This window comes from Antechinus flavipes, chromosome 6 (assembly GCF_016432865.1).
Source record: "Antechinus flavipes isolate AdamAnt ecotype Samford, QLD, Australia chromosome 6, AdamAnt_v2, whole genome shotgun sequence".
Classification (NCBI taxonomy): domain Eukaryota; kingdom Metazoa; phylum Chordata; class Mammalia; order Dasyuromorphia; family Dasyuridae; genus Antechinus; species Antechinus flavipes.
Window position 1 is genome coordinate 38,581,498 of NC_067403.1, and position 144,179 is coordinate 38,725,676.

Genomic DNA, 144,179 nt, shown 5'->3' on the forward strand with positions numbered 1-144,179 from the left:
TAAGGTTATGATTATAGTAATGGAGGTGAGGGAACATAAATAAGTTATATTCAGTATATCTTTTAAACAAATGGAATTTGTTGTCAGAATGCTCTGCTGCCTCTTTCAAAACCCCTTCAATTAGTAGGGACCCATTGCCTTCATGTCCTCCTTTTCAAAGGCAGCTAGATGGCACAGATGATAGAGCTAGACTCAGAATCAGAAGATCCAAGTTCAAATCCAGCCTCAGACACTTCCTAGCTGTGTACTCTGGGCAAGTCCCTTAAAACTGTCTGACTCAATTTCTTCAGTTGTAAAATGGGGATAATAATAGTACCTATATCTCAGATTGTTGTAAGAATAAAATGAAATGGGAAGCTAGATGGCCCTGAAGTCAGGAGGACCTGAGTTCAAATGTGATCTCAGACACTAAACCCTTCCTGACTGTGTGACCCCGGGCAAGTCACTTAATCCCAATTACCTCAGCAGAAAAAAAAAATTTTAAGGAGATATTTGTAAAGTTCTTTGCACTATATAAATGCTAGCTATTATTATTATTATCATCATTACCATTATTATTTCTCCGTCAGGTAGAGAAAGAATCCAAACAAATGATTCACCCTATAGTCATAGATTCAACATAATAAGCTATATATTCTATCAAGATGATTTATATATGAAGTTAATATATTCAGTGAAGCGGCACTTTAAAAGAGAAAAGAGAAAGCAGTACTTAATTAAAAGTGATAAATTGATTTTTTAAAAAAGGCAAGCACTGGCTAATGATAGAATTTTAGGTTTTATTAAGAAAAAAGCCACTCCATGAAATTTCCTCTCCCTACAAAGCGATAAAACACGAATTTGTACTTAGAACCAGATAGAAATTGAATTGAAAGCTTTTTTAGGTGGTCCTTTGGTATATGGATTCTTTAAGGAAGATGAGGGCCAATTTTAGTAGAAATCCATCAGTCACACTTTATGCTCTGCCAGTTGTACCCATGTTACTGCCTAAAGCTCTTAGGCTTTCCACAACCTACACTGTCTGGTTGGCCTGCTTCCTGACCCTTTTCTATAAGATGATAATGGATGAAGGAGAGAAGGCAGGGGGCAGCTAGTGTAGAGAGCACCAGCACTCAGGTCAGGAGGACCAGAGTTCAAATCCAGCCTCAGACACTTAACACGTTGTAGCTGTGTGACCCTAGGCAAGTCACTTAACCCCAATTGCCTCAGCAAAAAAGAGAAGGAGAGCAAGAGCGAAAGAGAACGAGAGAGAGAGAGAAGGAGGGAGGGAGGATAGGCTTTCTTCACTCTAGATTTATATGGGGTTTGTTTGTTTGCCTAAAAGAACTGAGTAATAAGCAGTTGAAACCTCCAAATAAATAAGAAGATTTCAAGAGAACTCTTTTAATGAGTTGAGTTCATTGGGCTCCTGATGGGCTTTATTTTAGGGTACTTAAAATATGAACAGGCATCTTGAAAGCTCATGGAGAACCAGAGATGCTGAAGGAAGAACTAAAAAAGGGTAAATTTTGTTCTGATTTCAGAAAAAAGAGAAGAGAATAGTTTTGTTTGTTTGTTTGTGATAAATAAGCCAGTGAGTTAAAATTCAGTACTAGAAAATTCAGAATTGGGCAATAGATTTAAAGCTAGAAAGGATCTAAGGTCAGATAGTACAGCCCCTCATTTTATAAATGAAGGTATTGAGTCCCCAAAAAATTAAGTTATTCATTTGAAGTCCAAGAGGTAGTAAATGACAGAGATGGGATTCAGACCCATATCCTCTGATTCTAATGCATCTAATTGCACATCAATATTATATCCAATCACAATCCAGTCATCAAATCTAGTGTAGTCTATTTCCGTAATATTCTACCTATCCGTCTCCTTTCTGTTCATATAACCATAATCCTAATTTAAGCTTTTATCAATTATTACATGAACTATCTAAAAAATCTTCCACTTGGTCAGTACGGGCTTCACATTGCTGACAAAAAGGAATTTCTGAATTGCGAGTTTAAGCCCCTACTCGATAAATTTCAGAGATTTCTTACTACATATGGGATCAAATTTAAAATCCTGTTTGGCATATAAAGCCCTTTTACAATCTGACTCCAGCCATCTCTTCTTGCCTTATTACACCCTTCTCTACTTTATGCTTCCTACTAGACTGTCAAATTGACATTCTTGCTCTTCCTTTTTGCTGCTAACATTCTCTTCTTTCCCAGGTTCATCCCTGAGTCTCTGGGTGTTTCTACCTCCTCCCTTTCAGCCTCCTCACCCTGGAAATGTCTCTGCCCTGAACCCTCATCCTGATTATTAAATCCCTGGCCAGAACTACCCTTCATAAAGTGTGCAGGGCATCCATATTCATTTCTCCCCTGGTCCTACTCTAACTATCCAGACTTTCCCACTTGTTCATCAGCAGTGTATGGGGACTCTTCCCTTTTCATTCCCACCTACTTTTGGGCTTGGGTTTTTCCCCATTAAGAATGTAAGATTTTCAAAATAACTGTTTGGACATGTATACATATATTGTATTTAATTTATACTTTAACCTATTTTATATGTATTGGTCAACCTGTCATGGTGGGGAGAGGGGGAGCAGGATGGGGAAAGGGAGGGGGAAAAACTGGAACAAAAGATTTGGCAATTGTCGATGCTGTAAAATTATCCATGCATATAACTTGTAAAAAGCTATAATTAAAAAAAAATTTTTAAAAAGAATGTAAGCTTTTTAGGGTAAGTACTATTGTTTTTGCTCATATTTGCATTCCCAGTATTTAGTATAGTGCCTGGCCAGTGTTTAATAAATGCCTTTTCTATTCTTTCTTATAGGAGAATGATGTCCCATAGATCATCCAGGCCTAATTGCATTCATCTCTGCCTCTTAAAATCCCCTCCTCCAAAGTTCAGCTGAGATACCACCTCCTATACAGTAGAAGGCTTTTCCTGATTCCCAACTGTATCATCACCAAAATTCTATTTTTAAATTGCATATGGAGGCACTCAGGAGGAGACAAGGATCTGCTTCTAAAATAAGACATCCTGGGTTTTCCTATGACATAGGTTTTCCTCTTTCCATTGGCTGCAGAGCTGAAATGGACCGAGTCTTTAAAAACTACCACATGGTACAATTTTACTCTCTTTCTGACAATGGCCAAGGGTGGAAGAGCTGTTCGCTGATAACACGGACACCATGTACTGAACTGTGTGAGAAGAAAGCCTACCTCTGCCTCCTTTAGCCTTTAAGATCATAAAAATTGGGCTTGCAGTTTATTTGTCCTTTTCTGTTCTAGGTACCAGCAACAGATCCCTATCTCTAGTAACTTGAGCCATGGTACTCCTGGAGGCAGAATTTCCAAGTGGGTTGTTGCTTGAAAATCTGCAGAAAAGCTCTGAGAAACCAGAGTGACAGGATGAACCCAAGGAAACTTCTGACTTGAAACTTGATGGGACCATGCTCTATAGGAACTGAGTTAAGGAGTGAACCTAATATGTCTCCGCTTTCCAGAAAATGAAGAGGGGCGATCACATCCCCCAGCTATAGATGGGGTTCTTTGTTCTTTATCTTTGGTGTGAATACTCCTTTGTAAAAGTTACTCTGTTAAATTAGTTAAATGGAAGTGCGGTACAAGAAACCCCTGAACTGGGGGAAATATTAAGCATAAAATTGAATGGCAGAAAAAGATTAAACATCCTCCCATCAATTAGAGAATGGCTGAATAAGTTATGGTATATGAGTGTTATGGAATATTATTGTTCTATAAGAAATAACCAGCAGGATGATTTCAGAGAGGCTTGGAGAGACTTATATGAACTGATGCTGAGTGAAATGAACAGAACCAAGAGACCATTGTACATGGCAACAACAAGACTATACGATGATCAATTCTGATGGTGGCTCTTCAATAATGAAATGATTGAAACCAATTCCAATCTATGCCTAGAAAGGACTGTGGGAACTGAGTGTGGACCACAACATAGCAGTTTCACTTTTTCTGTTGTCATTTGTTTGCATTTTGTTTTCTTTCTCAGGCTTTTTTTTTTTTTCCCTTCTTGATCTGATTTTTCTTGTGCAGCAAGATAACGGTATAAATGTGTGTGTGTGTGTGTGTGTGTGTGTGTATACAATTTAACATATACTTTACCATATTTAACATGTATTGGACTACCTGCCTTGTAGGGGAGGGAGTGGGGTAAAGAGGGGATAATTTGGAACAGAAGGCTTTGCAAGGGTCAATGTTAAAAAATTACCTATGCATGTTTTTAAATAAAAAGTTTTAATTTAAAAATAAATGAATGAATGAATAAAAAAAGACTAAACATCCTTAAACTTCCTTTAAGAGTAGAGAAATCTGCTGAGGGATGAAATATCACACACCCAGTCTTCAGACAGAGGACCAATATCACTATCTATCTCATGGGGTAATGAATGTAAAGTATTTTGGAAACCTTAAATCATTATGTACGCTACAAGAACCCTACACCAAAAAAGTATGAATACCTTTTATTTAAGTAGAGATAAATGTGCACACTAAGAAAGTGTATTAGAGATACATCTATATGTCATCCCCACAGAATGCATGCTCTTAGGAGTAGAGTCTGTTTCATTTTTGTCATTGTTTCCCCAACACAAGGACTTAATACTTGATTGATTGGCTAATTGCTGTTCTAAATAATTGTTCCCCTTAGTTTCCATAGCTTTCTGTATAGTAAGATCAAATACATGCAGACCGAGGCTATTCTTATATACTTTTATCTATTAATTATAGCAATTATTTGTTTTGAGTTAGTCAACAATCACTTATTAAGGGCCACATATCAGGTTTGTGCTTAGAGCTGGAGAAACAAAGATAAAACCAAAATATATACATATACTCTATGTATACGTACTCATATATATGTATGTATATATATTTATAATATACAGAGACAGAAAGATGGGGGCGGGGGACATGGGAAGGGAAACAGGGACACAGAAAAAGAGAGGAAGAGACAGAGAAACAGAGAGAGAAAGAGATAGGGAGAGAAAGAGAGGAGAGAAGGAGAATATACTCAAGATGTTTACATTCTCACAGAGAAGACAATACACATAAAGGTATTCACCAAGTATAAGCACAATACTCATATGGTTATGTGAGAGGAAAGTCATCAGTAGATAGTGTGACCAGGAACGACTTCCTGTGAAGATGATTCAGGTAGAAGGTCAGGCATTCAAAGAATCATGGGTTTAGAGGGAAAGCAATTCTAGGCATGAGGAACAGCCATTGTTTCTCTTGTAATGTTTATCTGGGTCACTGGAATAATCAGGCCTGTGTATTTTTAAAATATCACTTTGGCAGCTGTATGGGGGATAGTTTGGAGAATAGACATTTGAGGGAGGTCAATTCAGAGGTTTTTGCAACAATCAGTCCAAAGGAATGATGATTAGGACTTGGAACCAGATTAGTGGATACATCAGAGGACTTATAGGATAGAGGGTGTTAAGGTAGAACTGACAATTTTTGACAAATACATATGGTGAGGGAGAATGAGGTGATAAATTTGTCCTTGGTTCAGAAGATAAAAATCTTCTGAATAATAATATTGAATCTGATACTTTTAAAAGTAGACCAATAGTTTATTTTATACAAATACAAAACCTCAGCTTTCTTCCCCCAAAAGAGTCCCTCACAATGCACGAGACCTGAAAACAGCTAGGTAAAAATTTTAAAAATGGTAATGATTGGTTAAGAAGTTAAATTATGCTTTCTTTGTGACATTAAAAATTAGAAGAGAATTATGCTGGAGACTTTTCATAAAAGATATATAGCTATGATTTTTCTTTTAAAGGAATACCTGGAAGTCAATTCTATTGGAAGTCCATTTCACAGGATTCTTTGAGGGTAATTTTACTTGTTTTTCAATGCTATCTCATATTTTAATATTTTTATTTATTCCTGATAGCTTTATACAATTTTGAATGGAGTTCTTGGTAGATCATTCTTGACTGATATTCTCTATCCTAGAACTTTTTTTTTTTTTTTTTTGGTGATTGGCAAGTACATTAGGTGCACTAAAACAGGGTTTGCTCTCTGGTGACATTCTATGAATTGTTATAGCTTTACACTTTGTTCTCGGGTCTGATATTTCTAGATAATTTTGATTTTTTTGAAAAAGTAATCAAGTTTTTTTTTTTGTTATTGTTTTACCAATTTTTACCATGATGCTTCTCACATAAAAGATGCTTAATGTTTAACAGATTCTTTTCTGGGATGCCGAACATTCTTAGATTTTTAAGAATTTCTCCTTTCTTTAAGATTTCTCCTTGAAACCTGGCTTCCAGCTATTTATTATAGAACTTTCATTTTTCTGATACTGCAATGTTTTGACAATTCTCATTAAAATTTTGCATAATCTTTTATTTTTCCCCAAGAAATCTATTGCTTCTTAATCTGTCATCTATTTTACTTTCAAGTCTTCCATTGGAACTTTAACTTTGCTAATTATTTTTTAAAATAGTATTTAACCCATTGTTGAGTTTCTTATGCCCACTGTTATCTATTTGTTTATTTTGGTTTTAGTAATAAGTATTGTGCTTATTTTTCTGGAGATTTCTCTCATAATATTTCTTAGTTTTGTTTTTGCTAAGGCAATTGGGGTTGTTAATTTCCCAGGATCACACAGGTAGGAAGTATTAAGTGTTTGAGGTCACATTTGAACTCAGATCCTCCTGACTGATTCTCTATCCACTGTGTCACCTGGCTGCTCCTATTTCTTAGTTTTATTGAGAGTTTTTCTTTGCTTGCTCATTTCCTCAAATTTTTCTCTTTTGGGGATTTCCTAATTAAGATCATCCCTCCTCCCCTTTCCCCCTTTTGTTACTATTCTTTTGTCTGCTTCTTACCCAAAGTCCACACTTTGGCCATCTTCCTGTTATGCTAATATGTTCCATCCTTTGCCACTCATACAACAATCCAGCTCTCATCCTAGGGCTCTTTGTTCCTGATTGGTGAGTGTTGACCAAAATAAGGTGTCCACCATTTGACCATGATGAATGCTGGCCATCTTTCCACATGTGCCATGTCATCTCCAGACTTTGCCTTATAGTCTTGCTATAGAAATAGTAATCAAGACAGCCATTCTTTTCCTTTTTCTATTATCCTTGCAAAATCCTAAATCGTAAATCTCTTTATGTATTGCCTTTTCCTATCAGAATATAAGCTCCCACCACCATATTAAAGTTTATGTGTGGTTTTTTTAAAGCTATAAATATCAGATTCAGTTCTTATGCAATCTTCTTTTTTCTGTCCTTCATATATGAAAATGCTCATCTTTGTTGAAGACTGTCAGATTCATTTTAAAAAATTAAGAACATAATTTTCTGAGTACAGCCAAGATGACTGAGAGAAAACATTTTTGCCTAGCCCTCCTAATATCTCTCCCATAATAATAAAGAAAATGTGCCAGATAAATTTTGATTAGAAAAGGACAGGATAAAGTCAAAGGGTGTCATTTTTCCAGGCCAGGGCAACTTAGGAAGACGGAAAAGTCTATAGACTCAAGATTGGGACTACTCAGAAGTTTAGAATAGTGGCAACACAGTGCCCAGACACAGAAAGGGAACCTTTGATAAAATGCCAGATTAGGAAGCACCACAGCAAAAAAAAAAAAAAAAAAAAAAAAAAAATCCTACAACCCCCCAAATCAGCATTGGAGAAAGAAGCAGGTGCCATCTGGCAGCTCTGTCACCCACTGCAAAATTCCACATCACAGATCCAGGGAGGAGAGGAATGGTAGATTAATATTGAAGATAAAACAAATTCCAGAATCTTAGCTTGCCATTCAAACCCCAAGAACAGCCCAGGAGGACAGTGAACAGATCTCTTCCTGCATCATATCACTTTAGAAGCACTAAAAACTTGTAGGCCCCCCAATTGATCTGTGAAAGCAGCAGAAACTCAATTCAGACATCCCCTAGAAGTGAATAGAGTCCAACCTAACAAAGTCCAAAGTCAAAAAGCGTATAGGAAGTAAGCAAAAAAATCAAAACAAACTAAAAAAAAAAAAACCAAAACAAAAAAACCACTACTATGATAGGGAAGTTCAAGACACAAATGCAAAAAATAGTGACTTAAAACTACCTATAAAACCATCAAAAGCCTTAAAGGGGGAAAAAAAATGCAGACTGGGCACAAACTGAACAAGAATTCCTAGAAAAATTAAAGCAAACACTAAAAAAAAGAAAACTGAAAAGAAGCAAAAATTTTTTTAAAAATCAAGAGTGGTAGAGGAAAAATGAAAAAAATAGTAAATGAGAATTTTCAAAGACTCACGAAGAGAATGTCTTAGAAAAGGAGACATAAAACTTTAGTCTTCAGTAAGTTATCTTCTTCAAAACAACTTCTTAAAATTTTGAATCAACCAAATGCCAACTAATGACTCCATAAGACATCAAGAAATAGTGAAAATAAAAGCAAAAGATTGAATAAATACAGATATGAAATATCTGATAAAAAAAAAAACTGACCTAGAAAATGTTCAAAGATTGCAAATAGTTAAACAGTCCAAAATATTTATCTTTTTTTAAATAGCTAAATGGGCTACATTGATGTGAAGATTTCTTAAAGTTCCAAAAAATCATCTCCCACAGACATTGATATATGGCAATTCCTAAAGATTTTACTCTAACTTGTCACCATCATTAGCACTTATGTTGTATGGCTAATTTGCTGCCATTTTCATATTAACTTGAAATTGACCCTTGTTAGGGTAAATAACAAGTATGTATATATGGAAACATAAGCAAAAATCCATCTGATTAAGATTCCTTGTGAACACTGTACTAGTCACAAGGGAACATAGCATGAACACATAAAAATTAATATGGCTGATTATATTGGGTACTTTTGTCAGATTCCTTTTTTTTTTTTTAATAAGGGAATGTTCACACTGGGGGAAAGTTATTTCCAGAAATTACATATAAAAACCAAAAGTCACCATGAAACATTTTTTTCAAAATGTGGCTGAACAACGTAACCTTTTACAGTATTCCTTGAAGAATCATACCAAGTTCTTGGAAAGGCAGTATGTTGTTGCACAAATAGTGCTGGGCTACTTTCTTCTTTTCAGCAGAAGGACTATAGCTGTGAGTTGCATATAGGGTCAAATGGGCTTAACTGTATAAGTATTGTTAGAGTGGTGAAAGGAGTGGGAAAGGTTTCACACACACACACAAAAGGATACGATAAAAACTTTAAATAAAAAATAAAACAGGGGTGGTGACATGTGAAGGGAATAGAACTACCCAATGTTGAAAGATTTCTTTTAGGTTTTAAACATTTCGTAGATAGCAAAGCATTTAAACTGTGATTTTTCAAAATTCTCACCTTACTGGTTTGCCCCCTTTTCTACCTTTGACATTACCATTTATTCAGCATCTTGTGTATTATCACTAGTACTACAATACAATCTACCTAATACATCTCTTATAGATGTTTCCACTTCCATTATATGGAATTTTAAATCTTTGAAGATTATGGTATCCCATATGGTTCACAGCCATCTCTCCTCACCAGGAGATAATTTCACATTTAAAAAACAAACAAACAAACAACAACAACAAAAGAGGTATACAGGTAAAGAAGCTGCTTGGCATCTTTTAAAATGCTTCATAATATTCCAAAAGTAATCCAATCCAACTCTTCTATTTGATTCTCAGCCCCAATAGTCTATAAGACATTGTCTATTTACAAATACAAAAATAAAACTAGTCATTAAGACTGAATTTTCTATTGATGACGGAAAAGAAAAAATACCATTTTTCCAAGAAAGATTGCATTTTCTTCTTCCTAAATTTTAAAAGGCATTGAGGATAGAATGTCCCAAGACTCAACTAGAACCCTGAGATAAAGAAACTTCTATAAGCAAGCAAAATGTCGTAAGAAAACTCTGGAGATATAAACAATATCTCAAAAATATTGCAATAAACCAGAGAAATTTCACCACAACAAAACAAAAGGATATGCTCTTAGAGTTCCTAAGAAAATTGTGAAGAAAATACATTGTTGTAAAAAAAAAATAAGTTATTGCTAACAAAAAAAAGGATTATTCTCTAATCATACAAGTTCATTAGGAAGTTAATATGTTCAATTTAATAGACAAAATTGTAAAAACAATGACAGAAAGCTAAACAAAAGGCTAAATTCTAAAGTAAATTTTCTGGATCAAAATGGATCTTGATTAAGTCTTTTCATCTATAATGAAACAGTTTTTGTGTACCTATTTCAAAACTAAGAATTAAAATTGGGAAAGCAAAAATGCCTGTTGATTCAAGTGAGATAACCTTGAAATTTCAATAATAGAACATACTATGAGTAGAAAATAAAAGATTTGGGATTTATCTTTTCTACTGAGAAATGTCTTCCTAAGATAATTGAAATGGTACCATCCTCCTTGTATAGTGTTATTCATTTTGGGAGGATCAACTGTAAATTTTGAGTAAATATGTTTACAACAGTCATAAGCTCAAATCTCCAAGCCTTACACTATCTTCTATTGAAGAGAAAGAAGGTAAAAAAAAAAAAAAAAAAAAAAAAAAACTTACTTATCAAAACAAACACAGAAATAAGATCCAGCTCCTCAAATCTACATTTTTTCAAGACACAGCAACAGGTCCCCTTAGCCCTCTCAAATGCATTCTTGACTTACAAAAGCAGTTCATTAGGAGTTTGTATTGCTTCTTATATTAGTGATCATTTCTGTTACAAGATATTACATAAAAGCTCCTGATCAAAAGGTTTGCCTGTCATTAACAGAGCTTCTACAAGTAACATGTTATGCATGGATGTAAACTAACTTCCTGTTTTCCAAGAGCCTAATGGTGTCTTTGAAGCGTTAATTCACATTACATGGGAATGCATTACTTTACTTTCAAGCAGTATTTTACTCAATTGTGGCATGAAGCCCAAATGCCATTAGTCCTGATGCCAATGACTGGGGGTTGGGGGGGGAGCTTGCCTGCCATTTCAGAGGCACCAGCTTGCCAATCACCATCAACAGACAGATCGAGCCCAATAAGAAGCCCACTTCTCCTAGAATACAGAACACTTGGCCCTCATTTCAATTAATTACCACAACCGCTATTACTCCAATCTTTTATTTTGTCCATGGCTACAACCTATAGAAAACAATACACTCTGAAATTTAGTTTGTGCCTTCACAGATCTAATCAGTGCTTGAAAAAAGGTTATATATGTGAAATTAGTGACATAATGGAACAAAGTCACATGATCTCTTTTATCCTAATCTCTCCAAATAATCCTTAAGAGTCAAGGACTTCAACTCTACATTGTCACTCAGATTATCATAATTATCCATTTCTGCTCTGGAGGGTCCCAGAATGAGATTGACAAGCCAATGGAGAATAAGTTTCCTGTATGACTGAGCAATGAAGTTCAAAGCACACTTCATTATTTTAAAAAAAAAAAATTAAATCACATTTTTAATGACAGTATTAGGTAAAGTTTACCTAAGTGGATTATTCAGATAATGAAAATCAATACAGCAGGATTTCTTGTCATAATTTGTCAATACTCCCAAATTTAAGGAAATCTAACATTAAAAAGATGAAAGCAATGAAAACAGATTTGTTTGTTGAACTTCTCTCACACCATAAAAATACTCTGAAAAAGTCTGACAAAAAAATCATAATTTATATTTGTGAATCCTCATATTTTAAAAGTGAGGAAATGTATACTTTTTCTTTAGATCAAAACTCATGAGCATTTATCACTAAAGACTACATCTGATCAAAGGAGTCTAAAAATTATACTATCATAGCTTTCTTTTCCCCGCCATTACTTTTAGCCTCCCTCCACTGATGCTCTCAACTATTCCCCTCTCCTCCCAAAAAGACAAAGTTCAATCAAAGATTATGCATTTTCTTTGACATCACTAAATGACAGGAAAGCATAATAAGATTTTACCTTAGAAAGCTCAGTACATCTCATGCATTTTTAGTATAAAAATGGGTTGTTTGGGCTATTCAGCATGTACAGAATGTGTTTAATCTGATGTGAAGTTGGCTACCAAGCAGTCTAGCCAGTCCCAAGAATGTTTAACTCAAGATCTGGTAGGCTGCCAGCCATACTAAATGTTTTCGCACTGGTTTAATAAGCACTCCCAGGAAAGCTGAAGGCATGGGTGGGCAGTAATTAAGATTGTCATATGAACTTGGATGGGGTGGGCAGGGGCCTGAAACTCCATCTCTTAAGGGAACTTAACATTCATACAGAATTTTAAATTTTATTTCTGAGTAAATTCAGAATTTTATTTTAAATATGCTAAACATATGAAATGTCCCATTATTAAAAGTTTGCCTATTTTTAACATAATGAAAACTTTGCAAAAGGTTTTTCCTCAATATCTGAGCTTTATTTTATTACTCAGATCTAGCTTCTAATCCTGGCTCTATCACAAATGAGCTATGTGAGATTGTGCAAGTGAGTTAATCTTTTTTATTTGTCAAAATGCAGGGACCAAACTAAAATTTTCAAATGATTTTTTAAAACAATGTTCACAGTGACTATGGAGAGGTCCCAAACTGACAAAAGAAAAGGAATGGGATTTGTCTTAGTTCTTTCCTGTACTTAAATGACTCAAAAATGTGGATTTCTTTTTAGTGATACAGACTACAAATCACCAGTGCCAGCAAATCCACATTTGTTCATGGCCTGCCATAAATTCACCACAGGGGGTCTACCCATTTTATGGGGGCCTTTCTCCTAACAGCACAAGGATAGCAGTGGAACATATGAGCTGTCCAACAGTGATATCTCACTCTCACCATGCTATTACAATAATAATAATGCCAGTTATCAATGACACATTATTAATATTTTGATAAGCTGTATTAAAAACAACTTTCCATAGTACTTTTACAGAGCCAATCCTTATCCTAAAACAATAAATGGAAGAATAGATGGCCAGAATAGACCAGTTTCTAATTCTGTTACTGGCTCTATGAAAATATGGCATTAAAACACAAGATTTAGAACTGGTATTCCAATTTGATTTCAACTTGACTGAACTAGGAGATTTCCTCTATGTGCATTACACTTTCTAGGCATAAAGGAGTAAATACCAACCTAAAATCAATTAATAAGCATTCGGAGACTAAGTGCAAAGCAGTAGAGTAGGGGTTGGAATTTTAAAAAACAAAAACTTGCCCTGTACACTCACAAAGGGAGGAAACCTGTATTCACAGATATAGATATGAAATAATTGGGGGGGAGGGGGAAGATACCAGAAATTGAGTTTGGTTAAGACTTCCTGAAGAAGAGTTCTCAACTTTTCTTTGATTTACAGCACAGTCTTATTCTTTGCGCTGAGGAATTGAGTTACAACATGAGGATGGTGAGAGACTCCCAAGTACTCATCTACCAATACCTGGTGTATAATTCAAACTGAACTTTATGAAAGCAGTGGTCAAGACAGCACATTCTAGGTTATCAGAGATAGCCAGCGGTAGGAAGCATAATATCATATGTGAAACATTTTGGGAAAGCCAGTGTAGCTGGGCAGTAGCATGGCAGGGGACTAGCTTTATAAGGCTAAATATTTAGGATGTGACTAGGTGGAGAAGAACATCAAATGCCAGAACTGCTTAAAATTTGATCCAACAGGCATTATGCAATATGCTTAAAAACTTTTCAAGTATGTTTTTATAATGTGGATTTCCTTATTTCATTGTCAATCTGTTGAGTAGCCACTATGTATAATAGGTATAAGAGCAATGAGCTAAGCGATCACATGATTTGTTCTTATTCTGAAAGAGACTGATAATCTTAATAATCTTCCTTCAAGGACCACATATTGTTAAAAAAAACAAACAAAACAAGAAGTGCAAAGTAGTTACTTTATTCTGAAATATCTCTCTTCGTGATGTCATGCTTTATTCACAAATATTCCAAAGTTTCTCTTTATTGATATCACTCATCATCCAGACAAGAGTCCAAGGATTGCACCTGGCATTTCAGTATAACAAACATGGGATGGCTGAAAAAGACACTATTTCTTTTCTTAGTTGATAGTAATTTCTCTAGTGTTACCAGATATATATCTGCCAAAAGCTAAAAACAAAACGCATTAGTGATCAGATTTTTAAACTTTATATTCATTCTTAATACACAGGACATGAACCACAGTCTCATATTACCTTATTAAGCAATAAGTTTTAAGTTCCAGTTCCGCTTAAGTGAATTCCAATATGGAAGAAACGTTAATGTATTTTTTTCCTCATTAATTTTAATGTCTGGGGACACTGTGGAAAACCAAAGTTAATGTGGGTAGAAGAGTGAAGTTTTAAAATAAAAATTTCCATCATTTTTAATGTCACTCTTCTGTGAAACTGAAATTCATTCACTGAAAGTGTTTCTGAAACCAGACCAGTATTTGTCAAAAAACACCCAAATCAGTTATGAACTTAAGGAGAATTACACCAAGATCTTTACTGCCTAAACAGCTTTGGATTTTCACCACTGAAAACAGAATAGTTGATTTCTATTGATTTCAAACTTTGGGTTTTCTCGTTCTTTGAAAGTCTTTCGAAAAGATACTGTTGACTGAAGAAAGCAAGACCTTTCTTTCCCAAATCACACTTCCCATAAATTACGTGCTTCCCAATGACCTCAGAATGCCTTTGGAGAATGTATTTCTTGTTCAGTTCAGTGTTAAAACACTTAGAATTTAAATTTATAATTATTTTGCTGAATCAATTCGCCACCTAATTTTATTTCTTTAGAAAGTTTTTTTCATACAAGCTTATTACACATATGCAGTTGTATTTTATAAACTGAGACTCTCCATGTTGTGTCAAATTCTGAATTTCCTTTAAACCTCATCTAGAAATTACTTTCCCCACAGAACTTGTTAAGCCTAAGTAACTTTCAAAAAAATAAAAGCAACAGCCCGAAATCTTAGTGCTATCAGTGTATAACATCAATAGCGTCCATGTGACCGTGTCCCTCTCTGGAACGTTGTCATCTCTGAATGGGAGCTCCTAAAGGGGTTAAGAACGTGAAGGGCTCAGCTCTTCTAACTAGATGCTCTTCCGCACAGCACTTACTAAATTGCAAGCAAGCCAATTAATAAGTCAGATCAAATCCCTTTCTTAGGCTCAGGATCCACTCACAATGCTAATGGGGGAGAGCGCCACCGGAAAAAGGAGCAGGTAGCCAAACCCGGTTGTCTCCTTCGGAGACGCACCGACCTCGACGTTCAGGGCCTGGTCCCTCATCCTTGGGGTTCCCCCCTTCAACTACTTGGAGATCACCTAGAATCCAAAGTGTGGTCTCAGCCATGCTCTGGGTGAAACAAGTCAAGGAGCTCCAGGGCTAAGAACCATTTCTTCTGGCTTTGTGATGGCCCCATCTTCGTCAATGAGGTAATCCGTGGAGTGCCAAGCAAGGCCACAGAAAGTGGGTGGTCTTTCGGGAGGGAGGCGCTCCCTCTCCCCCGGCCTCAGGCTGGAGCCAGTTCCTGCAGCTGGACGAAGGCAGCCACAGCCTGCACTCGGCACATTTCTTCATTTCTCACTTGAGTGCCCTTCTTTAGTTCCCTTTCAACTGCCCACTTTATATCGGCTTCATTACACCACCGCTCCATTTGTGATGTAAATTGGGAAACTCGGGGAAGTTTTTCTTTTGGCCTTGTCTAAGGAAGAATACCAAGAGGTATTCAAAACGTATTAACACAAATCAATGGCACCAATAAAAGCAAAATCTCCTTAGCAACATAATCTTGATTGCAAAAGGAGAACTGAGAGCATTTAGCAGAACAGTGGCCCACATGGAATACGCATTTGTCTGGAAGAATCCTGCACAAAGCCTAAAAGAGAGATTTTGAAAAAATCCAAAATTAACTCACAGGGAACAGTTACTCTTTTTTTCAAAAGTACACAATTGGCTACATTAAATCTATCGTGTGCTTTTCTGCTCAGCAACATTGTATCATACCACTTTGCAAACTGAAATTATAACACTCTGCATGCTTCCCGGGAGCTCCAGGGAAGGGTTGGGTTTGGGGTTTTTTGGTGGGATTTTTTGGAGGAGTTTAAAGAGTAATCAAAAGTTTCAAGAAATATGCATCTCACACACAACGTGGGGAAAGTCAGAAGGCTACTTAGCTCTGTCATCTAATAGATACCAAATCACTAGATGACTCTTAGGGCTGGACCTAAGGACGGTAGCCCTTCCTCCACTAAGTAAAAGTACTTGAACGATTTGTCCAAATGGTTCTATCACTGCATAACTGAGGTAAAATTCAAGTAATGATATTAATAGCAAATATTCAGAAGAAAAGCATTTTGGCTTACTGTATATAAGACATTCAGTCTTAGTGAAATGGTTCATAATTATTTTATTAGATACAATACATATAATTAAATCTTTTTTTTTTTTTTAAGCTTTGGAATTTTTCAAGCCTGGGGTAGTCAGGAAAAGAAAAAATCCTATTTGAATCCTCTGTGTATGAATGTAGATACATGCTCATTTACAGATGTAAATACTTAAAATTTATTTCTGTCTTTTAAATTCAATATTTTAGACATATGAACTAGAAAACTAAGACATTAGAATTTGTTTACCTTATAAAGTGGTAGAGGCCGAAACAAAGTATTTGGAGAGAAAGATTATAGAAACGAAATCAGACTTTATTTCTAAATCTTTCTCCAACCATGAGAAATTCATGAAGACAAGCATTTATGTTTTTCTTTAAAATACATAACCAAAAAATACTAAGCTTAACTACAAGCTCCTAAGTATGCACTAATAGTTAGTTTGGAAAATTTATTCCTGATCAATGTATTAAATATATACATATATATTTAATACATTGTATGTATGTATGTATATTTTTTTTCATTATGAAATGCTCATTTATTTAATCCAGTTTAAAAAACTGCTTGTTTGGATCAATTTCCTTTAAGTAATTGCTCCCTTAGTCCCAAACTTCCTCCCCCATCTCCACTCAAATTGGTTTAAAAGGATTTTATTCAATTTTATGATTTATGGAGACAGGCAATAAATTCACCAGTCTATATTTTAGATTTAAGTGTTGAACAATAATACTTAGTTGTACATTAATCATTAAAAAAAAATCACCTTATATTTAAATTAAGGTGTTAATCTGTTTACTAAAAAAATTCAGCAAATGAAAACTTAATATAATGAACATACTGATGTTTTATCAAAGTTTTTTTTTAAATTTGGATAAATATTTTATACATGAATCAATTAAAATATAGACTCAAACCTAAACAAATTTTCCCAAGCCATATTACAATGCTAAGTCCTTAGCTGCTACTTCTACTTCTCCATTTTCGTTAACCATATAGATCCAACACTGCCAAAGCAGTATAATTTTTTTTACTTAAAAAGATGAACATGCTTTTATTTTATTATGATTCGTATTTTCTTAATGTTGAAAGAAAAACAACTTTAAATATCTGTCATAGAAATTAATAGAATTATCAACTATTAAAATTAAATTTAGAACATTTAACCAAAATTTGATTTGAATAAAAAATATTACTTGACTTACCTGACTTTACATTCTTTGATGGCAGTATGAAACAGAGCACCAGCTCTTCATTTAATTTCTCATGGGTCATCAATAATTTCTGAACAGGTAAGTGTTTTTGTTTGCAAACAACCCCCAAAGAGTTTTATTTGTAAATATTCACAAATTCCTGAAATCTTTTACCCAGCAATTGTTGTTAAGCTAAGTTTAAGAGCATTACATTTAACAAGACAAATAAAACATGCTTTATTTGATACACTAACCATAAGCATCTCAAAGAGCAACTTGGTGGACAAAAATCCCTATTCTAAATCAAACTTTTAAAATTTCTTTTGTGATATATATAATGACATAAATCTGTCTACAGCCACTGACCATGGCATAGCCTTCAACCTTTTAAAGAACCATTACATGACAATATAACTATTTCCCCAATCTGGTTATTATGAGCATCTTGTTTCAAAAACCACTATTAGTATATTTTCTAATGCTAATTAATTTTGAAAGAATTTTTAAAATTAAGGAGAAACTGTAAAGGAAATTTAATGCCTATAGTTCATAAAAACAAAAGCAAAACCCCCCCAATTTCTAAAAAGTTCATAAAGATGTTAACGAGATAGTTGAAATTGCCTGATTAAACAGAATGTAATTTAGAAATGGGAATCTTCAACCTGAAGTCTAAGTTTCTTCCGTGAAAAAGTATAAAAACCTCTCAGACTTTCATACCAGACTTTAGACCTAATGTTTGAAATAATTAAGCTACCGTAAAAAAAATTAAATGGGGACAGGAATTTTTTTTTTAAGAGTTAGGGGAAATGCAGTTTTCAAGAATACATTAAAATTCAACAAATGAGAGTAGATTGAACTGCTCTCTTTCTATTGCATACTAACTTTTTGTTTGTTTGTTTGTTCCTAGGCAAGAAATAAATCATATTTTCCATAAAGTCTCTTGCTCTAGTTAATCAATAAATATATGCTTAAGAAATACTATACTCAAAATAACAATAACAGCAACTCACACATAGTATTTTAAGGAAAAAGAAGTTTCCTCATAGCAATCCTCTGAAACAAATAGTACAAATATTTCAGATAAGGAAACTGAGGATATCTAGGAGATTAAATGATATACTTATAATTAGAAAACTAATATGTGTTGAATTTCAAAGCATTTTATTTTTAAGTAGATGTACTATGACACAAAGGAATCTTGTATCAGAAGTCAAAGAACGGTAAGGGTAAGAGACCCTAGGGAGAGCAGAAGGCCCAACCTTTTTACTTTATTGATGAAGAAACTGAAGACCTGAAATTAAAAAACTTGCTCACATACTGCTGGTGTCCAGATTCATAGATTCTCTAAGTCCAATTCTCCCTTCAGCTATTCTAGGCTTATACATTTATAGAAATCAAGGACCTAAAGTACTACACATAATTTCCTATAACAAAACAATATTCCAGCCACATACAGCAAGTATTCCCAATTCTGAAAATGCAGATGTAAACTTGAAACCTTAACTACTAGTTTATTCACTAAGGTTTGTGTTAACATGGCAAATATAAAAAGTCTACTACTACTACTACTACTCAAACACTATTCTTAGAAACCAACTAGATACTTACTTTCATACAAATTTTTAACAACTACAAAATAATGGATCAAATAATTCTATGAGGTAGGTAATCATATCTTTGTTTTGTAGATGGAAGAAAGTGAGACAAAATAATCTGGTCTCACACAAAGTTAGCAGAAAAAAATACGTCAAGGGAATTTCAGCATTTGGTTTAGCCTAAAAACCATCTGTGTTGATTTAAATTTTCTACTTTGCAAAAATCTATTCCTCTATGACTAAGAAAATTTTGAAACTTCTGACTAATAACATTCTAAACCAAATATAATACCTTTCTACATTCTAGAAAGAGGATACATTAGCAACTCTTAAAACTTCTTCAGGATATATGGTTGAACCACCCCACATCACACTATATAGACATGAAGAATATGGAGAGTTGGAAAACAGAAACAATAAAAAGTTGGTAAGCTCAATTTATCTTTATAAAAATATCCAGACTCAAAATATTATAATAGAGGAACCTTATTAAACTTTTAACAAAATACTTGGTGACAGAAAATGGGAGAAGAACAAATTAAAGGAAACAGTTCTGATGCGGGAAAGGGGGAAACTTCTCTATTTTCGTACTTTAGCTAGGCCTTCTTTTTCAACCTCTCCTCCCTAAAACCTACTGAGATATCAACTATGCCTCTTACCATAAAACAGAGCAAAAGGATTGGAGTGCCACAGTTCCATTTTGCCCTTTTTCCTTTGTTTCCTATGGAAGGATTTTTTTGATGTTTTCTTTGTGAGAACAAATGTATTGTTCAAAAGGAAACAGCTTTGAAGGGGAATGTGAAATAATTAAAAGGTTACCAACAGCTTTGGGGTCAGAAAGTAGCAGCAATCTTAGCAAAGAAGAGAACACTAGGTTCTATTTATGTACAAAATAAAGACCTAGTACATGCTTTGAACCTAGTGCTAGACCATGAGGGCTTGCAAGGTTAATCTTGGAGCTACTGTTGGTGGCAACAGAGATGAGGCTAGAGTGATATCCTCTTATTCATACAAATAAATAAGCAGGTCACTTGGGTTATTAAGCTCTTCTTTTAAAAATGCAAATATCCACAGAGAAGGCTGAATCTATCTGTGATTCTCCCTCTTCTCTGCAATAATCAGAGTAACATTCAATAATGAAAGCAGGAAATTTTGAGTTTTCCTTTACAAAAACAGAAAAGAAAGAAAAGATAACTTGGGAAAAAAGAAAGGGAAGGAGAGGAAGGAAGGGGAAGGAGAAAAGGAAAGGGGAAATAAAAAAAGAAGAGGAAAGGGAAGGAGATAAGGAAAGGGAAGGAAAAAGGAAAAGAAAGAAAAAAGAAAGAAGGGGAAATGGAAGGGGAAGGAAAAGAGGAAGGGGAAAAGGAAAGGAAGGCAGGCTTAAAGGAAATAGAGCATAAAAGGTCTAGATATCCAGGGTTAAAGGAGGAAAGATTGTTCTGGACAAGAAAGGAGTACAGAAATGAAGGTGGGAAAGGCACCAAAAACAAACTGCCTAAAGATACCCTATTATGCTCCTGAAAACCAACAACATATAATGGGACTGACCCGTTATGTTTAAAGAAACAAGCTGAAAAACTCAATGACACTAGGAACAAGATACCTTAAATCACCTTTTGGTTCTTCCTGAACCATTCTTTAGTGGGAAGCTAATGAAAAGAAGAAGCCTTTGGTTACTGCCGCACTGGCTTTGAAGGTATCACTATTTTATGATATAAACGTAAGTTCTGCTTAAAAGTAGCAGATACTACTAGTTTTCCTAGAGTGCGAACACATTCATACAGCGACTATTTTCTATATAGACTAAGTAATTTAAGAGTATAAATTTTGAATGAAAAACTGACACTTGTCTTAACCATCTATATCATGTCAGACTGGCTATGGGTTTCACTAATAAGTGAGTCATATTGCATAGTTAAGTTTCCAGGGACATAATTTTACCAACATAATATCTAAATCAATAGAACAACAAACCATATAGTAACATGGTTCCATTCTACATTTAAATACCACCAAATGTTTCTCTCTATACAAGAATGGTGAATTTCCAAAACCACAAATGATATGCAAATTATTCACTAAGCTTATGTAAGATTCTACACATTCACTAAGGGTTTTACAAGTACCCCACTTTGCCAGTATAAAAATGATAATATGGCTCAGAACTCATGGAAGCTATAGAATAATTACAATTTTGAGTATTTCCTTCAGATCAGCCTACATATAAAGGCATCTTTGACATTTTCAGTAACATGGCCACTCAAATTCATAGTCTGCATAAAAAAAAAAAAAAGAAAAAAGAAAAAAGAAAAGGAAAAAAGAATAACCCAGTTACACTTACACTGGGGGACACTAATGAAAACCAAAGCACGAAAACCTAACTGTTCAAGGCATAATTGGCTCATGGTAGTGCCGGCATATTAAGCATTCATGGTTCTTTTCCAGATACACATTGAAAGTCTAAGAGTGCACATTCCCAGAGAATCTCTTTAAGCAAATGACACACTTCTCCATTTAATTAAAAAGGAGAATTAGAAAGGCTTAAAAAGGACACTATACTTAACACTACCATTCATAGTAAGTTTCATATTCTCTTGAGACTCTATTAAAAAAAAATACTTTCAAAAGACCTTACACATCTTTTTGAAGCCTGATAAAAAGAAAGATTAAGGTAGGAAGAAAAAATATATATCCTTCTAATCAAGTTCAGCTCTTTTCACTAAGGAAGCCAAGGAGACATAGCTACACATATAAGATAAAACGCCACATTTAGAGATGATGCATTCTACTGCATCATCTAACTCTATACAAGCAGCCTACCTTTCCTCTGGTTTTACATCCTATAGCAGATAAATCTTCTCCATACAATATATTCTTTTCCACTAAACCCAATAAGGAATATTACAGTGTTGTTTTGAATAGCATAACATTTTAATTGCACTATTCAAAGGGCAGCAAAACATACCCTAGATACAAGCTAAGTGAGGTGAAACATGTGATTGGACTCTGCAATTTGAGCTCTTCAGAAGAAAGGTAATTATTCTTTTTAAATTGTTAACTATAATTTCGGGCACCAAGAAAAATATCAGAAAAAAAAATGATAAACTATTCATTCAGACAATTCATGATGTCAAATATAAGATGACATCCAACCATTTTAGAGAATACAGTACTATGGAGAAATACACAAAACACTTAAAAAATACAGATGTATAAATTAATGAAACTGGTATTTAAAAGATTTAATACAAGGAGGAAGGTATTTTGTAGTGGTACCACTTCTTAATACAAAGTATTAATCAGAGTATATATGTTTCAAAATTATTCACATTATTGCTCGATACCACAGCTGTATGGAACAAGTTCTTAACATACATTAAAATTTGTGTAATTCCAGGCTTATAAAAAGAACAAAAAACTTACATATACACCATTGAAAATTTCTTTTTTAAATTTAAATGCATGAAGGTATATACAACCAAAAGAAAAAAAATGAAATAACGAATATAACTGGACTGACTCAAGACTAGGTCATATCCCCATTAAAAAAAAAAAAATTCTTGAACAATTGTGCAGAAAATTAAGTTACTCTAATGGACCAAAAATTTTAAAAGAACCAGCACGTACACACACTGTTACCTTCTCCATATCTTAAATTCTCATTATAATCTTATATATCTTATTTTAAGTATCCTTTGGAGAGTTGGTAAAGGCCTTTATTTGTCTCCATTATTCAATTTTTCAAGCCTGTTTTTTAAGATTATCCAATCTGGAACTGCAAAGAAGATGGATACCATGGAAAATGTGTTCCTTAGATAAATACTTAATAAAAATGAATATTTCTGCACCTTGGCATATAAGATTTGGTAAACAATAAAAAGTAACCCAAGTAAGGCCATCATTAAAGATATAACCTTGAATAAAGATATATGTAGGTTGTGATGCTACTATGTTTTCTGTGATCCTGAGCTCTAATAACCATTAGATGCATGCATACCTTTAATCAATTCTCCTATTCTAGACAAAATAATTCAATGTCTGTTTTAACAACATTGAAGGTAGAATATTTTCTGGACTATTTTGATATGATTTATCCATGAAAGAACACAGATAGTCTATTCAGAATAGGGGTAAGGAGTGGGAGCTGGATTTGGGGAATGGGGACTTAAATCCCAAAAAGACTAGTACAGAAAACTCACAATTTCAAAAGGGATAGCTTGATTAAATTAATAAAAAATATAAAATAAAGAATATCCACTGGGAATAATACACAAAGAGTCACAGAAAGTGTGTTTATGTTAAAGGAATTTACAGTGAAGGGATCACGAACCTTGGGTTAAAAATAAAAAAAGCCTGGTCACTTTTAGGCTATGTTCAAATGTATTTTTTTTTTGATAATACAAAAAAAGTAATCTTTGAAAATCAGAATACATTAACAGAAAAAAGCACAATAACTTAATTGTTTAACATCTGTATGAAATAACTTGCAAAGTCTGACAAAAAATACACACTTAGAACATGCGGTTATTAAAAAAAAAAAACAAAAAAAAAAAAACACCACAAGATTCTGTAGAACCAATGCTATGTCACCACCAGGAGAGCACCAAGCAAGGCACCATTGGAAAGACAACATACTTGGATAAGTCTCTATAAATAAAGCAAATGCTAATCTGGTCGAAAAATCGGTGTCTTTGGTAAAAATTCTATGAGGATGACCTGTTAAAAAAAAAAAAAAGACAAAATTAAATAAATGTGACCATAACAAAATGTTAGCACTTTTCTATCATTTGAAAAGGCTGCTAATAATATAACAATCACAAACACTCCAATCATCATTACTTGGCATTCATATAGTCTTTCTCTGGGAAATTCTGATACATGATTTGGAAATGTTACATTAAAAAAATTATTTTTGTTAATTTTCTTTCTCTACCAAGCAGGGCTTAACTCAGTTTTGCAATCTACAAAGGGCCAAAGAAGCAAATGGAGAAACCAAAGTGTGAGAAGACCTTTCTGGGACTAATTCCTCTGCTGGCCAGGTATGCCTACAGGTTCCCAATTAATGTCTTCTCTTTTTTCACTCAGTATTCTTGATCAAGGTGTGAATAATTCCCCTTTCCCCTAATTTCAATCAACACAAAGGCAGAACTTTTACTTCAAAAATTTGGCTAGCAGTAGGAGGACAGTAAACTGAAGCATAGAAACAAGTATTCAGAGTGCAGATTTCTAATTCTCAATGGTTTGCCAAAGATCAGCATGGCTGGCATAAACCATGAAACAGCAAGTCCTAGTTCCTTTGACTTCACTTAAATCCTCTTTAGAGTTGAATAATTAGATTCTCAAACCTCAAGCCAGATCTCTACTGGGATTCTTCAACCCTTTCCAAAATCAGCTTCCTGGTTTTGCATTCACTGACTACATCCTCTATACCTAGGTTGGCCTCATGCTAGTCCCCGGAATGAGGAAAGAGCTCTATCTAGTCACCCAATATTCCTTTTTTGCTCTAGCTACCCTGTCCTGGATTTACATGTAGCTCCTTTGCCTCTGCTGCAGGTTCTCTATGAAAGTTGTATCCTTACTTCATCCATTCCTTCTAACTTGTTTGCTTTGACTGAAACATACTCCTTAGATTGTAAATGTGTTAAGGTTGGTACTATCTTTTGGTAAAAATATGCTTTTCTATCTGTATTAGTTGGCTATCTAGACTTGTTTTTTATTATCAATTATGTAATCTTAATGGAAAACTTATCTTACTAAGGAGATCATTCAGATCCCTCACTTTCTGTACTTTTTAAAGAGGAAGTTGGATGGCACAATGGACAGAACCGAATGCTAGGCCTGGAATCAGAATGACCCGAGTTCAAATCAAACCTGAGACACTTAATAGTTGTCTGACCATGAGCAAATTGCTGAACTGGAGTGACTCAGTTTCCACAACTATGAAATGGAGGTAATAATAGTATATCCTTGAAGGATTGCTTATTAGGACCAAATGAGATATTTGTCAAAAGCACTTAGCAGAATGCCTGGCACATAGCAGACATATAAATACTCACTCCCTTCTCCTTTCCTTTCTCCTGTTCAAAGTCTGTTGATACTCTTTTTAAAAGTTCCTCACTAAATTCGTTTCCTATATGAATATATTTTTAGGATATAAATTGATAGGTATTATATTCAATGAATTATTAATTCCCTCATGATTCATATTACCATTTCCACAATGCTCTTCAATGAATTATCATTTAAGAGGTCTCAGGAAAGAACCTAAACAAATAATACTGCTGTTTTATTACAGCAAAAAGACTTTACATAAACTTAAACCAAGTAAAGGCTATTCCTTCATACAGAATAACTCATGAGATAAATGATAAAGCCAAGACTAGAATCCATAATTCCTAATTTTTAAATATACCATCCTGGATCCAACAGATTAAGATGTTCGTTATGAAATGTTTTTTATCTCTGAAGAATTATGATCCTATGATTTTAAGAAGAAAAACCAGTTAAGGAAAGAGGAAAGCAAAGAAAGAAAAAGCAAGCCCCAAATGATAAAAATGGAATATATACTTAAAACATTTGAATAGAAGTCACAAAACTCACAAATAATTCTTATGGTCTAAATCTACCTAAATTTAGAATTCTTTACATTTTACTCAAGAATTTTAATAACAAGAAAGAAATAATATAGTACAAAGACAGGCCAATCATCTAGGGGATTCTAGGTGAAGATCTACCATTTAATAGATGCATTACCATAGGCACTTAATCCCTCTAAATATCTTTTACCTATTAAAAGGTAATTATGCTAGGTTTCTTTGAGATGATCTTTTAGTTCTAAAAATTAATATTCAACATCTCTATTTTCAAAAATTAAAGATATTGTATTTGAACAATATGTTTTTCCGGGTACAAAATTCTATGGTTTGTGTATAGCTCCTAGTGGGACTGAATTTCACAAGGGCATCATTTCTTCTAACAGGAAATTAAACAATTCATAAAGGATTTGTGATTTGTTTGGTCAATGAAGTTTTCAAACTCAACTATAATTCAGTAGGTAAATCTTAACAGAGTTGCCTGAAACTCAAGAGAAGTAAAGGGGAGGGATTGCCCATGGTCACAGAGTTACTAAATGTTAGAGGCACAATTTTTCAATCAGGTCATCTTGATTTTGCAAGTGATGCTATTTCATTATGTTGGTCCTAATTTCAATAATATTAAAAATCTACTATCTTCATCAAAGGCCCTGTGCTAGGTTCTAGGTTGGGATGCAAAATCAGAACTATTTGGTCCTTACTTAACAAATATTTGTAGAATAAAACAGCAAAATAAAATGCCAAAGCATAAACTCTCTTCAGATCTAATTAATATTTGCTATATAATAGGTATTACAATATTTAGCATTATATACTACATACATCAAAAATAAAGCCAGTTCTGGTCATATTCTAAGGCATTAGTGATTTTTTAGAAAACATTTTATGAATATGGTATTATTTTATATTTATGCCATGTGGTATTTCTCCAAAGATCTATCTCACCTATGTTTTCTTTCTCTATTAGCAAAGTCCTTTATAAATTATAGATGGCTTAATGAATTGCTATGGTCCCATCATCCCCCACCCTCCAAGCATCATTTGATATCAAACCTCAAATGATAAGGTTCTCCAAATTAATAAAGGCTATCCTTATACAACAGACATAAAAGGACAATATTCAAAAGCTTTCAAGATAGCAAGAGGACTAGCACAAATCATCAGATCTACTGGCAAATTTTTGAAAACTTGGAGTATTAGTTATACTACAGTAGTAGTAGTTTCAATTAAACTCTGCTGTCATTTAAAGATGAATATAAGACTAAATTAGGTTTTCCCTGGCATACCTATTGAAAATCTGACTGCAACCCTACTTTGTTCCAACTCAAAATATGGCTCAAAATTACCAAAAATTTGTCTTAAAAGGAATGAATACTTCGCAAAAAGCATGCATTAACTAAGAGAAAGCAGTATCTTCTTAATGGAGCACTTCACAGAAAAACATCAGAAGAGAATATCTGAAATTTGTTCTTTCCTCTCAACTCTTAAAAATATGCATAAAAACCCTTCAGTGAAAAAATGCAAAAATTACTTGAGTTTTTAAATTTAATCTCATACACAACTTAAATGTTATTACAAAATACAATTTAGATTAATTTGAACTAATCTTATTACTCTAAATAAAAAATGTATGTAAGCATAATAAATACAGAAATATTCAAAATGACTGTTAAAGAAAAATACTGAAAAAAAAAAAAAAAACTCTTGACAACACACAATTGAGAATGTTTTCTAAGAGTGCTACCAAAAAAAAAGATATGCCTTAACAACATAATGTCACAGAAAGAAATAATGTCAATGACAAATAAATTCATTAAATAGGTGAATTTCATACATATAAATTTTGAAAAGATTGAACAGTATTGACTTAGACATTTGCTTTCTCCAAAAAAAATTCAAGAATGAAGAAGATCAAAGCTTGAAATTTCAGGTTAGTGGTTAAAATCTGTGGTTTGTCAATGCATTAAATATTTCAGTATCCCCCAAAGCAAAACTTCCTACTAACCTATATTCAAACTGTCCTCCTGAACAAAAAAATAAATAAATAAAAATTGCCTAGAGAAAAAACTATATAGGACTTGCATTTTCACAGGTCAAGCTAAAAACAACTTATTCAGATGTGCTTTTTTAATGGTTATAGAGAAATATCATGTGTCTTTCTCATCATCATAAATTAACATGTTTGATATAATAGATAATGATACAAAAAATCTACATTATTCGGTTCACTGAATAGAGCTATTCTGTGAAAAAAAAAAAGAAGCATTTTTAAAAAGGTCTTTTATGTTTCAGGCTAGAAATAGGACTTGATAGTATGAAAATGGAAGAAAGGGGAAATGCTAACAGAGAAAAGATGATTTTAGGATAATTTTCAACTATTTAAACACTGTTTTAATCAATCTTTTTATAAGCTATCTATGATAGCTGCATTGTTTCAAAGAATAGACAAAATATCATGCAATAAAAGACCATAGATGTGTTAGAAGTTCTATGCCAGGTACTTCAAGAAGGTTAGTCTAAATTTTCAGCAATTAACCCTTTAATGGACCTTTCACTTCTAGCCACACATCTATACATAAAGCACCCACAGTGCCAGTACTTCAAATTTCTTTATGCTGGCCATAGATTTTTCAGAAGGATCAAGAAAATTCAAACAACTCAAGCCAAGGGGAGAGATTAAGTTCCATACTAAATTATTCTAAAAAATTAAATAATTGCTAAATTATATAGTTTAAAAAATAGACACAGGAAGAACCATAGCTCTTTTGCTTACTTTTAAGAAGAACTTTAAAAGTAATGTTCTAGAACCCAGTGAAAGACACTTTGAATCTGTTGAGGTATGGGCAGTTAAAATCTATAAAGGCTAAAGGTTCCTTAAGCTCCAGCAGCTTGGCTGAAAGGTCTTCTTCCATACTTGGAGACTTGATTAGCATTATATAAAAAAGCCATATCTGACTTGCTGCGTAACCAAAGTTCTTTATACAGCATCTAAAATTTCACACTCCATCAACACACGTTCAGGCTATTTTATTTTGGCAATTAATTTATTATTTTTCAGAACACAGTGAAGCCTTGTTTTCAAGTCATTCATAACTTTATAAATCAGTCTTGCACATGAAACCATGCATCTGTGAACCGTAGAAAATCCTTGCACTCAGGAGATTAAGCTCCTGACACCTTTGCTGATTAATAATCGTGAAAAGAATAAGATCAGAAGCAAAATAAATGATCATTTAATAGAGAAACTCACAAAACAGCCCTTTAACTTACATATTCCATCATGTTATTCGTTTCACATTTCCTTTTGCTCAGTCTCCAATGCAAGCACAACTAGACAAGGAGGAGAGTAAAGAAAGAAAAATGAGCTCTATTTTATTGCAGCACGCAGAGTTACCCATTTGTCCACCTTTCATATTTTTAGTTCAACAAAAGCATCTGTTTCCATACTGTGCAATTCAGACCCCAACAGTACGAAGCTGCTCCCTGCGGCACTCACCTTGTGGTATAACCTATTGTTTTCCCATTCTAATAACTTCTCAATCGATCTTCGTGTCTGGAAGACAAATGAGAAAAAAACTTTACTCTTGACTGGTTTTAGAAAAACTTTCTTTTGCAGCTGCTTTTTGTGTGAAAAGGGGAGAGGTACAGGACAGTGACTAAGTACAGGGTGGTCTATAACACTATCAAAACTGCCTCTAATGACAAAACAGTAACAGAAAGTGTCCTCTCTATTAAAAAAAAGCTAAGTTTTATTTTAGCATGAATGTCAAGTAGTTTTAACTGCCTCAAACTTGATGGCTTCTGAATTTAAAATATAACACAAGAATAGTTAACATTAACAATGTTATTCACTCCCAATAACCCATTTTAATATTGCTTTCAATGTCGATTTTAAATATTTAAATGATAAAACAATTCATAATGGTTAAATAAAAATATATTAATAGTTAATATAGTCCTGCTTAATTATCAGTTTGAAACTAGCAATTAGTGAAAATTTTATCAATAACATATTATTGATAAAAATCAGTAATATATAATATACTTAAACTGAATTTAACTGAATTCTGTCTAATAAGGACTTAAACTTTTTTAAAATTTGATTTTGTTTTTAAAGGGGAGGGGAGGGAGATTTGTTGGCCAAATAACTTCTTTTGAAAAATCCATTTTTGTTTTCATGCCCAAAGTTCAAACTCAGGCTTGATAATATGTTCAGAAATTCTTCATTAGTTTCATAAACCAATTTAGAAATTTATTTAACATACATATAGATAAATAGATATATATTTACCTATCTCTCTCTCTATATATCATATTTTGCTACTGTCACAGATACCATGTAACTCTAAATGTGACCTGCTTAGGAGTATGACTAAAAGAAAGGATAATTCATGATGCCAGGTGTTAAGATGAGCCTGACACAGCTGCAGGTGCAAAAGGACAGAGAACGGGCAGCAAGAATCAACCGCAACTTAGTGCAGCTGCAGCTTCTTTAGAAGGCAAGGGGGGGGGGAAAAAGCATCTTGCAGTTAATACTCCAAAAACCACAGAGATGCTGTAAACAATATTAATATAAAGATGTCAAACAAAGATGATTTGCAAAGTAAAACTTGTTACAATCAAACTGTTCTTAAATGTCTAACATTTTACAATACACAGTTCATATTTATCTAAAGCACCTAATGTCAATCTGGATGTTAGACTTCATTTGCCATTTTAAATATGCTTAAGAGTGCTACAGTCACATGAATGCCAATTATAATTCATCATTATCTATGAATCTCCACCATTGGCTTAAGTTCCCTCAAATATGCCATAAAAGCAGAAACTCAAGTAACTTTCTAGGTAGCAGTGTGTCAATGACTAATTTATTGAATTACTTTTTTTTTTAAACATAGTCTTTTGGGCAAGAATTTAAAAAAAAAAAAAAACAGTGCCCTTGTTAACAATGATCAGCAGACCTCACTTGTTTCTTTGTAAAGATAGCCTTTTAGAGACTGCTCTCCTTTTAAATGAAAATAGGGCAGCAGTTATGGTCACACTTTTTGTTAATTTAGTTGCCAGTCAGCTCCAAATCAAAAGAAAATAAGGCTGCAGAGTGTAATTAACATTCAGTTCAGTCGTTTTGTCCCTTGTCTAGCCCCCAAGCTTTGTTAAAATTGCCATCTGAATGCTGAAGGCTGTAGGGAAATCGATTTGATTCTAATCGCACCATGAAAAGAACATGATCTAACTGCTTTCAGCCCTCCGTAAATCTGTACTAGGTCTTTAGCACAATGCAACTTCCAATTTAAAAAGCACTGAATGTCTCGTCAATGACTTTGTGAAGAAAAAAGAACAAGGAGCAGACATAAAAATTCCAATAGTTGTTTAAGCATTAAAGTTCATTTGCATCACAGCGAACCTGAAAAGGGCTGACCTCTCAAACCGCCTCTCAGGTCTATGAAGTTGTAGCCTTGACAAGCTCACATTGACAGAGCTCATTGACTCTGAAAGGCTACTCTATCAATGGTGAAAAATGGCAATAGGTTCTACTCTGAGCAGGCATCTGCCTGCCCACCCGCTGCTAAACCAATGGCAAAACTGATTCAAAACCTGAATCTACCTTGTAATCTTCCTTTCTGGGACCTTTTAATAATAGATTAAGATTACTATACAATTTGAGGTTTTAATTTTACTGGTGGGTTTGAAAAAAAGGGGAGGGGGAAGGAGATGAATGGAAGAAAATCAAGCTCCCCAAGACTGCCCCTTTATACCTAATTTTTAAAAATAAGGCTCTAAGGCACTAACAAATTACAGGCTATGAATACTGGAGTATTAAATGAAAAACTATAGCAATGTGCCTACATAAATCTTATGTTTGGCTAATAACAGGATTTTAATTAGTGTGATCTTATGAATCCAAAAGGATTTCTGATATTTATAGCATTTACTGTAAATAATGTGAAATCTCCCTAACCCATAGTTGATGATTATATAACACAATCTGCAAATTTCAAAAAATTTACTTAGGAATTCTTTCTATTTACCTTTCTATTTACAATGTTCCTAAATAAGACTTTAAAACTTCATTTTACTACTGCGGATATACTTTGGAATGCCTAAATTTTTTAAATCATACATTCTGCTGATCTTTGCCAAAATCTGAATGAAAATTTGAATGCAATACATTTCTACAAACTTCACAGCCTAAAGTAGAAGCTATGAACTAAAACAGCAGCATCCACCCTCTATAGCAAGACTTTTCCTACTTGACAGGTGAAAAAAAAGCACTTGCACGTGCAGCTTAATTAATCACTGCACTTGACATCTCAATGATTTACAGTGAGGAGCAGGTGAGGACATACAAAACCAGAAAAGAACCCTTGATTTGAGTGGAACATTTCTAGCACACTATGATGACAAGCATATAGATAGTAGCAGTAGTATTTAAAAAAAAAAAAAAAAAACAACTCTGTGCGACAAATTATTTGTTAGTAACAACAAAAGCTCAAATTAAAAGAAAAAAGGCTTTAGTTACTAAGAACATTTGTTAATACTCTACAATTATTTTGGTTCACAAAATCAAAATATAGTTTTAAGAACAAATACAATGCCAATTTAGCAGACACTGGAAAAATATACTATTTTATCACATCCATGACAGCTGTATTTAATTAGACGCTTTTAATCACTGTGAGAAAGCAGATTATAATTGTGTTCAAGAAAAGATTATGTGTTTATGTCCATGGGTTTGTCATATATTTAATCTAATAAAACGTATTCCAATACTGCCAAACTCTGAGTATTTTTTTATTACCAAATGAAGCAAATGAAATGAAGTTATAGAAATTTTTCTTTGGCTTTTGTTTATATTCATTCATCCCTTTTCCCCCTATGCCCAAAGAACTTTAACTAAATGAATATACATCTGAAAAAATTTGTCTAGGATCTGTCAATGACAATGAAACCTTAACCACCAGTGAAACACTGGTCTTTTATGTTCTACTTCAGTGGATTTCTAAAAATGTCATTTTAATTTTTTTTAAAAGAAGTGAATTTAGTGCTTAAGAAAAGCACCAGATTGATAGTCCTGGGAACTAAAATCCTCTATTTAACTCAAAGAACAGTGGAAAAGGCAGTGCAAGCTTCAGTGTGAGCTTCCCCACCGTGCTCCACCAGTCTAGTGCCTTAATCCTTTTCTGTGCTCACACCCGAGGGGTGAGAGGACAGGTTAGCAATTTTTAGCACTGAATCTCTAGCCATTCTGCTTAGATGACCAACAAGAGAGTTAATTTTATCATGGGTTCTTGTCCTTTACAAAATGGACCAAGACCACCAACTCACTCCATAAAGCCCAAATAACCTTCTAGTTCTAACAATATTATGCTTGAAAACATAGCATGAACTGATATTCTTAGAAAGAGAAGGCTCCACCACCTAAATAGTCTATACCTCCAGCACATAAAGACCTATTCTACTTTTTTAATACAATTTTTGTTCACTCGTATCTCCTTGCTAACTTTTATTTTACTAATCAGTAAACTAAGTCACTCAATTATCATTTTAAGACAAAGGCAACTAGTATGTAAAATTTATCCCACAAGATAAAATAATCTTTAGCTAGCATCTGAATCTATTAAACCTAACACTACTAAGAAGTCTAGATTATAAGATGAGAATTTTTGTTTAATTTTCTTCATTTTAACTTCTCATTTTCTAGTGTGTTGGGGAACAGAAACTAGAAATTGAGACACTTGGGAAAGGAAGAATAAACGGCCATACAGTCCAAAAAAATCAGGTAGTCAGAGCAAAAATAACTAGGAATTAAAACCATAAAGGGAAATCCTTTTATACGTTTTAATAAATGCCCTTATTTCTGATTTTCCTAAAGAGTAGATTAATTCCTAGGAATATAGTCATATCCTGATTGGTATTATATGTTGATTAACAAACTATAAACCAGCCTTACCAGTTTTTAAGCCAAATTACTATAACTTTAGCTAAAGGCTCACTAACAATATTGCTTCTATCAAACTGCTTGTTTGACAAACTGTTGTCTTCTTAGAGGATCCACTGATGATACGTTTTTAGAGATGGATTTGCTCAGGGTCATTAAGCTAGTAATTATCTGAGGTCATATTTGCACTCAGGTGCTGAAGATTCTAAAATCTAACTGCCCCACCGTATATGTGTTGTTTCTGTAGAAACTGCCCGTTTGAATTGAGTATAATATTGTTGTAGAGTTTGTTTTTCTGTGTTTCTAGCTGGCTAATTCACCAATATTAAATGAGATTTGTTGGGGGAGGAGGGAGTTGGTTGTTATTGTAAATGAGGTTTCTTTTCTCCCCCTTTTTTATTGCTAGTAAATGCGAATGTAATATTTTATGGGTTAATTTTGAATCTTACAACCTTGCTGAACTTGTCTGTCTCATTCACACATCTTGCCAATTCCAAATTTTTTTACATGTTCAAATATGTAGCTTTTCTTAATTTTTAAATTTTATCTTGCATACATTGGAATTGTGTATCAAGGTTCCTTAATTCTCATACTTTTATTCTGGTATTACTGATAATCTTTTATTTAATTTAACTGTCAAATTGTTTGAAACATTAAAATTGAGAATTGCAATCAATCATTTGTTCTCAATCTTTTTCCTCAAAATAAAACTGCAAGGTAAACATTGAGAATTATTATTCCCATTTTGTAGATGTTCTTCTGAAATAATGGGGTACAGAAGTGATTAATTTATTTTCCCAGGATCACACAGATAATAACTGTAAAAACTGAAAGCTGCACCCAATCTCCTAATACCACATCATGCTACCTCTCTCAATGTGAAATTTAAAAAAAAAAAAAAAAAAAAAAAAAAAAAAAGAAACGTTTAGTTAACCATACTTCCCTAAAGTTTAATGGGGAAAAAAAAAAGCATCTATTTCAAGTTTATCATACTTAGAAGTTTTGCCTTCAGGGTAGCAAGCTCCTTTCTCCCTCTCCTTTTCTGAATTGTTTCTCATCTCGTTTTTCTGACTTTTTTTTTTTCCTCTTCTTCCTCTTTTTCTTAAAAACAAAACAAAACAAAACAAAACTATTTGTTATAAAAGATGGTTCTCTGGGAGAGGGAAAGGGAGTAGTCAGAAAGGAAGGTAATAGGAGTATCGAAGTGGATTTAAAAGGGGAAGCTACATAGCAGAGAAGAGAAGCTTGGGTTCAAATCCTGCCTGACCCTTGCCAGATGTGGTAACTCTGTAATAGTCATATTAACTCCCTTCCAGCCTCATATTCGCTGATCCCCACATCCGAGCCACTACCACATCCATCAGTTCCACCATTAGTATTTCTAGTGTCTGTCTGTTCCTTTCTCTCCTTATATTATAACCATCCTATACTAAGCACTTAGCCCCAGTTTCCAATCCATCTTCCAATGGCCTGGCCATACCACTCACGTGCATAAGAAGCAAGAAGCTCAGGGGCAGTTAATTGGTGTAGTGGATAGAGCACAAACCCTGAAGTCAGGAGGACCCAAGTTCAAATTTGACCTCAGAAACTTAATACTTCTTGGCTGTGTGACCCTGGGCAAGTTACTTAAATCCCAACTGCCTCAGCAAAAAAAAAAAAAAAAAAAAAAAAAAAAAAAAGAAAAAAGCATTTTCCCCATTTCCTATAGATATTTAGGGCCCTTCACAATCTGGCTTCAGACTACCATTCCAGATTAATTATACATTACTTCCCCTTCACAAATTCTATACTCAAGGCAAGCTGCCCTACATTTTGTTCCTCTTCCACCTTGCCTTCAGTGGTATAGGCTATCTCCCATAGCTGGAATGTTTTTCCTCTTTATATCCACTTCTTGGAATTCCTAGAATTCATTCCAAATGCCACCTCTTTCAAAGACCTCTTTCAAGAGGTCTTTCCTCATTTTGTCAGTCATGATTCCCAGTCATAATTCTACATATAGTATGTAACCTATATTTATGTATCTCTGAATATGTCATATCCTTCCATTAGAATGTAAGTTCCTTCAGAGTAGGGACTGCCTTTCAATTTTGTATCTCCAGAGACTAGTAGTACAGTGAATGACACTAATCCCAATATTCACGTCTTCATTGGATTTTGTGAGATTAAAATGAGATAAAGAATATATTTTGTAAATAGCTAGAATAAAAAGGGCTAGACAGTAGCTTATGAGAAGGAATGAAGAAATAAAGGAAAGCAAAAACGGGGAGAATATCTAAGCAAACTGTGAAAAGAGTGTAATGGAATACTGTTGCGATATGAGAAAATTACAGAAACATGGAAGACGCTTGCATGAATAATGAAAAATACTTACCTCATCTAATGAGAGATAAATTATAATTCATATGATTCATATGATAATAAATATGTTTCCTGTTACATACACTACCAGACATGATCACTTTGCCCATTAAGTTTTATTTAACTATTTTTCTTTGTTACTTGGTAGGGTTTAATTGCAAAAGATGGAAAGATAAGAAAAAAGCTAGTTTTGTGGGAAATGGCTATGTTGTGATATAAAATCAAAGCTATCAAGGACCATATTGTATTAAAAAAATGAAGAAAAGGAGAATGCATGACAACTGCCCAAGACATAAAAAGTTATTAACATAACTTTTGGGGGAAAAAAGTAACAAATGAGTTTTACTGGAGGGAGGCAAAATAATGCATTTGGGGAAAAAATAATCCAAATGTATTTACATATTTACAAGATAATATTATAAGATCCTTTTCAGATTTCTCTCTATCGAGTATTCTGAGAAGAGATATTGCTTTGCACCAAAAGGGGGACAATATATGAAAAAGTAGTAGAAACAAAAAAGAAGACTTGGTCCCATGGTACCTTCAAATATGAAATATTACTAGCAATCCTGGTCAAATTCCAAAAAATTCAAGAGCAAAAGACAGTCTATCCATCCAGAAAAAAAAAAAAAAGGAACTGAAATGATCAAGGGAATACCATAAAAGAAATTAAATTAGGATTCAATAACAATAAAAAGTCAAGAGAAGGGATATGATCAAATCCTACAACATCATAAAGAATATAGGTAAATATTTCATATACTATTTCAGAAATTTGAAAAGGAAAAACCATTTCAAGTAAGTGGCAAATAAAAGACTCGAAAAATGATGCAGGCTAAAAAAATAAAAATAAAATCAAGAATGTTTAGGACTAACAATAAAATTTCTATTTTGCAAAATGCAAAATAATGGCAATCTATAGACAAAATCCAAAAAGTAGAGTCAAAGTGTAGTGAATGACCTTTTAGATATGCACTTTTAAAAGAATCTGTCAAGAACCTTCCCTCAGGACCTTCTTATTCTATTTTAAAGTAATTCTGATAAATAAACTTATCAGAATTTGTTCCAATCCACAGATTATCAGAAATAGTGAATAAGAAATCAGAGGCTGGTATATTAAAGTAACACAAATGATAGCTGATACCAAAGGAAGAAATGGAAAATTATGAAACCAGAAACACAAGAAGATGAGTATGGCAATGTCTAGAACCATTCAGTTAAGTGACACATACTTCTGTATATTTCAATAAGCTCTGAAGGAGAAGTATATAATGCCTGATGTTCATAATAATTACCTGAAGAGAAAAAATGCTTACTTTCTGTCCTGTATATGCCATGTGAAAAATATGTCAAATAAATAATAAATTTTATAAAGTATCAAAAGTATAAACTAAGACAATATAATATGCTAATAACAATAAATAAAACAAAGTTGCTATTTAAAAAATTTTAACCAAGTTTTACCTTTTTGATTGGCAAACATCAGCCCTCTTTCTCATTCCTGCCTCAACCTCCAATGGAGAACATAAGAAAAATAAAACTTGTCACAAACTTGGACAGCCAAGCAAAACAAATTCTTCACTAGCCATGACAAAAAACACCAACACTAAAACACTGTAAATACATGAGTATATGCATGAACACATATATGTATGTATTCATATATATTTACATCGATTTATTTGTCTCATTCTACACTCAGAAGTTCCTGACTCTACCAGAGAGTAGATTTCATGTTTCATCATTAGTCCTGTGGAATCATCACTGATCACTAAGATATTCAAACTTTCTAAATGCTTTCCAATTTGTTTACAATATTATTGTCATTATATATAATCTGTTCTGCAGATTCTCTTTTCTTTACTCTGCATCAGTTCCTACATCTTCCCTATGTTTCTCTGAAGCCATCCTTTTCACCATTTCCTATAACAGAATAGTACTCCATTATGGTGATATACCATAATTTGCTCCCCCATTCCCCAACTGATAGATATCTTGTTTCCAACTCTGCCATCGCAAAAAGAACTATACATATTTTTGTACATGCTTAGAGAATTTTGCTTAGAACTAATCCTTTCTCAAATTCATCCTCCTTTCTTTTCTCCTTCCCTTCCTGATTTGCATGAAGTACATTTCTGTAACCAATTGCATGTCAGAAGTACAATCAATTTCTGCTCCTTTGGTCAGTTTTTGATCAGTTAAGATGAGTGAAGTTTAAATGTCAGTTGATCCCCTGGTTCCTTCTTCCTTGACTTTGTATCCTGATTATTTTATATATAACTATACAAAAAAGACATACTAAAATTTATGTGTGTGTGTAAATTTCCCTTACCATTTTTCCTCCCTCATTCCTCCCAGTGTATTCCTCTTCTCCTTCCTTTTCATTTTTCTCTTAAGATCACCAAAATATATATAATAGAACCACCATTCTTAGGCACTGTAACTAAATAGAATCCCTTTGTGACAACTGATAAAGATAGATTCAGAAGGGACAAGTGTATTATCATTCCATATTAGTATGTAAGCAATTTATCCTTTTTCAGTCCCTAATGATTTATTTTCTCTTTTACTCTGAAAGCTCTGGATGTAAGCCACAATTTTCCCAAGAGTTTTCATTTTTGGGTTTCTTTGAAGAGGTGAACAGAAATATTTGCTATTTCTATTTTGTCCTCTGATTCTAAAAGATCTAGGAAGTTTTCTTTTTTCCTCTACCATTCATATTTTTATTTTCAGTTCTAAATTCCCTCTCTCCTAAAGTCCCTCCCTATTGAAAAGATAAGCTATGATACTCATAATACATGTGAAGTCATGCAAACAAAACACATTTCTGTATTAGTCATGTTGCAAAAAGAGAAACACTCAGTTCTCACAATCTTCTCCCTGGGTGTAGATGACTCTCTTCACCACAAGATCACTGGAACCGATCTAAATCATCTCATTGTTTTAGAAAGCCACATAATGATAAGAAAAGTGAACAACTTGGACAAATAAAAATTTAAAATAATGCTTCACTGATCATAGAGATCACAGGGTTCAGAGATGAAAGATACCTTAAAAGATTTAATTTGCCCACCTTTTGCTTCATCAAAACAAGAAATTATACTACAGCAGTATTTTCAAATTTACAAAATAACACATTATCAAATATACCTCAAAATCTGTGGCTTTAAAATGTAGGAAATTTTCATGTTATCAGGATCTAATCCAGGTTGTGCCACTAACAAGCTGTGTCACTTTGGAGAAACCACTTAACCTCTCTGTACCTTGGTTTCCTTGTCTACAAGTTAAAAGGATTAGATTCGAAAGCATTTTCCAGCTCCAAAATTCTCTAAGCCTATATAATAAATAAGAGTACCTACGGCAGTGTGATATTCTGGCTTTCTTGAGTTCTGTAAACATGACAGAAGTAATCTAAATTATATTCCTATGTAGATCCAAAATATACTACTGTCTGAGAGATGAGGGAAGTTGGAAATAATAAAGAAATAGAAAGGAGAATCTGGACTTGGAAAGAAGCTATGAAGTCCTTCAAAGTTCATAAATTCCTAATAAAAATAATTTATCTTTTCTTCTTCTATGCCCAAAGCTCTTTATACTACAGGAAAATGGACAAATAAGTTTCCTTTGCCAAGTTTCCTGTTCTAAGAAAATCAATATCAAAATAAACTCATGCTTTAAGCATCCATGATCTTATATGCATGGACACTCCTTCTGATAGTTCATACAGTGAACATGTAGAGAGTATAAGTTCCTTGACAGGACAGACTATATTCTGCCTTTCTTTATATCGCCAGCATTTAACTAGCATAATGCCTGACTCATAGTAGGCACTTACTAAAATAGTAGCTAACTGACATGATTTATCTTTTGTGATTCTTGTTCATGTCCATTCATCCTCCAAAGTGGAATTTGCAGCATGCTGGATGGCTTCCTAAAGATTTCAACTTTTCCTGGATAATAATGAATCACTCAGTCTATCATTCATCTATTCTCTCTCTCTTAACATATGAGCAGCCCACTTATGCTTCCAATACTTATTTACTTTATAGATTTGACAGTGTTTCTTGCTGTTATCATTGATAAGATCATACAGCCAATTTATACTCACTGTTTATCTTTCCATATCTCTTTGAGTCACTGATAGTTTTGATAATCTTAAGAGATCGTGATATTTCAAGATTCACAACTATACAGCAACATCAGAACAATACTGGGGTTAAAAAATGTGGCTAGGGACAGACTGAGATCACTGAAAGAGCTGTACAACTTTGCAAATACAATCTAGTTCAATCCCTTCCTCCATTTCAATTCAGCGACAACTGCTGCTTGTCCAAGATCCACATATTGATGGACTAACTCATTAGACTGTTCATCTAAATGCATGTCAAAACAAAAGAAATGAGCATTTTCACCTATCTACTTGTTTTTTCCTATGTGATTGTTAAGTTAATTGAACAGAGATTCAATGATCATGGATCATGGTCACTAAGGAAGTTCTATTCTGAATTTTTGTTAAAATATTATATAAAAACCAGGAGCATCTGGAATAGCTCATGATCTAGTGATAAACTGCAACACTTGGACAATTCTCCATGGTAGCATCTTTGTTGAGACATGTAGAGTACTATATTCAGTTCTTTGTGCTACATGTTAGTAAAAATGTTGCTAAATTTTAAGAGGGTAAAGGGTTTGAAATCATGCTATATGATATTGGTTGGAAGAGTAAGAGTCCTTGGCCTAGAGAAGAAAAGACTTAGGGAAAGTATTAGAACTGTTCAAGAGTATTCAAATATCTTGAAATATCTGAACTAACTTTGCATAATTCTGTATAATTATTATACTCACTGGAACAATACAGAGAAAATGAGTATGATCTCTATGAAGGCTGATATACTTTATAAAAATATTTCTTTATTTGTTATGTATATATTTTAGTATCACAGCATACCCAATTTATTCACGCATTTCCTAATAAACAGACCTGTACTCACTTCTAATTTTTTTCTAATATGGTGATAGCAGCTATTAAAAATTTTCCCTTTTGATGATATTTTTAGGATAGTTGTAGCACTGAAATCACTGGCACCAAAATTATATATTTAGTTTTGTTGCTTCATGTACCATCATTCTTCTGTACCAGTTACAACAATGTATTTAAGTGTCTGTTGCACTATAGCTCTAACAACATTGAATTTTTTCCTGTTTTAAAAACCATTTTCCCCATTCTAATGGAGAATAAGACAATATTTTGATTTGCATTTTTTTCTGTTTGTTAGAAAATACAGGATTCTTTTCACATACATATCAATAGTTATAATCAAAAAGTACTCATTTCCTTTGATCACCACCCCAAAAGGGAATATGTGTTGTTAATCTTATGTAAGGCTCTTTATAACTCAGGTTCTGGATATCAGACCTTGATCTGATATGATTATAGTAAATGTTTTCTCCCAAACTGTCTCTTCTTTTAATTTTCACAATAATGCTTTTCCATACACAGTCTTTCAATTTTTATATAAAAAAATAATTTCGACTTCCTCAGCAAAAATGTTCCTTTTATCCAACTGATCTTTCTTCCTCCTTTTTAAAATATGAGATGATTTAAGTTATTTTAGTGTGCTGAACAGTGAAATATAGCTTCAAAATATCTATTTTCCCAGAAATGTATTGAACACTAATTACATTCTCTAGGGTTTGTAAGTGTGGAATTAGAATCTTAAATGATCTCAATTTATTCATGAAAGATCCCTTATTGAAGAAATCTTAATGCTGTTCTACTTTACTCAATTTTTTAAATTGATAAAAACACACATAATATGATATCTTTCAGTCATTCTATGACCGTGAAGATGCAGTTTGCAGTGGAGCAATATCTAGAGAAGCCTATCCATTTTATCCTAATATTTTCAAGAAGAATATCCTTGATAGTTATGTAGATCATATTCATGAAGATTTTATAGATAATAGTGAATGTGTTCTAACAGATTTATAAGCTGCCTTGACTTGAGAGGCTTTTCTTAAGTTCTTTGTAGAATTTATCTTTTTCATTCTCTACAATAAATGTTGGCATATATAATGGAATTATCTTCATGGTGATGCTTATGTTTATTATAAATACTGAAAGGTAAAATGATCAAGTGTCCCAAGAAATTATATGTCAGATCTCTGCCTACATGATGAAATCAACTATACAAATTCTCTCATTTGTTTCTCTAAGTTTAACTTTTGAGGCATCCTTTTAGTTTCATTTATTCTGAAGAATGTAGATACTAATATGGTTTAGTTTTTCTAGTAATATATCAAAATCATTAGTTAATTGACCAGTATCTTACATTTAAGAATACAAAACCAATTAATATATAGAACATTTTAAAATTCTTTTTCTTGACAACCTTTTGAATCATTCCACTAGCATCAATAACTAAAAAAGCAGAAAAATCTACACTGAAGGTTATTAAGCATTTTTCTTTATGATATGTACTGACACAGCCAAATAATACATTATCTAATAGCTGACCTATTGATAGTTATCTTACTCCATATTTTTTTCTAGCCTCCTCAGATAACAGATACAAAATCAATTAATAGTGAAATAAAATGTATGGACCAAAATAAGCTTTCATTCTCTCTCACTGTAACAGAAATTCATGTACAATATACTACACAACTATTATGAGCAATTTATATATATATATATATTCAGTCTGTAATAACCAGCTAAATATTTATTTCCATTACACAGGTTTTAGGTTTTACACTGTTAGAACTGTAATTATTTAAATGTTTTTCTATATTATTCCTAATAGCACTTTCACTCAAGACTATTTGATACGACAATCAGTTATTGCAACATAAGAAAACTGAATAAGATATGCTTTCCTCTTACAAATAAATCAATATATAATCCAACTTACTCTTTTACTGAGACAAATAACTGGCCACATACTGCAACCTAACGTACAGCAGCAACAAAGGCAGCCACAAAGTAGCCAACGGACATTAACTGGAAGGTTCTTCTTTAGACAACTGTTAACTCGGTTGATGCTGGCTTTAAATTCTTCGGGTGCTACCTAAAGAGATGTTAAAAGAAAAGTCACTAAATATAAAGCAGAAATTATTTCCTAGAATCATTAAAATTCAAATAACAAAAGTTTTTTGTAACAAAACCTTTAGTTGAATGGCTGACATATTTAAATAATTCCAACACTCACTTTTCCAGTTAGTGATGAGGGGAATTCTGATTCAAATTTGTTGCTCAGTCCAAATCTATGAAAATAAAAACATAAAAGAATAAAGTCACTCCTACAGAAAATGCAAGAAAGTAAATATATGTTATGAAATCAACTATCATATAATTATAATGACCAAAAAGTTTGGCCCTGGGAGAATAGTAAATGCACTTTCTTTTGTCTTTGGAGGATTAGGCTCTGTCCATGTATTGTTTGGTTTTGATTAACTTTCCTTTTTAAAATTCTTTCCTACAAGGTAGAAAAGTTATGTTTGGCAAAGAAAATGACATAAAGACAAAAGATGTCAATAAAACCTTCTATCATTTGATATGTGGAAATATCTCTTTAAATGTTTATTAAATATTACTACAAAGTAAAACAAAACACATCAGTCAAAATTGGTTGTTGAAACAATAATTTTCAAACTAAGGCAAATGTTTCAAAGAGATTAAATTTAACCTAGTAGCCATATCTAATATTTAATTTTATGTTTCCTGGAGCTCCATACTAATGGGCTTCTGTATTCTAAGTGAACATATATTGACAACAGATAGTAAAAACTACTATATAAATCTGTTAGTGACTATAAAAATCAAAATAAGAGGTATTATGTAGCTTTCAAAACAAATCATATTATGCAAGCTTGCATCACCCTTTTAAAATATTTAAAAGCAATTTTACAAATTTACGTAATATACTTAAAAAAACAAGGAACATAGCATTTACCTGCTTAAATGCTTAATTAAAGTCAGTTACATTACAGATTTGTGAAATAGGTATGATATCTCTCACACAATGCACAGAGATGACATACAGAGAAGAACCCTATAGTTAGCAACTTAGAGGAGAAAAAACAAAACAAAACATTGTAAAAGATATTTAGAATTTATATAGCTCCCTTTCAGGGATTTTTCCTGCTATTATATTTATAATGAATTTTTACAAGTTTAATATTGTTTATATTGACATTTTAAGCATATAGGAAGGTTTTTCCTACCAAGGATGAGGGTAAGAATTATATAGTATGCCTCTGTTAATATTAATAAAATTAATCACTGCTCATTCCTAGCTACAAATGATGTTCTCTGTTAGGTTTGCTTATGAACAAAAACAAAGCTACCAGTCCAAGTGTTAACTTTTTTCCTGGACTCAAAGTAGGAATGACTTTATTTAATTTGAGAATTTATAGGCCATAATAGCAAAAGAAATACAAATATCAGTGTAGCATATATACAAACATAAAGACAATGCTAGCTTAGCAGAAAGAATCCCGGATTGGAATCAGGAAATCGAGGTTCAAATACTGATTCTAACACTTTGTAGCCATATGATCATAAAAAAGTCACCTAAGTTTCAACGTTCCAGGTGAATTCAAAATAGTTTCTACGAGTATTAATGTGAGTTAACTTGTCAGTGACAATCATTAACAAGACAATGGTTATAGATCTGATTCCCAAATATACCTGTCAATCAAGAAACCTCTATCAAGCAACTATTATGTGCCAGGCACAAGGGAATATGCATAAAGAAACCAAACAATCCCTGTCCTAAGGAGCTCACATTATTTCAAAGGAAGTAATTTATGCTTGTTCAAATTAATGCAAAGTAATTGGGGGGGCTAAAGAGAAGGAGATTAAAGGAGGGATGGGATTAGGAAAGAAAATATGTAATAACTGACTGAGTCTTGAAGGGAGCTATAGATAATAAAAAAAAGTTGAAATAAGGAACAAGTGCATTCCAGATATGGAATATAGCCTCTATAAAACAACAGAGAAATATGATGAAATGTCATTTAGGATTAAGGCTGGCCCATGGAACACATGAAGAAGAATAAGTTTAAAAAGGAAAGATGAATACTACATTGTAAAAGGGCTTTGAATACCAAATATGGAAGCTTACATTTTATCCTAGAGACAGTAAAAAGAGAGTTACTCATGTGTCCCTGTTTTGTTTAACATCCACTATGAAAAACCAAGAATTGCATTAAAATGAATAAAAAAAAAAAAAAAAAAAAAAAAAAGAAAGAGCTACTGGAGATTTTCAAGAAGGGATGCATTCTGGTCATACATATATTTTAGGAATATCATATTGGGGGCACCTAGATGGTGCAGTAGATAGAGTATCAGCCCTGTAGTCAGGAAGACCTGAGTTCAAGTCCAGGTTCAGACACTTAATACTTACTAGCTGTATAACCCTGAGCAAGTCACTAACCTTAATTGCCTCTTTAAAAAAAAAAAAAAAAAAAAAAAAGGAGGGGAGGCAGCTAGATGGAGCAGTAGATAGAACACTAACCCTGAAGTCAGGAGGATCTGAGTTCAAATCTAGACTTAGACATGTAACACTTCCTAGCTGTATGACCCTGGGCAAGTCATTTAACTCCAATTGCCTCAACAAAAAAAGGGGGGGAGGGGGTAAGATGATCACTTTGGAAGTTATGCTCTATCTAGAGTGCGGCTGCATTCTTAATTTAACCAATTTTGAAATATACAGGAGGCAAGATAAGTACATATAGTTTAGAGTTATCCAGTATGTGTCCATACTACTAAAACATTTTAGTAATAGTACTTCAAACTGCTGGTGGTTGTTGGTAACATTTTATAGAGACAAAAAGACATTTAGTTTCTTATCTCCAAGGATGAGGATTTAGAAACTACTTTGTACCTACAGATATTATGAAAATATTCTAAAATAAGCTAAAATTTTAGTAAAATCTAGCTATACTATTGAAATATTTTTTTAAGTGATTTGGATTCATTTGGGGGATCAAGACTCATTTTAAGAATTACCCGAGGTACTGGAAGGTTACACATGACTTGTCCCTAATAATTCTGCTGGTGTATATCCCACACAAGCCTTGAATCCGGGTCTTCTTGATTCCAAAGCTTCCTCTTATCTATTGAGCACTGCTCTCAAGGGTGTTATATATCAGGTAAAAAAGTTACAATGATCTGACTGTAAGCTCCTAGAGTGCTGGCTTTTTTAAAAAATTGTAATCAAATTTTAACACTGAACATAAACTTGCTTAGTGACTCTTTACATGTAAAATAATCTCATAAAAATCTCTAAAGCCCTACCAGAATTCTTTGTCCCTTTCTTCTGACTTACTTTCTTTAATGTGAATTGTGTCTATTTCCTTTTTTATATACATAATTCTATTTTAAAAAATCTTTCAATGGATGGCTTTTTGAAAATAACATTTTTAGGATATATGCCCAACAATAGAATTATTTGGTAAAGGAGTATATTTATCTAGCTAGCTCTGACACCAGACTCTCCCCCCCCCCCCATTGCTCTCCAAAAAGGCTTTATAGACAGATAAAATTCTATCAGTAGTGAACAAATGCATTTATTTCTCTACAACCCCAATAACATAGAATTTCCTTGCTTTTGTTACTGCCAAATTGATGGGTATGAGGTGGTTGTTTAAATGTGCAACTCTGATTGTTTTTTCATGTGATAATTAATAATGTATTTCCTCTTTTGAAAATTGTCTTGTATAATTTGACCTTTAATCAATTGTGAACTGGAAGTTTCCACAGTGACTGCTTAAAATTTCTAATATTATTTTATGTGACACTTTTATCTATCACACTTAGCACAAATTTCCCCCCAAAATATTGGATATCTTATTTTTATATCCCTAGCAGCTACCACAATACTTGGCACATAGAAAATATTTAACAAGTGTATTTTAAATGAATGCTTTAACAGAGGTTTAGAAAACAGACTGTTACAATTTATAAACCATTAAAAAAAAATCTCTTTCCACAATCTAAGAAACTTCCATGGGCTTAATTAAAATCACTATGAAGTTGACTTTCAGATCTGTAGACCCAGCTCCACTCTCTCCCACAAGTTCTAGTCCCAGATCACCAACTGCCTTTGATCAGTGACATTACTGGCCACCCTACTGTTCTGAGTAAGATGACCCATCTTTCAGTTCCACGTATTTTCTATTTCCCCATACACGCAACATTTCCCTTCCTTATTTTGACGTAGTGACTTTTCTTAAAGCTTCAACTAAAATCCAGTATTCTACAGAAAGCCTTTCCCCATCTTTCTGAATTCTAGCGTCTTCCCTCTCTTAATTAGGTCCTATTTATCCCATTTATAGACTATGCATATTTGTTGTCTCCCCACTACGAGCTCCTTAAGGGCAAAAACTGATCAGCTTTTTTTGTATTTCCAGCATTTATCACAGTGCCTAGCATATAGCAGTTCTTTACTAAACTGTTTACTAATTTGCCTGTTAAGATATTTAAAACAGGGGTGTCCTGGGAGCACCTTCAAATACTACACAGACATTATCTTTCCCCCAAATCTTTCCTTCTTCCAAATTTTCTTATTTACATCAAGGGCATCACATCTTTGCTGGATCTTTGGTTCATTATCTTGACATTATCTTCCACTTTCTTTCCACTCAGAGCTACTATCCTACTGGGTTGTTGTGAATAAAATATTTGTAAGGTCCTTATACACCTTAAAAGTGCTACATAAAGGTTATTACTAAGATTATTTATAAAATACAACCTAAGTCAAATACAAAGATACTTTGTATTTGTATCTGCACCATTACTTAACAATCTATAAGAAGCATCATTTACCTCAAAGTTTACTATTTTAGTTGATAGTTCACTAACAAATATTGTGTTCTCAAGAAAGGGTTTTTTCAGCCAGTCTGGCACACAGCTTTATTTCTTTTGTCCCACCTACTGACCCAGAAATTTTTAAAAATTAGAGGAGATAGGGGGGCAGGAGATTAGAAAAATAAGCAACAAATACAATTGATGCCACAATCCCCAAGTTCCCCAGATGCTTTCAGGTAGATCTTATCATCTGAGATTAAAATGAAATCTATTTCTCTGAACTAAAATGCAAATTCTCCAGAGATCAATTGTGTATCATCAAAAAAGTCCAGAAATAAAGAATAAACAAAGAGCATTAAGTACATCAAGTGTATACATGTGTGCAATAATTAAAAATAGTGCTTTGTTTGGCACATAGTAGGTACTTAATAAACATGTTGATTTGATTTAACATTACAACAACTGCATTTTACTCTCAGGACCATAGACCCTCGCTTACTCTGTTTACTCTAACATGAGAAACAATTCTAATAAGTTTAGTTATGGATTTCTTAGGAATACGAAGGAGGGAAAAGCCTTCTAAAATAAGGAACATTAATAGTAACAAGAAATAAAAGTTAATTTGGGTAAAGCAAGGAAACTATTCCCTAAAAAGAAACAAGAATTCAAAAAGCATAGCTTATAAACAGTGCACTTCACATACTATGATAGCCTCTTTAGGGCATTACTATATTACAGTATTAATACCATTTATAATCACAAATTTAGAGCTACTAGGGACCTTAAAGATCATGTGACACAACATTCATTTTATTCATGAGGAAATTAAGGCTAAGATGTTAAATAACTTGCTTAAGATATCACAAAGCCGGGATTTGAACGTAGGACCTACCTTTGATTCCAAATGTAGTGCTTTTCCCCCCCCTAAGATACCATGTTGCCTCTTAATGACTAGAAATCTTCAAGACAAGGATAAGTATAACATGTTCAGCCTATTATTTAAAATAACAAGAAACTGTATATTATTATTTAAAAAGAGTTCCATAAAAACTTTTTGGCACTTCTGCAAAATAATCATGTTTGGAGTAGACTATCTCTTAGATCTGGAATCCACCTTTAAAATTTTACAACTATGAAAAAGTTCTAAGATTAATTTATCTGGAAAACTAACCTACATGGAATATCTATTCTATCTATATCTATTGACACCAACTTAACAAGGTATGCCTGTAGTAGGTCACAACATATGTGCTGGAAAAAAAAAAAAAAAACGTCTGCCTAGAATTTTATAAATAAATCTTGAGAAAAATGATGGCAAAGTTATCTTAGAAAATATTTCATTATTGTATTTTACAAAAGAAGCAAACGCTATATCTATCACATTTAAACTTATATTTGACTAAGATTTAATTTTCTCGGGTTTTACAAAACACAAAAAAACTAAATTTATACTAAAGAAAGGTTTTTATTATAGTAATTTGGAAGATTCTCTTCTAATCACCTATTTCATCAAGGCCTTTAAAATTTTGTTAGAAATATCAATTACAGTGTTAATATTAGCTTAGATTTCCAGAAAAGATCTAAAATTAAAAGGCTTATTTTAAAAGTCATAAATGTAATTTGCTTTTCAAAATTTAATCATTTTATTTCACATAGCTATTACCAGGAATTTTTAAAGCCTTGTCAATTTCACTTCTTTTATCAGGCATAAGTCCAATAACATGGCAATATTTGAATTGTAAATACCATATGGCACTGAAAAATTCTGATACAGTAAAGCCTTTCTTCACAAGTTCCCACTTAGATAAAATTTTCTCATACATTCAAATTCTGGAGTCCCAAAGTTAAGTTACTGTGTGAACGTGAACAAATTCCCTGAGATGCAAGTTCTTGCCCATCTCTCAAACTACAATCCTGTCTAAGACTGAGAACACTGTTTGAGGACCACATCGTAATCTATCTTTACATCTTCCTCTTAACACCTGTCACAGTGGACTACATGTACTAGATGCTTAATAAACTTGTGCTTGGAAATATGTTTAAAAGGATTGTACTTATTTAACCTATATCAATTTGCATGCTGTCCTGGGGAAGAAGGGAAGGGAGAAAGAAAAATTTGGAACACAACCTCTTATAAAAATGAATTTTTAAAACTATCATTACATTTGGAAAAAATAATTCTATTGAGGAAAAAAAGGAGGGATGGAATTAAGATGAATACTATATTTTAAAAAAAATTTTTAAAGTGCTTACATCTCATTATTCAAAAATAAATTAATCTGTGACTTCAGAGGACTGAAAGTGAAGTATAACTATGACCAGTGGTACAGAATGAAACAATATTTCAGGTGAAATCAACGTGTTGATTTGCTTTGTTTAATCATACTTATTTATTACAAGATAGAGCCCCTTAAGGAAAGGAGCAGTGTCATCCAGAAGAGTGGTGATGCAAAATCATCAATGAGATTTAAAAAAAGAAAAAGTACATTAATCATTCCTCTCAACAACCTTTCAAAGTAAATAATTATCTTTTATGGAATAATAATGCTAGAATGGACATGGAAAACCTTCTAGTCAATCTCCACAAATCTAAAAAGACTATACTCAGATCCCCAAAAAGAAATATATCATCTTTTAGATAAATGTAGAGTGACACAGGTAGAAAATCACTATGTATTTTTAAATGATACTTTTGTTATCCCCTCTTTGCTGTTTCTTTTCCTCAAAATACTTGTTTTCAGCTATGAGTTGTTCTACTTTAGAGCTGTCTACTTCATTAATGTAACTGAAATACAGGCAATTTCCAAGTATACTGATAAGGAGAGAACAAAAGGGGAATTTATTTGGTGTCAGACTAGAGGTTTTATTAAAACCACAGTGAAGCATATTTTGTTTACATAACACTAGACATTTTTTGTCATAATTTCCTACATATCAGCTTAGCCTCCAAACTAACCTGGACCTTTTTAAACAAAAGGAGGAAAAATCAGAATACTGCCTATAATATCAAATGTAGTCACTGTATTTGATTTTGTTTAACTGTCATTGTGTGTACAAGGAAAGGTGCATAATGGGGATAGGGGAAGGAGTAGGGGTGGAGAATTAACATCTGGAAATATAACATACTTATTTTTAAAATAACAAAAAAGGAGAAAAGAAAATTAAAATAGCTCTGAAATACCACCTCACACCTATCAGACAGGCTAACATGACGGAAAAGGAAAGTGATAAACAATGAGGAAGATGGGAAAAACTGGGACACTAATGGAATTGTGAACTGATCCAACCATTTGGGAGAGCAATTTGGAACTATGCCCAAAGGGCTATCAAATTTTATATACCCTTTGATCCAGCAATCCCATTACTAGGTCTGTATTTCAAAGAGATCATCAAAAAGGAAAGAACCCACATGTACAAAAATATTTATAGCAGCCCTTTTCGTGGTGCCAAATACTGGAAATTGAAAAGATGCCCATCAGTTAGGGACTTGCTGAACAAGCTGTGGAAGATGCAATGTAATAGAATGCTATTGTGCAATAAGAAACTATGAATATGCAGATTTCAGAAAAACCTGGAAAGATTGATGATACAAAGTGAAAAAACCAGAACCAGGAAAACATTGTACACAGTATTGGCAACTATGTGTTGATCAACTATGAATGACTAAGCTCTTTTCAGCAACAAGATGACCTAAGACAAGAACAAAAGACTCGCAAAGAAAATGATGTCCAAATACAGAAAAAGAACAGATGGACTCTGCAGATCAAAAAATATTTTTTTCAGTTATTTATTTTATTTCTTGTGGTTTTTTTTTTCCTTTTGATTTCTTTCTTCTTTCGCAAATATGACTAATATGGAAATATAATTTTGAAGACAGCATAGTATATATAAACTTTACCAAACTGCTTATTATCTTCAGAAGAGGGGAGGAGAGAAAAGAGGGTAAAAAAATTTGAAACTCACAATCTTGAAAAAGTGAATATTAAAATTTTTCTTGCTATATAACTGGGGAAAAAAATAAAATACTATTAAAAAATAAAAGAGTAACCTATGTTACCCTTATGTCTATAAGTTCCAAATATTATTTACAAATAAAAATAAAGTAGCACTATATTTACATTAAATTACACATGGAATAGACATATACAGTAGGGAAAATATTAGATTTACACTAACAATTAGAGAAACACAAATTAAAACTCTCTTATATCCACCATCAGATTGGCAAAACTGATTTTTTTTTTAAAAAGCATAAAATGGCAAATGCTGGAGGGACTTTAACAGGTATGACTATGCACTACTGGCAGAGCTAAGCAATGGGACAGTCCTGAAAAGCAATTTAAATAATACTCTAAAGGTTATTAAATTGTATGTACCCTTTAATCCAGCAATAGCAACACTGCAAAGAGATGAAGAGCAAAAGGACACGTGTACAAAAATATTTATAATAGCTCTTTTTATGGTGACAAAGAATGGGAAATTAAGGAGGAAAGAGAAGAGAGCTGGCAGGATATATCAATTAGAAAATGTCTAAAGTTTTAGTATATAAATGTGATTAGAATATTATTGGGCAGTACTCAGCACAGTGTGTAGCTCAGTTGTTTATGGTATTATATTGTATTGAAAGAAATGATAAAACAATTTCAAGAGAAACCTGAGAAAATTTGTATGAACTGATGCAGAATGAAGTGAGAAGAATCAGAAAAACAATTTATACAAAAACAAGATTTTAGAAGTCTTGATCAATGCAATGACTAATCACAAATTCCAAAGAAATCATAAAACATACTACTCACAGCCTAGATTACACATTGAGATATATGTGTGTGTATATATTTGGACATGGCCAAGGTGGGATTTGTTTTGCTTAACTATAAATATCTGTCACAAGAGCTTTATTTTTCTTTTGGGAGGTAAGAGGGAGGGAGCAAATTACGAAAACAAATTTAAGTAATTAATTCTTTAAAAAGAAGGGTACTGAAGAAGATTTAAGAGTTCAAATCCTATCTGTATTTTAAAAATCACTTAACCTCTTTGATATTCAATTTATTCATCTGTAAAATGGAATAAAACCCCATGATATCGAAGGTCCCTTTTATCTTCTAATCTATGAATAAAATAATTGACATAATCAAACTAGATTAAACATAGTTTACAATAATAATACTCAAAAAGATCTATGAAGCATATTATAGATCTCCATATCTCATTACTTCTCCATATTAAAAAAATCTTTAAAATACATTTAAGTTTAAATTTATTCAAATTTGTCAATGGAAATTGTCAACATAACCACTTAATAAAAACTTGAGTTTAATCACTTAGTTTTTTCACTCTAAGGTCTTATTTCTATTTGAAGTTAATGAAGTTAAACATGATCAGTCATAATAGTGAAAAAAAAGGTCCTCTACTAAGTGTATTTCTCCTACTTTTTACTTGGAATATATCTGTGTCCTCTACTAAGTGTATTTCTCCTACTTTTTACTTGGAATATATCTGCTAAGTTTTAATCATATAAAGATTTCTTATCTAGGGGATACATTCTCTATGTACTCATGCAGTTTTTGACCAACTCATGAAATGTTCAGCAAATGCCTATGATTCTTGGCTTGATCCTAGTGACAAAGACAATCTAAAGAGTTTTGAGATGCTTTAAGAAGCTTACATTCCACTGGGGAATACAACACATATAGGTAAGTTAATACAAAGTAATTATGAGGCAGAAGACTATACTAACATACAAGGAGCAAAAAAAGAATCAGCAAGGCATCTCTCAATGGAGGTAACACAAAGCTGAGTCTTGAGGGTACTTAAGTATTTTAAAAACTCAATTTAAGTTTATTAATTATCTTCTACAGGTAGCAAGCTAAAATTCAGCTGACATAATATTAGTGAGTTATTTTATACCTGGTAATAATAGTTCTATTTTCTAAGTATTATTCTCCAAATCAAATTTCCTCAAAATGTTAATAAAGAATAACTCAACAAGAACCACTGAGTTCTGGAGGATCTAAAGCACAATCTAGAGCGCTTTGCTATTTTCTGATAAAATAAAACTTCCTCTTCTGAACCTATGCTCTCGCCCCCTCTTACTGATCCCTGCCAAATAGTCAATATTTAATCGATATTTATCACCTATTTTGTCTGAACTTAACTACTTCCTCCAATATATCTTTTCTTTCAATCAAATTAGCCTCTTCCCTGCCAGTTGTTAAGAGAATTTATTCTACTACTATTAAGAACCAAGGAAATTCTTAAGGCAGGACAGAATAGTGGACTCTTGATATTAAAAAAATCCAGGAGCCATTGATCTAAGCAATTACATCCAATAAATGAGATGATGTGCAAAATGATTTGTAAACTAGAAAGCTATATGACAGTCTGGAAAAAATTAAAAGATTCTAAAGTTAATAACCTTTTAAAAAATGATGAGTTTTATTCTAAGTGTCAAGAAGTTGCGATATTAAAAATGTCCTGTAATTATTATATATGTAATTTGCTGTTTATTACTTTTGTTAGTGTGGTACTTAATTCATTCACAATTAATTGTGGAAAAACATAGTGTAATGATGTTTCAGGCATAGGGTGTGACAGTTCCTATCCAATGTCTATATTCTGTAAAACTAATTGATGCCAAAGAACCCAGCATATTACATAGGCATACCTAACCTAGTAGTAGCAGTAGTTTGTTGAGAAACAGATTTTTACTAATGATATGTTTGAAATCTATTTGACTAAAAGTTAAAGTTAGTATCCTATTCACTAGATTATATCTTTAAAAATTATTTTAAAGTATACAAATCACTAACAGGAATTGTTATGTAAAAGGCAAATTACAGAGTTCATCAATAAATATGGTACTTGCATCTGGGAGCTGAATGAACAGGAATTTATTCATTTATTATTGAGTGCCTCCTGTGTGCAGTTTTACAATATATCATTTGATTTGTAAAGAAGTTATGTAAAAAGCAAATTACAGAACTCACCAGTAAACATGGTACTTGAATCTAAGATCTGAAACAACTATTTATTCATTTATTAAGTGCCTACTGTGTGCACTGTTTTACAATCTCATTTGATTTGTAATGAAGTTATGTAAAAAGCAAATTAGAGCTCACCAAATAAACATGGCACTTGAATCTAGTATCTGAGACAACAATTCATTCATTAAGTGCCTACTGTGTGCACTGTTTTACAATCTCATTTGATTTGTAATGAAGTTATGTAAAAAGCAAATTAGAGCTCACCAAATAAACATGGCACTTGAATCTAGTATCTGAGACAACAATTCATTCATTAAGTGCCGACTGTGTGCACTGTTTTACAACACCTCATTTGATGTGTAATGAAAAGAATACAAATACTGTGGCAAGTGTATACATAACTGTACTTTTCAAAGAAACATTACAAAACTTCCTACTTCCGGACAGCTCATTATTTGGTTCAAGTGTTCAAATTCCTCTATTAGTCACGACCCTAATTTTTTTTTTCTTGTTTCCCTAATACCTAGATGTTAATGTTTGCTGATTTCTAGTAAAACCTAATCAACTGAGATTCAGGTATATGTTAAAGAGGGAATGGATGACAGAGCGGGGCTGGGGGAGGAAGGAGCCACAGGTACCGGATCGCAATAGCACTGTCTACCTCCGTTTACACTGGCCGTTTTGTCCAATGCTCGGACATACTCCTGTCTCCCCAAGTTTCAAGCGGCGTGTTAATTCCCATCCCCGGCATCAAGCGTCACGTTAATTCCCATCCCGGGCGTGCTCGGGCTCCTGGGAGCGTCTGCGGAGAGCGACCCGAACCCGCTCCAAGGAACCAGCACCGGCCCCGCGCTCTGGGGGCCTCCACCTCTCGGACAGGGACTCCTTGCCAATGACCAGTCTGCGTTATGTCCACCTCTACCCAGCCCAAGCCACATGTCACCGGGCGCGGAGGGAGACACCCCGAAGTTAGGGCAAGGAAAGCCCGAGGAGGGAAGCAGAGGCACTAAGGGACCCGGGAGAGGGACGAGGGAGAGGAGGGACCCTCCCTCCCGCTGGGTTTTCCGGGACTCCAAGCCCGGGAGGCCTGCGGAGGAGGGATGGGGAGAGGAAGAGGAGAGAGAGACACACAGAGGCTGAGCCCCCCCCTCCCCCGACCCCCAGGTCCCAGGCCCCGGATGGGCGTCTCAGCGGGGGGCCCCGGCGCTGGCCGCCCCTCCCCCCGCCTGGCCGCTCCCGCCCCCCCGTCGGGCCTTACACGGTGACGTGCCCGGAGCCGCGCACCACTACGGGGTCCGGCGAGTACTTGAGCAGCTGCTCCTCCAGGGCCCGTTCCTCGTCCTCCTCCTCCTCGTAGATCTCGTCGAAATCCGCCATGCTGAGGCCTCGCAGGCGCTCCCCGGCCCCGGCCCGGCCCGCGGGGGGCTGGAGTCCCGGGGCTGGGGTGAGAGCGCGGCGGAAGAGGGACGGGAGAGTGGGGCCGGCCGGCGCTCAGGGGCCGCTCTGCTCGCTCTGCTGCCTCGCTGGCTCTCTGGAGGGGGGCCTACAGCAGGGCAGACAGAGTCCCGGCCGTCACCGCCGCCGCCATTACCGTCAAGCCGTAAAAACACACAATGTCAACATCCGCCCGGGGGCCGACACCTCCACCGGCGCCGCCGCCGCCGCAGCAACTAAGGCAACCACAGCAACAGCGGAGCCACCCGCAGCGGGAGCTGCGGCCTAAAGCATCGCGAGACTCGGCGAGCTGGCAGGCCGGGGGACGAGCGAACGGGCACACATGCGCGGGCACGAGCGCGGGCGCGCGGCCGCTCCCTATTCTCGCTCTCCACGTCATCCTTCCCTTTCGTCGGGCGCGCGGCCAAATCCCTACCCTGTGTCCTCCGGATGCCGCCTTCTCTCCGGCTTTCAAAAAGCCGAGAGACTTCTGCTCTCCTAAGGGGAAAGGAGGAGAGGAAAAGGCTGCCGTTGCCTAGTTGGAGAATGCCTTGACATTGCAGGGTGGGGGTGGGGAAGGGGGGGAGAAGGACACCTCCTGGGGGCGACGGACGCGCCTGCAGTAGACACGACAGCCAAAGCCTGGAGCCCCCAGGAGGGCCGTCCCGCGAGGGCCGAAGCCCAGGGCTGTGTGCACATCCCGAGGGGCCGGAGGTCCTGCGGATTTCTGATCGCCACTGATTGCTGTGATCTTAACGATCCGAGGAGGCCACCCGTTGACAGACGTCTTCCTAACGCACCGCGTGCTAAGCAGCCAAACTCAGGAGGCTAAGGGCACCGGGGGCTGTCCGTCCCCGCTGACCCGAACACCCCCAAGAGTTGACCCGAAGAAAAGCCAGAGAGACTGACTGTTCCTAAGTCTTAATGCAAGTTTCAAACCCCTGAAGCTGAAAGATGAGGGGACACTATCCCGGCTAACCAGCAGGTCCAGAAAAAGAACTCACCTTTTGTATAGGGGAATAACTATAGGATCTATATAGGAAGGCTCTAGTTTCACATACTGCTTTCAGATATTTTACTAGCTCTGTGACTCTAGGCAGGTCACTTCACCTAGATGAGCCTTGGTTTCCTCGGCTGTAAAACGAGGGTGTTCCTCAATTTATGAACCAATAATTCCTTCTCCGAAGCTTCTCTTTCTGATTTTCCAGTTTCTTTCAGTGGAATCATCTTTGATTAATTCTTACCCATTCTCTAAATTCAACTGCCTTTGATTATTTCTTTTCCCTCCTCCTACATTCAATCAGTTGCCAAATCCTGTCAATTTTACATCTGCCAACCAATAACCCTTTATTATGTGTCAGTCACTGTGCTAAAATCTGGGATACAAAAAGGAGGCAAAAGGGAAGATGACCTGCAAACAAATATATGCAGAGCAAATTACATACAGAATCAAGAGGAAATAATAGAGGGAGGGCACTGGGATTAAGTTGCCTTGGGGAAGCTTTATAGAAGGTAAGATTTTAGTTGGTTCTTAAAAGAAACCAGGGAAATCAGTAGTCGAGAGTGGAGGAGGAAAAGCATTCCAAACATGGGAAACAGCCAGAGAAAATGCTCAGATTCAAGAGAGATGGAGTGTCTTGTTCTTGGAATACCCAGGTCAATATCAATGAATAAGAATATATGGCAAGGGGCAAGGTATAATGAGGCTAGAAAGGGAGAGAGAGGGTAGGGCACGAAGGGCTATGAAGGCCAAACAAAAGTATTTTGTATTTGATCTTGGAGGTGATAAGCCACAGAGTTTATTGAGTAGGCAGTGAACATGATGGGATTTTACACTTTAGGATCACTTTAGAAGCTGAACGGTGGATGGATTTGAATGGGAAGATGTTTGAGGTGGGGTAGTGAGGAATACAGGAAGCTGCCTAGGTTGTGAGCCTGAAGGATTGGGAAGATGGTCTTGCCTTCTACAGCAATGGAGGAAGATGGAGAAGGAGAATTTGGGGGTGGAGGGAGAGGGAATAATGAATTCCACTTTGAGTTTAAGATGTCTGAAAGGCACTTGTACATTCGAGACTGGAGGTTAGCAGGATGTTGGGGGTAGAATTGGTAGATTTGAGAATCATCAGCACAGAGATCAATCAAATCCCTGGAAGCTGGTGAGACCACTAGGTGAAATAGTGTAAATGGAGAAGAGAATATGGCCCTGTACAGAACCCTAAGAGACATCTAAAGTTAGAGAATGTGATCTGGAAGAAGATCTGCTGAATGAGATGGAAAAGGAGCAATCAGACAAAGAGAAGAACCAGGAGAGAGAACAATGTCTCAAAAATCCAGAGGGAAGAGACTATCAAGGAGCAGATTGATCAGCAGTATTAAAGGCTGCAGACATGTCAAGAGAAATGAAGAGTGAGAAAAGGACACCACTGGCAATCTCTGAGCAGTTTTGCTGGATTGATAAGGCAGAAATTCAGATTGTAAGAGGCTGAGAAGAGAGGGGGAGGAGAGGAAGTGGAGGGAGGTATCCATGGTAAATGGCCTTTATGAGGAGTTTATCTACAAAGAGCAGAAGAGATATATAGGATAATAGCAGGGAGGAAAGGACCAAGTGAGGGTTTTTTCCTGGATGGGAGAGACATAGTCATATGTTTATAAGCAGTAGGAAATGAGCCAGTAGAGAAGGAAAGACTGAAAGATGGAGGTGACAAGGGTGGGGTGGGCAATACGATGGAAGAGATAGGATGGAATGGGATCAAAATTAGTAGACGGGTTAGCTTTGGTAAGTAGTAAAGTGAATCAGGTAAATGAGAGAGATTGACTAACAGGACCTGAGAACAGGACATAAGGAAGAGAAGGGAAGGAGAAGCTCATGGTAAATGACCTCAGTTCTCCTTCTCTAAAATATGAGGCAAGATTCTCAACTGAGAGAGTGGGGAGAAAGGGAAACCATGGGAGGTTTGAAGAAGGAAGAAAAGGTTTGGAAAAACTGTGCAAAGTCGGATAGTGAGTTGATAAGGAGGGTATAACAGAATTGTCTAGCAGCAATAAGATCCCAGTTCAGATTCCAAATTTGTAGTGGATTTGGAACAATTGCATGACTTTTCCACTTTTGCTTAGTAAGACAGAAATGATGAATGATTGGAGCAATTCAAGGCTGAAGCTTAGATGGGCATCATTAGCAATTTAATTAAAGGGCTAAGGATTCAAAAAAAAAAATACAGTTTAATTGGTTTACCCAAGGGGTCAAGATGGGAAGGATTTTCAATGTGTGGCTAGTATTGGGGACAAAGTTGAGGGACCAAGAGATAGAGGGTCAGGGTGCTGATGAAAGAATGGGGTTTTGTAAAGTAAGGCAAAGGGAGGTAAAAAAGTCAATAGATTACAGTCAGATAAAAGAAATTCTATATCAGCAATATATCTGTCAACATCCCTTCCTATCTCTTGCTGCTGCAACTATTTTTCCCAGGACTTCAAGAAAGATGATGATAAAGAGGAAGACATGAAGAACCTAGTATGATCTCAAATTAAAGAATTATGTTTCCTATAGAAACAGTATTACAAATATTATATTACAAGTCTATCAAATTATGCTAGAATAACCAAAAATATTTTATTTAATCCATAATGTTGTTGACCTACAAGAACAATATACTATTTCTTCAGCTATATTATGGATGAATGAAAATTTAGTGGGCAGACCTAAAAACCTGACTAGCATTTGTAGCAATTTTTAATGGTCTCTATCTTCAAGGAATGTATGAGCAAATGGGCTGGAACTAGAATACAGGTAACAAAATGAGTTCTTCAAGAGAACCATTCCCTAACTCATACTCCCTCCACCAAGGAATGAATTCCAATATTATTACCAACTGCCTGGTACAGAGAGTCATTACCTTCTTTGACTTCATTTTTCCATCCATATTTATAACTACAAAATTAGAGTTGTAGAATATCAAATTTCATCTGATTTATCTCAGCAAATAAACCCCTGGCCAAATAGAGAGGTGATAGTAGAAACAATGATGTTAGGGATAAGTCACCATCATAATCATCATCATCATCACCAACAACATCATAATAGCTAACATTTGGTTATTTTAGGTTTGCAAAGTGCTTTATAATTATCTCATTTTACACAAGTTATCTGGAACCATCTTGTTTCCCTTCATTAAAAATCACATATCAAAGACAATTAGATATTACAATGGATAGAGCACCAGTCCTGAAGTCAGGAGAAGCTAAATTCAAATCTGGCCTCAGATATTTAATACTTCTAGCTGTGTGACCTGGGCAAGTCAATCCCAATTGCCTCAGGAAAAAAAAAATCATATATCAAGCACTAACCATATTCACAATGCCTAATGTTTTCAATCTATTCTTAAATTTACAAAACTCATCTAGAAAAAATTACCCACAGTTATCTGTAAAGGTACTTTGCATATCACAAACATTTTAAATTTAGGTCTTCAAGTACAAAGATTGCTGAATTCTCTTAAAAGCCTTCTTTAAAATTTCACAAAAACTAATTTGAAGAAAGAGAAATCCTAGTCCTTTGCCTATGATGTTTATTCTGAATGGCCCTTTCCTGTCCTTTCCAGCTAAGAATTCTATCCATCCCTTAAAACAATACAGTACAAATATGTGTGTGTGTGTGTGTGTGTGTGTGTGTGTGTGTGTGTGTGTGTGTAGTCTACTATGTGCTAAGTATTCTGCTAAATCCTGGAGATACAAATAAGATAAAGACCAGTGTCTGTCCTTAAGAAACTTACAATCAATCTAGGGAAGACTGTGAAGCAAAGGGAACTAGAAAACCAAGGGGAAGGGAAAGATGAATTTAGAGCGTGCATCTGGTGGGAACTGGAGAGTTAGCCAGGCAAACCCAGATGCCAACTCCTCCACATTCACCCATCTTTAATCCACACTCCCAAGCACTTGCTATAGCATTTTGTTCTTTGTCTCTCTAAAGCACTTATGGATACATATATTTCTATCTTGCCATTTTACTGAGAAGGAAAATGAGATAAGGACAAAGAGAATTTCTTATATAGTAAAGGTTTAATAAATTATGGAATTTCAGAATTGGAAGAGAACTCAGTAAGCTGTCTAGTCCAACCCACATCTGAAAAAATTTCTCTTAATACACATATAAGTAATCACTCAAACTTTTTCTTAACATCTCTCAGAAAAAGGAACCCACTGCCTTCTAAGGGAGCCCATTCTACTTTGGGGTATCTTTAATTGTTTAAGATTTTACTGACAAAATCTACTTCTACTCCTTTTTTCTTATTTCTTGCCCTCTAGGATTAAAAAAACAAACAACTAGCAACTCAGGAACTCTCTTCTTCTTAACATTGAACCTGCAGCTTAGAGCAGAGAGGATTTCCCCTCCCAATTCTTGTACCTCATCACAACTACCACTGATCTCATCAATGTTACCTTTCAAGTACTTACAAACAATTCTGAGTGTACTCTCATTCATAGGTTGGGTACCCAAAAAGCAGTTACTATTCCCAAGATCTTGGTATCCAGTATTGGCCATGAGCTTCCACTGGTGTGCTTATCTTTAATAGTCAGCCTCTAGACAAAGCAAAGACATTTTACTGAAATGACATAGTAAGTATGGTAGAGAGAAAATATTCCCTCTCACCAACACTAAGCCCAGGATATAGGCACACACTCCTGTAATGGGCATATACTTGGAGAAAATGGAAGTTGTGCACACATGTAGCCAAATCAATTTGTACTTCCTCTATTAGGAAGCCCAATATGATTTCTCTTTACATGAAATCATCCCCACATCCTCAAACTGGTTTGTGTTCTTTCTCATGTTTGACTCTCTTCCTGCTGTCAAGGATATCACGTGGAGCTATTCCCATTCTCAAATGAGTACCTAGGTGTTTGGACATATATTTCATTGTTCTCCAACTCTTGCCAACCAACAAACTCTTGAATTACTGGATAGGATATCACTTACTGGGTAAATAGCTTTAGCTTTCCTACTAAATGCCATTGCTATTGAGGGGTAAAGAATAGTCTCTTAATCCCCCATCTGGTTTAGACAAAAAGGGTCTCCTCCCTACAGATATTCCCATCTTAAACTCATCTGGAGAGATTCAATCCTTTTCAGAGACCATCAGAGGCATGACAAATTATTACCTGGCAAATAGCAATATACCTTCTAATTTAGTGGAATAAAAATGTTCACATTTCATAAAAGGATAACTGGATATTAGTTAAATACTACTTAAACACTATTATTTGACCTTTTCTTTAAATATAGCAACTGGTAGGGGGAGGAGAGCAGAAATCAATTAGTCAGAAATCAACTATTCCTCCCCAATATGTATTTTGTTGCTGTTGTTCAGACATTTCAGTAGTGTCCAACTCTTCATGACCCCATTTGGAGGATTGTTGGTAAAGATACTAGAGTGGTCTGCCATTTTCCTCTCTCACTCAGATTGTACAGATAGGAACTAAGGCAGAGTTAAATAACTTTCCTGGAGACAAAACAGCTAGTAAGTACCTGAGGCCAGATTTGAATTTAATGATTCTTCCTGACTTCCTCTATCTACAGACACACTTCCCATCCTGACTTCCTTTAACCAATCATTACATGGCATGAATTTGAAGTACTTAACTACCTTGGTTCCTTTCTCTGGACACTTTGCTTATAAAAGTATCTTTTCTAAAATCCAATACCTAAAACACACCCTAATATCCCAAATGTGTTCTAACCAGAAGTGGATACAGTGGAACTATCTCTTAGTCTCATTCTTAATGAATCCCAAGACCACATTCATCTTTGTGGCTACTATATCACATTATTGACTTATGTTGATCTAAAAAGCCCTCCTTCTTCCCCCCCCCTCCAGGCTAAAATATTAGCTTTAGTCTGAACTTTATTTTTAAAAATACCTTTTTATTTTTCAAGTACATGCAAAGATAGTTTTCGACATTCATCCTTGCAAAATTGTGTTCCAAATTTTCTCTCTTCTTTTCCCCTGCTGCATAAGAAAAATCAGATCAAAAAGGAAAAAAATGAGAAAGAAAAAAAAGTAAGCAAACAACAATAAAAAAAGATGAAAATACTATGCTATAATCTATATCCAGTCCCCATACTCCTCTTTCTGGATGCAGATTGTTCTCTCCATCACAAGTCTATTGCTTTCTCCATCACAAGCCCTTCTTAAATACTCAAATGTTTAACGTTTATTGCTATCTAGCAATGCCTTTCTTATTTTCTGCTTAAGTTAACTTCTTGGATCCAAGGATAAATCTTTATGTTTATTCCTATTATATTTCATTTTATTTATGTCCCCTTAATATTTTAATCAGTAAAGATCTTTTTAGATCCTGCCTCTGTCATTCAGTATATTAACAATAAACCCTTCTTGTTTGCTGTTGTCAATACAAATATCAAATAATAAATTCAAGGAAACAAAAAGAAAAAAATGATCAGATTTTTTAAAGTGGGCAGAGAAGTTGAATTATTTATGCTTTTTACAGCTATTGTCCTTTAAATGTTCTATTACAATAGATTAAACAACTTTATAGGATTTCCTATAGTGTCATGCTCATCTAATTATTATATATATATATATTTTTCTTTTTTTGCTGAGTCACTTTTTAAGTGACTTGCCCAAAGTCACACAGCTAGGAAGTGTTAAGTGTCTGAGATCAAATTTGAACTCAGGTACTCCTGATTTCAGGGCTGATGCTCTATCCACTGCACCACCTAGCTGCCCCCACATAATATATTTTTAAAGATATTGAACATCTCCCTTATATTCTGAAGGGTCAATGTAGGTATTAAGGAGAGTTAATCATGGGTCTTCTATGATTAATTTTACAAATGTTTCCTTTGTGTTTTTGGCAATTCTAGACCATGGGATACACTTGCTACAAAATATTGGGGAGCGAAAACTCACTTTCTAACCCCTCATGGATTTTAGCCTTGTATGACTGAGTGCCTTAACCCCAAGGAATATTGTGATTTGTACTTCAAATATGATACAAGAAGACTGAGTAATTCTGCCTTCTTCCTGCCATTGTTATTGATCATTATTATTGATTCTGATCAGTGGTCCTATATATTCTTTCATTTTCCTCTGCCTCCCAGTATAGCTAGAGAAGCCTTTTGCTTGTGATTAGCAATTCAACACCAATCTCAACTCAGAAAGTCTCCATTATCATTCCTGCGTCTTGAAAGGATATGGGTTTCTATGAATGTCCCAGATTAACACTCAGAACCAAAGTGAGACTTTTGGGGTGTCCCTGCCTTCAATGGGCAGTGGGGTATTTCTCCCAAGATCCTCTAAGTAAACATAAACTTTAAGCACTTTTCCCCTGACAAAAGAATAAAAGATGCCTAAGACTATGGGAAGTCTTCCTAATAATTTAGAATAACTATATGGGAAAGAAGAAGAGGTCATCAAACTATGGTATCCAAACTTTCTGGCCAGAAAGGCAATAATATGTATTTAGAAGAGCACCAAACTTGAAGGAGAGACTTGAGTTTCAATCTCAACTCTGAAATTAATTGTATCACCTTGGTCAAGTCACATAAATTCTCTAAAACTCAGTTTCCTCACCTATAAAATGAGGTTTTCAATACATACCTCACAAGGAAATACATTTACAAACTTTTAAAAAAGCATACAAATATGTCATTATTAATATTATTCTGACCCTGAGCAATAATAACATACAGGATCCAATTTATATGTCCAACACAGGAACTTGAATTCCTCCTATTTTCCACTGCCTTATGTTCCTTTCTTTGTTTCTACTGTTCAGCTACAAGTTCCTAACTGATGCTGTACCAAAAATAAGATTACTCTTTTTTATTGACACACCCCAATTTAATCAATCTCTAAATCAAATATTAATTTTCTCCATACTGCATGTCAATGTCTTGTTGTTGTCCTGAGATGCTTGCCAGAAAAATCCACATAGGAATGGATAAGTAACAATACCAGGAAATGATGATCATTTTTTTGTTCTGCCCTTCGTAATCAAAGAGCACCAAATGACCAAAAAGACAACAAAATTACATGTTGAGCTCAATGTACAGAGTGTCTGACTGTGGCAAATCAAACAATAGCTCAGAAGCCACCACAGGTTGGGCACAAACAGTCCACGTGAACATTTAGGATGGGAATGTCTCTAAATCTGCACATCTCACATTTGCTTTGAGCTACTGCAATTCTGCTTTGCTTAAAAACCCCAGTCCCTTCTTTTTTTAAGTATAGCTTTTTATTGACAAAACATATGCAGGGTAATTTTTCAACATTGATCCTTGCAAACACTTCTGTTCCAACTTTTCTCCACTCCCTCCCCTAGATGGCAGGCAGTCCTATACATGTTAAACATTTTAATGTATACGTTAAATACAATATATGTGTACATATTTATACAGTTATCTTGTTGCACAAGAAAAATCGGGTTTAGAAAGGTAAAAATAACCTAGGAAAAAAACAAAAATGCAAACAATAACAGAAAGAGTGTAAGTGCTATATTGTGGTCCACACTCATTTCTTAGTGTTGTTTTGCTGGATGTAGCTGGTTCTGTTCATTAAAGATCAATTGGAACTGATTTGGATCCTCTCGTTTTTGAAGAGAGCCACGTCTATCAGAATTGATCCTCAGATAGTGTTGCTGTTGAAGTGTATAATGATCTCCTGATTCTGCTCATTTCACTTAGCATCAGTTCATGTAAGTCTCTCCAAGCCTCTCTGTATTCATCCTGCCCAGCTCCTTCTTTGATGTGGGCATGTCATGCTGGGAAACTGAGCTCACTCTGGCAATGCATGCAACAACTTCATCTATGTGTGCATTCCTGGGAAGTATATTCCTACAGTCAGTGAATTTATCCAGAGCATTCAAAATTTCTCCATTTGTTGTATTCACTATTCCCACGTATGGATGATGTGATCCTAAGTGAAGGCTGAAAGGGACCAGCACCAAGGTCTATAATTATCCCCTTGGCCTTTATGTACAGCAGCAATAAAGGAAGGTCCTCTGGTTCCATAAAGAAATGAAGGGCTACAAAACAGTGACTGAAAATTTAAGATAAAAATCTGAGCCTATGGCTGACTCCAGAATCCCCAGCTGCTTCTTCAGCTTTACACTTCTCTCTGAACATGGAGACCCAACAGCTCCATCTCAGGATATCTGTTCTTTCTAGCTCTGGCAATTTATCTTTTCAGCTCACTGAATTCATCTCAAACAACTTTCCATAGTGAACTACTCTTGAGTGTAGCTAAGAATTAAGTCGTGTCTCTTTTCCCCAGTGCTAGGCCACTCCTGATAATAAGTTAGATTATTAAGGTGATATATGGATTTTTCCAAGCTATTAGGTATCATGTAAACTCTGCTGCTGAGATGATTAATAATGCTGACCTATTATGAATGTGGTAAGAGCAACATTCTTAACACCTTGACTAAGCAATAAAGAGGCAATGAAGTCATCTTTGAGACTTAATTAATTCAAGGGACTTGGGCCCAAACCACTGACTAGGTTTCTAGTCACCTGAGATATAAAAAGCCCTTCTCATGAGGCACTGTTGAGTGGATGTACAGGTAGCTGAAGTGAATTAGTGCTATATGTCTTTATTGCATCATCTTCCCATACTATTGTTACGTAAACTTCTTGTTAAATGTTATATGATGTACAAGTCCAGTCTCTCTGTCCCCTAAGTTTGAACCACCACACAAGCCTAGATCAAGTCTAGATCAGAAGAATAGTTCAGGTACTACTTGAGGCACTGGAGGTAATAAGGTAAAAATGAAACAGCCCTCATTCCTGAAGAATTTACGATTAACTAGAAGAAATACCATGCCCATTAAAAAAAGGAAAATAAGATCTATACAAAAGTCAACAAAAGGTTACCTTGGATGGGATAAGCCTAATAGCTGAAGAGAACAGGAGAGGCTCCTGAAGAAGGCGGTATTTGAGCTTATTCTTAAAGGAAATCAGGGACTCCAAAAGACAGAGGTAAGGAGGGATAATGTTTCAGCCAGCCAGTGCAAAGGCAGAGTTGGGAGAGCAAGCATCCTATGTGAGAAATAGCAATTAGGGCAGAACTTTTTAAATAGGGGGCCAGTTCTCTGTCCCTCAGACTGTTGGGGGGTTGGACTATAGTAAAAACAAAAACTTTGTTTTGTGGGCCTTTAAATAAAGAAATTTCATAGCCCTGGGTGAGGGGGATAAACATCCTCAGCTGCTGCATCTGGCCCGCGGGCCATAGAGTGAGGACCCCTGGAGACCATAGAGTATGAAAAGAGGAGTAATGTATAAGGAAGCTGGAAAAGTAAAGATCAGCTTGTTAAAGATTCCAAAAAGAGCTTATATTTTATCTGAAGAGTAAGAGGGAGCCAATGAAATTTATTAAGAACAGAGGGTGAGGAGGCAAATAGGTGGTGCAGTGGGTAGAGTACCAGCCCTGAAGTCAGGAGGACCTGACTTTAAATCTGAGCTCAGACACTTAACACTTCTTAACTGTGTGACCCTGGGCAAGTCACTTAACCCCAGTTGCCTCAGAGGAAAAAAAGAACAGAGGGTGACATGGTCAGAATTTGATTTAGGAAAATCATGTTAAGAATTTTGGAGTGGGGAAAGACTAGAAATAGTAATCTGAATTAAGTGTTACTAGGACTTGAACTACAGTGCTATTTGTGCTGAATGGAAAGAAGACATCTGAGAAATACTGTAGGAAAAGAAATTTAAATTTGGTGATTAACTGAATACATAGGATCAGTGAGAATAAGACATTGATCCTGTGTCTTTGAACTTGGGATATTGGAAGGATGCTGCTACCCTTGATAGTAATAAGAAAGTCTGGAAAAGAGTTGGGTTTAGGGAAATAGACAGTGAATTCTCTTTTGCCTATATCAAACTTTGAATGCCTTGAAATTCTAAATCTCTATTTTCAAAAAATCATACAAGATTCCTTGAAAAATACAGAACCATAAATAACTTTGGTTGACTGCTTTCTCATTATTAATATCAAGCAAGCAATAAGCCATATCATATTCTTGCCAAATGTGTTTTCTTTATTCAGGAAGGATTTCTAACACAATGATGAAGTGTTCCTATTGGTGAATGACATTATTCTGATTACTTCAAGTCCTAGAACACTGCAGAGATTTTAATCTACCTATCCACTCAAGAAAAATTGTAAACATTGAATTTTAAATTTTAACCTTACATTTAACCTCTAGCTCTAAATATCTGGTTGGATAGTAGATTTGAACATCATCTGTACAGAGATAATAATTGAATTTATGGGAGTTGATGAGAAAAGGACCCAAGACAGAGTTTTGGAATACATTCACAGTTTGCTGGCATGACATGGATGATTAGCTAGCAAAGGAAACTAAGAAGGAGCAGTCAATAGACAGAAAGAGCGAACCAAGTTATAGGAGCCCAGAGGAGAAAGGATACAAGACAAGAACACTTGTCAACAACGCACATGCTTTGGAGATAGCAAGAAGGATGAAAACTGGAAAATGGGAGATACGGGTAACTTTCTGGAGAGAAATTTCAGTTGAAAGTTGAATCAGCTTACCACCTGAAAGTGACAAGTACTGAGTAAAATACTGTCATATTTTGAAAACCGTCCAATCTCATTGATATGGGCGATCCTTCCCATAATTCAAATTTCACCCACCTAAATACATTTTCATTTTGTATTGTTGTCCTGCCGTATGACTTTCAAAGGAGTCACACAATGTGCTGCTACAGGCATCTCTCCACATATCTTAGCATCGTATAGGGTACTGATAGAGCATTCAGTGTCCATCATTTAGTTATCTCATTCCAGTTACATGGACAGTTTACCTATCTTTCTGGTCATAAATCTTTTTTATACTATCATTCATCATTAATACTTGTGCACGATTCTCTTTTGACAAATGCTATGGTCCATTCAGACCCATAACCTATCTATTCATTTTGTGGGGTGGGCCCATAATTTTGATTCTCTTAAGATTGTGTTTGTGATTCTTGGTCACATATATCACTAGAAGAATATCAGTACTGAACATTTGAGATAACCATAAGCACAATACAATTTCTTAAATGCAATCTAGTCCCTTTTCTTCCTGTTCAATTCTGAGCCTAGTTATTGGCCATATGCATAATCTATGAAAAAATAAATGAATTGATGTATTAGTTCTTTCAACTCTCCTCCAACAATACATGGGGACAATATTTAATGCTAACACTTAATATAAACATATAAAATTAAGTGTAATGTAATTGTAATGTAAACTTTCAAATTCAATGTTTACAATTTTTCTTGAGTGGATAAGTATACTAAAATCTTTGCAGTGTTCTAGGACTTGAAGCAATCAGAGTAATGTGTCCACAAATAGGAGCACTTTATCATCACTTTCTGAATAAAGAAAACACATTTGGCAAGAATATGATATGACTTATTGCTTGCTCACTATTAATAATAAGCAGTCAACCAAAGTTATTTATGTCCTGTGTCTTTCAAGAAATCTTGTATGATTTTTAACACCATGGGAAACACCCTTTTAGAGGAGAACAATATTTTGCCCTAGCTTTCTTATAGTAGTAAACAAGCAATATATATCGTGGGAACTTGTATTCTTTGTACCTTTCAGTCATTTGTATGACTCTAAAGATGTAATTTGCTATAGAACATCATTTAGGAAAGCCTATTTTCATAAAGATTACATTTGATGTGTATATATATTGTGCTCATAAAAGTTTAGTAGAGACAGGAAAGAAGACATATGAGTCAATAATTATTGATATTTTCTTAATTGCTTTATTTTTAGTAGTAGTAACAAGGTATTAAAGTAGATAGAGGACTGGGCCTGGATCCATGCATCTCTGAGTTCAAATTCAGCTATGGGATCCTAGGCATGTTACTTAATCTCTATGTATCTCAATTTCCTCAACTGCAAAATGGGGATAATAAGAGCACCCACCTTATAGAATTATTGTGAAAATTAAATGAGATAATATTTGTAAGGCACTTAGCATAACACTTAACCCATAGTAGGTACTAAATAAATGCTTGTTCTCCCACTCTCAAATTGCAAATTCCCCTCCAAAAAAAACCATTTGATATTTCTCTTTTAAGTATCTTAAAAGTTATCTAACACTCTCAAAATCATTAGTTGGAACACAGATCTCAAATATACACTTGGTCTGGTTTCTATTTTTCCCATCTTGTTTTCTTTAATACCATTTCTGCTTCCTCATGTAGCACATTTGGGAACTGTGATGTTAAAAATAAGCACAGAGCCTTGGGTGTGGCAGCCCAGCCCTCAGAGCCATTATCCAGGGAGCAAGTCCTATTAAGAAATGGCCAAACTTCCCTACCAATTGCCAAACAACTGTCACCTACAGGCTGGTCAAAGAGGCTGAAGCATCAAGGCACACCGAGGGAAAGAGAAAACATACTATATCTTCTCTGACTCCAGGACTCCAAACCCCCAAAATCTTGGGGAAAACCAATAGTTATAGCCCAATCCCTGTGAAAATGCAGCCCAGCTACTGCTCCTACAAGTATTGCAGTCCCAGCGACTAAAAACCCAGAAAAGAAAGTTCCTGCCACCAAAGTCCTTGGTACCATTAAATGGCTGAACATCAGAAACTGATTTTATCAGTTAATTTTATCAGATTTTGATGATCAGATGATTTTAAGAGTGGAAATGGCTTTAAAGAAGAGACATGAATTAACCTCTGTTTTTCTGCTATGCCTTAAATACTACGAATCCTTTTCATTTGACTTCCCTTTTTCTGAGTTGTCTTGCCCTCTAGAATGTTAGCTCCTTGAGAGCAGGATTGTTTGACTTCTTTCTCTGTTCCTGGCTCTTAGCCCACTCACTGCTTTACACTTTGCTAAGCTTTAAACCCTTAATAAATGCCTTTTCTTTCATTCGATCATTGGAGCACAAATGTAAACTACATCACTGTCATTGATGGAGAAAACCATTTACAATAAAATTTTGACAGAATTTGCAATAAAATTTTGACAGATCATTTCCATTTTTCATCATTTTGTTGTCCTCTTTCCAATTTTATCCTTAAATGTTGTTTCGGTAGTGTAGATTAATTGGGTCTCTTAACAAGCTTTGTGTAAACTTGTTTTCCCCTCTGCTTTCCTCTCTGTTTTTAAAGCAATACTACTCTTCATCTTCCACTTTCACTATCTTCCTCTGTAAGGTTTTACAAACAAGCTCATAATCTAAATAAGTCCTTCCTTTGGCTGCTAGAGCTGTCCAACTGGCAAGGATATTGAGAGTTTATTGGCTGAAGCCATTTCTATACTCTCTTAAAGCCTCATTGTGAAGACTTGATTTACATGAGCAAAACTTCCTTGTAAAGAGCTCTTCCTAGCTCACTTAAATAGGCCAGATTTGAGCTGTTTTAAGTACAAGACATATTTTCTTATTTCTATTCTCTCTTTTATTTTGGCATTGATTTTGATCTCTGCTCCAACAAGTAAAAAAAAAAAAACAGATTTAGACAGCTGTTTCTGAAATAACTCCCACATCAGTGAATTTCCCATCTGACAAAATACAATAAATTTGATTTTTAGAATATTTAAAATATATAATAATAATATAATATAAAATATTTTAAAATATTATTCACAACAACCAGTGTGAAGGCCACATTCATCATAGAGAGGCATGAGGCTTCAATGCCTTAAAAACCTTTGACCTTTTCATTTTTTACACCTCTGTTATGGTTTCCAGTCTTATCTTTATCATGTTCCCCTACATTTACCTCTTGCTTCTACTAGGTAGGACCTGTAAGCCACCCTTCTCTGAAGAAATGTGACTTCAAAAGATACAGATCAGGCTTTTTTGTCTTATTACTTCTGATTCATTACATCTCCATCCTGGAATTCTCAGGAAAATTACCTCAAGTTTAAGACTGGCAAGTGTCCAGGTATCCCCCAAATTAAGCAACAGAATGGAACTCAATGTACAATGTAGATCAGGTATAGGACAGATACTTTATATCATTTTCTCAAAAAAACAAACACATTCAAGAATTACAATTATATACTTAAGGAAAAACAAAGTAGCAGCAGTCAATAACTACCATCATACATAATCTCCTGAAAGGTTGAGACTTAAACATCAGAACATGAAGGTTTTGCAAAACTGCAGAATAAGTATTTTATATTTTACTCTGGCTCTATACCACCCAAATAGCTCCCTCCAGCTTCCTATCCTCTAGAAAGCTACGCCAAGGATTTGATTTCCTCCTGGTGGTGATACCAAAACTGCTCCTGCCTTCCAGTCATTTATTTATAGTGAAAATGGCAATATCAATATGAATCTGTTCCTCCCGTAGTACATACTCATTGGACAAGAATCATCTAACTAGAGTAACGATGCTTAAATTGCAATATAAGGCATTCTAAAAACTGATATTCTTAGTATCCTCTCTTTTTCTCACTGTCACAACCACTGCAGTAACAAAAAAAATGACACACAAGACTAAGGACCATTTTGTGAAGCACAAAGTAGACCATATCTGTTACCAATATTGTACATAAAGTCTTGCTGGGCTGGTTAAAAAAATAAAAATAAAAACCTTCTAGAATGCATCACAGTAACATAGCATTAAAGACTTGTGATGGAGAGAGCCATCTGTACCCAGAGAAAAGTGCATGGGAACAGAATGTGGATTACAATACAGTACTGTCACTTCTTTGTTGTTGTTTGCTTGCTTTTTATTTTCTTTTTCTTTCTTTCTTTCTTTTTCTTTTTTTTTTTTTTTTTTTGCTTTTTGATCTGATTTTCCTTGTGTGCCATGATAATTTTGGAAATATATATAGAAGAATTGCACATGTTTAATATATACTGAATTATTGCTGGCCAGGAAGGGGGGGGAAGGGAGGGAGAAAAACTTGGAACACAATGTTTTGCAAGGGTGAATATTGAAAACTATCTTTGCATATACTTTGAAAATAAAAAAATTACTTTTTAAAAAACAGAATATTAAGAGGCAGCTAGACAGCACAGTGGATAGAACATTGGCCGTGGAGTAGGGAGGACTCGAATTCAAATGTGGCCTTAGACACTTGCTAGCTGAGTGACTGGGCAAGTCACTTAAGCTTGATTGCCTCAAAAAACCAAAACCAATAATCTAACATTCAGGAACCCAAACCAAAATCATAAAATCACAGATATAAGAATAAAAGACACCTGAATGGTTTTCTAGCCCAATCCCCTCATTCTATAGTTGATAAACCATTAGAGAAACACTCTGTGGAGAACTGAAAAATAAACTGAATTCTTAAATTACCTTATGGGGGAAAAAAAACTTGTTATAGTCATAGATTGTTTTACTTTTGTTTTGGCTTCTTGTTCAAATGAAGAGATATGAATGAATAAAATGTATTCATCCATGACAGTAAAGAGAAAAATGATAGTATAATTTTTTTTCCTGAGGCAATTGGGGTTAAGTAACTTGCCCAAGGTCACACAGCTAGGAAGTTTTGTGTCTAAAGTCAAATTTGAACTCAGGTCCTCCTGACTTCAGGGCTGGTGCTCTATCCACTGCATCACCTAGTTACCCTGATAGTGTAATTTTTTAAAAGTAGAAATGAAGACATAAGCCCAGTAAAATAAATGAAAGAAATGAAAAAATGTAAGAAAAGAATATATTTCTACCCCAGCTTTCTAAATAGTCTTCAATAGGCTCTAAGTTGACCTACTTTCCTTAATACCCAACTGTGATTTGATCCTAAAAACACGATGAAGAAGTTTTAAAATTTCATCAATGGGAAAGAGTGCTAAACTAGAAATAATAGATAACAACAACAATAATAAACTGGAATAATAAACTTTAAGTTTTCCTGACTAGATTCCAAGTGACCATTTCCCTATATGACCTTTCAGTTTTCTTATATATGATATGAAGAAAATATTGATTTCCAACTAGCTTTTTCCCAGAATATATTAACACACAGTATTATGTTCAAAAGTGCCTGGAAGAGCAAGATCGATTCAGGAAGATATGATCACTGTTATTCCTTTTCCGGTTCTGTTGTTCCACTTTTCTTATTATTCTGAGTGGAGCAAGAGGAGGGAGGGAAGAGTAGTAAGCCATTCAGAACCTACATTGTTGCTGGGCAACTTCAGAATTCAATGGCTAAAGTGGCCAGAGCAGCCAGCTTGACTTTTCTGTTTTTTAGTATTCAAACAGACAGCTTCCCATGATCACTGAGAGGTTCATTGAGGCAACAGTGCACGAACCATTGCAGGAGTGGATTGCTTATTCTGCTGACATGTTAATACAGAGCAAACAACCTAGGAGAGAGTTCTGCACGAGGAGATGCTTCCTCAGAAAATAAATTATGCACTTGAAAACCTGCTTGCTGTCAACTGCGGCAAATACTGCTGTTGAGAAACTTGCAACAGGAAGTTGAAACTGATCCAGGGCTCTGCTTGCTTGTTGAGATGCCAGCTATTCCTCTTTCCTGACTAGGGAACTACGTCTTCAGGGTAATGACACATCCCTCCCTGACAATACCTGTAAATCATGATGCTAGGAGCTGACTCTTGGCAGCTCAAGGATGTCACATGTGAAGTTAATCACGCTTGTTACTCCCAAACAATAGCCGCGTCACTAATCCGAGCTTATGTGACATGGTAGAAAGAGAGCTCTTTGAAGTCAGAAGGTTCATCTCTGGGCTTGGGCTACACATACAATGCATGTGATCTTGGAAAAGTCACTTAACTGCCCAGCCTCAGTTTCTTCATCTGAAGAATTATCTTCTAGGGTCTGTTTCAACTCTTAATTCTGTGATTCATCAGAACTAGATTGTTCCCAAAGAGAAATAGCATCCATACTTCACTATACACGCTTTCTCATCTAAAAAAAATTTGTTTCTACTTTGAGCTAGCTGGTTTTAAGAAGATTCAAGAGTGATGTTATTTGGAGGCATGTATATAATGCGAATTTGTATGTAATTTGTAATCTCAGATTAATTGATTTAAAAATATTTTACAGATCACTGGACTAAAGAACTCTGAGATCTAATACTAAGATCTAAAGAACCTCTAAGATAGTTGATACATAATTACCTATCTGAAACCTATCCATTCTGCCTATAGTAAGTCTATTCAATAGTACTTGGCGCAGATTTCTTCATCTTAATTCACTGAAGAAATCTCATATACTCTGGATAAGAGGAGGTAGTAGGATCGGATAATTGCAGATCAGATCCCACTACAATGGAGATGAGTACTTCCAAACAAAATTTCTTAGCCGATAATCTATTTATTTCTGCAATATAGGAAAATACAATATGTCACTACGGAAAAACAATCAGTCTTATCAGTTACAATTCACTATAATAGGATTTGAGATGCCAACAAAGTGGAGAAAAATGCAATTTACACAATTTGAATTTCCCTTTCACATGGTATATATAGACAGGCATGAGCTGATATTCTGTGTTAAATGTAAATAATTTAGTTGAAATTGGACAATGTGGTATATTGAAAAGACCACTAGATGCTAGTTCAGAAGTTGCTGTTGTTACGCCTTGTTCATTTCTTCCTAAACCCATTTGGAGTTTTCTGGACAATGATACTAGAGGGCTTTGCCATTTCCTTCTGCAGTTCATTGAACAGATGAGGAAACTGAGGCAAACAGGATGAAGTGACTTGCCCAGGGTCACACAGTAAGTGTCTGAGGCTAGATTTGAATTCAGGAAGATGAGTCTTCTTGATTCTGAGCCCAGCACACTATTCACTTTTCTACCTAGCTGTCCTTTAAAGTTAGAAAGCCTGGGTTCAAATCTTAGCTTGGTTATTTTCTACCTAAATGACTGTAGGCAAACCACTGGTCGGATCTAACTCATAGTCTATGGTCCTATGAGCCTATTTTTGCTTTAATTTTATGGAGCATTTTGATGTTGATGAAATGCTTAAAGAAGGCAGTAAGGTATAGGAGATTTAGTACTACACTTGGATTTAGGAATTCAAACCCTACCTCTGACACTTAATAACTGTGGCTACAGGACAATCACTTGGTTCTGAGACTCAGTTTCTTCTTAATGTAAAATGGGGGTTACAATAGCCATTGTACTTGCTCAACTCCCAAGGTTGTTGAGAAGCTCCAATGATATACTGCATGAATTACTTTGCAAATTTTAAAATACTTTATGAATGTCAATTTTTATTTTTTTCTAATTTTAATGACCTTCCTTTTCTCCTAAATAGATGCCTGATTATATCTATGCAATATTACAAAATTAGCTGTTATGCAGTCATATGGGATTGAGTGGGGGGGGAGAGTTGTAATAGCAGCTGGTTTCCAGACAATTAAATTAATTATCAGCATAAATGATCAAAACAACAGTTAAAATATCCAAAAATACTAAATCTGATGGTTCTGAATTTGACATTTTTCAGAGACATAAATGCAGATCTCAACTCAGCTCCCTTCAACTACCCCAAAATTAAAAGATTTTCTTGGCCAGATGAAATATTTTTAAAAAGTAAGTCAGAATCTAATAAATTATTTATGGGGTCAATCAATGATCCACCCAACATAGTTTTCTTTCTCTGACAGTGACATAAAGAGATAGTTTTGTCAGGACTTGGTTATTCACTCAAAAGGAAGCATCACTAACCCTGAAGATACCCTAATTTCACTTGATAAGTTGCTATAAATATACCCTCAGTACATTAATCTAACCTTTTCTGGATCTTATGTGTGCTTTCAGATAGTACCACATAATGAGTTCCATTAACTTTACTCCTTCTGGCATAAAGTATTAACTTTTTTATTTTTCCCAATTACATGTAAAAATAGTGTTCAACATCTACTTTTTATAAGATTTTGATTTCCATTTTCCCCTGTCCTTTCCCTCCCCAAGCTGACAGTTTGATATAGGTTATACATGTACAGTTATAATCAACATATTTCCACTTTAGTCATATTGTGAAAGAAGAATCGGAACAGAAGGGGGGGAAAAACATGAGAAAGGGGGAAAAAAAGTGAAAATAGTCTGCTCTGATTTGCATTCAGACTCCAAAGCTCCTTCTCTGGACATGGATGGAATTTTCCATCATGAGTCTTTTGGGATTATCTCAGATCATCGTACTTCTGAAAAGAACTGAGTCTTTCAAAGTTGATCATCCCACAATGTAAGCAGCAACTTCTTAAGAACACTTTCTATATATAATAGCGAGACAATCTGGTCTGATAATAAGATCCCTGGACTAGACACCAAAAGACTTACCACTTACTAGTTCTGTGATATTAAACAAGTCATTTACTTGTCATTTACCTACCTGTTAAATGGGAATAATGATCTTAACTCTTCAATATTTTACCAGTGCTTTAATTGGTGCTGGCATCCCCTCCTTCCATGCAGATGATAACTGCTCTTTGACTAAAGAAAAAGATGGAGAACGCTAAAATCAAGAAATTCATTACTCTTTAGTTAACTGATTATGAGTTTATTGGAGATTAAGTAACAGATCTATGGAGCCTGCACTCAAAGCTCTTCCAGCTTGGTTGGATTTTCCAAAATGTATGCTCTGCTGCAATAACCTTCCAGGATGTAGATCCTCTGCTGTTATGGGCTGAGGCTCAAGTTGATGCACTGAGGTCCCAAGCACATGAGGCTAAATAGTAATTGGACCATACTCTATTAATATATAAGCTCAGCTTATATACGCTGCCACATTACAATTAGAATCAGAAAGGCATTAGAAGAACAGTAACTTGCTTTGATTTAGCTCCAGTTATCTACAGACATCTCATTATCCTCACTAAGAACCTTGAGTGCAAACATTATTATCTCCATTTTACAGATGAGAAAACTGAGGCTCAGAGTCTAACTTGTCTATCATGTCAAGTAAGTGATAGAACACAGACATCCTGGTTATAAAATCCAATGCCCTTTCTATCATAGTAGGCTCCTCAATCACGGGGGTTTTGAAAGAAGTACATGTAATAAGACATGTAAAATGCTTTGATTCAAGTTACTATATAAATGCAAATTCTAACGAGTGATGTAATGAAAAAGAACACTGAACAGGGAATCAAAAAAAAAATCAAAAAGCCATTTAAAAGCCATATAACATACTGAAAAGTCACTTATCTTTCCTCATCTGTAAAAAGTCATAGTTGGATTCTTTTAGGATCCCTTGGGAATCCTAAATTCTACTGTTCTATTAATACTTTTAGGTAATTTATACTGAAAATAGCTAAATTGGCCTATCATCAAGTCCACTCAATGTGATGGGTCATCATCTCCTGTCCCTGTGCCTTTGCAGAGGCTGTCCCCGTCCCTCATGCCTGCAATATTCTCTTTCCAGCTTCCTACCTCTTAGAATCTCAAAGTTCAGCTTAAGATGCTATCTACCAAAGAAAGTTTTTCACCTAATTGGAACTTTTCTCTTCCCTCTGAAATTAAGGGTGAGGACTAGACTTGTGATTTCACTGATATAAGGAACTTCTGGGTAAAGAAATTCCTAACAATGAAATTTTTCCATGATTTTGTCTTAGTATTTAGTAATTTACTCAGAATTACACAACTAAAATATGTCAGAGTCAGGACATGAAACCAGATCTTTCTGGCATGCTGTCTTTTCCTCTTAATATTACTTAGTATTTACTTGTTTTTGTACATGTTTCATATCCCTAGGAAAAACAAAAATCCTGCGGGGAAGGAATGATTTTGTTTTTGTCTTCATATTGCCTAACCAAGCACAGTGGATAATAAGTAATTAATAAATGCTCATTGAATTGAATTATGGCATTAAAATATCAAGTCTCTCTTCTCAATGCAATTAATTATTCAAGAAAATTATATCACTATTCCTCTCAATTGAAGCCTTTTCCATCAGAGACTGTTTTATTTTGGGGTTTTGGGGGCACAGGGAGCTTTTTCTATTCCTTTGATCATTTCAGTTGTCTTTCTCTGAACTGTCTCCATCTTTATCATGATTTCCTTGAGGTGAGGCAACAAGAACTACAGGCAGTACTTTAACTGATTAAAGTATTAAGAATTAGCAAACTGTAAAATTTATTCTCACTTTGGAGAAGTGTTTATATGCCACACATAAAAATATGGGAGATTTCACACTTGGTCAGTCCAAAGATATCCTTGATTTCATAGTTTTTTCTTTAATACATGCACTAAGAGACACTTAGTGAAATCTGTACTATAAATTTAAGGATGTGCCTCAGAGATTTAAAAACCACACATGAACCCAAGCTTTAGTATTTATAACAGAAATAACTGATAGAGCTACATATGTATAGTAGCCACTATGTGAATACATGGAACAAGGGTGATTCAAATCACTGGAGCTACCAAAGCCATGTGGAATTAGTCTGGAAATATTTCATAAAGAGTTAGTCTTTAATCAGAATTATGAAAGTATCAATGAGCAAGAATATCAATCTCTTTGGTAGAGAAAAGGAGAAAGACTCCTTTTATGTGACATAGATGGTTATAATTACCAAACTAGAAAGAGACAAAATAGAGGGGGGGGAAGTTTTCTAATTATATTGGTGTAAAAACTTTAAACTATGTGAGGAGACTACAGCAAAATAACTGGAAAATAATTCACTGTGACCAAGATGTAATCATACCAAGGGTACAATCAAATTTTTCAATATTAGGAGAACAATTAAGATAATTATCTACATAAACAAGAATACAAAATCCACATGGTTATTTCAATAGCTGGGAATAACCTTTGAGAAAATACTGATCCCATTTATGTTTTAAGAAATGACAGAGACATGGAAGGATCCTTAATACAGCCTGAAGTATATATCTAAAATCTAACACTAGCATTATTTGCAAAGGGGAACACTAGAGGCTTTCCCAGTACAAGGATGAATTTTTTAAAAAATGCCCCAACTCCTCACTATTATTCTACATATTTTTAAAAATGCTAGTTCTAACAGTGAAACAAGAAAATAACATTAAAAGCATAAACACTGGCAAAGATGAGACTAAAGCATTCCTGTTTGCTGATTTATGTACTTGATAGTACATACAAAACACTTTAGAAAATCAGTAAAAATGAATTAAAATTATTACTAATTTTAGTAAAGTAACAGAATTTAAGATAAATTCAGAAAAATCATCAGTTGTTAAATATAATATTAACAAAAAGCAGAAAGAAATTATAGTCAACTGAACTTTTTATTACATGAGAATACTCTATCAAGGGGTAGGGAGAGATGAACTGACAGTGATATTTTTTAAAAAGACATCAATAATGTGTTAATAAAAGTTAAGTAGATATGAAAAAACATGTTAATAAGACATTTTCTTAACAGTTTTACTCATAGAATCTAAGATTTAAAAAAAAAAAAACTTGTAGGAGACATCTAATTCTCCCATCCTTTATGTTAAAAATAAGAAAGCTGATGTCCATTAAAGTGGAGTTATTTGCCTATTTTCACCAGAGGGACAAAATAACAACATATACTGATTAATAAGGAGCTACTCCTGAAACGCACATCCCTTAAATGTATAAAGCTCTACAGAAGGTGGTAACAGTATACATTAAAAAAAAAAAAAAAAAAAAAAAAAAAAAAAAAAAAAAAAAAAGACAGTCACTGCCATCAAGGAGCTTACCATCTAGGGAAAAAAGCTATTATCTATATATCAAGAAATTTAATACAAAGTAAATGTCCAGATCAAATGCTGTAACAGAACTTGAGGAGGGAAAGAAACCGTTCAGCTAGGAGGATCAGGTGATCTCAGACATAGAGGATTTCAATAAACAGTGATGAAGGGGACTTGTTGCCAGAAGACCTTTTACAAAGGCATGGAGAGAGGAGAAACTGAATGACATTAGAAAGTTGCTATCAACTCACTCTGGCTGAAATAAGGAGTACACAAAGGAGATTTGCAGGAAGGCTGAATGATGAGATTGACTTAAGATTGTCAAAGTCCTTATTTCATCTCATGAGCCAAGAAGTGTATGATCATAATTTTGCATTAGGTTTGTAGCCACAGTGGTGGAAGGGATATCGAGTGCATCTAATCCAACCCCTTCATTTTTCAGTTCAGGAACCTGAAACAAGTATTTAGGCATAGAATTTGAATGCAAGTCTTTGGATTATAGAATTGGCATTCTTTCTGCTGTACTATGCTAATTATTTTGGTAGTTGTGTTAAAGATATTTAGGATAAGGAAAAGATGAAAGGCACAGAACCCTGGAAGTGATAAGAACCTGGACTGAAGAGGAGAAGAAATCAAGAGATATTGAAAAGACAGTTTTCAAAAATAGCAATTGACAAATCTGAGAATCATGGGAGAGGAAAGAGTCAGAGGACCCTAAGATATTAAGATTGGGTTTCAGCAGAAACAGGAAAATGAGTAAAGGGAAGAAGTGTTGTAGAAGATGTTGGAGGGATGTGTGTGTGGATGTGATGGAGGGAATGGTGACAAATTCAATTTTAGACATGGTGATTTGAATTTGGGTCATCTAAACAGAGGATGATGGAGATGTAGATTGAGATTTGAGTCATTTTTAAAAGTCAAATTGAAATAATGTACATAAATGGATGGCATGCCAGGGATAGAATGTAGAAGGAGGAAGTGGGGGGGGCAGGGAGGAGAGTAAAAAGAGATTCATTCCAAACTATGGAATAATAGTGGAGAGATAGAACATTTCTATTTTATTCATCCTTGTACTGGGAAAACCTCTCCTGTTTCCCCTATGCATATAATACTAGCTCTTGGTTTCGGGGATATAACCTTTAGATTATATTAAAGAAGAGCCTTCCATGTCTGTGTGCTTTGTTAAAACATAAATGAGATCAGTATTTTCTCAAAGATTATTCCTAGCTATCGAAATAACCATGTGGATATTGTTGTTGTTATTTATGTGGTTAATTATTCTAATTGATTTCCTTGTGTTGAAAGACTTGAAGCTATGGAAGATTCCCAGACTTTATTACCTCCAAACCAGAACTACTAGTTACCCCCAAACTAGTATAGATTACCAGAGTAGTCCATTATGAGGTAAGCCTAGAAAAGATCGAAAACAGATGAAGTACACAACTTTAAAATGACAGCACTGATTGCTATTACCACTTAAATATGGCCTTTTCAATATTTATTTTTGGTATTTTGTCCTTTCAACGAGAGGAATAATTACAGCATTTGAGAGGTTTCAACTGTTATATTGATTTTTTTACACATCACTGTCACTTTCCAAAATGTCTAATAGACGCTCTCTTATAACAAAGAAAAACAGTTAAGTGAAAAGAAATTGACATTGTATGCAGCATCCCCATTGTCCAAAATTGAAAAGAGGGGAAAATGTTTAATCAAAGGGCCTCTAGAATCAAGATTGGCCATTAACCAGTCAATAAACAAACATTTATTAAATATCTACTATACACCCAGACTCTGTGCTAAGTATGGGGGATATAAAAAGAAGCAAAAGACAGACCATCTTCTCAAGATGCTTCTTGGGGAGGAGAGGAATAAGTACATATTTGTATTTTTTATTTTTATACAATTTTATTTTCAGATATGAATTCTTTCCTTCTTATCCCTTCCCAAATGAGAAAAAATGAGAAATAAAATGTTTTACAAATATGTACAGTGAAGTCCTCTGGAGTTATAATTAGTCATTGTAGTGATCAGAGTTGCTAAGTCTTTCAAAGTTGTTTGTCTTTACAATATTGTTTTTTTAAGCAATTTGTTTTCTCTAGTTACATGTAAAAATAATTTTTAACATTCATTTAAAAAATTTGAATTTCAAATGTTCTCTCCCTCCTTCACCTCCATCTCTTTCCTGAGACATTAAGCAATATGATATCGATTTTATGTGTTCAATCATATAAAACATATTACCATACAACGTTGTTATTGAATAAAATATTTTCCTGTTTAGAATATCTTCACTTTGCATCTATTTATACAAGTCTTCTTTTAGTGTCTCAGAAACTATCTCCTATGCCATGGCTTACTGCACGTTAGTATTCCATCATATACACAGGCTATTATTTGTTCAGCCAAGCCCTATTTCCAATTCTTTGCCATGGTAAATAGAGTTGCTATAAATATTTTTGTACATACAAGCACTTTGGCAAGGAATATATTTGAAAATAAATGTAAGGTGAAACCAAAATATATCCATGAAAATAAGAAAGAATTAACAGGCAAGAACATAATCTCCTAGAGATCCAATGCTGTTTTGCTTTTTTCATTGTATAGTTATCATCTCAGTCAGCCAATAAACATTTATTAAGCATCAATGGGCCAGGCACTGTACTAAATTATGGGGACACACAAAAAAAGGCAAAATATAATCCTTGTCCTCAAGGAGCTCATAGTTTAGTGAGGAAGATAACCTGCAAACAAATATATACTTATACACACACGCACACACACACACACACACACACACATACATATATACCACACACATAAGATAAATGGAAAATCATTAACAGAGGGAAAACACTGGATTAGGAAACAATTCCTACTGAGGGGATGCCCATCAATTGGGGGAATGGCTGAATAAATTGTGGTATGTGATTATGATGGAATATGATTGTTCCGGGGGAAATGATGAGTAGGATGCTCTCAGAAAAAATCTGGAAAATCCTCCATGAACTCAAGCAAAGTGAAATGTACTGTATACAAAGTAACAGCAATGTTCTGGAATGATCAAATCTGAGTGATTTTGCTATTCCTAGCAATAATGATCCATGACTACTCTGAAAGACTTATGATGAAAAATCCTGTTTATCCAGAGAAAGAACTGATTGTGTCTGAATATAGATTGAAATAGTATCTTTTTCTATGTCTTGCTCTCTAACTTTTTTCTTTTATTTTATTAAAGCTTTTTATTATCAAAACATATGCATGGATAATTTTTCAACATTAACCCTTACAAAACCTTGTGTTCCAAATTTTCCTTCCCCTTTCCTCCATCCCTCCCCAAGATGGCAAATAATCTATGTTAAACATGTGCAATTCTTTTATACATATTTCTACAATTATCATGTTGCACAAGAAAAATCAGATCAAAAAGGAAAAAATGAGAAAGAAAACAAAATGTAAACAACCAACAACAAAAAGAGTGAAAATGCCATGTTGTGATTTTTTAAAAGGGGGGGAGATCTGTTTTCTTTCAAAACACGACTTTTATGGAAATGTTTTGCATAATGTCATATATACTTTTAAAAAATGGTGGTTGGTCTGAGGATAGGGGAGAGAATCTGGAACTCAAAGTTTTTAAAACATATAAAATGTTTTGAATGTAACTGGAGGAAATAAACTATTTTTAAAAAAGACTTTTTTTTAAATGCAAGAATATTAATTGCTCATGGTTAGTCTGAGCATTTATAATAAAAATGACAATTTTATCTTTAAAAAAAAGGATTAAAAAAGGAAAACCTTCCTATAAAAATGAGATTTTAGTTGGGATTTATTGAAAGCCAAGGAAATCAGTAGACAAAAATGGAGAGAGAGAGAGCATTCCAGGCATGGAGGACAGCCAAAAAAAAGTGCTAGAGCCAAGGTGAGAGAGTTACACAAGAACTATAGAAGATGAGAAACACTTCATAGGTGAAATCTACAGGTCTTTGCAACAGATTAGACATTCAAACTTTTAAATTTGAACAGAGCTGATTTCTCAAGATTCATCAAGAACTCTGGATTCTAGTTGCCAGAAGCTTGCTAGGGTGGACTTCACTTAGTTGTACACTATCAGGGACCAGGAAATCCTGATTTATTTTTAAATTATTGGCTGGCACTTTGGAAGAGTATATATGAGTCAACTGTGTCTCTTCTCCTTGTCCAAATCATGAACAAGTAATAAAGAGAAAAAATGAGATTTAGACTGCATTTATCAATCAAAAGTGCTTATTGGAGCTCATAGGAGCATAAATGACTTGATAGAATTGGGGAGAGTCGGTGGATGGAGGGAGATGGAAGAGTTTTGTGAGTGTATGTGATCAGACACAACTGAAATATCGATGCAAAAAGTCATCTTAAAATACAATACTTTATTGGAAATTGAGGGAATTTCAACAGGGGAAAGGCTGATCAAACTGTGGCATATGATTGTGATGGAATACTACTGTGGTGTAAGAAATGAGCAAGATGCTTTCAGAAAAACCTGGAAATTCTTACATGAACTGATGCAAAGTGAAATGAGCAAAATCAGGACACATCATTTAACAGCAAAAGCATGTGTTAATCCATTGTGAACAGTTAACTATTCTTAGCTATACAAAGATCCAAGAAAGTTGCAAAAGAATTATGATGGAAAATGTTATCCACCTCCAGAAAAAGAACTAATGAAGTCCGGATGCAGATTGAAGCATAGTGGGGTTTTTTGCTGTTGTTGTTTTTGTTTTGTGAGGGTTGCCTCTTTTTTTCGGGGGGGGGGGGGAATCTGTGTTTTCTTTCACAATATAACTGATATAGCCAATGTTGCGCATGACTAAACATGTAGAAACCATATCAAATCACCAGCCTTCCCAAGGAGGAGAGAAGGGAGGGAAAGAATTTGGAACTCAAAATATTAAAACAATGAATGCTAATATTTGTTTTTATATGTAATTGGAAAAATTAAAGTGTTTATTTTTTAAAAGAAATTTTACTTTTAAAAAGAGACAAAGAAAGAAACAGAATCTGAGAACTAAGTTGTTCTTTGCTTAAAGTACCTTCTTAAAATTCGTTCACAGTGGGAAAAAAAGATAAATTTCATTTGCATCTGAAGGAGTAAATCTGAAGCCATATTCCTTCAGAAATGATGACAGAAATCCGACAAATTGGTGATGCTTCTCTTACATCCTGGTATAACAACTTCTTTCTTTCCTTCCAAACTCCTTGCAGGTTCTTTGTAACTCTCACTGACTCCCTCCCTTCTTTGGGAATGGGGGAAAGGGAAAGTGTGAGTCTTCTTAAGCAAATGCTATCACTCCAATGACAGTTTCTTCCACCCTGAATGGCGCTGGCCCCTTGGGTTTCTGATACACTCCCTTGTTCCTCTTGCTTGGATTTTCCTCCATTCCAGAGGTCCAACTGACCCAGCTTCTCCCAGTAAAGTCAAATCTACTAAGTAGCTAAAAGCACACACACTTACAGTAATTCCAGACAGGCTTGGGATGCAGATCTCTACCTCTGTGTTTATTTAGTGTAGGAAGGACAGCGATTGGGACAGGAACATCCTCTGTAGCAGGAACAGGAAGAATTAGGTTCTTTCATCCAAGCCAGAATTGCTTTCTCTTCAACAAAGCAGGTCTGGATCTATCTTAAAAAAAAAAAAAATTAAAAAGAAAAAGATGGAGTGAGAACCTACATCTTGAAAGAGATGGGAGCTTCCCTGGTGCAATGAATTGAGCAAAATCATGTCTGGGTTGAAGTTCTTGCTTTGCCTTTACCATCTGCCTGATATTAGTCAACACTGAGCTTTAGTGCATTCATCTGTAAAATAAGAAGTAGCTGGACTAAATGATCTAAGGTCTCTCTCAAAACTGTAAAATCTTATGAGTTTGGCTGTGTCTTAGGGGGTCACCCTTTCAGCATTTGGACACATTTAATTCTTGGAAAGATTCAAATTTAGTATCTTACTTTGGAAAGCTATATCATTTGGGTCAGTCTTGCCTGGAACTTGCCCGGAAACCTGTTGGGATATTGTCCCAAGAGAGTGACATTGTTCAATCATATTCCACTCTTCATGCATCCATGTAGAGTTTTCTAGACAAATATACTGAAGTGATTTGCTGTTTCCTTCTCCAGCTCATTTAACAGATGAGAAAACTAAGATAAACAGAATAAAGTGACTTGCCTAGGGTCACACAGCTACTAAGTGTTTGAGACCAAATTTGAACTCAGGAAATTGAGCCTTCCTGACTGTAGGCCCAGTACACTAATCACTTCAGCACTTAACTGTCACTCCCAAGGAGAATACCTTAGTGAAAAGCAACTTAATATAGTCTTCTTTCAGCCCTAGTCCCAGGAATGTACAATTAAGTACAGTTTGGAAGTTCGTCTTTCTAAAAGGTTTTTGAGCTCAGAGTTTATTTCTTTCTCTTTCCATGAAATTAGTCTGATTGAATTGATCAGACTCAGTTTCCCAAAGGCAGGGATGGGGATGAAAAAGGGTGGGACAGAGGCAAAGCCCCTGAAGAGCAGAAAAGAATGAAAAAAAAAAACATTTGAGGGAAGAGGAAGAATCATAAAATTAAGGAACTCTAAGGAATTTTAGAAATCATCTGAGTCCATTTATTTTACAGATGAGGAAATTGAGGTCCCTAGAGTTTAAGTGATTTATAATTCAAACATTTATTAGAAACCTCTTATATGCAATACATTGATTAAGCCAGCACTAGTGCAGATACCAGAATAAACATGGAGTCCTGTCCTCAAAAAGCAAAGAACCTTATAAGTTAATAACAAGATACCAGGATAAACATGGAGTCCTGTCCTCAAAAAGCAAAGAACCTTATAAGTTAATAACAAGATACCAGGATAAACATGGAGTCCTGTCCTCAAAAAGCAAAGAGCCTTATAAGTTAATAACAAGATACCAGGATAAACATGGAGTCCTGTCCTCAAAAAGCAAAGAACCTTAGAAGTTAATAACAAGATACCAGGATAAACATGGAGTCCTGTCCTCAAGCAAAGAACCTTATAAGTTGATAACAAGGAATCTGTAGCAAAGCTGGGATGGAAGAATCTGAATGTTCTGAGTTCCATTTTATTATTTTGTCAAGGGTTCTTTGTTTTTTGTTTTTATTTAATAAGATTTTATTTTTTCATATACATGTAAAGACAGTTTTCAACATTCACTTTTGCTAAACTTTGTGTTCCAAATTTTTCTCCCTCTCAATCCTTTTCCCTCCCCAAAAGCAAGCAATCAAGGCTATTTGTGAAGAAAATCTCTATCACAGTGAATCACAAGGCAGTTTTTCTTGGTAAAGGAATGCATGACATTAAATTCCTCAGACAGACTGTGTACATGGGATTCATTGGCCTTTATTTCCACCAGTCTCCCATAACTGTCTTAAATTCCCCAAATCCAAAGTGTTGGTCAAAGATTTGAGGCACAGATGCCGACGAAATGCAAGATTTTCTGGGATCTGAAATTTAAATTAATTAGAGATGGTCTTTCAATGCAATTAATACGTTTACAAATATTTTTTGTATTTTTAAAATTTAAAAATTGTCATTTTGAAAGACCACATTAAACTCCTGGTTTGCATCAAAATCCTCTGCAGCAAAAAGGCTTTGTTGATCACAAATATGAGTGCTTCCTCTGTGTTGACATTTCTTCTTTTGTTTAATCGTTTTATTATTTGTTGGTACTTCCTCCAGGATCTCCTCCAGCCCTTAGCACAGTACCTAGCCCACGGTAAGCACTAAAAAAAAAGTATTTTTAACTATATGACCTTTCCCTCCCACCCCTCCTGGAAATCTTTCTTCAATGGTCTTAGGAAAGTGTTGTGGTATTCATGGCACTCTAGTGAGGAGCTTCTCTGAACTTCCCCAGGCCGGTAGCATAAAAACAATCACAGCATCAATTCCCTGCCCACATCTGAAACCATTCAGGATTGCTAGGATCTGCCAGAGCTTGCACTCCATTCACTCGTCGGTCACTGAGAGTTGCCTCCATGTCATCCTTAATCTTGTACCAATCACTCGACACCACAGTTGATGTGGTCCCTGACAATTTGTGTTGGAAAAAGTGGACATTTGGATGATTATCCGGACGATTCAGCTTTCTTAGCATCCTCACTCACCGAGAAAAAGTCACAAGGTTCATTCCCCCCTCCCCCATCAAATCTACAGATTCAGTAAAAATTCAATTTTGCTGAATGATTCAAATAATTTGTCCACTCGTTATGTAGGCTGAAACACCAATTTACCTCTAAATAAAACTAGTTTATTTTAGATTTGTCTTTTCATTTGTAACCTCATAGAACCCAAATAGCAATATCTCCTCAATGAAAGAGTTCTCTCTTTAACTGGGGGTAAAGGATTTCAGCCCCCTACATCTCTAGAGTTTCGAACACAGCTGTAAGAAGAGAACTATTTACAGACGTATTCACTGTTTGCTCTTCACAGCATCGTGTTTTGAGGGAGGGGAGAGAGATGGCATGGGAGGGGGTCGAACAGAGAACGGCTGCAGGGAGATCTGCTCCAGCGCTTAATATTATAAAAGTCTTTTTGGCCACTACAAGCCTTTCTCCGGTTTGATGATGCTACTGATACAGCTGGGTTTAAACCTTCTCATCTCCTCAGTTTCCCTCCCCCCACCCCCATTCCCTTTCCTCTCTCTCCCAGCCCATCTTCTGCAAGAGTCAACTGGAATTCCTGCCTGGGGTTGAGAATTCAAGCCCCTCAAAAAGGCTGCCCATTCCCTTAGCAAATAAGGGGAGAAGAAAAATCATTTTGTTGTTGTTGTTGTTTCCCCAGTCTAACCCCGTTTCTTTAGGTGAATAGCCTCGTTCAGCCTCCCATTAAAAGTGACCATATTCGGGCAGCTGAAGGTAATAGCCGCAGCAGACTGAATTCCTACTCAACAAGTGCAAGGATGTGGAAGCTGAGCGAAAACTCCCCTTTTTTATTCGGGTCCACAGCTTTTCAGAGAGGTCTTTTTTTTTTTTAATTGCTAGTCTCTGCTGTAATGAGATTCTTTTAAATCCCCAAAGCTCGTTTTAATGTTACATCCTTATCTTTGGGGAACCGAGTTTTCCACCCTTGCTACATATCCTGTTCACAATAAAATCTCAGGACTCTGAAAAGAGAACTATTGCCCCATTTCTGATGAATGCGCCGCTTAGTTCATATAATGCGAAGGGGCTTTTGATGTGCTACAATGCGAGTTACGCCCAAAGATTGTCTCTTTGGACAGATCTACAACGCTTGGCTTCATGTTTGAAAGTTAAATGGACAGCAGTGATGTTGAAACTCCCACGCTTCAGCCACTGCAGACACTTGAGACGTTTTCCTGCTCGTTTCCATAAGTGAAAGGGGGAGGGGAAAAGGAGAGGGAATGATGGCAGGGCTAAGAGGAAGGGGAAAGGGAGGAGACGTGGGAGGGAAGGCCGAAGGGGAGGGGAAGAAAGGGGGGGGGGAGAGAAAGTCCTGCCTCCAATCCACAATCAAGAAAAAAAGGGGGGATCCTTTTTCCTCTACCACCCTCCCCCTCATTTTTGGGGGGCAAGCTAAAAATAAGAGCATTTTCTCCTAAAGCTCCTGTCTCCCCATAGGTAGCTGGTTTCCTCAATCCCCTGAAATTGTTGCTCCTCCATAAAATCAAAATTTATGATTATTCAAATGTTGGGGACTGTGAAAAGAGAGGAAGAAAGAGAGAAAATTAATATTGCAGCTGTTCTTCTGATTAATGAGAGATAATTGCTCATGAAAAGTCACCCCTGTGGCATTTTGTTGTCTCCTGGATCTTTGTTCTTTTCCACTATTATTGAGGACTTTCTTGAAGACTAAGCGGTTCTTTTCAATTTTTGGTATTCAGAAAGTGTTGCCTGGTTACAGATAATGGAGAAATCTCGGGCTATATTGGGTAAGATGTGCCACAGACAGCAATATCACAATGCCACTTGGAGAAAAGGATGGATACAAGTTAACGATGCGCTTTCAATAAAACATTCATAGACTTGTTCACGCTTTTATAATGACCTCATTAATGGGAGCTGGGGGCAAGTAAGTCCTGTCTCCTGTTGGCGTGCAGCTAACAAAACCCAGCTTTGAGATCATTCATCGCTTTGGAAACTAATATGAAATCAATGTTAGACGAGCAAATCCTTGCAAGAATAGCGCTACAACATCAGGGCCGGAGAGGCTGCTCTCTCCTCTGTCAACTCGGGACCAGTTTCAAGGTGGGGACACCCCGAAAATGGGAGAACCGTAGGGGAGCACGGGGGCAAGGAGGGGGGAGCGAGGCAGGAATGTGCTGAAACAACAGCGGCTGTCTCACGATCCATCCATAGCAGCAAGGATGCAGAACTGCTTCGGGCAAATTGATTGGGGAAAAAAAAAAAGAAGCCTGAAGTTTGGTGGAGGATGCACTGGAGGTGGATTGTGGGGATAGCTAGGGGGAACTCTTGGGAGTGAAGAGAAATAAAGAAAGGAAAAAAGGGACATCAATAGGGGATATAGAAAGCAGTAAAGAGGGAAGACAAGAAAGAAAAAGAGAGAGGAAGAATGAAAGAAAGAGAAGAGGGAATGAAGGAGGAGAAAGAAAGAAAGAGTACATAACTGATGGAGAAATGAAGGAAAAAACCAGTCCACCAAAAGTTGCAAGCTGGAGGGGGAAAAAAAGGAAATCTGGTGTTCTTTTTAAACTCCTCTGATTTTTAAAAAGTGATTCTAGGGATGAGGTGTGCTGGGTTAGACGGGCAATTTCGTTACATTCTCATTTGTTACACTGTCTTGAACTAAAGGAAGACAAAGCAATACTCTGTCACCCGGAGCAGAATGAAGGGAATCAAAGGATTTTCCCTTAAAAGGACTAATTTTCTCCTTGAATTATGAAAGTAATGGCTAGGTAACAGCCTGTGCTCTGTACCCAACTGCTTAATACCTTCTAAATCCTTCCACGTGGCTCGACTAGTCGCAGCAATTAGAGCTCATTATAGGCTCATAAGAGCTCTCATTTCGGGGATTACTTAATGGACAATGAAATTTTATCGGACAGAATTATTGAGAAATAAAATTGTGAAGAGGATGAGGGGGCTGTGGGCACACGCCTACAGTCAACCCGCATGATTTGGAAGGATCACAGCTCCCGGCCCTTCAGCTAACTATTAGTCCCTTCCACGACGTGATTTGGGGGGATGCTCTGGGTTATTATAATAATTTTATGTCGAAATAACTGGTGTGAGTTCTTCCTCTACCGACTCACCCCACTCCAATCCCAACCCCTCCTAATGGGCTATTTCTCCAAAGCAAACGTCTGAGACTCCTAGGAAACTGGGGTTGCTCTAATTTGGCACCGAGTCATTACAATCCCAGTCCGCAACTGGGGTTCAGAAGAACTGGAATTGTTTAATAGGAGAGTGGCCCGGACCGAGGGAATGGTGGAATGCATAGGAAATGGAAGGGCTTCAGCCCCCTCATCTTTACAAAAAAGGAAAGAGATCTTTCTTTCAAAGAGATCTTTCAAAATCATTCTTTCAACATTACGAGTTCTAGAAACGTTGATTAGCTCCTACTGCATCCCAAGTTCTAGAAAGATACAGAGTAAGAAACCATCAGCTTTGTCGTCGAGGAAAGTATACTTTAGTGGCTTGTCAAAAGTCCCAGAGTCAGCCAGTAGAGAAAGAGGAGGAAGAGAAAGACTGAAACAGATGAGCCACGATTGTTTTTGGTATTGTTTGTTTTTACCAGAGAAGTGTATATCAGTTCTTCAAGGGGACAAGCTTTCCAGATGTCAGACCACGAAGTTATCATTCACTGGCTTTTATTTTCTCCAGGGCATGAAGCTGCTTACCTAGCTAATAGCTTGGAGATTGAGGCTTAGGGAATAAGTATTTATATAGTGCCTACTATGTGCCAGGTACTGTTCTAATTTTTTTTTCTTTTACAGATTCTCATAACAACCCTTCCAAATAGGTGCTGTTATGATCCCCATTTTACAGTTGAAAAAATTAAGAGAAACAGTGACTTGACTAGGGTCACGCATCTAATAAGCTTCAGAGGCAGGATCTAAATTCAAATTCTGACTCTGGGCTCAGAGTATTGGGATAACTTGGAGAATATATGGGAATATTTTAACTGAGATCCCCTGGAATCAGACACTTTCCCCAGATTTCTAGTCTTTCAGCAAAATTCTCCTTTTCAAAGATATAAAATTGCAAATAACTTTTAAAATATAACACTTACTGGCCTCATATCGACAAACGCAGGCTTCTCCTATGAGTTAGAAATATTTCTTAGAATACACTTAAGGGGATTTTCCTCTGAAGCAAAACTTTGAATCTCTCTATACAAATCCAGTAGATCTAAGTAGAATAATAGAAAGTCTTGGCTGGGAGAGACCACTTTGGAAACCATCTAGTCAATTCAGCCCTCTCCTCTGACAAACTAGGTATTAATATCCTATAATTTATGTACAAGATGCAAGATTGAAACTATCCAAGCAAAGAGGTAACTGAATCAATTATTATGGAAAATTTAGGCCTGAAAATAATTTTCTGCTCTAGTCTAAAATATTCATTGAGGCACAAGTGTTAGAATTATTTGCATAATTGCCTATTTCTCGATTTCACTTTGCTAGTGTTCACATGGCCTAGGATAAAGCTGAGCATATTTTGCAAAGGTTCCTTCTCCCAGTCTTGGTAAAAAGCAAATAAAGTTGAGGTTGACCCGCCTTAAGCCCTAAAACTCCCTAATTGTTGTCACAAGATGTTGGATTAGCACATTTCTGGAATAGCTGTCTGTTTACACTCCAGAGACCCACCGTCCACTAACCACTTTCTAATTGAATTCTAATCACATTCAAATAGCTCAATAACCAGCCTCAGCTGCAATTCATAAAACTTTAATTGCCATCCATAAATCCTGACTCCCCGAGTGCAGAGTGTCCCTACAACCCAATTACACCTCGCCTTGGGGGGGGGGGGTGTGTTTGAAAAAGATAGAGAGAAAGGGAAAGAAGATGGCAAAGGAAGAAGCTAGAGAGAGATCGGGAAATAGGAAGACAGAGGGAAAGAAAGAAGAGAGAAGGGAAGAGAATGGGAAGGTGAAATCGGATAGAGAGAAGAGAATTGAAAAGAGATTCCCCCAGTCTGGCTTGGGTCACTTGCATGGGGAACTTAGGTACTCAGCTTCGGTCATTCCCTCTAGTTCTCTGCACCCCGTTTTCTCTAAGCCCTTCCGGTGAACTCAGATGGGAATTTAGCGCCCCAAGGCAAAATCATTTTTGACTACGTTTAAAATTCAACTTTTTTCTTCAGACTATAGAAATAGGCTGGAAAAAATGCCAAACGTACAGGTGAGAAACTCGTCAAATCCTTGTCCATTTGGCTTCTCGGGAGCAGGAAGAGCGCCTAGAAAAGTGCGGCCGTTCCTAGGGCAGGAGAAGCCAACAGAGTTGCTGGGGCCTTTCCTCGCCCTTGGGGACATAAACCCTCCTCATCCACAGCACTTAGAAAAACACACATCGGACAATCAAACATAGTTTATGGCCATAAAAGTGATGGATAAGTAAATGAAAAGATACCCCAAATGGATCGCGACTCCCAGACTATTATAGTCTTGGAAAGTTCACAACCCCTGAGCCTCCCAAAGAAAGAAGAAGCGGAGATTCCCCTAATCTCAAGGTTTTCTATTCATCTCTGGTTTCTCTCTATGGGAGAGCTGAGAGGAAAGACTCTCATTTACTTTGCCAGTTGCTCACCCTTCTAGAAAAAGCTCTAAAGGTCGTCGAAGATGCTGAGAGAGAAGAGAAAGATCTGGTCCAGCCCCTCAGCTCTTAAGCACAGGATGCCAGAGGATGGAGAAGAATCCAGTGAGCTAGACTGGATTCGGAGGAAGGACCTTCAGCGAGCCCTCTCTGGGAGCCAGCAGAAAGGAGACTTTAAAGGCCCTTCAGGCCAGAACCTGACTCAAAGTCCCTTCAGTCCACAACCTGGCTCAAAGGTCCTTCAGTCCAGAACCTGGCTCAAAGGCCCTTCGGTCTAATACCTGGCGAACAGGTGTTTCGGAATGCGAAAGAGGGCTTTGAGCGTCCATTCGAAAAGTCTCCAATTTAATGAGAGGTTTGGCCGATGAGGGTCTGCTCGCTTTCAAGTTTACGTGGTTACGGACTAAACTGGCAGTCTGCCAGGATTCGACTCAATTGGAGTTTGAGAAAAGGAGGCCAAAGGGGAGGGTGGACTAGGTAACACCTCTTCTAAAAGGATGTGAACAGCCCCCAGTCGTCAGTGCTCTAAAGCAGCATTAGGAGGACCCACGTAGTGCCCAGAGATTCGACGCAGTGAGGTGGGTCTGAGGAACGAGCCGGGCCGGGGGAATGGCAATGGGCCGAAACCGAGTCCTCCTGCATTTCACACCCTGAAGCTTCCAGCTCTCTGCGGCTCCGAGGAGCAAAGGAGACACTGAGTGCATCTCCCTGGGAGCAAGTGCACACAGCCCGACCGAGACCTTTGTCCGTCCGAGTCTAACCAAAAGCCTCTGGTTTTCCCTCCACCTAGCCGGATCCCCTCCACCCGAGCTTCGGGGCCAGGAACTGGGTGGAAAGTAAAGTGCTCCGGTGGGCTTCTTGCCCGGGCGGGGGCAGGGAGCTAGTGCCCGGGGTTGCTCTGAGAAGGAGGAAGGAAGGGGAGGAGAAGGGCTAGAACCACCGCGAAATTAACCAAACATACACTTTCCGAAGTTCCCCCTCCCCCTCTTTTTTTTATTCACTCCCCCTCCTCCTCCCAGTGCCGTCCACCCCCTCCCGTGCTCGCCCCCTCCCCGTTTTTGTTGTGAGTTGAGCAGCCTATCCCGAGGGTGGGGAGATGCCGAGGAGCCGGAGCAGTGCGGTACTCTGGCATCACGTGCTGGGTTGGGGCATATAAAACCCCGGAGCAGGGGAGCCCGGGCGGGGGAGGTTAGGACCAGCCCTCTCCGGGGACCCCTTTGTTCGTTCCTCAGACTTAAGCACCTCTGCGTTCCTTCGGGGCTTCAGTGACAGCGTCCTCGCGCAGCCCAAGAAAACAAGGGGAGCGTCGGAGGTGAAAGGGGAGGGAGAGGTGAAGACAGAAGAGAAACAGGGGCAGAAAGCTGCCTTCTACTCCCAGCTCCTCGGACTCCGTCCCCTTCGCGACATGTCGCGATCCTTCTATGTCGACTCTCTGATCATCAAGGACTCCTCGAGGCCTGCGCCCTCCCTACCTGAGCACCCTCACGGCCCCGATTTCCTCATCCCCCTGGGCATGCCGTCGCCCCTGGTCATGTCAGTCTCGGGGCCCGGCTGCCAGTCGCGCAAAAGCGGCACTTTCTGCGTGTGTCCACTCTGCGTCACCTCCCACCTGCACTCCGCGCGGACGGGCGGCGGCGCGGGCGGCGGCGGGGGCGGAGGAGGCGGCGGCGGCGGCGCGGCAGGCGCCGGGGCTATCCCCCTGCTCAAGAGCCAGTTTGCCCCCGGCCCCGGGGATGGGCAGTTCTGCCCCCGGATGAGCCATGCCCATCATCACCACCACCAGCCGCAGCACCACCATCACCACCAGCCCCAGCAGCCCGGGGCGGCGGCGGCGGCAGCGGCGGCGGCGGCGGCGGCGGCTGCGGCCGCTGCCCTGGGACACCCCCAACACCACGCACCTGTCTGTGCCGCCACCACCTACAACGTCACCGATCCCCGAAGGTTCCACTGCCTCACCATGGGTAGGATGAAAACTTCTCCAGATCTTCCCTTTCCTGGGAATCCGGGCCAAACTTTTCCTTTCGTTTGGGGGGTGGGGAGAAAACGGTCCGGGTGGTGGGGATGGATAAGGGGAGGTCTCCTTTAAGTTCGGTTTGGTGACTGACCCGACAAGGTCTAGGGAGAAGATCAGGAAGGATGTGGCTGGACCGATTTTTTTTTTTTTTAATTTTGTCACACTCCCTTCTCTCTTCCTCCCTCATCCCTCCCCCCCCCCTACTCCCACCGAGCGCCCAGATCTGGGGTAACTTTGCTTACCTGCTTCCTCAGTCCTCGGGGAGGCAGAAACCGCAGCTCCCACAGGCAGGCGACAGGGTTGCTCGGTCCTAGATGAAGTTGGAACCGTGATGCGAGCTGTGTGAGTGTGCGTGCATCTGGCCGCGGTCATGACTGTGGACGGCCTCAGTTTTGCTTGAACTTGCTGTGATGCCCCCGGCGTGGGGAAGAAATTTTTTCCCCCGAGGGACTTTCACAGTGATGAGGGAGCAGGAGACGCTTGAATAGCTCTGACTGCTGTATGTCTTCCTAAAATAGCATTCTAGATGGAATCGAATCCAAGGGAGAAGGAGCCTCGTGTTGAATCGGGAGGGAACCTCGGAGAGGGTAAAGGTTGAGGGACTAACTTTTTCTTCGTTCGCGCAGGGGCGGGCTGTCAGAGGGCCTCTCTCGGGGTGAGCGCCTGGGCCTATCAGCGCCGCTTGTTTACCTTTGCTTCTTCCTCTGTGTCTTCTTCCTCGCACAGGTGGCTCCGACGCTAGCCAAATTCAGAACGGGAAGAGGATGAGAACAGCTTTCACCAGCACCCAGCTCCTGGAGCTAGAAAGGGAATTCTCTTCAAACATGTATCTTTCTCGGCTCCGGAGGATCGAGATCGCCACGTACCTCAACCTCTCGGAGAAGCAGGTGAAAATCTGGTTCCAGAACCGGCGGGTGAAACACAAGAAGGAGGGCAAAGGTTCGCAGAGGAACAATCACGGGGGCTGCAAGTGCGTCAGTAACCAAGTTCACTACCCGCGCTCGGAGGACGAGGAGTCCTTATCCCCTTCCTCTGCCAACGAAGACAAGGAGATCTCCCCATTATGAGCTCCCCTTCCTCCCCGGGACCAACTCCCGAGGTCTCTCCGTCCTGCCCTCCCTCTCCGGCCCCATGAGCTTCCCTAGGGGGAGCATACCTGGCAGGCGCAAAGGAATCATGGAACACACTGCAGAAGCGAGAGGAAAACGTGAACTCGGGCCAGAAAGTCTTCTCCAAGGTTCTGCACCTGCTGCTGCTGCTGCTGCTGCTGCTGCAACCTCGCCAAGAGAACACCGGCCCACTCCTTCCCTCCTCTCCCTGCACCGGGCTTAGCCCATTTCAGTTTTTATCTATTTGGTTCGTGTTCAATTCGCAGTCATAGATTTTTTTTTAAGTGTAACTGATTTAGAAGTCAACTAAAAATCTTATATAACACAGAAAAGCAGGTGTTATAGGGTGGGGGGGATTTGAATTTTAACACTGTATTGGGGTTTTCCAAAAACATGTCATTTGCCCTCCGTTTTCAACATCTCTTATGACTGAACCTCGCTTTTTGTTTATTTTATTGTGCTTTTTTTTTTACAGGAAGTTTTGAAGTTGGAATTAACTTAGAAAATTATACCTTGTAGTTCTGCTTTCTGAAAATTGTCTGTAAAAAGTGACAAATCCACTCATTGAGAATCCCTTTGTATGTGAATAGTTTTATATAAATTTATATTTATATTTATTTAAATAAAGGAGGTAATAAAGCCTTTTAATTGTGTGGACTGTTCTCTCTCCATCTCTCCATCCCCACCCCACCCCCAATTTGTATTTGAATCACAATTCTGAAACTGATGCAGATAGAAACTGCGTCTGAACTCAGCCTTTGAGAAGGAGCGGAGGTAAAACCCAGACCCGGCATTATGGGTCTCACAGTAGGAGGGTTTTTGATGATCTAGGTTTTTAATGTGCCGCAGAGATTGGTGAAACTAACCACGGAAACACCTTCAGTCATTATTCAGTGATGGAGAATGATTATGGGTGGCAGCCTTATCCCTCGACCTCCCTCATCTAAAATCTAACTTCCTCACAATTAACACACTGAGAATGTCTTTTACAACTAATCCCCCTAAAGCTTTTGGTTTTCTTCAGCTCAGAGCAGTGAAATGCCCCGGCTGCTAAATTTACCCTCTCTCTTTTCTACTCTCTGCTTCTCTTCCTTCCTCAGAATCAAAATGTTCTTAATCCAACTATGTTTAAAAAAAAATTCTCACAGAAGAAAGCGACAAGTCCTCAAATAGATTGTAAACTTCACTCCTTACTCCCTCCTCTCCCCACAAAAAATAGCAAATCGCTGCTCATTGATAATAAATGGGCCTGTAGCCCTAATTATTACACTAAAGAATCAAAATGAGGGCAAAGTCTAATGTATACCTATTTTTATTAAGCATCTATTATAAGAAGAATCCTTCCAATGAAGTACCAATTTTAAATAAGACATGATCGCTGCCTTCATAGAGTTGGTTGTCTAGTAGAGTCCTCTTTCCCTTTAAAAGGAACCTCACTTTTTTTCTTCCCTTAACTCTCCCAATCTGTTTCCAGTGCACTCTGCCTATGTCCCTACCTATGGTGCAAGAAAAGAGGTCTTATGGATAGTTTCAGCCTTCAAAATATGGATTCATTTCTGTTTTCCATGGCACCTTGGAAAGAGCTAAGAGATTCAGGAAATAGGAGAAACTATTTCCCTTGCTTTAAATACAGCTTTCCATATCCCTTGTCTTCATTGAGTCGGTAGTTCTCGATTCTGAATACTTAGAGTTATTAAGATATCACCCAAGAGGATTCATTGAAGAGATCTTTCTTTTAAGCTCACACAGAGAGTCCTTAAATTCTGATTTCTTTTATAATGAAGGTCTTTCTTAGTCTCCCATTATTAGCAACTCCACTTGACCAAAGTTAAGCCTGTCCATCAATGAGAGAGATTAGTCTATTTTCTCTCCTTACCCCTTCACTTTTTCTAGCAGCAGACAAGTCCTTTAGCTTATTGGAAGAAGCAGAACTGTCAGAAGGGAAAATCCTAAGTAGCTGAGCAGAATCTCTCTGCCATTCTGCCATAGAGGTCATGAAGCTATATTTAGGTATATCTGAGATGGAAGGGGTGGCTAGCTGCTGACCTCATATTCCGTTTACACACAAAAGGAGTATAATTTGATTGATGGAAAAGGAAAAAAAAAATCTACTGAGGTTGCTGAAGCCCTCTTAAAATCCTAAGTGGAAAGAGCAAGGTTAGAATACGGTACTGACTAGAATAAATTGCTGGGAGTTTTATAGAGAATGAGATCCGATCTGATCCATTTTTGTGTGTCTAGCCAGGATCAAGCTTGCTCTGGATGAAACTGAAAAGGATTCTAGCTGGATACGTCTGGAGCAGGATATCCTCTTTATCTTCTCCATCCCCCAAATACCTTTAGAAGCTACCTCATCCTTCTGTCCCCCTACCACCCCACGTTATGATCCTCCCACCACATGCCAGTATTCAGTGCCCAGAAATGGGCTTCACAAATGACAATTTCTGACTAAGTAAAAATCAGCCTCCTGGAGTTCAAGAAGAGGTGAAGAAGCAAAAGAATGGCTCGTAGAGGGGACTGATAGGAGCTAGAGTCATATCTAAGGAAATCCCCAGAAATGCTCCTGGCTTCTCCTTCTTCTTCTCCCCTCCCAGCAACCCTTTCATGCTGCTAGTCATCGGTCCTAGTGGAATCCAGCTGGAGAATTACCTAGGAGCTGCCACAAGGACAGCACCAGAGTTCCCAAGGTGCCAGCTCCAGGCTTTGTAAGACTGCCATATTGCTTCAAATGAAAGTCCAGAGACTTCCTTTTCCCATCTGTTTCCTGGGGGAATAGAGGCAGAGAGTTTAGGGAGAATTTTCCTGAAAATAAGATGCTCCAGGAATAGGTGATCTGCCTGGAGGCAAAAAGCAGAGCAGACTATCTAAAGCTAGAGGCAATTGTTTTTCCTGTAGTCTTCCAAAAGGAATAAAGCCTTTTCCAAAAAGCTTCCTTCAACCACTTTAATTCATTCAACATCCAACAAGCATATAATAAGCACCAGTTTTCCAAAGAATACAGAGACAAAAAGCAAACATCTCCTGCCCTCAAAAAGCTCTCATTCTGGGATGGGGTAGAGAGAAGGTCAGAGAGAGGAAAATTATCATAGCATCATAAAGTTGAAAAGAATCTCAGAAGTCATCGAATTCCAATCATCTTCTCATTTTTACAGATGAGTAAACTGAGGCCCAGCACATTAAAAATAGCAGAACAAAAATTTAAACTCAGATCCACCACTCTTTCAATATATTACACTGTCTCTCCTATACGTCTATACATATAACTATGGACCAAACATGTATAAACAGTTAGAGGGGATAATAACAACTGGGATGATTAGAGAAGTCTTCACATGAGATATGGAACTTTCTTCTAGGATTTTCTACCCTGACATTACACATGAACACACACATATACACACACATGAGAGAGAGAGAGAGAGAGAGAGAGAGAGAGAGAGAGAGAGACAGAGAGACAGAGAGAGAGAGAGAGAGAGAGAGAGAGACAGAGAGACAGAGAAAGAGAGAGAGAGAGAGAGACAGACAGAAAGACAGGCAGAGAGGTGAGGAGAGGAAGAGGGAAGGGAGGAGGGGAAGGAAGAGAGGGAGAGACTCCCTGAAGAATTGGAGTAGTTCTCTTAAGCTAGAGGAGGTTGTTGACATTCATATTACCCTCCCCCAGAACCATAGACTTCCCTCTACCAAAAAAAAAATTAATAAGGGAAGGAAGAAAGGAAAAAAGAGGGAGGGGAAGGGAAGAAGAGAGGGAAAAAGAAAAGAAAAAAAGAGAAAATATATATTATTTGGGGGTCTTTGGAAGTCATAAATCAGATAGAATATTGGTCCATTAGGCAAAAAGGCAATGGATTCTCTATTGGTGTTCATCCTTCAGTTTGAAGACAAACAGAAAATATTCTCTCTCCTTTTTCTGGTAAAGAAGGAAGAGAAATTGGAGTTGTATTCAGGTCAAGCTCTGCTGGAGTTCTCACCCAATGCCACTTAACATTTTTTAACAGGCAGAAAATAATACTGTATTTCTCTTGGGAACACTCACCCCAATTGGAGTCCCAATAAAAGAAATAGGAATGAAGTGATTAATTCACAAAGAGGTATTATTGTGGTCTAGCACTGGACTTGAAGATAGCAAAACTAGTTCAAATTTTTACTCATATACCATGTCATCAATAGCTTAAAGCTTTCTGGGCCTCAATTTCCTTACTGGTAAAATGGACTCCAAACCACATTTTTTTCCTTCCAGTTTTAATTCTATTGATCCTATTATTGCTGCCTGTCTCTGGAGAATGGGAAGTTACAAAATACTATCAGTTCTAAAATGACTATTCTTATATAGGAAAAAAATTTTAAAACGTTGGGATTCAAGTGCCTGCTAATTTACAAAAACCCAGGAAGCTGACAGGCTAGGTTGATATTTCAATGTGGGGAAGAATTGTTTTCCACTTCAGAAATAGATGAGGAATCAGTCCCTGGATTTAGAGAACACTTCCTTTCTCAGAGAATTATTCTCTAAAGGGAGATGGTGATCATGTCGGTGGAGGTGATAGTTGGGGGATGGGGAAAGGGATTCCCTTCTTTTATAAAGTAACTCTCCAGAGCAGCTGGTTTGGCTTAAATCCACTCCCTCAACAGCAGGTGCTGAGGTTGATGTAAAGGGAAAGCCCTTGAAAGATAACAGGAGGGGAAGAGTTCCTGGCCTCTGCCCATTGACCCCAGACATCTAGAGGACAGGAACCAAAGAAGAAGCCTTTCCCCCTCTCCCTCCCACCCAGAGACTGACACAAGCTCAAGGCAAAGGCCCTGACACCAATCATTGCTCCAGCAAAGGCAACACAGCTGGAAACCCTGCTAAGGGCAAGGGACCCAAGAAGTGTCCTTCCTTCTTTTATGGCATGTTTCTCTAAGGGCATCGATGAGCACCAAGTGCAGGTTACATCCTCTTTGGCTCAAATTGTCGCAGAGAGCAAAGGAAATGCTTATGTGGTAGACCCAGTATGGAGTTCTTCTGAAGTTTGGAGAGATAGTGCTGGAATCTAGGGACTGTCCTTTCCTTTCAGACACCTTTCTGCCTCCTTTTCCTACAATGGATGTTGGTGAGGAAAGAAGGCTGTAGCTTGAGAATATTTTCTAAGCCAAGAAGTGAGACTACCTTAACAGGTGGGATAGAAAGAACACTGGACATCACAGAACCAGGACTCTTCAACTGGTTCTGTTGGTTCTGTTTCCTACTCCCTGGACAAGGGATCTAACTTCCTTTAATTGAGCCAGGTTTCCTTATCTGTAAATTACAGAAGTTTAACTAATTCATTTCTGAATTTCTTTTCCACTCTAAATCCTATTATCCCATCACCCTCTCTTCTTTCTCAAGGCCCTGCTGTTGACCAAGAGATATTTCTCACTGATGGAACATCTAGATTCAGAGGCAAAACAGTGTAATGCATAGGGTACTGAAATGAAGTCTAAAGACTTGGATCCAAATCTTGTCTCTGCCACTTTGTAATCATCTCTCTCCACCACCCCCATATTTTTTCACCTATGAAGTTAAAGAGTTGGAATAGAGGGGAACTAGGTGATTCAGCCCTGAAGTCAGGAGGACCTGAGTTCAAATCTGACCTCAGACACTTAACACCGCCTAGCTGTGTGACCCTGGACAAGTCACTTAACCCCAATTGCCTCAGGAGGAAAAAGGAGTTGGAATAGATGACTTCTTAGGTTTCTTCTAAAATTATGATTCTTACAATCAACTGCTCAAGGCAAAAAAAAAAAAGATTTGCACATTCTAGTCTGAAAACTTGGAAACAAATAAGTGCTCTGCAAATGTACTTTCAGATGAAGAGAACTTGCACTCATGGGCACTTCTGGTTGATGGATTCAGTCCACTCTCCTTCCTCCTTTAGAAGGTTTTTTTGTTACTTTTTTTTTTAATTTGGTGGAAAATGATCAGAGTTGGAAAGGATACAAGGTCCTCTCTGAACAAGGTGGATGCAGGAGAAATGGAAGGGAGAATTTGGGAGTAACCCCCCCCCCAAACAAAGGCCTATCTTCAAAGAGGCAAAGAATAATGCCATTGAGAATGCCCCCCTTTTCAGATGTAATTGGACTTGAAGGAGTTCTAAACACAGTAGAAAGCTGTCCCAGAGTTGAATGCATATGGCTCACACATCGAACAATTGTTCTTATTTTCATTATTCTCGACGGATCTTTGAATGTACCTGTTAAGGTGACAGACCCGTTAAAAGGGAGCACTTTTCTTGCAATTAAATGGTGCATTTACTAAGCTTCTATTAACATAATTTAATATAAAACTATTTTATAAATCTTTAGGCTCACATTACTGAAAAAATTTGAGCTCATTTAAAAAAAAAAAAGAGGCCCATTTCTTTGATCTGAATAGAATGGAATAGAGAATGGGAGAAAAAAAAAAAAGCCCCAAACCAGAAACCCAAAGAGGTACAATCCTGGTGAAAAATGTAAAAAATAGAGCACTTCCCGCCCTCCCCCGCCCCCAAGCGGTGGGGTGCGCAGCTGATTCTATGCAAGAGAAAGAGGGAAACTCCAGGAGCTCCCTCCCCACAGTGAACTTGCTATGAAGCCTCCGGAATCTGGAGGGTAAGAGATGCTCTGAACTTGGAGAAGGGGCGCTTAACGCGGGACTCTGAACGAGCAGCAACGCTGAGGCTGGGGATTTTCTTTCCCTGCAGAATCTCTTTCTCGAGGTGGTTTCTTTTGTTAGCGTTATGGGCAAGGGAATCAAGAATTACAGATCATCAGCACTCAGAGGGACTTTAGAAAGCCTGGGAGATCCCCCCTTGCAAAATGCGTTTCCAGAGGGAGGGAGGCTCGTAGGGCAATAGGTGTGGGTTGTGGGGAGGGAGGGGGTCGCTATAAGAACTCCAGATCCTTTAGTGCGTAATGAATATTCTGTGTATTGTCCGCTACGTTTACCTCTGGGAAGTATTAATATATCATAAGCACGAACAGGCTCCCCATCCCCGCCGCCTCCCGGCCCAGGCTTCCAGAGAAGGGAGAAGAGAGCATTTTTGAGCCTTGCTACTTAAGATGCTTTTGTGCTGTCCATATGATCCCATTGCTTTTGCAACGGTAAACCCTGGATTTTTCACCCCCTTAGTAAGCCTTACTCACTAGCCACTATCCAGGAAGGACTCAAGGCTATTGCAAGTGTATCCAAATAGATCGGAAGTGTATGCTGTGTGCTTAGGAAAGTAACTAGTTTCAGATTAATGAAGCAGTGACAATTTCAATCTGCTTAAAGGCGGAGGTTGGCACTGCCCAGGCCTGAGCGTGGGGAGCTCGCCAGGCTGTGCTTTATATTGTCCGCTTTTCTGAAGAGCAGACAAAGATGGATAGAGAGACATTGAAAAGCAGGGGGCGTATTTCAAACAGCCCCATAAAGAGGGCTGTCACTTTAAGACAAGAAGCATAGTGCTTTGATGACTTTGTATTAGCCTCACCGTTTCAAATAAGTGACTCAAGTCCCGAAGGAGAGGGAGGGAAATGTGGGGAGAGAAAGGAGGGAAGAGAAGAAGGGGGAGGAGAAGGGAGGGAGGGGTTTGGGGGAGGGAGGAAGAAAGAGAGGGAGAGGGAGAGGGAAAGGGGGAGGGGAAAAAGAGAGGATAGGGGAGAGAGAAAAAGAGAGAAAGAGAGAGAGAAGGGGGGAGGCAGATAAATTTTAGTAGTAGCAGCGGTTGGTTCTGAGGTTAGCAGCTTGGCTACTGAAGTTTAAGACAGGACAATGGAGCCGGGATGGAGTAGACGCGCCCCGCGCGAGTGTCTGTCCTCAAAGGTGGACGTACCGCTACCTTAAGATGTAAAAGGACCCTGGGCTTCTCGGCAACTGCTAATCTAATGCCCGAAAACGCAGGGCGAACTCCATTGGGCCCTGAAGTTGTTTTTGTTTTTTGAGCTTCAGCTTCCCAGAGTAGATGGTGTGTGTGCTCACGTGTGCGTGTGCGTGCGTGTGTGGAGGAAAAAGAGTAAATCAATGAACTCCCAGGGCCAGTCCGAAATCTCTAAAAATAGAGAGAAGGGGCGGAGGGACGGTAAAGGCATTCCATTAGAGTTCACCTTCACAAAGCCTAATTGAAATTGCTTGGGTCAAGCAGCAACTAACCACCTTCCTCTTTTCTCCCTTTAATTAATTACTTCATTAATTAGTTACCACGATTATTACTCATTTGCATAGCATTTTGTGGCTTAGAAATTCATGGTAAGGGGCGGTGAGATTCCTAGAGGCTGACACGTGGTTTTAGGATTTAGGTTGGACTAGACACTAGTGGGGGGGGGAGATTTGGGGTGGTTTTTTAACCACCCCCTCCGCTCCGGCTTTCCTCTTCGAGTTGTTTGGCTTCTCCTCTCCTTCTGCCTTTGCTTAATTACCTCTCCCCAACTTTTAGCTTCTCTCTGCCCAATCCCCTCCGGCGCTGGAGCAACTTGGGGGAGGGGGTGTGCAGTGACCCTGACTGGGAAAGGGAAGGGGGATGCTCGGACTGTTGGGTTTTAGAAGGAACCTCGGAAAGAAGCTCGGGTACCCCAAGCCGGGGAGATGTGGAGCGTTCCAGCTGTGGGGGCTGGAAATTTGGGGAGGGGGGAAGAAGAGAAAGAAAAGTGTATCCACTCTGTTGACTGGAGCTACAATTATTGACTGGCTGGATTTTTCTTTCCCCCAAGAGAAGGGTTGCTTTTTTTTTTTTTTTTTTTTAAAGCTTTTGGACCCCCAACTGGTTCCGCCCATAGTCTTTGAAGGTCTGGCTAAAGGGCTCTGTGGCGTTTGAGAGAGAACCGTTTAGTCACTGTTTCATTAGGCACTATTTGAACCTTGCAACATGTGGTAATTTCTGGGGCAAGCTGAAAAGGGGGGATTATGTAGGAGGGACACAAGGAAATTAGCGAACGGTTAATTTAACTCCTTTTCTGGTAGACTTTTCGATACATTCCTAATTGACTGAGGGGGCAGGTGAAGCTCCCGCCCCATGCAGGCTCATTCACGGTGGGAATAAATGGCTCTTTTTCAACTCACACTGCTCACAATATATCATCAGGGAAAAGACATGCAATGAATATGTTGATTTTTTTTTTATTAATGGAATTACACCCTGCCACGCAGGTGTGAGGGTAAAATCCTATACTGCAATGAAATAAGATTAACAATGAAATGAGAATTTTATTACCTTTATATGTCACATAGACCTGGATTTAAACTGTCAAAACAAGAAACACGAAAAAGATATTCTGAAGGCAGTCGTGCCAATCAAACAGGGGAAGTAGCAGCTTCGTAGCCAAATAATAATTAGCTTGAGATTCCCGGAGGATCCCCGGGACCTCGAAGGGTCCGGGCCACTGACATCCGAGGCAGGAGCTAGGCCGGCCCGGGTTCGCCCTCCGGTCCTTCTTCTGGCCGGCCCGCGGCTGTTCAAACACGTGGGCGGAGCCTGAGCCCTAAAAATACTTCCCAAGGTCGCTATTTCGAGGCGGCCGAGAATAGGAAATGGCCGGAGGCCGGGGAGAGGTCAGCCGGAAGGGCCTAAGTGTAGACTTGAAGGTCCAGAGACTTATAGGCTAGTTCTAAATCACCAGCCCTCGGGCCCGCTGGGACCCCAGCCCCAGCCGTGACCTGGGGAGGGGAGGTAGGGAATGGGCGGGATGGGGCGGGGGAGGGGGTGGTAGCCGGAGAGGAAAGGGGGGCCGCATAAAGATGGGGCCTCAGTGGTTTCGGCTCTGCTACCTGGGTCTGGCAGGCGAAGAGGTGCTCCATGCAAATGGCTCGCTATTAGCCAAGAAATAAATACTCTGAATCTTCAAACGGCCCTTTGTAACCTTCTATAGAAAATCGAGGTATTCTGCATGACAAAGCACAATTAAGCTTTCTATTCAGGAGTTCTGCAGCTGGTAGCCCATTGGGAAAGTGGGAGGAAACTCGAATATATTAATAGTGTGGCAAAAGTTTTTGTGTGTCCTTTTTTTGTGGCGGGGAGGAGGGGAGGGAAGGAGGAGGGCGGGTGGGTGGACTGGGAAGAGAAGGGAATCTCCGCCTTGGATCCCTGCCACCTGAACAATCTTGCCTCTTCCCGCATTAAAAGCCACGCTTGTCATGGATCAAGGGCTCTTTGAATGGTCCAGGCGACCCTCTCGCTACGCCGAGCAGGGGGCGTGGAGGATGCCAGCCCTGGAGCGGGGGTGGGTGACACGTGTCCCCATCGTTTCCTCCTCCCCGCTTCTGAATGCTATGGCCAGAGGCCCGGTCAGCACACAGCACGCCCCTGCCCTTCTTTGTAGAGACCCTCTGCGGGCTGGACAGTCCCGGGGGAAAAGGCCTGCAGCCCCCTCCATTGCCTGGGGGCAACGTGGTGACGCCGGAAAAGGTGTGGTGGGGAAGCCGACGAGTGGTGCTCTTGGGGTCATTGTGGCGGAGCTTGGAGGTGATGCAGAAGGGGAAAGGAAAAGAGAGATTCCATCCGCATTCGACCCTTTTCATCCATTCTCCCCCATGATGTTATTTACAATTCCTCTCTTCGATTTCAGTGTTACCTTCTAGTGATCCCCAGAATCATGTGCTCCCCCTGCTCTTTGCTTTTACTTCGTATGTATTTTGTATTTGTTCTAGCCAATAGAAAATAAGCATTTTGAAGGCAGGAACATTTTCTTTCTTTTTTCATCCTTCCTTCCTTCTTTCTCCTTCCTTCCCTCTTTCTTTCTCCTTCCTTCCTTCCCTCCTTCCTTCCTTCCTCCTTCCTCCCTCCTTCCTCCTTTTTTTCTCCCTCCTTCCCTCTGTTCCTTCCTTCCCTCCCTCTTTCCCTCCCTTCTTTCCCTTCCTTCATTTCCTCTTTCCTTTCCTTCCTTCCTTCTTTCCTTCCTTCCTCCCCCAAGTGCTTTGCCAATGCTTGGCAAACTGCAGATTCTTAATAAAAGGACCGTTGGACTGAATTAAATTCTCTCCCATTTATCGAATAGACCCCACAAACAGTTTTTCTCTGTTTCTTCCTATTCTCCGATAAACTAACCAGATCAGTAAAAGGTCCGTATTACTTATTGTTCTGTACCGTGTATTTCTTTCTATCTTTAGAATTATAGACTCTTAATTTTTGAAAAATGCTTTAAAAAGTCAGCTAATTCAGCCTTACATCACATGCAGGAAATCTCTTCTGTGGCATCCCAAGGAAAGCTTCTTCTCTTATATTATGTAGCTTTTTCTGAATATTTCCACTAATTGAGGGAGCTGAACTGAGTGAATAGTTAACATTGTTAGACAGCTCTGCTTATCAAAAAATTCTTTCATATTTTGTACCTAAACCTCTCTCTTGGTAGCATCTATTCATCAGACCTAATTCCTTTCTTTTGAGTAGCTAGAAAAATTTTGCCCATCAATATTTGTAAATAAGGACCTGGCCTGCCATTAATCTTCTTTACCAATTTCCTTATCTGTGAAATGGAGTGATTGTATAGTAGGACCTCTTAAGTTTTCTTTTCTTTTTTTATAAGTAGAACTCTGATTCTAAATCCCCTAAAGTTAAATACCCCCTTTTTCTTCAACTGCTCCTCATAGGAAATGATTTCCAGAGCCCTTACAATCTTATTCTCCTTTAGAAAGGCTCTAATTTCTCCATGTCCCTCTTCAAGTGTGGTGCCCAGAATTGGACAGAACACATTAGATGTGGTTTGACCATAGATACATGCTCTACTTGGAATCTGTTTTTAAACAGTTCATTCTATGGTGGGCCCGTGTTACTTCATGGTCCAAGTGAAGTTTTCCTGTTCCTTGTGTTAAGTTGTTTTTCTAGTCATGTTCCACTCTATTCAACTCCATTTAGGGTTTTCTTGCCATTTCCCGCTCCAGCTCATTTTATAGATGAGGAAACTGAGACAAACAGGATTTTGCCCAATGTTACACAGTTAATAAGTGTTTGAGGTCAGATTTGAACTCACAAAGACTTCCTGACTCCAGACTGGTAGAGTATCCACTATATCACCTTGATGCTTTCTTCCTGTTCCTTACTTGCACCATTATTCAACTTGAGGGTAACTGATAAACCTCAGTTCAATTGGTGGGTTAGGGGGATGTCTACTCCAAGCTTATAAAATCCTTCCCTGGTGGAATGGTCCAATAAAAACAAATCGTATCTGCCAAAATTGGCCGAAGCAGGGACACTTCAAGCTTGGTCAGAAATCAAAGCTGCCAGGGTCATCCACTACAAGCCAAACTGTCACTATCCATCCCGACTTTTGTTTTGCCACCGAACTCTCATGGACTCGGAAAGAGAGAGTGCAGCCGACAACTTCTAGACACTCTGCCTCACTTAAATCCAGTTCACCTTTTTGAAAACAAAAGACAAACAACATTTCGACTTAAATGTAAGTTTTACATTGATTCCTTGATCCTGCTCAGTTTCTTCCAGTATTTTAAAAATTCTGATTCTGTCATTTATTGTATTTATTATGCCATCTAACTTTATATTAGCAGGGGAAAAAAAGAGCTTTATTCAAGCCACTGGCTTTAAGCTGAATCCTTTATCTATCCCTGCCAGCTCCAGCTAAATTCTCACCCACCCCTGCATAGCATAACTCCATTTCTCACCTCTTCCTAGTGTACCAGATGGAAAATACTATTTATTACAAAGCAAATCCTCCCAATTCTAAATATGTTTTTTACCTTCTCCTTTCAACCAATCCTCAATAAAAGCCAGCTCTTCCTAAAAGTCCTGAATTCTTGCGGGGTAAGAGCTACTTTCTTTTATCTCCTCTTTCCCACTTCCACACTATAAAATAATCATACTCTCCTTGCTTTTCAACAAAGTCCTTGCCAATAAAAAGCAACATGACAAAATGACTAGAGCACTCTCTGGATTTAGAAAATGTGAGGCTAAATTTCAGTTCTGCCACCTGAGACACTCGCTGCCACCTCTTCATTTTCTTGAACCTCATTTTCTTCATCTGTAAGTTAAGGGAGTTTTAGTTAGTGATCTTTTATGATCTTTCCAGTCCTGAAATTGGATATTTGTTTATAATTTTATTAGTACCAGTATTTCCCCACTGATCATTTCTTTTTTTTTCTTTTTCTTTCTTTCTTTTTTTTTCTTTTTCTTTCTTTCTTTTTTTCTTTCTTTCTTTCTTTCTTTCTTTCTTTTTTTTTTTTTTTGTTGTTGTTGAAACAATTGGGGTTAAGTGACTTGCTCAGGGTCACACGGCTATTTAAGTGTCAGAGGCCAGATTTGATCTCAGGTCCACTAATCATTTCTTAATGACTTAATAGATAGTCTTGAGAGCTGATGTGACTTACAAGATGCATCAAACAACCTAATAATAGTCCTCTCTAAACGCAGCCAGCTTGTCTGTTTCAGATAGGGAATGTATAGACTGTCACGGAGTCCTTACTTGAAATTCTTTCAGCCTAGTAGGTTGTACCAAAGCTTGTACTTTGTACATGTCAAAAAATCCAGAACTCCACACTCTCGTTCTATATCATGATGAGATATAAGAAGATGTTTTAATGATTCAGCTATAGTAAGTCAATATGCATTTATTAAGCATCTACTATTCACTGGCACTGTGTTAAATGCTGAGGATACAAAGAAAAGCCAGAGGTCGTCTCTGCTCTCAAGGAAGTCATGATCTGGAGGAGGAAAAGGCAAACCACTCCAGCATCTTTGCCAAGAAAACTTCAAATAGGTCATGAAGAGTCAGGACAGGACTGATAATTGAAAGTAAATGGTTGAGGTTCTAGGAGAGAAATAGGGAAATTCTATTAAAAACTTCACAGAATTCTCCAAATTCAATCAAAATATACTTTGCTCCTTGTTGACTTTAAGACAAAGTTATTCATGGGAACAATGATAAAAATGTAGTAGAAATATTAGAAAATGAATATAGAAATTATCTTGAGCAAAATATTGGCGCTTATTAAACACCTTCAGCTAGATGGTGCAATGGTTAGAGTTCTGGACCTGGAGTCAAGAATCCATCTTCAGACATTAGCTGTGTGACCCAGAGTGGACACTTAACCTCTGTTTGCCTCATTTCCCACATCTATAAAATTTCTATAATAATAGCACCCATCTCCCAGGGTTATTGTGAGGATCAAATGGAATAACTGTAAAGTGCTTAATACAGTGCCTGGAACATAATGAGCATGACAACAATGTTAGCTGTTAGTTATTATATGCCAGACATTGTGCAACAGAGTTACAAAGAAAAGCAAAAGAACGAGTCTCGTTTTCAAGGATCTCATAGTCTGGTGGAGGAGACAACCAGTAAATAATTGTGTATAACTAAAATCATATATGTGTATGTACATAGATATAGCTATATCTATCTATATATACATCTATATACACATGTATATATATATATATAAACACATTTTATATATGTATATATACATATATGTATAAAGAGATAGAGACAGAGAGACAAACAGACAGAGATAGAGAGACAACAGACAAAGAGGCAAAGAAGGAAAAGGAGAGAGGATAAATTGGCTATAATCTCAGGGGGATTAAGACAAGGTTGTTGCAGAAATGGGTAGTTTAGCTGGGATTGAAAAGAAGCCAAGAAATGGGAACTGGAAATGAGGAATGAGAAAATTCCAAACACAAGACAGACAGTAAAAATACCTGGAGTTGGGGAATGAAATGCCATGTATGAGGAACCGCAAAGAAGCCAATGCCACTAAAATTAAAAGCATATGGAGGGGACTAAGGTACGTTCATATATACATACACATATATAAGTATAAACATACACACACGTTAGATATAACTGGAAATTTAGGAGAGGGCTTTAAAAGTCAAATGCAAGAGTTTATGTTTCTGAGTTGGAGAAAACGTATATCCATTAGATTGTATTGTTTGGAGGAGGGGAGCAGTGTCAGATCTGGTCTTTAGTAAAATCAGTTTGACAGCTGAGTGGAGCATGGATAGGAATGGGGAGAGATTTGAGGCAGGGTCACCAAATTAGAAGGCTATTGCTCAAACCATCTCTTCAAAGCCAATTTTTAAATTGTCACTTTGAGCATTTATATTTCAGGAATTGTTAAGTTCTGTGAATCAGGGTGTGCTTTAGAGTGTTACTGATTGTTTAGACTTAAGAAAATGATGGGGTAAATAAAAAGCTATAATAAAAAAAAGAAAAAATAAAGAAAAAAAGAAAATGATGGGAAAAGATTAATAGTGCAAATTTAACTAAAAGTGTAATTTACATATTTCCCTCTGCCTCTAACTGATTCTGTATATGTAAGAGATTTTGAGAGATTTTTTTACAAATCCTGACAACAGATTGGATATGGGAAGAGAGAGAGAAATAGAAAGCGAAGGAAAGGGAGACAGAGAAAGAGTGAAAGAGAATTTAAGAATAAGTTGGAGGAAGATTATGTAATGATCAACTCTGATGGACTTGGCTCTTTTCAACAATGAGGTTCAGGCCAATTCCAATAGACTTGTGATGGAGAGAGCCATTTGTATCCAGAGAGAGGATTGTGGGGACTGAATGTGGATCACAACATAGTATTTTCACCTTTTTGTTGTTGTTTGCTTGTTTGTTTTTTCTTTTTTATTTTTTTTCCCTTTTTGATCTGATTTTTCTTGTGCAGCATGATAATTGTGGAAATGTGTATAGAAGAACTGAACATGTTGAACATATATTGGATTATGTGCTGTCTAGGAGAGGAGGCAAGAGGAAGGGAGGGAGAAAAAAATTTGGAACACAAGGTTTTGCAAGAGTGAATGTTGACCATACACATATATTGTATCTAAGATATACTTTAACATGTTTAACATGAATAAGACTGCCTGCCATCTAGGGAAGGGGGTGGAGGGAGGGAAGGGAAAAGTTGGAACAGAAGTGAATGCAAGGGACAATGTTGTAAAAATTACCCATGCATATGTTCTGTCAATAAAAAGCTATATTTTTTTTAAAAGAGTGAATGTTGAAAACTATCTTTGCATAAACTTTGAAAATAAAAAGCTATTGCTTAAAAAAACAATAAAATAAGGATGATAACAACAAAAGAGTAATTTGGAAGCCTGGGTGATTGATGGGATAATGGTACCCATTTTAGTAATAGGGAAGTTAGGAAGAAGAGATTGGGATGGAGTGGGGAAATAGATATATTCTGTTTTGGACTTAACTGAGTTTAAGATGCCTACAGACATTCATTTTGAAATGTCTGTTCAAGATTGGAGGTCAGGATAGAGGTTAGAGCTAGATAAATAGATCTGAGAATCATCTGTTTAGAGATGATAATTGAATCCAGGGCAGAGGATGAGATCACCAAGTGAAACAGTGTATACTCCTGCAGGGGTCAGCAAATTAGACCTTCTGCAGCCTGCTTTTATGTGACCCATGGGGCATAGTTTCCTGACCCCTGCTTGAGGTAGATGAGCTGAGGGCTTAGGAAAGAGCCACTTCAGGGACACTCGTTTGCTGATTTGAACTAGATGAAGATCCACCAAAGGCAAGAAAAGAAAGAGGCTTTAAAGCTTCTAGATTGTACTGCCTTGTTTCTATGACATGAATGCTTCAAGAAGAGAGATAGAGGGAAGAAAAGAGAATAAATTAGGAAGGTCCTAAACATCATATGAACTATAAGGACTGCCAATGAACAAGCTATTGACTGCCAAAAAAGGTAGGGGGAGAAGAAAGGCAAGAGGTATTGCTGTTGTTCAGTCATTTCAGTCATGTCTGACTCTTCTATGTCAAGTCCAAATATAAGAAATGTTTATTATAGAGAAAATTATAGATATTATAGACATATGCTACTGTTTTCAGAGGTTATTGTTCTTATTATGTCAACCTTAAAATACCAAAGGGTTTTTTCAGAGAGATCTATGGTATTCAGAAATGATTATCTGATTAACAATTTACATAGGAAAAAAAGGTAATGGGTTGCAGAATTTTCTTTATCCCAATGTATTAGATGCAATTGTTTGGGCAAACTACTGAGTTAGTTCATAGATACATATATTTTGAATAGACACTGCAATTGGATAATAAATCGGGTCCAGAACTGAATGAAAGGAAAAGAGGTTGGATTGTGGTTGGCAAATTATCTAGTGCTTCAAATGAGTCCAGAATGCTCTCTAACACACACACACACACACACACACACACACACACACACACACACAATCTTTTTAGCAAAAAGTCCTTTGGTAATACTTTGTAGTCATATGAACTACATATACATATACATCATAGATCACCACAATTTTGAGGAATCAAAATTGCAAATGATCCTCAGATCAATGGAGAAATGTATTGTGGACATAACTATATATATGTGTGTGTGTATGTATATATGTATGTATGTGTATATATGCATGTATGTATGTGTATGTATATATATATATATATAATGAAGGAAGGTTAGCTAATCATGCCTGGAGAGAAAAGAATTAACTGATAGTTTGAGTGATACATTGGTACTCATAAAATGGCATTTGTGGGTAAGTGTATGTTGTTTTTAAACTGTTTTGTGGATAGATTTGTTTTTTTGTCAGCTTTTTTGCCAAATATAATTTCCCCAAAGATCCATCTCTTGAAAAAAGGAAGAAAGAAAAAAGAAATGGAATAAAAACAGTTCAACAAAAGTGGCAAACATAGCAACCATTTCTGATAGCATACCTGTGTTCTTTCACCTCTCTTAAGTGTGGAAAAGTGGATTACTTTCTAAACCTTTCTCCAGGACTAACCTGGTCATACAATTTCATTATTCAATTCATTTTTTGTTCTTTCGGGAATTGTATGTAGATTGCTTTTCGGATTCTATTTACCCAACCCTATATCATATCATTTAAGTCTTTCCATGCATCTCCGAGGTTTTCTTATTTATCATTACTTCAGTATTCTGTGATATTTTTGTCCAACACCTATGAAATGTTAAAAGACCCTAAAGAAAGCTTAGAGATAGTATATTGTTTAGCTCCTTTTTGGAACAAGTTAAAGGAGAAGACCAAAAAAATAGACAAGATGAAAAGCAAAAATAGGTTACAATCTGCATACTTAGCTGAAATGTCCACATTTATGAGATCATAAATCCATTGAATTATTAAAAATTAAAATCTGACATCAGCATTGATTTTATTCCTCTCAATTTTCATAACTTCAGTATTCATATTAGTGACCCATTTGAGAGGACTTTACAATTCTTCACCCTCTTTAATTGTGGTCATCACTGGATTGCACACTTTGGTGTTAGTTTTATTCTTAACTGATTTTTTAAAATTATAAACTAGGGTGACTAAGTAGCACAGAGGATAGAGCACCACCTCTGGAGTCAGGAGGATTTGAGTTAAAATGAGGACTCAGAGACTTATTAGCTGTGTGACCTTAGGCAAGTCACTTCACCTCAGTTGCCTTCAAAAAAAAATAACCAATAAGCTAGACAAAAACTATCTTTTAATATACAAAGAACAGAAAAGAAGATTGCATATGAGAACGTGAAGTTCTCTTACATACAACTTTTTTTCTTTATTAAAGCTTTTTATTTTTCAAAACATATGCATGGATAATTCTTCAGCATTAAGCCTTTCAGAACCATGTATTCCAATTCCCCCCCCCTTCTCCTACCTCTTCCCCCAGATGACAAGTAGTCCAATATATGTTAAACATGGTAGAAATATATGTTAAATCCAATATATGTATACATGTTTATATAATTATCTTGCTGCACAAGAAAAATCAACTCAAACAAGGAAAAAAATTGAGAAAGAAAACAAAATGCAAGCAAACAACAGCAAAAAGAGTGAAAATGCTACGTTGTGAACCCACAGTCTTCTCTCTAGGGATAGATGGCTCTCTTCATCACAAGATCATTGGAGCTGGTCTGAATCATCTCATTGTTGAAGAGAGCCACGTCCATCAGAATAGATCACCATATAATCTTCTTGTTGCCATGTATAATGATTTCCTGGTTCTTCTCATTTCACTTAGCATCAGTTCATTAATATAACTTTTAAACATATTTTAAATTTAAGATAATAGTAATTAACTTTCATTTTCTATTTCCCTAAGGAGGGAGGGAGGGAGAAAGGAAAAGAGGGGGGGAATGAGGGAGGGAGCGAGGGAGGGAGTGAGGGAGAGAGCAAAGGAGGGAGCAAGGGAGGGAGTGAGGGAGGGAAGGAGAGAGAGATTGAGAGAGGGAGAGAGCGAGAGAGGGAGGAGGGAAGGGAGCATGCAGGGGAGTGAGCAGAAGTGTGAGGGGAAGCAAGTGGAACTGTGTGGGGGAGAGAGGAAGGGAGGGAGGGAGCGAGGGAGAGAGCAAGGGAAAGAGCAAGAGAGAGAGCAAGGGAAAGAGCGAGGGAGAGAGCAAGGGAAAGAGCAAGAGAGAGCAAGGGAGTGAGTGAAACAGGGAGGGAGGGAGGGAATGAGGCAGGGAGTGAAGGAGGGAGCAAGGGAGGGAGGGAAAGAGGGAGAGATGGAGGGAGGGAGAGAGAGGGAGATGGAGGGAGGGAGAGAAGAAGAGAAGGAGGGAGAAAGAAAAGGAGGGAGCGAGGGAGGGAGCGAGGAAAAGAAAGAGGGAGGGAGGGGGAGAGGGAGAGAGAGAGAGATGGAGGGAGGGAGAGAGGGAGAGAGAAAAGGAGAGAAGGAGGGAGTAAGGGAGGCTTCTGAACTTTTCTTCTGTTTCTGTGTATTTAAATTTTTTTTCATTAATGTTCTTTTATTTCTTTTCTAACTCTTTTTGTGTCACTATTGGACCCAGTGGTCTTGAGGCAATGGTTGCCTTCTAAAATTTTTAAACCATTCAAAACTTTTGATTATTATTTCTTTACCATCTTCTTTCCCACAGCCTAATCACACTCACCAAATTTGTCCTTTGTCCTTTCTGGGATCTCAACCCTTACCCAGGCTTTGAGTTCCTTCCTGGCTGCGCTGGATGCCACTTTTCTAGAAATGATGGTCTTGCTCTTGTCAACGACGTCAATGATTTCCTCTCAAAACCGCTGAAGTATGGAAAATCGTGCGGATCTGGGCTATTACAAATCTGCGCCGTCTGACTTCAACTTAGCCTCCGCTGCTCCACGTCATTCCTTTTATTTGCCTCTCATTATCTCCCTAACACACTCCTCACAGTGATTAGTCCAGGTCTCCTCTGACTGCAAAGCGCTGTTTTAGCAGCTGGGGAAGATACAAAGCTTAGATTAGACATGGTCTTGACTTCAAGGATACAACCGTCTAGGAGGGGGCCGAGACAACATCCCACACGACTGCGTTGGCGACAAAACAAAGTACTGCGTGAGATCTGAGTTGGAAGGTCCTTGCCAACTGGAGAGATCCGGGAAGGTTTTGAGAAATAAGCAGCATTTGAAATTGTGTCTAATGGATGAACAGAACTGAACAAGTCAAGGAACAACAATAACAGGAAATAGTTTGAATAAAATTATGGAACCGTGGCTTCAGAAGACAGACAGTTATCTAGTTTTGTGAATTACCTAGTTTAGGCTGTATTGAGGGGAGTAATATAAATAGATAGATAGATAATATCATTCATTCATTCATCATAATTCATATAGCACCTTAAAACTCATAAAGCTTTACAAAAATTATTTCATTTAATCTTCTTAACAATCTTATGTGGTAGATGCTTTTATCATTCCCATTTTACAGATGAGGAAACTGAGATATATTGAGGTTAATTGGCTTGCCCAGGTTCAAATATCTTGTCGATGTTTAAGGTGGAATTTGAATTTGGGTATTCCTAATTATACGTTTAATACTCTATTCCCTGTATCACCTAACAAGCTCAATGGGAAAAATCAAAAAAGACTGACAAGCAAATCAAATTAAATACATCTTTCTCAAAAGAGACTTCCTAATACATGAGCACAATGGTGGTATATCTCATAAGCCTTTTCTTTTCTGGTTTAAAGGTTTAAATTAAAAGATTAAAGAAGCAAATGAGGCTTCTATTCCCTCACTATTCCAGTTACTTTCCTTGAGATGTTCTTCTACTTGTCACTGTCCATAAAATGTAGCATCCAATGTCCATCAGTTGGGGAATGGCTGAATAAGGTATGCTTTACGATTGTAATAGAACATTATTGTTCTATAAGAAATGATGAGCAGGCTAATTTCAGAAAAGCCTGGAAATACTTACATGAACTTATGCTGAGTGAAATGAGTAGAACCAAGAGAACATTAGCAACAAGATTATGTGATGGATCTGGTTCTTCTCAAAAATGAGGTGATTCACGTCAATTCCAATCGATTTGTGTTAGAAAAAGCCATAGAGAGCTATGGAGATTGAATGTGGATCAAAGCATAGTATTTTCACCTTTTGTTGTTTGTTTACTTGTTTTTGTTTTTTTTTCCTTTTTTTTTTTCCCTTTTGATCTGATTTTTCTTGTACAGCATGTTGATTATGGAAATATGTTTAGAAGAACTGCCCATGTTTAACCCCTATTTGCTGTTTGGGGGAGGGGAGAGGGAAAGAAAGGGAGAAAAATTTGGAACATAAGGTTTTGCAAAGGTGAATGTTGAAAACTATCTTTGTATGTATCGGGGAAATAATATACTATTTTTAAACAATGTGGCATACAGAACAGAGCACAACATTCCAAATGTGGTCTAATCATGGCCAAGTGGAGTAAGATTATCAAATTCCTCATTCTGGAGGCTGTGATTATGTTATTATGTGACTAATTATAACAAACTAAGTTTGTATTAGCTTTATGTCTCTTTTGGAGTCATATTGAATTTGGAGTAGAATAAAATCTCTTTGCCATATGGGTCATCCTTACTGTTCTTGTCCTGCATTTGTTAGTTCTACTAGAGGGGATGTTTCAAAATTTGTTCCAAAGAAACCAATAAATTGAGGAACATTTTGAGCATATCACAAATTTCATTTTGCTTCTTCCAGATTTATTTGGAAAATGCAGAAAATCATACCACTTCACAAAAGTTCACAAGCTACAACCCTTCCTATTCTCATGTTGACAAGCAAGCTTGAGGGGTTTTTATTGTCAAAGTAAATGGCCATATTTATTGTATATATTTTGGTGCAATCGTATGAATTATCCATAAGAGGAAGACTAGACACTATTTATTATAGTGTGCGTGTATTTCTTAATCATTCCATATGTATAAAAGTGCCTTTTGTATGTGTCAACTGATGAAGTTTTTGAGCATTTTACCCATAATCCCATCTTCCTCATGCTGTTCATGAATCCCAGTTTGAATCTTCTAGCATATGGGGTGGGAACCACTATGGAAATATGCAGACAAAAGTGGGATAGAATGAATGAGATGCAGTCTGACTGATTGGACAGAGTATCATCATCAAGGAGTCACAGAGCCTCAATTAAAGAATTAAGGAAACAAGGAATATTTTCTAATGATTCAAGCTATTTCAAAGAGAAATGGGCTGCCATTTCAGTGAGCTAGCTATAAATTTCTTATAACTGTGAGCCTTTAAGGGGATACTCCTTGACCATTTTCCAGGCATGTTATAGAGGAAATTCCTGCTCAGGGGTAAATTGGCTTTGTTAAACTCTAAGGTCTCTTCCAACTCATATTCTATAACCTTTAAGGTCTCCTTAGGATTTTGTTTCTAAGAAAAATAAAAACATACAGAACATCCTAAGGGAAGTGTTCCTGATTTAGAGAAAAATTAGTTTTAAGCATTTGAAAGTGTCTAATTACAACAAAAAGCCTTCACATTTCCTTTCCTCTCCAAATTGATGTGTAGAACTATGGAGTTGTTTTCTCCTAGCACAGAGTTTCCTGCTGCTTACAAGATTTTATTATAATATGTATATTCGGTTTTAATACCTACTTTCATAATACACCCAAATGTCAAATGACTATATATAGGCTGAAATATATTAGTGATGACTTCAGGACGCATTCTACAACAGATTAACTTTCAAATAAAAACTTGATAATGCGTGATATTGATCAATTTCATTTCTGAAAATAAGGGCTCATTATTTCCATCTTTAAGAACCATGGTCATCCTGGCTGGACCTCAGCAAAGCCTAGTTAGTAGAATGCCTTACTTGTAATCAATAAGAATTGTGTTTGAATCCTAACTCAGACCCTTATTAGCTGTGTAATCCTGTGTAATCCCTCATCCTTTTTTTTCCTCTCCTTTGTGTCACTTTCACAGGTTGCCTGGATTTGGTCGCAACAACATTTCCACCTCTCACTTGCCCACCCAACTCTTCAAGGGATTATTGTCCTTGAGGAAAGGTTGAAGATTTAGTCAGGAATTCCTGTTTTCATTTGCCACCCCCACATCCTTAGCAGTTTGGATTGGGCAATTGACACTTCTGTGCAATGCATGGTGAAATAAAAACTTTTTTTTTCCTAGTGAGTCTTTAATAATTGGGCAAATAATTCTGCAGATGAAGTCTTGGGGTGTCTGCTTGTATGTGTGTGTATTTCATGAAATAAGAAATCCTCCCCTAATAAAGTCACTGAAACTTTCTCAACCTCAACTTCCTCATTTATAAAATGGAGACAAATGGAGAAAAGACCATAAGGATCAATTGAGATAATGTGTATAGAGCACATTACAAACCTTTAAGTCAGTTGTTCCTTTTTTTTTTTCTGAGGCAATTGGGGTTAAGTAACTTGCCCAGAGTCACACAGCTAGGGCGTGTTAAGTGTCTGAGGCCAGATTTGAACTCCGGTCCTCCTGACTTCAAGGCAGGTGCTTCTACTGCGCCTCTAAGACAGTTATTCTAATCAATATTGGTCTTAACACTGTAGTCTCACATTAGTTATAACTGATGAGAATGGTTTTATTCAAAACTTTTTGGAAAGGGCAAAATTCAAATTTGGAATCACTGAACAATATTTTAATAATTGGAAAAGGAGCATATCAGAAGCATGAAGGATTCCTCCTTTTCTTCTATTTCCCTCAAACTCTTGGGGTTGCTTGGACAATGTTTATACTTATTTATTCTTGGAATAATGAAAATAAAATATTCAAAATAAGGGGGGAAAAGAGTTCCATAATCAGGATTGTCCCTAAACTCAGAAGATAACTGAGGTTTGTTTGGGGTATCTTCCTACATCTAGCATTTGTTCTCTTACTGTTCTTGAATTTGGGTAATTGTTTGGTTAAAAAATATCCTAGTTAAGGTGTTAGCTGATGAAGGGGGTTACTCCTACAAATATGAAGATTTGCATTTCAGTATAGAATTCATGAAGAATGAAATACCTCCTAGATGGAATCTTTCCTGTTGGAAATTCCTGGTACTAAAAGCCTGCTAGGCACTTTGCAGAGCAGAGAGTACTGGCCTTGGAGTCAAGAAGACCTGATTCAAATATGACTCAGAGACTTTTCACTTATTAGCTGTGTGATCCTGGGCAAGTCACTTAACCCCAATAACCTGGGGGGAAGGGGGAAGGAAGCCTGGTGAAAGATTTTGGAGGAGGAAGATGTTCCTGGCCTCCCTAAAATTACACCAGAAAGGAAGCTTCTTTCTTTTAATGCTCATGAGGCTCTTCCTGTCTTTAAGAGATATGAAAATGCTTATGAAAGGAACTCTGATTTTCTAAGACTAGTGGGAGGGTGCTTGGAGATCCCAGAGCTACAACTACTGCTCAGTTTCCAACAGTGGAAATGATATTTGTGCTCAAGCCCTTTGTCTATCAATATTCAGCCCCTTTTGCCTTTACTCCATTTTAAGCATAGACAAAGAAACCTGGAGGTGGGGGAAAGAAGGGGAGATGAGAGATATAATTAGATGTGGAAAGATCCTATGCATTGCAAGCAAAATAAGCCAAAATTGGGGAAGCTAGATGGCACAACGGACAGAGTATTGGCCATGAAGTCAGGAGGACCTAAGTTTTAAATGTAGCCTCAGAAACTTACTAGCTCTGTGACCCTGATTGAATCAAAGAAAAGAAAAGAAACACAATCAGCTAAAGGAAACCTGAATAATTGGGTCTAAATATGGCAGAAAATATAAAAGAAAAGGAAAAAAATGGATAACTATAGAAGGAAGCAAAAGTTTAACTTTTGAAGAACATGAGTTGGGAACTATATATAGGGGTATTCAGAGGTTAGACAGCATAAGTGTATTGTAGAGAACTAATTAGACAATGATGGTGAAGAGTGGGGAGTGAGTTAATAGTTCCCAAGGAACATACAAATTAAGATTGATGTTTGAAACTCCAATTTCCATATTTTCCATTGTTTCTCTATTCCCACCATTTTGATTCTACCTTTCTACTTCTTTTTATTCAATCAGGTAAGACAGCAACTTTAATGAGTTGTGATTTTTTCCAGTTAGGAAGACCTGTCAATATTTCACAGGATGCTACACAGAAAGAGTCCTATTAAGATATTTTAATCACTCCTGAAAATCATAAGGCAGGTTTTTTTTTTAAAGAAGATGCTTTTCTCTCCTTGTGAATTCCTGTCTTAGCTGATGTGCCTTTTGTAAATGCTACAAGATTGAGCAGACTCAAACAATATACAGTGAGTCAGTTTCATGCATTTGGCAGTGCAGCCCATTGGACTATAGTCAGAGCTGTCAAACTGCAATTAAGTCATCAAAAAAATTTTTAAGCTTGTTATCTAGCTTGAATATAAACAAGTGGTCACTAGCATCAAATTATTTGTGACTAAGGAACTCTTGTACATTTCTTTGGCTAACATGAATCCTTTTTTTTAAAAGCAGGAAAGAATCTAATGAGTTTAATAGTTGAACTTTTTTTTCCCTAATGAATAGCAGGAAAAAAAAGGTCATTGGTTTTTATGTTATTTATTTTAGTCCATGAATTCATTTGTGAATATGATAGACTTCATTTCTATTAAGAAGTCTCATTCTCTTCTTATCTATTCATGCATAGATATAGGCATAAAGAGTTTTCTTTTTTTCTTTTTTAAAAAGCTTTTTATTTTCAAAACATATACATAGATATTTTTCAACATTCACCCTTGTAAAACCTTTCGTTCCAATTTTTTTCCTCCTTTCCTTTCCTGTCTTCCCCTAGACAGCAGGTAATCCAATATATGTTAAACATGTGCAGTTCTTCTGTACATATTTCCACAATTATCGTGGTGCACAAGAAAACTTAGATCAAAAAGGAAAAAAAGAGAAAGAAAACAAAATTGAAACAAACAACAACAAAATAAAAGGTGAAAATGCTATGTTGTGAACCACACTTAGTTCCCATAGTCTCTCTCTGGGTGTAGATGGCTCTCTCCATTGGAGACCATTGGAATTGGTCTGAATCACCTTATTGATGATCCATCAGAATTGATCATTGTATAATCTTGTTGCCACGTATAAAAATCTCCTGGTCCTGCTCATTTCGTTCAGCATCAGTCAAGTTTCTCCACATCTTTCTGAAATCATCCTGCTGGTCATTTCTTACAGAACAATAATATTCCATAATATTCATATAGCACAATCTATTCAGCCATTCTCCAATTGATGGGCATTCACTCAGTTTCCAGTTCCTTGCCACTACAGAAAGGGCTGCCACAAACATTTTGGCACATGTGGGTCTAAAGAGAAATTTTCTTCTAAGTACAAGACAATTCCTTTCTTTAAAGTGAGAATTATCTCATCAGGATCTTTTCTATTCCTACCTCCACATTTGCTACTCCTGTGAGTGAACAATTTCTGCCTAGTGGATAGAGCAGTGCATTTGGAGCCAGGAGAATCTTGGGTTTGAATCCTGCCTCAGACTTGAATAGTGTACCTGACCCTGAGCAAATCATACAGTCACTCTTGGCCCCCACTTTCTCATTTGTAAACTGGATTAAGGGAGAGCTAAGTGGACAGAGTGCTGAGCCATGAGTCAGGAGCATATGAGTTCAAATCCAGCCTCAGATACTAACTGTGTGATCCTGAGTCGGTCACTTAACCCTGTTTGCCTCAGTTTCCTCATCTTTAAAAACAAATTAGAGAAGGAATGGCCAGTATCTTTGCCAAGAAAACCCCAAATGGGGTCACACAAAGAGTCTGAAATGACTGAACAACAATAACAAAAATTGGATTGAGAGACTGTCCTTGGAGTAATACAGAGCAGACTCGAAAAGTAGGGAACGGTTGGTTTTGTCCTCCAGAGTATTGAGGCAGCTATTTAATCATTCTTCCTCGATCTGATTGGGATAGTTTGAGGTACAGCTGACTGAATGTTTGGCCCCAAGTCAGGAAGAGTTTAGTTCAGATTCTGCCTCAGACATTTACTAGCTGTGTGACTCTAGACAAGTCATTTAACAACTGATTGCCTCAACTTCCTCAATTGTAAAAGTGTAAAAAAAAATTAGGAATAATAACAGCAGCTATCTCACAGGAAGGTTGTCAGAATCAAATGAGATATTTGTAATTTAAAAAATGCTTAGTACAAGTGTAGATACATAATTAGGTATTATCTAAACGCTTATTCCTTTCCCTTCCCCTGATTTCAACAATAGAGATCTTCCCAGAGCATCTATGTAAGTCTTATCAAGTGGATAAGAAATTAATCAAAAAGTCAACAAATGTTTATTAAGCAGTTAGCAGATACCGTGCTTTTGGGTTACATTCTGGGGAAGGAGTAGCAGATACTAGAAAAAGAAACAAAAACTGCTTTTCTTCATAGTGTGCTCCTTCTAATGGGAGAGACAATATGTGATTAACTAGATACATAAACTATATAATGAGAATATATAAAGGTAATATAAAATGGGAAAACATTAGCAACTAGAGTAGGGGGAGGAGAAGATTGGAATTTGAGCTGAGTCTTAAAGGAAACAAGAGGGGCAGCTAGATGGTAGTGGATAGAGCACCAGCCCTCAAGTCAGAGGACCTGAGTTCAAATCTGGTCTCAGACATTTAATACTTCCTGGCTGTGTGACCCTGGGCAAGTCACTTAATCCCAATTGTCTCAGGGGGAAAAAAGAAAAAAAAAAAAAAAAGGAAGCAGGAGAAACTAAAAGGTGTAGTCGAGGGAGCAGCCAGAAATGGGATACAGACAATGCAAAAGCTAGAAGACGGAGTGTTACGTTTGAGGAGTTTCAAGCAGAATAGAATGAACAGAAGGGAGCTATGTATAAAAAAATTGGAAAGGTGAGAAAGGATCTAGTTATGAAGAATTTAAAATACTAAGCAGAGAACTTTATAACTGATGGAAGAAGCCAGTGGAATTGATTGCATTGGTGGTTGACACATTCAAACCTAAGCTTTAGGGGATGGAAATTACTTTGGTGGCTAAAAGGACAGATTGAAATGGTAAGAGATTGGAGTTGAGGAGACCAGTTAGAAGATTATTGCAATAATCACTGCCAGAGGAGAGGAGAGGAGAACCTGAATTAGGGATGTGGCTATAGAAGTGAAGAAAAGGGGACATAAATCTATTTCAGCTAGAAAAGATGCTATAAAGGTCTGTGTGGGGGAGATTTGACAGTGGATTGGAGATTTGGAGTAAGAAGCTGATTTTGTGGACCTGGGTGACAGTATTCTTGATAGGGAAGCTCAGAAGGGAGGAGAGTTTGGCAGAAAAGATAATGGCCACACTGAAGCTTGGTGGAATGGAATCCATGTCTATAATATAACTCTGGAAGGGAATACCTTTTCCAAAAGAAAAAGCATTAATAGAAGGGGAGAGCACAGCACTGGATATAATAAAATATTTTCCTTGGAGAAAATTCAGGAATCAGAGGAGAAAGTGGTTATGGAGAATATATGGGTGAAGGTCAATGGAGGAAGAAATAGAAATGATTTTGTCTTTGGATAGGAAAAGGAAATAACTGAGGAGTCTGGAAAAAAAAAACTTGGCAATGAGGCACAATATAGTAGTGATGGGAAAATTCAATATTAGAAATTCCTTCTCTGTTAAAAGTAGAATGGTTGGCATTCTGGAGAGCAATCTGGAATTATGCCCCAAAAGTGATCAAACTGTACATACCCTTTGATCCAGCAGTGTTACTACTGGGCTTATACCCCAAAGAGAGACTAAAGAAGGGAAAGGGACCTGTATATGCCAAAATGTTTGTGGCAGCCCTGTTTGTAGTGGCTAGAAGCTGGAAAATGAATGGATGCCCAGCAATTGGAGAATGGTTGGGGTAAATTGTGATATATGAATGTTATGGAATATTATTGTTCTGTAAGAAATGACCAGCAGGATGAATACAGAGAGGACTGATGAGACTTACATGAACTGATGCTAAGTGAAATGAGCAGAACCAGGAGATCATTATATACGTCAACAACAATACTGTATGAGGATGTATTCTGATGGAAGTGGATTTCTTCAACAAAGAGATATCTAACTCAGTTTCAATTGATCAATGATGGACAGAAGCAGCTACACCCAAAGAAAGAACACTGGGAAATGAATGCAAACTGTTTGCATTTTTGTTTTTCTTCCTGTGTTATTTCCATCTTCTGAATCCAATTCTCCCTGTGCAACAAGAGAATTGTTCGGTTCTGCAAACATATATTGTATCTAGGATATACTGCAACATATTTAACATATATAGGACTGCTTGCCATCTTGGGGAGGGGGTGGAGAGAGGGAGGGGAGGGGAAAAATCAGAACAGAAGTGAGTGCCAGGGATAATGTAAAAAATTACCCTGGCATGGGTTCTGTCAATAAAATGTTATTATAAAAATAATAATAATAAAATAAACTTTAAAAAAAGAAAAAAAAGTAGAATGGTTGGTACTTCTCAATCTGCCTTAATGGTAATTTCATTTTCTAAAAGATGAAAAAGGTAAAATCTCTCTTAAAAAATGAAGGGGTGGGGGTATTTTGAAACTAATTCTCAATATCTAGGAAGAATTGACAGTTACAATGAAAAAAAATATCTCGGGAAAAATGACCACTCCTTTTAAGAATCTATAATTAAGAAAGAGAGTAAAAACAGATATATTTTTATATACATAATAGACTGGGACAAGCAGCTTTCAAAGGGTACAGAACAAGGAGAGGCAGGATCCCATGAACTAAAATTCTTCAAGGGAGATTCCAAAAACACAAAGGGAAAACAGTTCCAACAAGAAGGAAGAATAATAATTTGTTTGAAGGGAGCAATGTGAATGTGTAAAGAATTAATGAATCAATTTAAAAAATGTACAGAAAATGAAATCAAGGGCAGGTAACAAATCAAATCAATTCAACAAGCATTCATTAGGTGTCTGCATTGTGCCAGGCATTGTGCTAAGATCTGAGGATACAAGTAAAGGCCAAAAAAAAAATAGTCCCTGCTTTTAAGAAACTCAAAATTTAATGGGAAGATGATGTATGAATAACTACAGTCAAATAAGATATGTATAAAATAAATCGAAGATAATCTCAAAGGGAAAGCATGAACACTAAGAGAATTGGATAGGCTTCCTATAAAAGGTGGAAATTTTCAAGAAAGCCCAGAGAAATTTAAAAAAAAGGAGACAAGGAGACATATTCTAATGGAGATGATTCTAAACATAAGGGATAACCAGTGAAAATACAAGGAGTTGGCACAGTGGATGAAAATTGTCATACTATCAAATAGAATATAGCAGTGTAATTCAACAGGGGTGATTCTTCAAATAGTGTCAAAGTTCAGAATTAAGCTGAAGTTGTTGAGCAAAACTAATTTTTTATTAGCTTTTATACAGCTCCAATATTTTAAAGCTGTATTGGGAGAAAAAGGAGAATTAAAAAAGGAATGAGGAATAGGAATTTGCTAAGGGTAGATGAGACAATAATTGACAATAAAAATGAGAACTTCTCAGTTCTTACTCTGATTCTGTTTGTTTTTTCATTGGGAATGACAGAACAAAGATGGCTAATAGGGAGTAAACATCCAATATCAATAAGTAGACAGGAAGATTGCTTAATTGCCCTTGATAATTTCTAGTCACCCAGTGTAGACAAGCACATTCTTGATGGGTCCTGAAAGAAGTGGCTGATGTAATTGTTGAATAATAATATTTGAAAAATCACAGAAAGCTGAGTTTCCTCAAGATTAGACATCAGTGAACATTCTGATTTTATTTTTATTTTTTGTGAAAGAGACAATCTGCAATCTGTAGTCTGTAGTGACTTTGAATCTTGGGAAAATCTGAGAAATTTTGGTTGGTAAAAATTTAGAATGGAAAACAGTGATTTCAAAGAGCCAACATGGTTTCATGAAGAGCAAGTCAGTTGGAGACATTTAGCCTGGAGGAGATGATTTAGTGGAGAGATGATACCTGTATCTGGTATTTGAAGCCCTCTCATGTAGAGGAAGAATGAGATAGGGCTTATTTTAGAGATAAATAATTTTTTAATTTAAATTTTTTATTTATTTAAATTTAATTTTTTATTAAAGCTTTTTATTTTCAAAGCATATGCATAGACAGTTTTCAACATTCACCCTTACAAAAATTTGTGCTCCGAGGTTTTTTTCTCCTTTCCTCCCCTTTCCCTCTCCTAGATGGCAAGTAATCCAATCTATGTTAAACATGTGCAGTTCTTCTATACATATTTCCACAATTATCATGCTGCACAAGAAAAATCAGATTAAAAAAATAGAAAGATAACAAAATGCAGGCAAACAACAATAACAAAAAAAGATGAAAATACTATGTTGTGATCCACATTCAGCTCCCATAGTCCTCTCTCTAAGTGCAGACGACTCTCTCCATCACCAGCCCATTGGAACTGGCCTGAATGACAAATTAGGTTTTATTTTGTTTTGTTTTGTCCTAGAGGGAGAACCAGGAGAAATGAGCAAGTGAAGTTGCAAAGAAGCAAATTTAGGTTTGATTTTAGGAAAAACCATCCTAACAATTAGGGCTTTTCAAAAATTGAATGTGTTGCTTTGAGAGGTAGTAAGCTCCTCCTCCTTAGGGATCTTCAAGTAGAGATTGACCATTTATCAGAGAGGTAATTTTGGAGATTACTTGGGGGGATGAGTTCTCAGAATGTTGCTCACAGGCTTCATGCATGGGCAACTTTCCCAAGTGTAGCTAGAACCTAATTAAAATGTAATTGGGAAATAGTTAACAAAATAAATAAAAATGAACTAGAACATAGATAATTTTACATTTAAAAACTGCAATAGGTGGCCCGTGGGGATCCTTATAGCTAGACCATTCTATTTGGTTTGACATTCTTGTACTAGATGTCCACTGAAGTTCCTTCCAACTCTTAAATCCAATGATTATGTGAGTTGGGGTCAAATCCTGCTTCTGAAATATATTAACTGTGTGATTCTGAATGATTTGCTCTACCTGATAGTGTCCTGGGAATCTAAGAGCTGTTCAATTGGTACTGACTTGGATAGATACGGAGAGTTTCCTAAACCATTGATTAGATGGTAAAAAGCTATTCTAAAAGGAGGAAAAAATACTGAAATGCAGAGGCACTCATTGAAGCTCAACAAGAGGGCATAACTTCTCAACAACTAGAGCTAATGTTTTCCTATTGTAAATTTAAAGCTAGAAGAAATTGGAATGGTAATTTTCCCCTTCGTTTACAGATGAGGATGCTGAGATTCAAGAATTACAAAAAATTGTTCAAGGTCACATTGATAGAAAGGAGCAAAACTGGGATTCAAAGGCAGGTCCTCAGATCTCGAATCCGGGGCTCTGTCCACTGCATCATACTCTGTCCCAGAAGTGGCCTGGTTATATATGAGGAAGACTGGAAAGAGGATTCTTGTGTAACTGAAAGTGAAATAGAAAAGTTTTGAAGTCTCTCTTAGCTCTACTGTTCTGTGAAATTACTATCATTCAAAGTAGAATATGAAAATGTGAGAGCTACTGACAAAGCTTGGTAAAAATTCACAGACATAAGAGCAAATTACCTTTGTATATCTACTGGCAGATGAATAATGATATCTTGCTTTTTTATAGAGTTTCAAGGTTTGCACAGTGTTTCACAAATATCCCATTTTATTCTCATAACAACCTTGAGAGGTGAGTGCTATTGTTTTCCCTATTTTACAAATAAGGAAACTGAGATAGGCAGAAGTTAAGTGATGTGCCCAGCCCCACACAGCCAGTTAAGTGTCTGAAGCCAGATTTTCATTCAGGTCTTATTAAATCCCTACTTACAGAACTCCAGGTCCACTGTTCTTTCCACTGTGCTACCCAGCTGCCTCACAGATTACCTGCCTAAATTCCTGATGTTACCTTAGGTTACCTAAGTTTTAATTTCCCTGCCTTGCTCTCTTCCTTCTGACTTTTCCCATTCTCCTAATTTGAATTGCCTGCCCAAATGGCCAGCAGTAGACTTGCTCGTGGTATGATGTATCCAGATGATTTTTCTAATTTAGACCCTTTCTGACCTAAGATTTTCATTTCATGGCCAGATTTTACACAGTAGATGTGTAAAGTGCTGGGTCTGAAACCAAGAAGACCTGAATTCAAATCTAGCCTCAGGCACTTTTTATCTGGATGACCCCGGAAAAATCACTTAGCCATGTTTGCCTCAGTTTCCACATTTGTAAAATGAGCTAGAGAAAGCAATGGCAAATCACTTCCATATATTTGCCAAGAAAACCCAGAGTGAGGTCACAAAGAGTCAAACAGAACTAAATAGCAATAACAACAATTATTATTATCCCCAGAATGTAAAGTTCATGAAGGGAAGGAATATGAAATAAATTCAACTGATAGATGCTTGTTAAATATCTAGTATGTCCAAAGCACTATGTTAAGGGTTGGGACAGGGACAAAGAAGCATAAAATGTATGAAATAAAAAGTCAAAAATGTTTTATGCTTTGTCAAAATCAGGTAGGAAAATACTGAGGGAATGCCTCTTTTCTTTTTTTAAGGAAAAAATATTAAGTTGTCCATTACAAGAGTAGATTACTTTTCAAGAATGAAAAGGAATCCAGGTAAAATGTGTTGAGCAGGAGTACAAAAGAACAAACCAGACAGGTGTGTTAGAGAGACCTGGCTTTGGAGTCAAGGCATTTAAGAATGAATCCTGACAGCTATTTATGACCAATATGGCAGTCTCAAGTCAGTCTCTCTTCTGGGTTTTTGATGATTTCCAACTTGTCTTCTTGCTCTAGCTTTTATGACTCAATAACCAAGAGTAAAGTGGGAGAAGGGAAAAGAACACAGTTAGAAAATGGCAAGACTGGTCTGCAGAAAGAAAGCCAATAAAGAGGAAAGAATATTAGACTTGGGCATCAAAGGACTTGGACTTTGGGCCATCACAGGGTTTCTCTGTGTTTTGATCGATTCATCTGTAAAATGGTGATTTCTAAGGCACCTTCCAGGTCTAAATGTGATCTTCTGTGATCAGTGATCAAAGATCCTTCCCTCCCCTCTCCTCCCCCCTCCCCGAAACAACCCCACTGTTCACTTGCTTGCTTATCATCATCATACCACAGATTTAGAATTCTTAAGGCTCTTATACATCCATAGAAAAGCTGCTACTTTAAAACTTGTAAACATTTTAGCTTATTTCAGTACATTACTGTTTAAATTCATGAAAAAGATTGGGGTTTTTTTCCTCTTCCATCCTTGCATTTTGGCTTTTCATGGTGTGCAATTTTGTGGCATTTATAATCATCATGGACTTTGTTTCTAGAGAATGGAGAGCAAGATAAAAGCTTTCTTCTTAGCTAGGGGAACCCTCAGTCTTTCTTCCCAGGCCCCACTGCAAGCTCTTCTTTTTCCCTTCAGAAGACAAACCCATATGTAAAATTTATCCATAAAGGAAGGAAGCAAGAAATGAGAAATTGATCTATTGCTTTTTTTTTTCAGGGAAAAACTATTAATTGGCCCATTACAATACTAGCCTGTTTTTTTTTTTTAAATGAAAAGGTTTTCTGTGTATCCTTTTCTTCTCCTTTCAAAAAGTTACTATGTCGTGGTAGCTTTGTTTGTGATATAATACACAGTAGCTTGTACACCAAGTAAAACTAAAGTAATGAGAAGACTTTTCTCTTGAATAGGAAAAATGAATGTTTTTTTAATTTAAAGGAAACTGTATTTAAAATGCAATTTTTGGAAAATATAATAAAGTTGAATATAAATATTGTGAACAGATGTTTCTTAAGAAGTCTCTGGAATGAATAGGAACCATCTGGAAGCATTTACAATGAGAAGAAGGTAAGCAGGCACCTGTTCTTTTCTTTAAAAAGATGTAATCTCTCTACCAAATGATAAACATGTATGGTAGTTTCCATAAAAATGTAATATTCAATTTGCCAAACTGTTTAGAAAAAAATATTGACAGGAATGTAGATGGTTGGGAATAGTGCTTAAAAAGACTTTTTTTGAGATTTATATGCATATAATTAAAAAAAAGAGATCAGTTGTAGCAAATTCATATTCTACCGTTTTCGTGATTTTTATGAAACCATAGAATAAAGAAGCCCTACGAATTTATCTTTTTCAGCATCCCCATCATAAAAACTACTTATTAATTGTTTATTTACACATGGCATTGCACTGATATTCTAATAGAGGACACCTTACCTCTAAGGAACTGTAATCAACAGTGGCAATGAGAGGCAGGGGGAATGGTGGTGGAGAAAAGATAAGTCACTATTTCTTTTTTGAATAAACAGTATGAACTCCAGCAATTGAGCATTTGTGGACTTGGACTGATGGGAAAAGCTTGGGAGCAGATTTTCATGTTCTTAGCATCAATGTAAGTCAAGATAATGCACACCATCTTCCATTCCTCTGCAACTCGACAGGCCAGCACTTAAATCCAAGAATCTCAGACTTGAAATCTTGAACACTTAAAAAAATGGAAAACCCACCATGACCAATGGCATTTTACTTCTGGACAGGTCTGGGATCATAAGCTCATAGATTTCGTACTGGAAAGAACTTCAGACACTATCTGCTTTGATTGACTCATTTTTCAGTTGAGGGAAACTGAGACACATATACATAATGACTAAAGTTATATAGGAAGTGAGATGCAGACACTGTCTGCTTCGATCCATTCATTTTACAGTTGAGGGAAATTGAGGCCATAGGTATAATGACTAAAGTCACATAGGAAGTAAGATGCAAAGATAGACTAAGAGACTTTGAGAGCCAGTGCTTTTTCAACTATACCATAATGTTTTATGTAATTAGAAAGATTTTCCTTTGATCAAGCTGAAAAAAGATCAATTGATAGACAACTAGATAGATGGATGGATGGATGGATAGACAGACAGACAGACAGACAGATAGATAGACAGACAGATAGATAGATAGATAGATAGATAGAAGGATGGATGGATGGATGGATGGATGAGAAAATACTTAGTGACTAATTTGGATTGGATAACAAATGTGTCTCATTGGGCTCAAGCCCCATTCCAGCTCATATGAGCATCCACCTTTAAGATATATTAATTAGTTTTTAAAGATGGAAGAATGTCCAATTGATAGAATAAAATATTTATCTAGAACTAAGACAATTAGCAAAGGAATCCAGAAAACCTCCTCAAGCTATAGAGATTTGCTTCTGAATAAATAAAATAGTATGGGAAACAATTTGTTACCTCTGTTAATGGTGTTGAATTGAAAAAAGGTCTTTTATTCGATCTCTGGAGCTGATTTTAGGCAGGTATTGCCTTTAACGTAGGCATCCTTGTTTACAGACTGCTCAGGCGGCTCTGGTGTGTATCTCCATTTGAGAAGCCATCTCTCTTTGCTGAGAAGGATTTCAGAAACATTGCAGTGGCTCTACTGCAGCCCTTTACCCCAGAGAATTCCCCTTTTTCTTCTCTGAGGTCTTTTATTGTCCTTCTAGGAGGCTCTAAGGGTCACAGACACAGCATCATCATTACAGGGGTCCTCAAACTTTTAAAATAGGGGGACAGTTCACTGTCCCTCAGACTGTTGGAGGACTGGACTATAGTAAAAACAAAAACTTTGTTTTGTGGACCTTTAAATAAAGAAACTTCATAGCCCTAGGTGAGGGGGATAAACGTCCTCAGCTGCCACATCTGGCCCGTGGGCCGTAGTTTGAGGACCCCTGATTCTAGTAGCTGGAATCTTTGGAACTACTCTTAGCAAATATTATGGCTCTCCAAGCCCAGACATCATGGGAAATGTAGGACCTCACAGAGCCCATTTTGTGTCTACTACATAGCCCACTGGATAGTATTGGTTTGGCCCCTTCTAGTTCCTGTGGCTTACTAATTATTTTAATAGATAATTCTATGTTTTTAAAAAATACCTTGTGACCGCTCCCAACTACACACCCATATCTGTAAAGGGCTGAAACTCTGAGTTGATGCACTGAGGTCGGGCAACCAAGCACTTAAGGCTTATTATCAATTGGACAATACTCTATTAGCATATGCTTGGAAAATGGCCCTTCCCACTATTCTGTGCTGGTTCAATCTTTTTGTGTATACAGAGAATTGTGGGAAGGATCAGGGGGTGGAGTTAGATTAGCCAGAGTAACTTTGGGGTAGATGAAGAGAAGGAAGGTCATGGAGATCCTGCGTCTATCCAATTCACTTCTACCCCTAAAGACCAAGAATAAAGACCAAGGACTTTTGCTTATCCTGACTCCAGCTGATTCTAAGGTATCCAGGGTGCTAACTTGGTCTTCACACATATCAAAGCAAATCTGTTATTTAAAAACTAAAAAAAATCATGTTACAAACTTTACCATATTAGAAAAATAGCTATTCACAGGACAAAATAGCCAAGAATTATAGCAATCTAGTGTTTGACAAACTCAAAGATCCCAGCTTTGGGTATAAGAACTCACTATTTGACAAAAACTGCTGGGAAAATTGGAAACTAGTATGGAAGAAATTAAGGCTCGAAATGGGTTCATGATTTAGACATAAAGAGTGATATTATAAGCAAATGAGAGGAACATAGGGTAATTTACCTCTCAGATCTATAGAGAAGGAAGGAATCTGTGTCCAAAGAAGAACTGGAACTCATAAGTCAACACCAGATATATAATTTTGACTTTATTAATTTAAAAAGCTTTTGTACAAACAAAACTAATGCAGACAAAATCAGAAGGGAAGCAATAAATTGGGAGATCATTTTTACATTTAAGGGTTCTGATAAAGGCCTCTTTTCTAAAATATATAGAAAATTGACTCAAATTTATAAGAATCCAAACCATTCTCCAATTGACAAATGGTCAAAGGATGTGAAGGTGAAGAAATTAAAACTATTTCTAATCATATGAGAAGGTACTCTAAATCACTATTGATCAGAGAAATGCAAATTAAGACAACTCTGAGGTACTACTACACACCTCTCAGATTGGCTAAGATGATAGGAAAAGACAAGGACAAATGTTAGAAGGGATGTGGGAAAACTGGGACACTGATACTTTGGAGAGCAATTTGGAACTATGTTCAAAAAGTTATAAAATTGTGCATGCCCTTTGATCCAGCAGTGTTATTACTAGGCTTATATCCCAAAGAGATCTTAAAGGAGGGAAAGGACCTACAAGTACAAAAATGTTTGTGGCAGCCCTGTTTGTAGTGGCCAGAAACTGGAAACTGAGTGGATGCCCATCAATTGGAGAATGGCTGAATAAATTATGGTATATGAATGTTATGGAATATTATTGTCCTATAAGAAATGATCAGGAGGATGATGTTAGAAAGGCCTGGAGAGACATGAACTGATGTTGAGTGAAATGAGCAGAACCAGGAGATCATTATACATGGCAACAACAAGATTATACAATGATCAATTCTGATGTGGCTCTCTTCAACAATGAGATGAGTGATGCCAGTTCCAACGAGCTTGTGATGAAGAGAGCCATCGATACCCAGAGAGAGGACTGTGGGGACTGAATGTGGATCACAACAGCATTTTCAGTCTTTTTGTTGTTGTTCTCTTTTTTTTATCTGATTTCTCTTGTGCAGCAAGAGAATTATATAAATATGTTCATACATATTGGATTTAACATATAATTTAACATGTTTAACATATATTGGAGTGCTTGCCATCAAGGGAGGGGGTGGGGAGAAGGAAGAGAAAGTCTGAAACACAAGGCTATGCAAAGGTCAATGCTGTCAAATTATCTGTGCATTTGTTTTGAAAATAAAATGCTCTATAAAAAATTTAAAAAAGAAAAAAAGGTATTTATGGAAAATAGTGTGTTAGAGATATAAAAAACCTTATAGATGATACCCAATTTTCCCCCTTAAAATGAAGAAATTAAGAACTATTTTTTATGTGCCTGTGTGTGTATGTGTGTGTGTGTGTGTGTGAGAGAGAGAGAGAGACAGAGACAGAGACAGAGACAGAGACAGAGACAGAGACAGAGACAGAGACAGAGACAGAGTCAGGACAGAGACAGAAAAAGACAGAGAGCTGAAATGAGACAAATCACTCTAGGGTAAAAAGAAATAATCATTCCAACAATTTTAAAGACCCTCTAGAAGTCAAATAAGACACTCTTTTTCTATTTCTTTTGTCCTATTTGAAAAAAAAATTGTATATGTTATTGGATAAAGAAAATAAGAATGGAAAAATGTTTGATTCTTCTCCTCAAAATAAAATATATTTCTGGTTTGTTTTTACCAGTTGTCAAGTATATAAACATAAGTAATTAGAATTTTAAACTTTAAAAAATTTAATTTTTTTCACAAAATAATTTCTTAGAATTAATCCCATGTTAACAAATAAAGAATTGTATATACATGACTTTTGAAATACTTATTGGAATACTTCCTGGGGAGGAGGGGGGAAGGAGAAAAATTTGGAAGGTTTTGTAAAGGTGAATGATAAAAACTGTCTTTGCATGTATTTGGAAAAATTAAAAGCTATTATTATAAAAAATTAAATCCAGTCTCAGAAGTTAACTAGCTGTGTGAGGAAGTCACTTAACTACTACTGCCTTTCTCACTTTCATCATCTAAAAATGATTGTGATAATAGTACCTATCTCCTTGATAAAATGAAACGATGTTTTTAAAGCCCTTTGGAGACAAAGACAGAGACAGAGAGAGACACACACAGAGATATACACAGAGAGAAACAGAGACAGACAGAGAGAGCAAGAGCGGGAAGGAAGGGAGAAATACATACACACAGAGACAACCATATGCAGAGAGAGACAGAGACAGAAACAGACAGAGATGGAGACAGAGACAGAATCAAGAGATAGAAAAAGACAGACAGAGAATAGTGGATAGAGATCCAGTTGGAGTATGGTCCCTAAATCCCTAGGAGCTCCTGACACCTCTCTAGGGGTCCTCAAGGTCAAAATCATTTTCATTATAGTACTAAGATGTTATTTGCTATTAAAATACTCTTCCATTTTCCAAAAATTTATCTGTGTAAGGCCAGATTTTCTTCCTATACTTCAACCAAAACAATATAGAGCAACAGATTGATTGTAGAAGAGACAGATATGAGAATCCAGCTGTCTTTTATTAAAATAGATATTAAAGAAATTGGCCAAAATATGTGAAACTCTTCCTACTAGATTTTTTTGTTTTGGAAAAAAGTTATCTTTTATTAAAATGTTATCTCTGTTGACATGTAATGGATTTATCATAATTTTAAAATAATAAATATGCATTTTAAAATACATAATATCTAAATAAGCTGTGACTCTTTTCCTTAGCAATGGAATACAGAAAAATCTTCTCCACAAATTAAAGCTATACTGAGCATGATTCTAGGCATTCAACAATTTTGTCCTGAGTGAGGTGGACAGATTTTGATCTCTTCCCACTCTGATCTCTTCCCATCATCTGTAGTCCCCTTTTTACAGATGAGTCTTTTTGTATTTCTTAGGACCGAGGGAGGCTATCCTGAGTAAGATGAGCTTGGGACTTTGAAGAAAAAGACAGTGACTTCAGATCCCAAGTCTGTCTTTTTAACTGTTTGAGTCACTTGGCTTCTGGGAGCCTCGGTTTCTTCCTTCCTTCCTTCCTTCCTTCCTTCCTTCCTTCCTTCCTTCCTTCCTTCCTTCCTTCCTTCCTTCTTTCTTTCTTTCTTTCTTCTTTCTTTCTTCCTTCCTTCTTCCTTCCTTCCTTCCTTCCTTCCTTCCTTTCTTTCTTTCTTTCTTTCTTTCTTTCTTTCTTTCTTTCTTTCTTTCTTTCTTTCTTTCTTTCTTTCTTTCTTTCTTATAGCTTTTTATTTACAAGTTATATGCATGGGTAATTTTTCAGCATTGACAATTGCAAGACCTTTTGTTCCAACTTTTCCCCTCCTTCCCCCAATCCCTTCCCCCAGATGGCAGGTTGACCAATACATGTTAAATCTGTTAAAGTATAAATTAAATACAATATAAGTATACATGTCCAAACAGTTATTTTGCTGTATAAAAAGAATCGGACTTTGAAATAGTGTACTATTAACCTGAGAAGGAAGTCAAAAATGCAGGTGAACATAAATAGAGGGATTGGGAATTCTATGTAGTGGTTCTTAGTCATCTCCCAGAGTTCTTTCGCTGGGTGTAACTGGTTTAGTTCATCACTGCTCTATTGGAGCTGATTTGGTTTATCTCATTGCTGAAGATGGCCACGTCCATCAGAATTGATCATCATATAGTATTGTTGCTGGTCCTGCTCATTTCACTCAGCATCAGTTCGTGTAAGTCTCTCCAGGCCTCTCTGAAATCATCCTGCTGGTCGTTTCTTATCAAACAATAACATTCCATAACATTCATATACCACAATTTACCCAACCATTCTCCAATTGATGGGCGTCTACTCAGTTTCCAGTTTCTGGCCACTACAAAGAAACCTGCCACAAACATTCTTGCACATACAGAGCCTCGGTTTCTTTATCTGTAAAACTAGGAGTCTGACTAGATTGTTTCTTCCAACTAGAGTTTTATGATCCCATAGGGAAGAGATAAGAAAAATGAGTTTAAAGTCAAATAACCTAGAGAAGGGAAGACATTCTGGAGAGCTAAAAGCCACCCTTAATTATTTATCCTGTACATATGTAGTCTATTTGTTCACAATTGCTTACATGTTTTATCCCCCATTGGACTGTGAGCTCCCTGAGGTCAAAGTTATCTTTGAGATAGTTATCTTTGCCTTATTCCTAGTACTCAGCCTATCTAGTAGATGCTTAATAAATGTCTATTGACTGATTGATTAGCATGAGGATGAATTTTGTTCCAATTCACCCTAGAAGCAGAGCCAGGGCCAATGGGTTGAAGTCGTAAAGGGACAAATTGATGTTTGATGTAAAGAAAAACTTCTAACAGGCTTACCAAAAGTGCAGTGAGCTGCCAGGAGGAAAGGTGTGTGTGTGTGTGTGTGTGTGTGTGTGTGTGTGTGTGTGTGTGTGTGTGTGTGTTTCTGTGATAAGAAACGACCAGAAGGATGATTTCAGAGAGGCTTGGAGAGACTTACATGAACTGATGTTGAGTGAAGTGAGCAGGACCAGGAGATCATTGTATACTTCAACAACAAGATTATGTGATGATCAATTGTGATGGAAGTGGCTCTCTTCAACAATGAGATGAACCAAATCAGTTCCATTTGTTCAGTGATGAAGAGAGCCATCTATATACCCAGAGAGAGGACTGTGGGAACTGAGTGTGGACCACATCATAGCATTTCCACTCTTTCTGTTGTTGTCTGCTTGCATTTTGTTTTCTTTCTCAGTTTTTTTTCCTTCTTGATTCGATTTTTCTTGTGCAGCAAGATAACTGTACACCTATGTATGTATATATTATATTTAATGTATATTTTAATATATTTAACATGTATTAGACTACCTGTCATCTAGGAGAGGGAGTGGTGGGAAGGAGGGGATAATTTGGAACTGAAGGTCTTGCAAGGGCCAATGCTGAAAAATTATCCACACATACATTTTATAAATAAAAAGCTTTCATTAAAAAATATTTTTAATTTCAAATTGTGTTTTCCTCCCCCAAGAAGGTAAGCAATCTAATATAGATTATACATGTACAATCATATTAAACATATTTCCACATTTGTCTTGTGAATAAAGAATCAGAGAAAAAGGGAAAAGTCACCAGAAAGAAAAAAGACTCCATTGTTCTCTCTTTGGATGTAGATGACATTTACCATCCAAAGTCTATTGGAATTATCTTGGATCATTGAATTGTTGAGAAGAACTAAGGCTATCATAGTTGATTATTGCACAATGTTGCTGCTGCTGTGTGCAATGTTTTCCTCAACCGTTCTTTATGTATATAATCTCCTTCCTTTTAGAACAGAAGCTGCACGGAGGCCAGGGATGTCTATGCATTTGCAGTTGTATCAGTGGAGCCTATTAACATAGCCACTCAGCAAGTGGAAACCCCTTAATAAATGTTTTTTCATTTATTCAAAAACTGCTTTAAGGAAATGAGGTCTGTTTGTTCTTATCTTAGTATAATCTCAGCCTCTATTAGAATACTGAATATTAGAATAGAGAATACTCTACTAGAATAGAATGTTAAATAAAGGCAGTGAGTGTATTATTCAGTGTCTGTTTATATTTTCTGCACCTTGAAGCTGAACTGCAAATGCATGATTACAAATTCATACCATTTTTTAAAAGTTACATGATATTAATAGGCAGCAAAATCAGAACAGTAAGTTTGACCTTTTGGGGGTGCCATGTGCACATTAAAATGAAACACTTTCCTATACTTTTTTTTTTTTTTTTTTGCTGAGGCAATTGGGGTTAAGTGACTTGCCCAGGGTCACACAGCTAGGAAGTGTTAACCTCAAATCTGAGGTTAGATTTGATCTCCAGTCCTTCTAACTTCAGGGCTGGTGTTCTATCCATTGCACCACCTAGCTGCCACCTAGCTACCTCTCTATACCTCTCTATAAAGAATTCTTGATTATGAGGATGCAAAACCAATAAACAGAGCACTAGAGTTAGAAAGGTCAGAGTTCAAATCTGACCTCAGACAGTAGTTGGGTGATCATGTGAAAGTCACTTAAACCTGTTTGGCTTAATCTTCTGCAGAAGGAAATGGTAACCCACTGTAGTATTTTTTGCTAAGAAAAATCTTTATGGAATCACAAAGAGTTGGACAGGAGTGAAAGACACAACGGCGCCAAAGCCAGGCAGAAGAGGTAAAGGATATATTCATTCTAGGAGATTTTCCTTAAGTACTTAGGGTTTTCATAATTCTGTACTTTGGTTACTGGGTTATATTTATAAGTATACTCATGCTTGGAAGATTGAAAGTAGAATTAAAAGGTATCTAAAGTTAGGCTAGACCATTCTCCAATTGATAAATGGTCAAAAGATATGAACAGGAAATTTTCAGGTGAAGAAATTAAAGCCATTTCTAGTCATATGAGAAGGTGCTCTAAATCACTATTGATCAGAGAAATGAAAATTAAGAACTCTGAGGTACCACTACATATCTCTCAGAGTGGCTAGAATGACAGGGAAAGATAATGCGGAATGTTGGAGGGAATGTGGGAAAACAGGGACGCTGATACATTGTTGGTGGAATTGTAAACTGATTTAACCATTCTGAAGAGCAAGATGGAACTATGCCCAAAGAACTATCAAACTGTGCACATCTTTTCATCCAGCAGTATTTCTACTGATCTTGTATCCTAAAGAGATCTTAAAGGAGGGAAAGGACCCATATGTGCAAAAATGTTTGTAGAAGCCCTCTTTGTAATGGCAAGAACCTGGAAACGGAGTGGCTGCCCATCAGTTGGAGAATGACTGAATAAGCTATGGTATATAAATAGTATGGAATATTATTGTTCGTAAGAAACGATCAGCAGGATGATTTCCGAGAGAACATTGTACACAGCAACAAGAAGTTTTTATGATGATCAACTGTGACAGATTTGGCTCTTTTCAACAAGAAGGTGATTCAGGACAATTCCAATAGACTTGTGATGGAGAGAGCCACCCAAAGAGAGGACCATGGGGATGAATGTGGATCATAACGTAGTATTTTCACATTTTTGTTGTTGGCGTTATTTCCTTGTTTGTTTGTTTTTTACTCATTTTTCCCTTTTGATCTGATTTTTCTTGCACAGCATGATAAATGTGGAAATGTGCTTAGAAGAATTGCATATGTTTAGATTAGTTGCTGTCTAAAGGAGGGGGAAATGGAGGGGAAAAATTTTGGAACACAGGGGTTTGCAAGGGTGAATGTTGAAAGCTATCTTTGCATGTATTTTGAAAAATAAAAAGCTATTTTTTTTTTAAGTCATTGAGTAACCTAAATGAGAGTATCAATTTCAGTTTCTACACTGAGCCTCAGAGAATTTGGCTTGTCCCTGGATAGTGTTTACTTAACTCATTATAGGTGTTAAGTCAAGAGCTATGGAAAGTCCATCAAGCTAAGCGCTTCCAAAAGCCTTATGTTGACAGTTATAATCTTTACTACAGAGAAGTCTTGACAAACAAAGTTAAATACAAGTTAAATCAAAAGATATCCTTTAGTGCTTAGTTGCAGTCTTTATAATTCCCAAGAGGGCTTTTCACTTCAAATTTTTAAGTAATAAAATATTAATATTTTGTGTTTTTAAATCACTTAAACTTTGTCCTTTATCCCTTTCTCCTCTCAAATAATCATCCCTTATAAAAACAAAAAAAAATCGTTAAGAAAAAAGAGGAAGAATAGGAGGGAAAGCAGTAAAACTTTAATATATAAAGAAATCTGAGAACCCCTGAGAATTCTCCCACTTCTGCAAAGAAGGTTGAATTCTCACCATTTCTCTAATCTTTAAAGATTGTTTAATATTTTCTTTTTGTTGTGGTTTAGTCATGTCCAACTCTTTAGGAGTTCATTTGGGGCTTTCTTGGCAAAGATACCGGAATGGTTTTCCATTTCCTTCTCCAACTCATTTTACAGATGAGGAAACTGAAGGAAACAAGGTTAAATGACTTGCCCACAGTCACGGCTAATCTGAGCTTAGATATGAACTCCAAGCCCAGGGCTTTATACACTTTACCAAAAACAATTTCAAAAAAGATTATTTTTGGTTCCATTTAAGTCATGGATAACAAATTTAAAATTGAATAATGTAGTGACATTCTAGTAGAAAACCAATGGACATTCATATCATTTTGATGAGCATTTTTTAGCTGTAACAAGTGCCCAAGAATTTGCTTAACCTTGAGGGAGGAGTGGAAAATGAAAGTCTAAAAATGAGTCTGGGACATGAGACCTACCCCCAAGGAGGTTATAATCTAATTGGGAAGAAAAGTTTTGTGCTAAATGTATAATAGAGAATGGTTGTGTTCAAACCTAAGGTGTTGGTCAGTGTTGTCCAACCTTGTGATCCCATTTGAGTTTTTTTTGGCAAAAATATTGGACTAGTTCGCTATTTCTCATTTGATCCTCACAACAACACTGGGAGGTAGGAGCTGTTATTACTTTTATTTAACAAATGAGAAAACTAAGGGAGACAGAGTTACACAGTTGGTATCTGAGTTTAGATTTATTTTCTTTATTCCAGGATAGGTGCTCTATCCACTGTACCACCTGACTGCTTTTAGAAAAATAACTAGTGTGTACCTACTTCTTTAGGGATAGCTAGATAGTGCTGCAATGAATAGAGTGCCAGGCCTGGAATAAGGAAGATTTATCTTCCCCAGTTCAAATCTGACTTCAGATCCTTACTAG

At 36.8% G+C, this 144,179-nt stretch overlaps 2 protein-coding genes and 1 long non-coding RNA gene across 4 annotated transcripts; 2 read left to right on the forward strand and 1 right to left on the reverse strand.

The window, feature by feature from the left end:
• Positions 1–13,862: 13,862 nt before the first annotated feature.
• Positions 13,863–56,607, reverse strand: CHIC2 (cysteine rich hydrophobic domain 2). 2 transcript variants are annotated; one of them, XM_051964293.1, is made up of 7 exons: positions 56,089–56,598; positions 43,244–43,298; positions 42,947–43,102; positions 29,232–29,288; positions 29,006–29,065; positions 17,560–23,858; positions 13,863–15,846 (listed from the first exon to the last, which is right to left on the reverse strand). In XM_051964293.1, exons 1-6 carry the CDS (start codon positions 56,205–56,207, stop codon positions 23,808–23,810), a joined length of 498 nt encoding a protein of 165 aa, XP_051820253.1. In that variant the 5' UTR covers positions 56,208–56,598; the 3' UTR covers positions 13,863–15,846; positions 17,560–23,807. The 2 variants fall into 2 exon arrangements, with proteins under 2 accessions (XP_051820253.1, XP_051820254.1); XM_051964294.1 differs by lacking the exons at positions 13,863–15,846; positions 17,560–23,858 and adding an exon at positions 34,668–34,775 and having other exon boundaries at positions 29,032–29,065; positions 56,089–56,607.
• A 10,354-nt stretch (positions 56,608–66,961) lies between these two features.
• Positions 66,962–68,878, forward strand: LOC127539878 (uncharacterized). Its single transcript, XR_007948039.1, has 2 exons — positions 66,962–67,257; positions 68,324–68,878. It is a non-coding gene; the product is annotated as an uncharacterized LOC127539878 (long non-coding RNA).
• Positions 68,879–95,907: 27,029 nt separating this feature from the next.
• On the forward strand, positions 95,908–98,355 carry GSX2 (GS homeobox 2). Its single transcript, XM_051964292.1, has 2 exons — positions 95,908–96,613; positions 97,393–98,355. The coding sequence occupies exons 1-2, from the start codon at positions 96,058–96,060 to the stop codon at positions 97,731–97,733; spliced, it is 897 nt and encodes a 298-aa protein (XP_051820252.1). The 5' UTR covers positions 95,908–96,057; the 3' UTR covers positions 97,734–98,355.
• The last annotated feature ends 45,824 nt before the right edge of the window (positions 98,356–144,179 follow it).

What these genes read in the sequence shown, in the direction of transcription:
- GSX2 (XM_051964292.1), top strand. Translation starts at nt 96,058, where the DNA reads ATGTCGCGATCCTTCTATGTCGACTCTCTGATCATCAAGGACTCCTCG. An exon ending in GTTCCACTGCCTCACCATGG is followed by an intron (nt 96,614 to 97,392) that starts GTAGGATGAAAA and finishes TTCCTCGCACAG; the next exon opens with GTGGCTCCGACGCTAGCCAA.
- CHIC2 (XM_051964293.1), bottom strand. Translation starts at nt 56,207, where the DNA reads ATGGCGGATTTCGACGAGATCTACGAGGAGGAGGAGGACGAGGAACGG. An exon ending in CCTCATCACTAACTGGAAAA is followed by an intron (nt 43,103 to 43,243) that starts GTGAGTGTTGGA and finishes ACATCTCTTTAG; the next exon opens with GTAGCACCCGAAGAATTTAA. An exon ending in ACAATAGGTTATACCACAAG is followed by an intron (nt 29,066 to 29,231) that starts GTGAGTGCCGCA and finishes CTCCTTGTCTAG; the next exon opens with TTGTGCTTGCATTGGAGACT.